This window comes from Schistocerca cancellata, chromosome 2, assembly GCF_023864275.1.
Source record: "Schistocerca cancellata isolate TAMUIC-IGC-003103 chromosome 2, iqSchCanc2.1, whole genome shotgun sequence".
NCBI classification, from domain to species: domain Eukaryota; kingdom Metazoa; phylum Arthropoda; class Insecta; order Orthoptera; family Acrididae; genus Schistocerca; species Schistocerca cancellata.
The window spans coordinates 1,090,114,594-1,090,258,772 of NC_064627.1; the positions used below are offsets into that span (position 1 = coordinate 1,090,114,594).

Genomic DNA, 144,179 nt, shown 5'->3' on the forward strand with positions numbered 1-144,179 from the left:
GCCATTCCGCCAGACACGTTGTCAAAGGTTTCGGGTAATTTCATTCAGAGACTACGCCATATTATTGCTACGCATGGTGGATATGTGGAAAATATCGTACTATAGAGTTTCCCAGACCGCAGCGCCATCTGTTGTTGAAAATTGTAACTACTGTAATTTCGAAAGTTTGTCTGCCTGAAAATGTACTGTTGTCCCAAGCATATTGCAACAAACGGTGTATTTCTAATTTCTATCGCTGCTCGTTTAGTTTTTATTGCCGTTTCAAATATACCGGTCATTTTTGAAACACCCTATATATATATATATATATATATATATATATATATATATATATATATATATATAGTAACATTTCGACAGCATCAGCAATAACAATGTGCTAAGGATGTAAGTAATTCAAAATTGTAATGTAATTTGTAAAACACGAAAATGTATTAAAACGTTTGTTTCGAGATTGAATTTTTTGCAGATAGCTTGAAAATGACTGTGGGGTTCGAAATGAAATCATGGCAATCAGAACAGCTCAATAAAAACCTTATAGCAGCGTAATTGGTTTTTCAATATATAATGTCCTTATAAGACGTATACAACGCTGCAGATCCATGAGGAATTAAAAAAAAGAACCTCAACAACCTCACCAACCTCACTTATGCAGAACTACGAGAGGCATCCAATAAGATTTCCCATTTCATAAAAAGAAATATTATACATAATTTATCATGTTAAAATAATTTTATTGACTTTGTAAGACGCTTCCGTTACCTTTCAACATAGCAGCCATGCTTTTCCAAGCATTTCTGGTAACGTCACACAAGTTTTTCCAAAGCAATGTTGTAACAGGTAGGTTCCTATGCTCGTCTTGATGAATCTCCGAGCTGCCATCAAAAGAAAGCGTCCTCGACTTTTGTTTTGCCAAATCCTCTTCCTTCATGACAATGCTCGGTCTCATAGAGCTCGTATCATCTAGGTGGAGTTCGCAAGATTCACCTGGGAAGTGTTTCCGCATCCTCAATATTCATCTGATCGTGACCCAAGTGATCCCTCAACTCAAAGGCCATCTTGGAGATAAGCAATTCAAGGCTGATGATGAAGTCACATCGACAGTGAACAGCTGGTTACGAGCACAGGACCAAACCTGGACAACACTGCTTTGGTAAACCTTGCGTGACGTTACCAGAAATGCTTGGGAAAACATAGCTACTATGTAGAAAAGTAACAGAAGTATTGTACAATGTCAAACGCTTTTTTATAAAATAGGAAAACTTGCGTACTGGACGACTCTCGTATTTTCTGTTAACTGAAGTCGACTTCCAAAGTACAATAAGAAACGCTTAATGCGGAACGACATGAACACATTTTAAAGCATTGTTCACTGCTTACACTGAGACCGCAGTTCGGAGACGATAGTTGTATCAGCATGAAAATACACCCTGTCATAAAGCAGCATCTTTGAGGCAATGGTTTGTGGACAATGACCAGTAACGGACGGAGCAAGGAGGACATGAAAAACCGACTAGCACTGGCTAAAAGGGCATTCCAGGGCAAGAGAAGTCTACTAGTATCAAACAAGAGGAAGAAATTTCTGAGAATGTACGTCTGGAGCACAGCATTGTATGGTATGACACATGGACTGTGGGAAAACCGGATCAGAAGAGAATCGAAGCATTTGAGATGCGATGCTATGTTGAAAATTAGTTGTACTGATAAGGTAGAAAGGACAGGATGATTGGACATCTGTTAAGACATCAGGGAATGGCATCCATGGTACTAGAGGGAGCTGTAGAGGACAAAAACTGTAAAGCATCCAACACGGAATTGAGGATGCAGGTTGCAAGAGCTACTCTGAGATGAAGAGGCTGGCACATGAGAGGGATTCGTGGCGGGTCGCATCAAACCTGAAATCAACTGGCCTGCCCAGCGTCTCGATTTGAACCCAATGGAACACCCTTGGAATGTCTTAGAAAGTCGTCTTCGATCCAGGCGTTCAGACACCTCACTGAAAGTGTCCCCAGCAGGATGTAAGTCTTCATAAAGGCGAAGAGTGGACATACTCCGTATCAATGTCTACTAATGCGAGTACGGATACTCTTCATGAGATACTGTATATAATACCCAGTATGAATCTATCGAAGCTTTCATCAGACATAAAAAATAATGATACAAATATATAATTTTTTTATTCTTCGCAATAAGTCGTATACCACCTGAGTCCCCAACGTTTTGAGCGCTATGGAAGGAAAACGGTGGATGATGAGTAAAGGTCTCCCTCATGACCTAGCGGAGAATAAACTAGCTGGAAGTCGCTGAACAGAATCCGTTCTGGTGTCTCAAGAAGCAACACTATCCTCCAGAGACACGGTTCCCTGCGTAATCTGTTTAGTGAGTGTTGGGACTAAAGAAGACTTCTTCCAGTTCTTACAGAGTCGTTTATGTCCAGTTTCGTGCCCCATGGAGGACAAAGCCAAAACAATCATTATGGCACTTGAGATTACCAAGTTCTGGTCTGGATGTTTTGTTATTTACGGATTGAGAATTTCTTGCTGGGAGGACGTAGCATCTTATCTTGGATGGATAATGATCGAGAGATGTAGAATAACTTCGGGTATGCTGCAGGGAAACATGTTGGGATCCTTGCTGTTTCTGTTATATATTAATGATGTGGCGGACAACAGTAACTTCAGACTTTTCGCACAGATGATGTAGTTATCTGTAATGAAGTACCATCCGAATAATAACTGCACAAACATTCAGTTAGATTTTGATAAGATTTGAAAATTGTGCAAAAATTGGAACGTAGTTTTAAATGTTCAGAAACGTAAAATTATGCACTTCACGAAACGAGAAAATGTAGTATGCTATGATTCTATGATTGCCGAATATGAATCTGGCGCAGCTTTCGTCAGACATAAAAAATTTTGAGAGCTATAGAGTCAGTGAGTCACATTTGGAATCAGTCAGGTCGTGCAAATAGTTGGGTGTAACGATTTGCAGGGACATATAATGGGGAGTATCAAATAAGCTCAGTCGTAAGCGAAGGTGGTGGAATACTCGATTTCACTGGTAGCATAGTGGGAACATGTCTGCAATTGAAGATTGCTAACAAAAGGCTTGTGCAACTCATCGTTGAATTTTGCTCAGCTGTGTGGGACCCGTACAAAACAAGACTAACAGGGTATATTGAATGTATACGGAGAAGCACAGCACGAGTGGCCACAGGTATGCCTGACCCGCGCAGAAGTGTCACAGAGATGCTGAAGAAGACGCAAATTATCCCGTCAAGTCCTACACACAAACTTTCAAGATCAAGCTTTAAATGCTTAGTCTAGGCGTATACTACGTATACTACGTATAACTCCCTTAGGGACCACACAGACGATATTCGACTAATTATAGCGCGCACAGAGGCACACTCCCGTGGTACACGCGTTAATGGAACGGGAACGAGCCCTAAGAACTGGTACAATGGGAAGTGCCTTCTGCACACTTCACAGAGGTTTGAAGAGTATCGATGCAGAAGATTGATACAGTCTCCTTAGTTAAGTATACGTATGTGCTTTTCGTTGTATGTTAGGAGTTCAAATGGTTCAAATGGCTCTGAGCGCTATGGGACTTAACTTCTGAGGTCATCAGTCCCCTAGAACTTAGAACTACTTAAACCTAACTAACCTAAGGACATCACACACATCCATGCGCGAGGCAGGATTCGAACCTGCGACCGTAGCGGTCGCGCGGTTTCAGACTGTAGCGCCTACAACCGCTCGATCACTCCGGCCGTGTATGTCCGGAGTCCCCCAAGGAAATACGATAGGAACGCTCTTATTCTCTTTATGTTAGTTGGTGCACGAGTTCGTAGAGTTTTTGTCTTGTATGTTGGTATTTTGGTTGGTAAGGGTTTATTTACCGATTGTCATTTTTTATCTGTAGTTCACTGCTGGTATTTGAGTTTACATACTGCTATTTTATTATTTGTAGATGGTGAATGAAGCTGCGGACGCTAAAAGGGGACAGCCAAGTGGAGAAATCGAAACATTTCCGAGATACTCTTGTGACTGAGGTGTAACAGCAGCATAGACAGTCAGAAACATTCGCGACGTGTACGGGGATAGTGCCACTGGACAAAGCATGGCAAGGAAATGGTTCTCTCGTTTTAAGGAGGATCGTTTTGACGTTAGTGACCCGCCACGTCCAGGAAAACCTTCGGTGTTTGGTGAAAGCATTAGTCCGCGTCACGGTACTCAGGAACTGCAAATGTGATGAACTGTGATCATTCCACCATCGTGTGACATTTGCATGCAGTGCGAAAGATTCAAAAAATCGGATGTATGGGTACCGCATGCTCTAAGCCAAAACCACAAGAATCAGTGGGTGGCCGTATGTGCGTCTCTGCTTGCTCGTCGTCAATTGGCTCATGAGCAACACCGACCATTCCCATCCTGCATCGTTACTGGTGACGAGAAATGGGGTCTCTATGCTGACATAGGGAAAAAAATGGTTGAGCCCAAACAAAACAGCAACTCCCCGTACCAAGACCTATGCGCATCCACAACGTATGCATGTGGTGGAACAATGACGGTGTGGTGTGCTACGAATTGCTTCCCCGAGGTGTAAACATCACTGCCGACATTTATTGTCAACAACTGAAACGTCTTGCCGACGCAATGCAAGAACAACCAGGAAGACTGCGTGAAGTGACGCTACTCCACGATAACAACCGTCTGTTTTCTGCTCGACTGGCAAAAAACACACTACACAGGAGTTGGGTGTGAAGTCATTTCGCAGCCCTCCATCATGATCCTCAGATTTTCATCTTTTGCGCTCTCTATAGAAAAAAGGATTTGTCCACCTGGAAAAAGCGTTCGACAATGTAAAATGGTGCAAGGTGTTCGAAATTCTGAGAAAAATAGGGGAAAGCTTAGGGAGCAAGTATACAATATTTACAAGAGTCAAGAGGGAGTCGAAAAACCAAGAACGAGTTTCTCGGATTAGATTAGAAAGGGTATAAGACACGGATGTAGTCTTTCGCCCCTAGTGTTCAATCTGTACATCGAAGAAGCAATGACTGAAATAAAAGAAAGGTTCAGGAGTGGAATTACAATTGAAGGTTAAAGGATATCAATGATACGATTCGCTGATGACACTGCTGCCCTGAGTGAAGTGAAGAAGAATTACACGATCTGCTAAATGGAATGAACAGCCTATTGAGTACAGAATATGGATTGAGAGTTAAACGAAGAAAGATGAAAGTAATGAGAAGTAGCGGAAATGAGAACAGCAAGAAATATAATCTCAGGATTGATGGTCACGAAGTAGATAAAGTTAAGGAATTCTACTACCAAGGCAACAGAATAACCAATCACGAACGGAGCGAGGAGGATATCAAAAGCAGACTAGCACTAGCAAAAATGGCATTCCTGGCAAAGAGAAGTCTACTAGCATCAAATATAGGACTTAATTTGAGGAAGAAATTTCTGAGAATGTACGTCTGGAGCACAGCATATATGATAGTCAAACATGGACTGTGGGAAAACCGGAACAGAAGAGAATTGAAGCATTTGAGATGTGGTGGTACAGACGAACGTTGAAAATTAGGTGGACTGATAAGGTAAGGAATGACGAATGAGGACATCCTGTGCAGAATCGGAGAGAAAAGGAATATTTGGAAAATAATGACAAGGAGAAGGGACAGGATGATAGGACATCTGTTAAGATATCGGGGAGTGACTAAATGGTACCAGAGGGAGCTGTAGAGCGTAAAAACTGTAGAGGAATACAGAGGTTGGAACACATCCAGCAAATTATTGAGGACGCAGGTTGCAAGTGCTACTCGGAGGTGAAGAGATTGGCAATGGAGAAGAATTCGTGGTGGGCCGCAGTCAGAAGACTGATGACCAAGGCGGTCGGTGTGACCGAGCGGTTCTAGGCGCTTGAATCTGGAACCGTGCGACCGCTACGGTCGCAGGTTCGAATCCTGCCTCGGGTATGGATGTGTGTGATGTCCTTAGCTAAGTTAGGTTTAAGTAGTTCTAAGTTCTAGGGGACTGATGACCTCAGATGTTAAGTCCCATAGTGCTCAGAGCCATTTGAACCATTTTTTTACAAAAAAGTCGTGTCTATTTAATATCTAGGTGTAACTTTGCAAAGCGATATGAAATGGAAAGGGCACATAAGGTTGGTTGCACAGAAGGCGAATCGTCGACCTGTTTGTTGGGAGAGTTTTAGGTAAGTGGGGTTCATCTGTAGAGGAGACCGTGTATAGAACGCTAATGCGACCCGTTTTGGTATGCTGCTAGAATGTTTGGTATCCCAACGAGGTCGCGTTAAAGGAAGAAATCGAAGCAATTCAAGGGTGTGCTGCTAGACTGGTTAACGCTAGGATCGATCAATACGTATTACCGAAATGCTCCCTGAACTCAAATGGGGATCCCTGGAGGGAAGAACACGTTCTTTTCGTGAAATATTGTTGAAAAAGTTTAGAGAACCGGAATTTACAAGGAACTTCAGTACAATGGTACTTCAATCCACGTATATCTCGTCTGAGGACCGTAAAGGCGAGATAACGGAAATCTGGGCTTGTACGGATGCATATAGACTATCGTTTTTCCCTCGCTTCATTTGCGGGTGGAGAGGAAAGGGAATGACTAACAGTGGTATAAGGAAACATCCGCCATGAATCACACGGTCGCTTGCGGACTATGTTAGTAGATATAGATAAGTAAATCGGAAGTTTAGCCCGTCCAAACTTCGTTTGGGAGAAGTGAATTGGTGGCAGAATGTTAGAAGAAACTCTGCAACCTGGTACTTGGCGTGGGCTGCAGCAATCGCAGCAAACAGAATGCAGCAGGAGCGGAGCCGACGAGTACTAACCAGAGTCGTGGACGGACTAATGGAAGCAGGCGTTTATGGGCCGTAAACCAGTTTGTCGCCCTGTCTCTCTCTCTCTGTCTGTCCGCAATACCTGCAGGGCTCGCGGCTTTCGCAGGCTCTAGCAGACACCAATTACTCTAGTAAACATTTACACGGTCTTCTCACTAGTCCGCGCGAGTACTCGGAAAACCCAGCCGTCTCCATTTTTGCTACACAATTGCAGTCATCAAGTCTAAAGCCCATTTTACTGGAGTGATTTTCTTCTCTAAATCGGCTACCGCTGGCAAACGCCTTACCTTCGAGAAAAATTTAACAAAATAAGAAAATGCGTATAATATTAAATGCTCTACAGTTCGTTACAAACTCAACAATCCACAATGACTTGAAAATTGAAACTGTTTCAGAAGAGTATCTATCCATACCTAAAAGCTTTTAGAGCAAACATCCTTATTCAGCCAACACACTAGTTTGTCAATTATTCCGCGTCTGACATCCAGGATCAGCACAAATATAAACGCTCGTAGTTCCACGTCAGAAACATGTAATGAGACTGACTTACAACACCATAAACATTGGTGTCATATAGTCATGTGAGTTAGAGGTCAAACATCATCGTAAATAATATTTTCTTCTTTCTTACAATAATGATGAACGTTGACCAGTGGTTAGTGTAAGAATCTTTGTAAACCTATCACTGTTTAAAACGTAATTATGAGGTGGTCATTGTAATACAAACATTTGAATCTATGTTTATCCACTGTAAGAAGCAGCACCAAGGGATTATGCGAATGGAATGAAAACCAGTAGATGTGACGTACAGCAAATATGATTACAATTTCAGAAATACTGGATTATTTATTCAAGAAAAAATTCAAATGGAGCAAGTCAATAACGCATTGGTTCACTTCTGCCCCTTGTGTTAGCAGTTATTCGACTTGCCATTGATTGATACAATTCTTTGATGTCATCCTGAGTGATATCGTCCCAAATTCTGTCCAAATGGCACGTGAAATCGTCAACATCCCGATCTGGATTGTAGGGCACTGCCCACAATGCAACAAACGTTCTCGATTGGGACGTGGTCTGGTGACCTTGCTGGCTGAGGTGAGATCTGGTAAGCACGAAGACAAGCGATGGAAACTCTCGTCGTGTACAGGAGGGAATTCTCTCTCTCCGAGCATTAATCCCGACTAGTCGGGTCTGCTGTTACGGTTAACCGGATTTGGCGTGTTAATTTTAAGTAGTGGCCGGATGCCCTTTCTGTCACCACTTCGTACTCCCTCCCCCCCCCCCCCCCCTCCAGGACGGGATGTGTGTACCCAACTATCTGCATGTAGTGTAATCCACGGAATATTGCGAACGTGTTTCAAATGTCTGCAAGTCGTGTAACTGAGGCGGAACGTGGGGACCAGCCCAGCATTCGCCTAGTAAGATGTGGAAAACCGCCCAAAAACTACATCCATGCTGGCTGGCACACCGGCCCTCGTCTTTAGTCCAACAGGCGGATTCGATCCAGGGCCAGCGCGCCTACCCGAGTCCAAGAAGCAGCGCGTTAGCGTTCTCGGCTACCCTGGCGGGTGTGTGCAGGAGGGCGTTATCTCTTTGAACTGTAAGCCCGGCATGGCTTGCCATGAAGGGCAACAAAACGGGGCGTACAATATCGTCGACGTACCGCTGTGCTGTAAGGGTGCCACGGATAACAACTAAAGGGGTGCTGCTATGAAAAGAAGTGTCACACGTGACAATCACTTCTGGTTGTCGAGCCGTATGGCTCAACTGTACTTGCTCAATTTGTAAAGCTCTTTCTCATTAATAAATCACCTAGTTTTTCTGAAACAGTAATCATTTGTTTTCCCGTACATGTACATCACACCTTCCGATTTCCGTCTTACTTGGATAATTCGCCGTGGTGCGTCGGTTTTTTTTTCCCTTAGACTGGTTATTCATCTGCACCTTGTCATGCTTTGGGTTTGGTATTACCTCCATGGTAGATATTTTGCCCCACTATTGCGATGTTATGTTAGTTACACAAAATGTCAATATAATTGGAGGTAAGGACTCTTCAATCGAAACCTTGCAAAATAAAATGAAGTCAAGTAAAAGAATCATCGTGAATGGTGCGCGTCAGGTGCCTCAGTGTAAATCAGCCGCCAAACACGTCGCGACCTATTGGTAACGTCAGTGCTCAACAGGTCATGCCGACCGTAAGAGCTGTAACACCCCAAGTATGCTGAAAACTGCGAAAGCGCAGAACCAGCACACTGCTGGAATCGGAGAGACGGTAGCGCCGTCTGCAAATATCGCAAATTAGCCACTTCTCGTCGCATTTATTTCTATGACATGGATTTTTTTTGCATCTTCTTAGTCTTATTTATACTGAAGTGCTAAACAAACTGGTACAGGCAAGCGTTTCAAATTTAGAGATATGTAAACAGGAAGAAAACGACGTTGCAGGCGGAAACGCCTATATAAGAAAACAAGTGTCTGGCGCAGTTGTTAGATCGGTGACTGCAGGTTATCAACATTTGAGTTTGAACGTGGTGTTACAGTCGCCGAACGTGCGATGGGACACATCATCTCCGACGTAGCTGTAAAGTGGGGATTTTCCCGTATGACCATTTCACGAATGTATACCGTGGATATCAGGAATCCCGTAAAATATCAAATCTCCAACACTGCAGCGGCCGGAAAAAGATCCTGCAAGAACGGGACCAACGACGACTGAAGAGATTCATCCAGCGTGACAGAAGCGCAACCCTTCCTGAGACTGCTGCAGATTTCAGTGCTGAGTCATCAGCAAGTGTCAGCGTGCCAACCATTCAACGAAACATCATCGATATGGGCTTTCGGAGCCGAAGGCCCACTCGCGAAACCCTGATGACTGCACGACACAAAGCTTTACGCCTAGCCTGGGCCCATCATCAGCGACACTGGACTATTGCTGACTGGAAACATGTTGCCTGGTCGGACGAGTCTCGTTTCAAATTGTATCTAGCTGGTGGGTGTGTACAGGTGTGGAGACAGCCTCACGAATCAATGGACCCTGCTTGTCAGCAGGGGACTGGTCAAGCTGGTGGATGCACTGTAAAGGTGTGAGGCGTATGCAGTTGGAGTGATACGGGACCCCTGATACGTGTAGATACGACTCTGACGTGTGACACATACGTAAGCATCCTGTCTGATCACCTGCATCCATTATGTCCATTGTGCATTCCGACGGACTTGGGCAATTACAGCAGGACAACGCGATACCCCACACGTCCAGAATTGCTACGAAGTGGCTCCAGGAATACTCTTCTGAGTTTAAACACTTTCGCTGGCCACCAAACTCCCCGGACGTGAAAATTATTGAGCATACCTGCGATGCCTTGCGACGTGCTGTTCACAAGAGATCTCCACACCCTCGTACTCTTACGGATTTACGGACAGCCCTGCAAGACTCATGGTGTCAGTTCCGTCCAGCACTACTCCAGACATTAGTCGAGTCCATGCCACGTCGTGTTGCGGCACTTCTGCGTGCTCACGGGGCTCTACGCGATATTAGGCAGGTGTGCTAGTTTCTTTGCTCTTTAGCGTACATTGTTTGATTGTTTTCGTGGCAGACGGCGAAGATTGCACAAGGACTGGATATTTTCCCTTGTGTAACAGTTACCAGTTACCTGAAAGCAAAATACGATTTAGGTTTTATAGTAAATGTTAAAAGAAAAAGTCAACACTGCGCATAAATAACAAAGTAAATAGATAAAAGATTCTATCGAAGGAGTAAAATACAATACTTAAAAAGAAACAATAAAGTGAAATGGCGCTAATTACTGGTTTGTAAGCATTGATTATGTAACGGTTTGATGAGGTGATTCCATACAGCAGTATTTGAAGAATTGCGTATTTGGCATCAGATGTACAAATGTATTCTTTGTTTTCTACCGTTTTCGGTCGTGGTGGTAGAAAGAACAAAAGCTGTATTTTAGATGGATATCTATCGATAGGAGAGGTCTTTCCTCGTACTACCTTAATGATCGCTCCGATTAATGATAATGCAGTCAATTTTGGGCTGGAGTAAAAGTCATGGCCTATTATATGTCGTTCTGTAAACAAGTTATGATTCTGACAGTTTTCACCTTATCCCATGGAAAGTCGAATTCTACCCGTGGAAATGGTGGCTACGACCGAAATTGTAGAAAGTAAAATTCTAGAGCTGATGGAAAACATGCATTTCTTCAAACTGTTTGATGTGTTCGTGTGTACTGTCTTGTAGTAGACTACAAGCTCTTTTGGTCTGCCCAATGAAGAGGCTGCTCCAGTCGTTATTTCTCTCGTTACTCAGTCTCGTTAGTTTGCAACAAGTAAGAGGTAGCTCATGCTTACCTCTTCGTTGCGTCGAACGACTGATGTGGCTACTTTACAGGAACGTAGCACTTAAGTGCTATCAGCAGTGGAATATTTTTCAGTCGTGTATAGTGGTCTTGGTTGTAATAAACCTAATGGTGCATACTGTCGAAAGAATAATGAGCAATTCTCGAGAAGCTATACTATTTAGTTCGCACCGAGCGAGATGGCGCAGTGGTTAGCACTCGGAAAGACGACGGTTCAAACTCGCCTCCGGACATCCCGAGTTAGATTTTCCGTGAGTTCCCTAAATCGCTTCAGACAAAAGCCGGGATTGTTTCTTTGAAAGGGCACGGCCGACTTCCTTCCCCGGCCTTCCCTAATCAGATGGGACCGATGACATCGCTGTTTAGTCCTCTCCCCCAAAATCAACCAACCAATCTGAGTGTAGCGATAGCAAAGACATCACTTGTAGAGAAGATGGCGCAAACAGCAATCGCATTGCTCTTCGGATAAGGGTAAAGTTTCGAAACCCAGTGAATGGACACGAAATGCAAGCGAATGACGAATGACTTACCAAACCGAAAGTTGAAAACGTAACTCACGACGAGTTACTGGCCGCGATTGTATGTGAATGTACCAATGTGTCGGCAAAGTTACTGATCGCGAAAAAGTCTCTCTTTTAATAAACTGTGACAAAACCAAGTACAGTATGTTTGGTTACGAGACCTCATTAGTGTTATTCGAAGTCAATGCAGAAGAAAAAAGAACGGGTAAGGTCAGCCCATGGTTTACTCAACCGTATATTTCTCCACGTGCGTGATGAGTGAGTTTGTAAAGAGGCACTTGTGTCACATGAAGTATGAAGGCATTAAGTGTTATGATACTAACTGGTATTTTTTTACCTAAATCTGTTTTGTAAAAGTAGACAGAACATCAAGTTGAGACAAGAAAGAGGTAATTTCAACAATGGGAAACGTGCCACAAGTTCTGGAATATATATTTTGAGAGAAAACGTTGGCATTTTATGTAAAAATCATTGAGGAACTTCATCCGGCAGAAAATTTTAACACAATTTTCAATAACGATTTTTACAAAGATTCCTTTCTGTTTACTGAGGCCAGCCGGAGTGGCCGAGCGGTTCTAGGCGCTACAGTCTGGAACAGCGTGACCGCTACGGTCGCAGGTTCGAATCCTGCCTCGGGCATGGATGTGTGTGATGTCCTTACGTTAGTTAGGTTTAAATAGTTTTAAGTTCTAGGGGACTGATGACCTCAGAAGTAAGTCCCATAGTGCTCAGACCCATTTTTTGTTTACTGAGAAATTAGAAAACTGCAATTGTCCGTTTACCAGCAAAACCTTCTATTTCGACCGGCCATGAAGGGAGCAGCACTTTGGATTTTGGGTAGTCGACGAATAAGCCATTACCGACTACCTTTTTTTGTAATTTTCCACGAAGACACGGTGAGCAGTATGCCATGCGATCGTTTCTTAGTAGTCACCAGCTACCTACGAATCGCCTTCTCGTTCACGTCTTGTGTGAGCGCCACTCTTTAGTGCTTCCTTGTCGCTACGATGAGCTCCTCTGGATGGCAGAGGCTACAATAAGAGGAGAGCGCGACGCAAACAAGATCTTGCGCGGAGCGGGGCGTCCAGCAGAGCTTTTCAATTGTCCAGTTGACCCGCGGCCGGGCGTTGCGTCAGCGCATCTAGAGGGCGCGGTGGCACATGTCGCGTCCATCCGTCACAACTACACCACTTGCTCTCCACTTTACAGCAGCGACATGGGCGGAGCGCAGACACAAATAGACCTATTGCCGAGATTCATCAAGCGACTTCTGACAACGGACCCGCCGCGTCATTGCGGCAATAGGTTTTAAAGTAGCAGCGGAGTATGTACAGGGTGACAATTATTGAACTAGTTAAATTAGTTAGAAACTACGTAAACGTCCCTACAGGTATTCGGATTTAGGATATGACATCATAGGCGATGATGTGGCGCAGACGAATAGCTTAATTCTGTATGACCCATTGAAGTGTCGGAACATCGATGCTGTCGATAACCTCCTGAATGGCTGGTTTCAGCTCAGCAATGGTTTTTGGGGTAATTGCTGTACACCTTGTCTGTAATATGGCCCACGAAAAGGAGTCGCATGCGTTCAGAACCGGAGAATATGGCGGCCAATGGAAGCCCATGCCAGCGGCCTCTATTTTTTTTACTTTTTTAAATCACATTTTTGTTCGTTTTCGTTCGTTGCGTCTGCTCGGGGCGGACGTCGCAAGACACCCGTTTCAGTTCGTTGTTGCTCCATTAATTCAGTTTTTTTTATTACAGAAGGCAGCTAACCCTCTTACCGAACACACTGAGCTACCGTGCCGGCTCCTCTGGGTATCCCAGAGCCAGAATGCGGTCCCCGAAGTGCTCCTTCAGGACACCAAACAGTAGTAGTAGTAGTAGAAGGGTTGTGTGGGCGCACGACAGCAAGGTCTTCAGCGCCCGTTCAGTATCATAGTGAGACGGGTGTCAAGAAAAAAACTCAGAACATTTACATATAACGGAACAGAAAACACGGGGAACAATCATTGAAAAATATGTGCTCACCCACACCGAAGCGTGGGATGAAGCAGGGCGTCAGCAGTAAAACATGGACAACACAGGAAGAAAAAGGTAGAGGGTGCTAAAACAATGTAGCAGATGGAAGTGCCTGGCTGACCGCAAGGAAAAAAAGGGAGGAGTCAGCCACTCTGCAGTACACTAACACCTCCAGCCTAAAAGTTTAGGCCAGAGTCCAGACACATCACAAAACTTAAAAACCCTAGACACACACGTCTCATCGTTAGCTAAAATATAGGGCAGATCCCCATCAACTTGTGCTTCTGCCCTTGCATCACGGTATAAAATGCAGTCTGTTAAAATGTGCCGGACAGAGATGTGCACACCACAAGCATCACAAAACGGAGGATCCTCCCGCCGTAATAAATAGCTGTGTGTCAGAGGACAGTGCTCCGTCTTGTGTGAGCCACATCTTGTCGAAATGAGGGTCACTTTGGATAATGGGAATGAAATCATCCTCCAAAACCTTCACGTAGCGTTCGGTAGCACCGCGCCATCAAGGAATATCGCAGCGATTATTCCGTGACTGGACACTGCACACCACACAGTCACCCGTTGAGGGTGTAAGAGATTCCTCGATCGCGAAATGCGACTTCTCAGCCCCCAAATGCGCCAATTTTGCTTATTGACGAACCCATCCAAATGAAAGTGGGCTTCGTCGTTAAACCAAAACATATTCACATCAAAAGTCCTTTTAGTCAGTTCTGTGGACAACAGCATGGCGAAACAGAACCGCTGTTCCATAGCCATGGGGCTTAATGGCTGATGAGATTGAATTCTGTATGAGAAGAGATGCAGATCTTCAACAACAATTTGTTGCAGTGTCTCCCACAGTTGATTCCCACCCGTTGTGCAGCTCGTCTGATCGATTTTCTGAGGCTGATTTGAAACACAAAGCGTGCCTTCTCTATGTTTTCAGGCGCTTTCGCCATTTTTGGACGACCGACATTACAAACACTGTCATCACGAAGACTACCCGTTCTCTCAAACTTGCGAATTAAATTCTTGATTGATTGTTAGCAAGACAAGGGGTAAGACAAGGCTGCAACCTGTCTCCACTGTTGTTCATATTATTTATGGATCATATGTTGAAAACAATAGACTGGCTGGGTGAGATTAAGATATGTGAATACAAAATAAGCAGTCTTGCATATGCGGATGACTTAGTTGTGATGGCAGATTCGATTGAAAGTTTGCAAAGTAATATTTCAGAGCTAGATCAGAAATGTAAGGACTATGGTATGAAGATTAGCATCTCCAAAACGCAAGTAATGTCAGTGGGAAAGAAATATAAACGGATTGAGTGCCAAATAGGAGGAACAAAGTTAGAACAGGTGGACGGTTTCAAGTACTTAGGATGCATATTCTCACAGGATGGCAACGTAGTGAAAGAACTGGAAGCGAGGTGTAGCAAAGCTAATGCAGTGAGCGCTCAGCTACGATCTACTCTCTTCTGCAAGAAGGAAGTCAGTACCAAGACTAAGTTATCTGTGCACCGTTCAATCTTTCGACCAACTTTGTTGTATGGGAGCGAAAGCTGGGTGGATTCAGGTTACCTTATCAACAAGGTTGAGGTTACGGATATGATAGTAGCTAGGATGATTGCAGGTACTAGTAGATGGGAACAATGGCAGGAGGGTGTCCACAATGAGGAAATCAAAGAAAAACTGGGAATGAACTCTATAGATGTAGCAGTCAGGGCGAACAGGCTTAGATGGTAGGGTCATGTTACACGCATGGGAGAAGAAAGGTTACCCAAGAGACTCATGGATTCAGCAGTAGAGGGTAGGAGGAGTCGGGGCAGACGGAGGAGAAGGTACCTGGATTCGGTTAAGAATGATTTTGAAGTAATGGGTTTAACATCAGAAGAGGCACCAATGTTAGCACTGAACAGGGGATCATGGAGGAACTGTATAAGGGGGGCTATGCTCCAGACTGAACGCTGAAAGGCATAGTCTTTCTTAAATGATGATGATGATGATGATGATGATGATTGTTAGCACACTTGGACCGGCTGTTTCCAGCTTGAAGTCGGTCGCAAACTTCTTTCAGCCGCAACTGGGCTGTTATTGTTCGCATAGTAGGCCTTCACAAGCACTATACGCTCAGGCACGCTGTACTGTGATATTTTCAAATGCAAATGGCCCACAACAAGAACAAGCGTGCGCATACGCATACTAATTCCCCTCATGCTCCGCGCTAACCATGCAGTTTGAACGACCTAACGCAAACCGTTCAGAAGTTATGACGATTTTATTTCATATTGTTCAATAATCGACACCCTAAGAGATGAGTTTGAAGTAATGAACGTGCTTTTTGGAGAGGATTGCATTTAAAGTACCCTCTTCCCTTGGCCAGGTTCTCATCAAAATGAACCCGGGTACGAAAGCTTGCTGTCATGAGCAAGGTGATTTTACGCTCAGTCTTTTATCTTAGTCGTAATGATGAGCGAAAACATTACGAATGCCGTTCACCGCGGCGAAGAATGCCGCGTGGTGGCTCGCGGACACGTGACGCAGTCGGAAAAGTACATAAGCCGAGGAGAGACGAATGGGCAATTGTTGTAGCGACATTACGGATAGCACGTGGGGGAACTCAATGACAAAGCGTAGACTGTTATGGCCCAGCGCCTGGGAACGAGCAACTCGCAAACGGCGAACCTGCCGTCTGTCCGCGTGCTAGTGTCATGATTGAATATGCAAAGTGCTTGAAGGGCTGTGAACCCACGACCAGTCTCCAAGGTGTTGAACGTTCACGCCTCATCAGACAGCGCGGCGTCTTTGGCAGATCTGACGACAGAGTATGACACCGGTGCAGAGTCAACTGTTTGTAACGCCGGAAATGCATATCCTCCTATTTCCATCTATTGTAGTATAATTTTTTTCCTTGTTTTGTTACCTCAAGATATGACATTTCTGTCTCTTTATATATTGTAATTGCTTTACTATTTGTATATATATATTTATGTCGATGTATAACTGGTTTGTTTCGTAAATATTATTTGTATTTTTGCGCTGGGTCTTGCCTAGGGAAGACTGCTATCGAACGATTACATCGATAGGTCGTGTGAAGAATCAAAGTGTGTAGGATCTTTGGGAGTGTTAACTCTGCCGCGTGGAGCGCGGGCTGAGCAGAGGGGGAGTCTGGCTGGAGTAGCGAGTGGAGCAGGTGTTGTGTAAAGCTCCCGCGAGTTGCCAAGCTTTCGGGGTTTGGCAGCATGTAATTGCGCTCGACTTGCGATGATAGTTTCTGACATGGTGTCGCGGACGGGAAGCATTAGCTGGCGCACATCAAGAGCCCGTTTCGCCTGGTGACCGTGTCGAGAAGAAGGCGCGCCAACATCCAGCTTCAGCGACGGCCGACAATGAGTGACTGTCGCCACCTCCTCGATCGACGGCTTCAAACCTTCAATCAACCGACAAGGAAGACTGGAAGCACGTCAAGTTTTAGAACCGTATGGCAGACCTCAGCTTTTCAAACTTTTAAAATTGTTGCCTCGCAAAATTACAGCAACTTACATGAACCTTGAACCTTTGTTGCTCATTGTCCCAGTTGCATTACCAAGCAGGGTCCCCTCCTTTTCCGGAACGAACCCGAGTGTCGTTGAAATTCAAACGCCAGCATCATTTTATTTCACTGCTTTAATTTCAAAGTTCAGTTAAGGTATTCATAGCTGGCTACAATATTCAGATTACACAAGCACAAATTAAGAGTGCGAGTTCTGTTACCGTATTTTAGCTTACCTGTGACTGCAGCTCAGCTTGGTAAGTACTAAATTTTACTATTGTTAATTGTTCAGAATCATTTAATTCAAGTTCAAAGTTAAATCTCTTATTTCTAAATTGCGTAGATTCAAGTAGCTTTTGAAATGATTGTTGAGGTAGTCCAAGACTAACCGTATTTTACTGAATTTCGATGTGCTTCAGAAAGAAAGCTCACTATTAACTTCAGTCACTAAATTAACTTTCGATTTTCCGGTTTTATTAATTCTTTTGCTAAATTAAGTCAGAGTGTAGCGAAATTTATTACTTCTGACAAACTTTAAGTTTTCACACTGCACGTGTCAACCTTCAGTTGCCACGCTTCTAGTGCTAATGATATGTGTAATAACCTTTTTTTTCAGTCACTATAGTAATTGTCCTTAGGACTGGCGACCGTAATTTCCCCCAAATCTCAAATATCTAATTACCGCTAGTTGATTGTTAACGTAATGGCCGCACATTTACTTTCTTTATTAACTTTACCCCTTTTCCAAAATTAATTTCCACAAGTTTCATTTGCATTTTTCCTTTCGTTTAGATGTAACCCTTTCCTCCCTCTTTACCGACAGGTTAACTTCGGTGACGATTGCTTTTCCCAAATTTCCATTAGGTACACGCGGTTTAATTTTTCACTGTCATTAAGGTCGATAAGTGAGGGGGAGGTTACATGTTTTCCGGTGCACGCCGTTCGGCGCACATTGTTGACCAGGACTCCTCTGCAGTCGACCGCTACGAGTTCCAGTGTTGACCCAACGACGTCGACAATTACTATTGCAGTGTGCACGAGATCGTCGAGATTGGACCTTGGATCAGAGGTAGTATTTCGATTGGTCAGATCAATTACGTTTCTAGTAACACCAGGTCGATGGTCGTAGCCAGCTCTAAACAAGCACCGCGCCACGGACGTTTGGGTCAGTGTCACATCACAGATGACACTGATCTGGCCATCCATGGGCCATGTGGTAGTAACTGAAAGCAACATCGAAGCTGTGGACAACGTGAAAATTACTGCGGACCGCGTGCAGCTCTTCGTCAATGGTGATGGCATCTTCCAGCCGGAATCGTGCCACGGTGGTTTGAGCATCGTGATACTGAACTCACATTGATGTTTCATTTTGAAAAGATAAGATCGCTTATGTTGTAAGTGCTTTATTTGTAGGCGGAATACGTTTTTCAGCCTTTTATCTGCGTCATCAGGGAAATAAAATCGTCATCTTCTAGAATGAGATTTTCACTCTGCAGCGAAGTGTGCGCCGATATGAAACCTCCCGACAGATTAAAACTGTGCGCCGGACCGAGACTCGAATTTGGGACCTTTGCCTTTCGCGGACAAGTGCTCTACCATCTGAGCTACCCAAGCACGACTCAAGACCCGTCCTCACAGCTTCAATTCTGCCAGTACCTCGTCTTCTATCTTCCAAACCTCACAGCAGCTCTTCTGCGAACCTTGCAGATCTAGCACTCCTGGAAGAAAGGATATTGCGGAGACATGGCTTAGCCACAGCCTGGGCGATGTTTCCAGAATGAGAAAGGCAAAAGTCCCGAGTTCGAGTCTCGAACCGGCACACAGTTTTAATCTGTCAGGAGGTTTCGTCACATTCGGATCGAGAAAAAATAATAGGATGACCGAGCGTTCACAGTCGACAATTTTCGCAAGTAGCGCACGTCAGACATAAAATGACGTAGAACGCTCCTGTGATACTATGAGTAACAGTGTCTGTTGAGGTAATTGGGTCCCCACATACCGAAATAGTGATCAAAGCACAGACTGTATGTATCTACCGAATAATGTGAAATCTGAAGAGCTAATGGTCCCTCATTTGCACTGGATTGTGTACTAACAGGAAGCGTGTCAAGACAACTCACGTTGATGTCTTGGCCACCAAATTCGCCTCATCGGAGCCAGATGAAAAAGTCTGAGGCGCTATACGGCGCCAGTTTCGTATCTAATAACTATCGACCAGCGAGTAGACATCTGGTGTCAGGTACCTCCGGAAATCTACCCAAGTACTTGCCGAATCCGTGTCACTCAGAAATGCTACTGTATTGCGTTCCAAAGCAAGCAAGTGGTCATAACGTCTTGGCTCCTCAGTAATACACATACTAGCTGTTTCATGAGAGTGGCCAACCGCATTTTCTCTGGGATTTCGGCAGATACCTGCAATTTCGTCTTAAGGACATCACATCCATGCCCGAGGCAGGATTCGAACCTGCGACCGTAGCGGTCACGCGGTTCCAGACTGAAGCGCCTAGAGCCGCTCGGCCACATCGGACGGCCCGGTACAAACAAAAATGACTTTTAAAGCAGAACTTTAAGTGCCGACTCGACGGAGCGTCCCCAAATTTGTCTAGTATGAAATTTCTTTAATCGATACCGTATGTATTAGCAGAAAGAGTATAACTTGGAGAGTAACCGGTACTCCAGCACTGCCCTGGCCCTCGCTGACTGTTTCTGCTAAGCATGCGGCGCTACTCACTCGCTGTTGGTTTCCTGTTCAGTGTCCGTGCGAAAAACTTTCAGAGGTTGTTTAGGGATACCTTCTGAGTATTTTGCTATTAGGGACTCACGGTCTCCGGCGACTCGTTACAGAATTATTGCCTCTCGTTTGGTTTCTTGTCCGCACAGGATAGGTAGGGAAGGGATTATGAAAGACCTGATTTGTAGGCCAATCTATGACTTTAGAATAATCCAATACATATACCCTTACCACCCCCCAAAACTTCATCGCCCACTCAGTTCAAAGGACGTTTCCCAATAGTAACTGAAAAAGTTAGAAAGAGGAGAATTCAGTGAGGTGAAGCGCTAGACACAACTCTCTCCCATGCCAACAAATGAGGGAAGTGAAGTGCAACGACCTGTAATAGCTACCCTCACCAATCTCACCCTATACTAGAGGTTAGGAATAGAGGTACTAAGAAGCTAAATTGTAAACTAAAATCATACTCAGGCAGTACAGCAAAACCCAGTTGTAGGGACAATCTAGAACTCAGAATCAAATAGAATAAGCAACAGAATAAAATCCAGATATTATTAGAACAACCAACATAATAGTACTCCAATATTAGAAATATGCATGACTATCTAGCTGAAACAGTCACAAATACGAGATAAAAAGAGAAATTGGTCACGAATAGAAAATGCAGCGCCATCCCGACCGGGGTTTTGGTGGTTTCCCGTAGCTGTAGGTGAATCCCGGGTAAAGGAATTCCACCACAACGAATAAGGCAAAGACAGATAACAAAATGACTTGCGTGAGGATAACACAACCATCCCAAGTAGGCAGGACTCTCCCATGGAATAAATAAATGGTGCTGCAACAGCATTAATTTACCCCAGGCTGATAAGATTTGAGTACTCAATATCCGACACGATCCGCGAGGGTGTAGCAGCCTTAAAAAAAAAAAAAAAAAGCACTGAAAACACTGGAGAATAATGCAGATGTCGGTGGTTATGTGTTCCCTGTCTTGCTTGGGAACAAGCTACGCCTTCAAGCTTGCATTCAGCAGTGCTCTGTTTTGCCTCGGGTTTGTTTCTCCGGCAGTATTAGTTGTGCGTTAACAGTGATACACAGTAGCGTGGATGGATTTAGCGGGAAGAGTAGGCCTCGTGTGTAGGTTCACTGAGTGCAGTGCAACAACAGCACAACGAATCTATACTGAGGTGTTCCTGCAGGGACGGCAACCCCACCATAGTACTTTTGCTTCTGCACACAGGTACCTACGAGAAACCGGATCCTTCCACGTTAGAATGACTGCACGTGACAGTCATTTTCATTGATGCGAACATATTTTCACAGAAACATGGGTGACTGGGGTAACAAACCGAATAAATCATTATTACATTACTAATCTTAAACGAGCGGACCGACACCTTGGGTCCCTTATACGAAAATACTGAGAAGGTATTCCTGAAGAACCTCTAAAAGTTCGTCGACGGAGTTCCGTTTCACCCTACATGTTACAGCACACCGACGGCAAACAGTGCATAAATAATCCCAAATAAACACTAAATTCAGTGGTAACGAGGAAGATTACATAATAAGGCGCGCCGAAGAGTGAGATACAGACGAGCGGTAGTTCAGCGGGAGCACGACATTCGCGCGGTTACCAAAGCGCCGCAGTGGCTCAGCCCAGGCTCGGCGATGCTTGTCCATTCGTGCCACCGTAGTTAAATTAGCAGCTGTAGCATCTTCACTCGCGAGAAATGAAATAAAATTAGTTGCTTGCTCAGTTCTGAACCCTCAGCACTCAGACAGAAAATAGTTAAACCAAGATGGCCCTTAGACTGTAATCTTGTCTGGAACCGTAAGGTCTGGATCTCCAGACTTTACCGATCCTGGAAGAACGTGTTTGTCTCGCCCAAGTCAAGCTAAAAGTAGGGATAGCTGCCTTCTCTCGATTGTTTCTAAAGGCTCTTGTCTGAAGAGAAACAGTCGAATAACGAAAGTGGATCCATTCCTTCTGATCCACCCTACTGGGTCTTTTTGCAGTAGGTTCTGCCGCCAACCGGTTTCAACCCGGCAAAATAAATAATGCGATTGTGACTGTCATTTTGAATAATTGATTATAAGTAAATTAATCGCTGTTTATCTCCATACAACTATGTTGTCTAAAAATTTACGAGATCCTTGTGGTAGTTCGTGTCAAATCGCGAGGGAATCTGTCAAGAGCCGGAGTAGTGTTGTTCGTGTTCTGCATCGCCATAAATATCATCCTTACCATATCAGTCTCCACCAAGAATTAACTGGTACGAATTGTATGCGTCGCATTGACTTCTGCCGATGGACTCCAGATTCAGAGGGATGACACATTTATTAATTTGATTTTATTTACTGACTAGGCTACACTCACGAACCATGGAAATGTTAATTTTCATAACATGCATTACTGGGCAACTGAAAATCCATGTTGGCCATGGCAATTTGTACACCAAAAACCGTGGTCGGTGAATGTATGGTGTGGGATACTGGAGGACAGAATTATAGGCTCCTATATCATCGGAGGGAATCTTAATGGTAGGAAGTACACCACATTCCTGCAAGAAACATTAGGTTTGTTAATGGAAGAAATACCTTTAGGAACAAGGAAAAGAATGTGGTACCAACACGACGGGTGCCTGGAACATTTTCCGCTGATGGCTAGAAATGAGTTGCAGAGAAAATTCCCAAATCGTTAGATTGGACGCGGAGCAGATGTGTCGTGGCCGGCTCGTTCGCCAGACTTGAAGCCTCAGGATTTTTTCTTGTAGGGATTCGGAAAAGACGTTGTTTATAAAGACGTTCCAGCTACACCTGAAGATATGCGAGAGAGAATTGTCAGAGCATGTGCTTCGCGATGTGATAAGGATTACCACTCAATCCATGATAAGAAGATTGCAGCACTGCATTGATCACTTCGAACACCTTCTATAAATGGACGTTCATGCCACCTTTATGACCTTCGTTGACCTTCAAAGACCTTACTGTTACAAATTATTGGATTCATCTCGATAGCCGCTATCAGAAATAAGTACCAAAATATAGCATCCCATTAAAAAAAAAACAAACAAACAAAGTCACATTATGGCCCCCGTTGTCCCATGCAACTTTTCTCCCACAAACTTTTCAGCTACTGTCATATTTCCGGAGTTACTCTTGGTGACAATAGTTAGTGACTCACCCCGTACATACAGACTGTTCCATCTAACTTTTCCATCACATATATTTCCGAAATAAAGGGAAACGTAGAAAATACAATTGGCCAGGGATGCACCTCTGTCAGGGAATCACACAATGGGAAAGAATGCGTAATCCCTCCAAGGAAACAAACATCACTTTCGACACAAATATTACGTTTTTTAAATGGTACACACACTTTTTTTTCTACCGAAACAAAAACTGGAGGTACATTTAGTGGTGGCAGATTTGGTTCGACCGCTTTAAACCATATAGCTTTTGGAATGCTTAGCCTCTAAATAACGGAAACGGAGCCACAGTTTCTGCCGCAATGCGGGTTGCCTGCACTCCCTGGTGCTTGCTGTAGGTAATCCTAGCTCTGCGCATTACTGTGGCTCCGTTGGCATCCTTTAAAGTCAACATATTTAAGGAAGGTTGAGGTTCAGAACAGTAAAAACAAGTCTGCCGTCACTATTAGTACCTCTAGTTTTCATTTCCGTAGGAAAAACATACCGAGCGATTTCAAAAACGTAACATTGTGTTCGAAGTGATGTTAGTTTACACTTATGGATTGTCCATTGCTGCCCATTGTGTGAGCCGCTGACATAGGTGCTTTCCTGGCCAAGTACGTTTTTGACATTTTCTTTCGTTTCGGAAATATATGAGGTAGCAGAGTTAGTTTCGATACCCTCTGTATATAACATGCTCATCTATTCCTGTGACGCTCAGTGTTGAATAAAACACAACTATTGTCCATATTTTTATACTTCGAGAGACGCTGTATGTTGGACATAATTTATCGGCAATATTAGCACCGGTACTCCGTTTTGTTTTATTGTAGAATGTGACGAAATGATTGGTGCTGCCTCGTCCATAAACCCATCAAGATGTGAGCTGGAAATGAAGAGGCCATTCTTCGTCGATTTCGACACGTGGAACACTACGGTTCCACTTTTCTAGTGTGCCGAAACATTTGAATGTAACGCATTTTTTTATATTATTTAGATTGCCTGAAAGTATTTGCTACCTATTTTTGACAAGTGTCCCAACGTACGATAACCAAGTATTAGTCAGAGTGTCTAGAAGACAGACGACGCTAAACAAGCTATAGCTGTAAGATAACATCCGGTTTCTTTAATTGGTAAAAACCATTTTTCAACAACAACAGTACTTTTATTCCTTACTTGGTAAGGCCTTTCACACTGTTTACTATCAATTTCTAAATCATTGGTATAAAACATTTTGCAATCAGCGAAAAACATCCTTTAGCCCATGTTTCGCAGATTCTGAAAGACTGTGTGTTGTATACAGTTCCACTCACTACAGAATACTACAATTTTCTCGTCGTTATCAACATTTTCACCATTTGAGTGGTATGTTTCACAAAAGGTTACTAAACAAGCCAGTAAGTTTCTGATTGCTTTTTCTTTTCACCTGGGCCTTGTTTCTCTGTCATTAAATCTTAAACATTTCAGAAGAAATCTAAATCGTCCTACGCCCATCGTCACTTAGAATATTTCAACTTAGAAGCCAGTCGAAGCTCACATTACATCCAGATTCATTCGCCCTGATTTTTTCTTTTATCGAGCCAAATACTGTAAATCGATAAAAGTTTTCATCTCTGTTAAATCAGTAGTCCTTTTATCAGTTGCCCCTACAGTGACAATATATTGACTTATGTTAGACCCTATCATTTCCAACATTTTCCATGTACCAAGCAACGCAAATATCAGAACTTATGATAAAATAGGAATTATTACATTCTTCTTGAAGTCTGAGGGTATGTCGTCCGTCTCATGCTTCTTGCACTCCAGGTGAAAGGGTTTTGTCATGGCTGGCTCTCCCAAGGCTATCAGTAGTTCTGACAGAATGTCGTCTACTCCAGGGGCCTTATACTTCGTACAAATCATGTGAATATTCATTTATCGATATTAAACCGGAGGTATATTGATACATTTTCACCATATTTCGGTCATTCAAAATTTTATTTTCGGTCATTCACAATTTTATTTTCTATTTATATATTCTTTTACTGGTCACTGGATGTAAATAGTGAACTGTTTTTCACACACATTGTCAAATAAACTCGACAAAGATGAGTTAAACATGTCTAATATCACATGATAGACGACACCTCTATTCATCGATATGGTAAATATATATTTTTTATTTTTAATGAATTCATTGCACTTCTTGATAGTATAGAGATATCACACATATTCTCGACTGTCAGTCTTTAACCGTTGAACAACTTTATAAATGAGAGAAATGGGCGTCCTGCGGAAACAAAGATTTATTTATGTACCTCTTCAAATTTTTGAACGTGAGCGTGTTGTTGACCAGACGTTTTTTCTTTTTGGTATTTAAGTCGACACAACTTTTAAGCAAACACTGAACTAAAATACAAAGTAGAACTTTTAAAAAATGTCAAAGCTACTAATTTACAGATTCTGTTTTTATTTCTTCAAACGCTACGACAAAAATTCAGTCTTTTTCCAAAACTTGAGAAAATTTGTTGGTAACGCTAGAGTGTAAATAGGCGGTGCCTAAGCTGTCATACAAAAAATGTAAATAAGAGTTCCGTGTTTTAAGTTTGACGATTTTTTCCATGTAAAAAATATTCTTGATGTATCAAAAATTCCGATTAATCGAAAATGGCGACATTTTACTGCCGGCTTTTTGGCAGCATCCATATCACTCTGAGAATTTATCGAAAATTACCTATATCTATACTTCCGAAAATATTGCCTTCGCCAGATTGGTGACAGGTCCTAAGACTTTTGACTCGCGTGGATGTGCGTGTGGGATGTTGTGAGTAAAGTAAAAATATTCGAAAACGACGAATATTAGTGCGAAATCCAAAGTAATCTGGGCTGCTAAGGTATTTGGGAGTTGATTCACGGAGAAGGCGTGAAAGTGGGTAACTTGTAAAGCATAACTAACGAATGCGTGGAGCAATTTCAACAAAATTCTATGCAAATATCACTTCCCAGCTTGAAAACATACATACAGCGGAGTAACATACCTAGCAATCGTAGACTTGCAGTTGCGAGTGGGTAGGCGTTGACATGGAAAATAACAGAACATGAGTAATGCTAGTGTCAGATAGATAGCTTTCCGCGCCATTGCCTCACTGTTGTGTTATGTTGAGACTGCATTCGCCGAGGACGGGGGAGGGAGTGATATGTAAATATAACCCACATTGCCTGAATACAAGATTGGGAAAATACGTGCGCAAGCTATGCTGAGCTATCAGCTAGTTTAGGAATAGAGTACATGAGAAACAGCGCGGACGGCTATCTTAACAGCCTTCAGTTACGTTAATGCATTTTTCCCAACTTATCGGAAGCGCCGTAACGTCATGAGTATTAAAATTTTCACGAGCGTGTACACAATGCATGGAACACAAGATTCTCCATGTCTTTGCCGTTTCAAAATTTATTACTGGATCATTGTAAATGGTAGTAATAAAACGTTCATTTTTTGTAGTCGAATTTGCTTAGCCTAAACAGAGACGATGGGTGCACTTGTAAGGGAACAGTCTGAGGTACATTCGAGTACGGATTCTTTTGAATCGAGGATATACGTCTTACTCGCCACGTTAGTGCCAAGTAGCGTTCATCTCCCAAATACTTTGCAATCCACCTGCGGATTTCGTAGCCATATTGTAGCTCCCTATTCTTCCTGCGCGTATAAGCGCCTGCTTATTCAGTTGTCGGCTAGCAAAAAGAGCGCGTGATGCCATCTAAGTCGAAACCCGAGCAAATCGAGATTTACGTGAGCAGCATAGTGGGGTCGGAAGACACAGCATCCGGATCATTGTAACGAAAATAAACGACATTGCGCAGAGATGAAACTAACAGCTGAGTCACTGAAAGAGAACACCCTGCATATCTAATTGTACACCCCACGGCGTGTAGCGTGTTCCATGTCCGACGGGAGGGACGAGTTTTCAAATTTTTCTGATTTAGGCATTACGGTTGTAACCTCCCCCTCACTTACCGACCTTAATGACAGTGAAAAATGAAACCGCGTGTACCTAATGGGAGTTTTGGAAAAGCAATCGTCACCGAAGTTAACCTGTCGGTAAAGAGGGAGGAAAGGGTTACATCTAAATGAAAGGAAATGTGCTAATGAAACTGGTGGAAATTAATTTTGAAAAAGGGGAAAAGTTAATAAAGAAAGTAAATGTGCAGCCATTAGGTTAACAATTAACTAGCGGTAATTAGGTATTTGAGATTTGGGGGAAATCACGGTCGCCAGTCCTAAGGACAATTACTATAGTAACTGAAAAAGAAAGGTTATTACACATATAATTAGCACTAGAAGCATGGCAACTGAAGGTTCACACGTGTAGTGTGAAAACTGAAAGTTTGTCAGAAGTAATAAATTTCGCTACACCCTGACTTAATTTAGCAAAAGAATTAATAAAACCGGAAAATCGAAAGTTAATTTAGTGACTGAAGTTAATAGTGAGCTTTCTTTCTGAAGCACATCGAAATTCAGTAAAATACGGTTAGTCTTGGACTACCTCAACAATCATTTCAAAAGCTACTTGAATCTACGCAATTTAGAAATAAGAGATTTAACTTTGAACTTGAATTAAATGATTCTGAACAATTAACAATAGTAAAACGTAGTACGTACCAAGCTGAGCTGCAGTCACAGGTAAGCCAAAATATGGTAACAAAACTCGCACTCTTAATTTGTGCTTGTGTAATCTGAATATTGTAGCCAGCTATTAATGCCATAATTGAACTTTGAAATTAAAGCAGTGAAAACGAGTTAGCTATATTACTTTAATGCTGGTGTTTGAATTTCAACGACACTCGGGTTCATTCTGGAAAAGGAAGGGACCCTGCTTGGTAATGCATTTGGGACAATGAGCAACAAATGTTCATGCTAAGTTGCTGTAATTATAGTTACGAAAATGGTACAGTTTGAAAAGCTGAGGTCTGCCATACAGTTCTAAAACTTTACGTGCTCCAGTCTTCCTCGTCGGTTGATTGAAGGTTTGAAGCCGTCGGTCGAGGAGGTGGCGACAGTCACTCATTGTCGGCCGTCGCTGTTGCAGAAGCTGGATGTTGGCGCGCCTTCTTCTCGACAGGGTCACCAGACGAAACGGGCTCTTGATGTGCGCTAGTTAATGTTTCCCGTCCGCGACACCATGTCAGAAACTATCATCGCAAGTCGATCGCAATTACATGCTGCCAAACCCCGAAAGCGCGGCAACTCGCGGGAGCGTCACACAACACACCTGCTCCACTCGCTACTCCAGCCAGACTCTCTCTGCCCGCGCTCCACGCGACAGAGTTAACACTCCCAAAGATCCTACATACTTTGATTCTTCACACGACCTATCGACGTAATCGTTCGATAGCAGTCTTCCCTAGGCAAGACCCAGCGTAAAAAAACAAATAATATTTACGAAACAAACCAATTATACATCGACATAAATGTATAAATATATATATACAAACAGTAAAACAATTACAATATACAAAGAGACAGAAATGTCATATCTTGAGGTAACAAAGCAAGGAAAGAAAATAATAGCACAATAGATGGAAATAGGAGGATATGCATTTCCGGCGTTACACGGTCACTTCGCGAGATATGCACTAAAGGAAATGATACCGGACGTCGCCTAACTCTATTTAGAAAGTAGTCTCACACAATTTTAACAGAAAACTAGTCGTAACGCTTAACCGCTGTCTTAAGGTTCTGCCTCTCCCACTTGCTAAATGTTTGACAGAAATCGAGCAGATCGTTGTTAGTTTCGGTGGAGGGGCAGCTTGGAAAATGTCATGTTACGGGTCTGAACTCAAAGGAAGCAAACAAGCGCTGCAACATTGTATACTTCGTAATTACGTGCGGATAGCAGTGGTCACCTTCAAACGAGGACTAGTCTTTGTCCAGACTGTGTGACGGTGCGCTTAAACGGGCCATATTTTACGGCGATGTGTCGCCGCTACAGTGTTGCCGACAGCATGCTGCATTGCAGCAGCGGTATTGCAGTATTGCTCGGCAACGTTTCTGGTCGAGCGAGCTGCTGCATGTGCGAGGGTAATGCCAAAAGTAAGGTCTGCTATTTTTTTTATAAGTACATAGACCTGTTTACTTCTACAATGATTTACATCAGTTTACAGCTTGAACATTTAGCTATTTTTCGACATAACCACAATTTCTGTCGATGCATTTTTGTAGACGCTGTGGCAGTTTTTGTATGCCCATGTCATACCATCTCGCCGCCATGCTGTTCAGAAAGTTATGAACCTCTTCTTTCACCTCGCCGTCGGAGTTGAATCGCTGGGACCACAATTAACGCTGATAGGTACTGTGAGACTCTGAAAAAACTCAAACGGGGAATTCAGAACCGGAGAAGAGGAATGTTGAGCAAGGGCGTACACGTTCTCCACGACAACGCTCGCCCACACATCGCTCGGCAAACCGTTGCTCTCCTGCAACAGTTTCAGTGGAACATAATCACCCACCCACCCTATAGTCCAGACTTGGTGCCCATGACTATTACGTGTGCCCTAGGTTAAAGGAACATTTGGCCGGAAAGCGTTTCAGCTCCGACGACAAGGTGAAAGAAGAGGTTCATAACTTTCTGAACAGCATGGTGGCGAGATGGTATGACATGGGCATACAAAAACTGCCACAGCGTTTACAAAAATGGATCGACAGAAATGGTGATTATGTCGAAAAATAGCTAAATGTTCAAGCTGTAAACTGATGTAAACCATTGTAGAAATAAACAGGTCTATGTACTTATAAAAAAATAGCAGCCCTTACTTTTCGGATTACCCTCGTAGTTGCCGAGATATGGTCGTACTGTTGTCCAGCAGGGGTTGGATGATATTCCATATGGCCAGGCTGTATGTATCTCTGTCCTTGTCTTGAAATGCTTCCCCGCCACTCTCAGCTTTACCTCTTCCTCACGCCGACACCGCCGCAATGCCACGTCACATAATCTGGGCGGTGAAGCAGAATTACAGAGGGTGGACAATAATATGGAAACACGAAAAACGCAGAACATTGCAATGCCTAGTACGTTGTAGGAAAATCGACCGAATTCAAAACAGCTTTCAGTTGTCTCGGAATGGATAAAGTACAGATCCTGTATGGTTTTCAAGGAAAACTTACACCATTCTTCCTGCAAAATAGGGAAATGTTCAGGAAAGGATAACGGAGGTGAATAGCGATCACGCACCTTTTTCTCCCAAGCAGACCACAAATGCGGAATAATATTGAGATCTGGTGACTGGTGGCCAGGTGAGATGCGACAATTCATCCTGGTGTTCACAACACAGAGTCCTGGACGGTGAACCGTGCGAGGTGGCGCAGTGGTTAGCACACTGGACTCTCATTCGGGAGGACGACGGTTCAATCCCGCGGTTTAGGTTTTCTGTGATTTCCCTAAATCGCTCCAGGCAAATGCCGGGATGGTTCCTTTGAAAGGGCACGGCCGAATTCCTTCCCCGTCCTTCCCAAATCCGATGAGACCGATGACCTAGTAGTCTGGTCTCTTCCCCAAAACAAGCAACCAATCTGGACGGTGCGAGCTGTGTGAACTGCCTTGTCGACTTGGAATACTGAGTCACCGTTGGGGAACAAACACTGTACCACGGAGTGGACCTGATCAACCAAAATAGTCACATAACCCTGGGCAATAATGCGACTTTTCAAAGTGGCCATGTGCCTGTGGAGTACCATGACATGGCTGCACAAATCATCAGCCAACTACCCATCATGTTACACTCTTTCGGATGTAGACGATGCTAGAAATTAGAACCAATGTGCAAGACGAACTCGTCCGACCAAATGACACTATTCCACTTATCCCCCAAGTCCACTTCTTATGGCTCGGGCTCCATGTTTTCCTGTTAGGCGCATTTGCACCACTGCTGAGTGGTCTCACCCTGCAGTTTGCAGCTTACGCAGCACCCTTCGCGTTCTCTTGTTGGTGACAGGGTTCGCGAGTGCTACATTCCGTTGTGCAGTGACTTCTGCAGCTGTCTCCTGTTAATTTTCGGCACAATCGTCTTGCATAACCTAAGCCACGATCACTCAACACGCAGTTCGTCCGCGGTAACTTAGCAGATGATATTTTTCCGGTTTCCCTGTACGTGGTATAAATCTTCGACGTGGTGCCTCTTGAAACAGCAAACATTTCTGCTATCTTCTTTACGGAAGCACCCAAACGGAAGCACCCCACCATAGGAGCATCAACAGTTTGCGCACGTTGGAATCCACTCAGCTCCGACACAATGCGCTCACAACAACACAGAACACTGTTTTGAGCACGACTGACACTTATTTCGTGTTGAGGGCGTTGCACAAGTGCCGTTCGTGGTCAAACAAAACAGTGCTACCTGCAGGCTAACGCATTTATGATCAAGCACGCATTTCTCCATTTTTTGTCCAAGCATTTTATGTACGCCAGTTTCATATATTTTACTGTAGTGCTATTTCATATAGTCACATTAGTAGCACAGTTTCTCCCACCATTTCGGACTGAGCGAATTTACAACTTGCTCCATTAAAAGTTTTCTATTAAGTTGAAAACAAATTGTGAGTAATATGTTTCTTCTTCGGACAGAATTTTGATCGTCATCCAGTCATTCGTTACCATATCTGGACCTCTGCGAGGCTCGTGATATGTTTTGTAATTCACAATTATGCTTTTTGTGTGTGTGGTTTAATGACGTAGGACACGTCAAAAATGGTTCACATGGCTCTGAGCACTATGGGACTAAACTGCTGAGGTCATCAGTCCCCTAGAACTTAGAACTATTTAAACCTAACTAACCTAAAGACATCACACACATCCATGCCCGAGGCAGGATTCGAACCTGCGACCGTAGCGGTCGCGCGGTTCCAGACTGTAGCGCCTAGAACCGCTCGGCCACTCCGGCCGGCGTAGGACACGTCATGCTTAATACTTTCAATATGAGCTACAGAGGTTTGTTTACTAAACTTCAGTGGTCACGGTAAGAGCAAAGTCGTTTCTGTCCACTTAGGGACTGAGATATGAAGCCACCACTCAACTCCCGTCCTCACAGCTTCAACGTTGCCCGTACCTGGCCGTGAAAGCAAAGATTTCCGGCCCGAGAACGAGTTCGGTACACGGTTTTAATCTGTCAGGCAGTAACGTCGCTGAGTAAGAAATTTTCGTTCCGAAATTTACTCTCAATTTATTTATTGTGGAAGAAAAAAAAACCAAAAAAGAAAAGAAAAAACTCAGTGCCCCAGCGTAGCGCGCTGGGGTAAACCATAAACATATCTGGTGCCCTTAACGTTTACCTAACAAAAAACATTACATGGGCGTTCTGAGTCATTACTTAAAATACCGCATAGAAAATAAGTGGTACTTACGTAATACTTTGCGCTGTGTAGGTTGTAGCTGTCTAATGGCAGGGCTACGGAAGTAGATTGAAGCGTTCGCTATGTAATCATCGCTATGTAGGCATATACACATTTCTGAAGGTAACTACGAAAAAATGAATGGACCTTTGGCTATTCGGGGTGCAAGTATAGAACTAGTAGGTGGTTCTCAGTGTGGAATTGCTTCATTATTTCTTGAATGTATTTAACGCGTCTGTTGGAGGCAGTCGTTAGCTTCTGGTTGTTTCTGTACCAATTTGACTAGGCGATGATGTACGAGACGAAATCATTAACAGAAAGTACAATCCTGGCATGGAAAAGCCAGAAACGTCATTTATCTGTAAGGAATAATAATAGTAATAATAATCTTTTGACGTTATTTGGAACTTAGATAAAGTACATGAGCATGAAAAGGATTAAAAGTGACTTAAATTTCTCTAAACATACAGAAACAAATATTTTATACGAATTTTCCTGCGCACAGATTTGATGAAACTACAAATTCTCCATTTATTTTATCAACTAACTTTTCTAATATCATTTAAAATCTGTTCAAATACAGTCAACTTTTTTTCTTTACCGAATGCAAGCGATTTCTGGAATTTAGCCGCGCGCAACCTATATGACGGTCGGTGGATTTGCTCCTGACAAAACAGCTTGTCCCCATCATTGCTCACGAGATCGCTGCCACGCGTCCAGCACGTGCTGAAACATATACCCCAGCACAGCCCGACTGCTGTGGGTAGAGTGCCCCATTTGACTACCCCTTGTTGGCAACGAGAACACTTGCCTAATCGAAAGTTTCCCGAAGGATAACAGTCTGCCGCACTGGTTCGCGTTTATTGGTATTAAGATATCCTTATTCTCTTGGATAGTATGCTTGTATGTATCTTACACACTTAAAAATCGCTAAAGAGCCGTAACTGTGCAGAATAGGAAAAGTCAAATCAAAAAGACGACTGTCCAGCAGACTGTTGTCAATCAGAATATTTGTTTTGGCTTTTAGGTCTCATTACAAATAAAATATAATAAATTTAGATGGCAAAGGTCATGGGGATAGCGATGTGCACATATACAGATGACGATAGCGTCACGTACACAAGGTACAGTGCAGTGGTGCCGCTGTCAGATTCATACGAAAAGGTATCCGTCGTGATTGTGGCAGCACGACGAGAATCAACAGACTTTGAACGCAGAATGGTAGTTGAAGCTCGATGCAAGGGACATTCGATTTTGGAAACTGTTAGAGAATTCGATATTCCGAGATCCACAGTGTCAAGGGTGTGCCGAGAATACCAAATTTCAGGCATTACCTCTCACCACGGACAACGCAGTGGCCGACGGCCTTCACTTAACGACCGAGAGCAGCGGCATTTGCGTAGAGTTGTCAGTGATAACAGACAAGACGCACAGTGTGAAATAACCGCAGAAACCAATCTGGGACGTACGACGAACGTATCTATTAGGACAGTGCCGCGAAATTTGGTGTTGATGGGCAATGTTTTGGCAGCAGACGACCGACGCGAGTGCCTATGCTAACAGCACGACATCCCCTGCAGCGCTTCTGCTGGGCGGCTCGTGACCACATCTGTTGGACCCTAGACGACTGGGAAAGTTTTTATAGCATTGAAGAATATCTGAATATGGAAAAGTAATATTATTTATATATACTGATATAAAATATCTGTATTTATTATCCAAGTTTTTGAAACAAATTAAAGATAAGAAACTATATTGCAGTTGACTACATCCATACAATGTACAGGGTGATTCAAAAAGAATACGACAACTTTAGGAATTTAAAACTCTGCAACGGCAAAAGGCAGAGCTAAGCACTATCTGTCGGCGAATTAAGGGAGCTATAAAGTTTCATTTAGTTGTACGTTTGTTCGCTTGAGGAGCTGTTGACTAGGCGTCAGCGTCAGTTGATGCTAAGATGGCGACCGCTCAACAGAAAGCTTTTTGTGTTATTGAGTACGGCAGAAGTGAATCGACGACAGTTGTTCAGCGTGCATTTCGAACAAAGTATGGTGTTAAACCTCCTGATAGGTGGTGTATTAAACGTTGGTATAAACAGTTTACAGAGAATGGGTGTTTGTGCAAAGGGAAAAGTTCTGGACGGCCGAGAACGAATGATGTTAGAAAATTGGCTGTTCCCTCAGCTCGAACAAGAAGCACAACAATTCATATTTCAGCAGGATGGAGCGCCACCACATTGGCACTTATCTGTCCGTAACTACCTGAACGTCAACTACCGAGGCGATGGATCGGCCGCCAGGCAGCCCGTGACAGAGCACTTCATCACTGGCCTCCAAGAAGCCCTGATCTTACCCCCTGCGATTTTTTCTTATGGGGGTATGTTAAGGATATGGTGTTTCGGCCACCTCTCCCAGCCATCATTGATGATTTGAAACGAGAAATAACAGCAGCTATCCAAACTGTTACGCCTGATATGCTACAGAGAGTGTGAAACGAGTTGGAGTATCGGGTTGATATTGCTCGAGTGTCTGGAGGGGGCCATATTGAACATCTCTGAACTTGTTTTTGAGTGAAAAAAAACCTCTTTAAATACTCTTTGTAATGATGTATAACAGAAGGTTATATTATGTTTCTTTCATTAAATACACATTTTTAAAGTTGTGGTATTCTTTTTGAATCACCCTGTATATTGTTAACGGATGAATTAAGAGATTGATTGATTGATTGTCAGACAGCCGTATTTCCACGGATTCATTAATAATAGAACTCCAAAAGTTAGAAGTACGGGCCACAATTTTTGTCTCATTGTAATTCATGGCGTGACCAGTGGAAATACAGTGTTCGGCGATGGCAGACTTACAAGGCTGAAGTAGGCGAGTATGCCGCTGATGTTCTACAATGCGATCCTGCTAAGTACGTGTCGTTTGCCCTATATAAAATTTGCCGCATTCACACGGAATCCTGTAAACATATACCGGGCAAATGACGCGTACTATGCAGGATCGCATTGTAGAACATCAGCGGCATACTCGCCTACTTCAGCCTTGAAAGTCTGCCATCGCCGAACACTGTATTTCCACTGGTCATGCCATGAATTACAATGAGACAAAAATTGTGGCCTATACGTCTAAGTTTTGGAGTTCTATTATTAATGAATCCTTGGAAATACGGCTGTCTGACAATGAGTCTCTTATTAATCGTGACGGCGGTTACCAATTGAATTCGGCATGGAATCCAATTGCCGAAAAACTTCGTGTCCTCCGTAGCCGGCATAGGTCTGTGATGGAACCGCAGGAAGACAATCGAACTGATATCGATGCGGCGAGTTTTCACCACGGAGGGCGCGCGGCACAGCAGAATCGAACGCGCTCAAGTAGCGCACGCGCAACGCTAAGTGAATCAATCAGGCTTGTGCCGATGGGGCCTTGAATACTAGAGCTCAGTGAGTTTTCGCCAGTATCACCTGAAGATGGCCAGAAGACTCTGCGGATGTTGCAGACATCAGGCAGTTCGCCCGAAATTTTGTGGAACAAAGGAATAGTCTTTACTTACGAGTTTTTTGTACGAAGCTGTTGTCGTGGCTTTCTGGAAGTTGATAAACACTGCATGAACCTGACTTGTCATAAACGAATCTAGTACGCCATTTGTCTCACGATCGGTGCTTGTTGAAACCACGTTGATTCGCAGAGAGAAGTTGTTGGCCTCTACAAAAGTGATTACACGCGAGCGCAAAATATATTCCATAATTCGAAAGCATGCAGACATTATTGAGGGCTGTAAATAGTTATACTCATCTGAAAGAAGCGAAGGAGGGAAGATTAACGTGTAGTCGAAGAAGAGGTCATTGGGTTCGGAGCAGAAATTCGAATTGGGGAATGTAGTCGGCCGCGACCCTTAAAAGGAATCATTCCGGGATTTCCCTTAAGCGATTTAGGGAAGGGAGATTTGAACCTTCGTCCCTCAATGCAAGTCTATTTCTTGTCCTACGGAATCTATCGAATCGCCGCATTTGTGAGGAAAATGACGACAGTAGTTCAAATCTCCCATCAAGGCACTCAGAAATAGGTTTTCCGTTGTTTCCTCAAATCGCTTATTGCAAATGCCGGGACGATAACTGTGGAAAGGTCACGGCCCTTTTCATTCCCCAGTTCATGGTTGTGATCCGTGCATAATGACGTCGACGGGTGGGAAATTAAACTGTAACCTTTTCCTGTTCTCCCGACTTTATCCATACAGAGTGTGTAGAGATGAAGACGGTTGCACAGAGTAGTGTGGCATGGAGAGCTGTATCATATGAGTCTTCCCGCGCGACCGCTACGGTCGCAGGTTCGAATCCTGCCTCGGGCATGGATGTGTGTGATGTCCTTAGGTTAGTTTGGTTTAAGTAGTTCTAAGTTCTAGGGGACTGATGACCTCAGGAGTTAAGTCCCATAGTGCTCAGAGCCATTTGAACCATATTGAGTGTTCGGACTGAAAATCACAACAATTGCAGCAATTGACGTAGCCGACCACGATATTATTGTGCTTAGTCTCCCGTGGCTGTTACGGGAAATACGCGTTGATGTTACAGTAAACTAGTACGGCGGTGACTAGGAAAAGCCTCGCGCTGTGTTTGCTTTCAGGACAGTTGTGCATTTACGGTCAAGTGGTTGACCGTGTCCTCGTGAAACATCTCGATAAAGACTCACGATAATCCGAGCGAAGCGCACTCAGTCCCAAGTGCAATATCTACATCTAAGTCTACATAGATACTCCGCAATCGACTGCACAGTGCGTGGTGGATGGTACCCTGTTTGCTTTCCTGTTCCACTCGCCAACAGAGCGAGGAGAAAATGACTATCTATATGCAGGGTGTTTCAGAAATGACCGGTATATTTGAAACGGCAATAAAAACTAAACGAGCAGCGATAGAAATACACCGTTTGTTGCAATATGCTTGGGGCAACAGTACATTTTCAGGCGGACAAACTTTCGAAATTACAGTAGTTACAATTTGCAACAACAGATGGCGCTGCAAGTGATGTGAAAGATATAGAAGACAACGCAGTCTGTGGGTGCGTCATTCTGTACGTCGTCTTTCTGCTGTGAGCGTGTGCTGTTCACAACGTGCAAGTGTGCTGTAGACAACATGGTTTATTCCTTAGAACAGAGGATTTTTCTGGTGTTGGAATTCCACCGCCTGGAACACAGTGTTGTTGCAACAAGACGAAGTTTTCAACGGAGGTTTAATGTAACCAAAGGACCGAAAAGCGATACAATAAAGGATCTGTTTGAAAAATTTCAACGGACTGGGAACGTGACGGATGAACGTGCTGGAAAGGTAGGGCGACCGCGTACGGCAACCACAGAGGGCAACACGCAGCTAGTGCAGCATGTGATCCGACAGCGGCCTCGGGTTTCCGTTCGCCGTGTTGCAGCTGCGGTCCAAATGACGCCAACGTCCACGTATCGTCTCATGCGCCAGAGTTTACACCTCTATCCATACAAAATTCAAGCGCGGCAACCCCTCAGCGCCGCTACCATTGCTGCACGAGAGACATTCGCTAACGATATAGTGCACAGGATTGATGACGGTGATATGCATGTGGGCAGCATTTGGTTTACTGACGAAGCTTATTTTTACCTGGACGGCTTCGTCAATAAACAGAACTGGCGCATATGGGGAACCGAAAAGCCCCATGTTGCAGTCCCATCGTCCCTGCATCCTCAGAAAGTACTGGTCTGGGCCGCCATTTCTTCCAAAGGAATCATTGGCCCATTTTTCAGATCCGAAACGATTACTGCATCACGCTATCTGGACATTCTTCGTGAATTTGTGGCGGTACAAACTGCCTTAGACGACACTGCGAACACCTCGTGGTTTATGCAAGATGGTGCCCGGCCACATCGCACGGCCGACGTCTTTAATTTCCTGAATGAATATTTCGATGATCGTGTGATTGCTTTGGGCTATCCGAAACATACAGGAGGCGGCGTGGATTGGCCTCCCTATTCGCCAGACATGAACCCCTGTGACTTCTTTCTGTGGGGACACTTGAAAGACCAGGTGTACCGCCAGAATCCAGAAACAATTGAACAGCTGAAGCAGTACATCTCATCTGCATGTGAAGCCATTCCGCCAGACACGTTGTCAAAGGTTTCGGGTAATTTCATTCAGAGACTACACCATATTATTGCTACGCATGGTGGATATGTGGAAAATATGTACTATAGAGTTTCCCAGACCGCAGCGCCATCTGTTGTTGAAAATTGTAACTACTGTAATTTCGAAAGTCTGTCTGCCTGAAAATGTACTGTTGTCCCAAGCATATTGCAACAAACGGTGTATTTCTATCGCTGCTCGTTTAGTTTTTATTGCCGTTTCAAATATACCGGTCATTTTTTAAACACCCTGTATCTCCATATGAAACAGAATCGTTCTGCAGTCAGTTTCAGATGCCGGTTCTCTAAATTTTCTCAGTGGTGTTCCTGGAAAAGAAGGCCGCCTTCCGTCCGGCGATTCCCGTTCAGTGCCCGAAGCATGTCCGTAAAACTTGCGTATTGCTCCAACTTACCAGTAACAAATCTAGCAGCCCGCCTCTGAATTACTTCGATGTCTTCCTTTAATCCGACCTGGTACGGAATAGGTCGCACTAGTGTCCTATATGCGGTCTCCTTTACAGACGAACCACACATTCGTAGAATCCTCCCAATAAACCGAAGTCGACAATTCGCCTTCCCTACCACAATCCTCACACGCTCGTTCCAATCCATATCACTGTGCAGCGTTATGCCCAGATATTTAGAAGGTGTGACACTGTAAAGTAGGACACTACTAATACCGTATCCGAACATTACAGGTTTCCTCGGGTCTAGTGCAGCAGGGGATACAACCCGTCGGCTTTGAACAATGACGTCACAAGTCGCCAGAGACCATGTATTACAAAGATGAAAGAGCTGAGGAGAATGTTGAGAAACAAAGGAATGCGAGAGAGATAAACATTGATCTTGTCAAAAGCCGAGAAGCGATTCTTCTTAGTGTTGTAGCTCCCTTCAGTAGCTAATAAGTTTTTTTGGCTTTTTTTAAAAAAATCTCACGAGATAGAATAAACTGATCCTACTTTATTAAGCAATAGTGTTTTTTGGCTTTTTAAAAAAAATCTCACGAGATAGAATAAACTGATCCTACTTTATTAAGCAATATCTTGTCAAAAGCCGAGAAGCGATTCTTCGTGTGTTGTAGCTGCCTTCAGTAGCTGATAAGTGTTTTTTGGCTTAAAAAAAAAATCTCACGAGATAGAATAAACTGATCCTACTTTATTAAGCAATCAGTAAAAAAACGAAATTGAAACATAACAGCAAAAGCTGTTATGTTTTAGTTTAGTTTTTTTATTGATTGCTTAATAAAGTAGGATCAGTTTATTCTATCTCGTGAGAATTTTTTTTTAAAAAGCCAAAAAACACAATCCACATTACCTCAATATCATTACGAAAAATATAAAGTACCGGCCGAATAAAAAACAAACAAATAAGTTAATTAAATCACACGTTAAATGATGTACCGAATATCAAGCGATCGCTTTTAGATTAACATTCAATTATTTTAATGATAGTGCTTATTAGAACACAGAACTGCGCCTCGAAGTGAAGACATTACGATCTATGACTAAGGAATGACGTCATTGTTCAAAGCCGACGGGTTGTATCCCCTGCTGCACTAGACCCGGTTTCCTCTTCCTACTCTACATCAATGACTTACATTTCTCTGCATTTGGCGCTAGATATTGTAGTCGAATAATAACTTGCGAGAAAGGGAAGTGTCTCGTGCCGAGATCTAATCCACGAGGTGCAGATGTGGTTTAACAGAGGTTTTTCAGGCTCGTTCAGACAGAATGCTATGGTCGTCGCCAGTCTCCTCAGAAAATCGACAACACAGAGCCAGAAAATGGTAAGAGCTAGAAAACGATAACAGAGTACGACAAACCACACGGCCGCGTCCACTGTACGTGTTTCCATATACATTGGAGAAGCGACACTATGATAGTCCGCAGCTCGTGGTCGTGCGGTAGCGTTCTCGCTTCCCGCGCCCGAGTTCGATTCCCGGCGGGGTCAGGGATTTTCTCTGCCTCGTGATGACTGGGTGTTGTGTGCTGTCCTTAGGTCAGTTAGGTTTAAGTAGTTCTAAGTTCTATGGGACTGATGACCATAGATGTTAAGTCCCATAGTGCTCAGAGCCATTTGACACTATGATACTTTGGACCTATCCACTACACTGAAATTTGGCAGTTTTTAATCGCTGTCATGCCGTCTTTTAGCGGTGTTCTGTATTTGTCGGATAACGAATATTGGGAAAAATGATTCCGAGCTTTTCCAATCTAATGTTTTATCATGTGTCACCTGAAGATGTGGCTTTAAAGCCACGAAACCGGTAGTGGTACAGTGATAAAGGACCAAAATACAGCTGAAGCGGTTGTTAATATCCAAGTTGAAACAGAACAAACTTTATGCGATGCGTAACCAGGTGGCGCAAACAGCGTGCCTTTCATTTGGTCAACTGACGGCTTGGTGATAAAGGACCAAATATGGCCATATTTGTTTACAAATGTGGCAGTATACATGTGATGTGTTACGACAGCAAAAGGAACCTGTGATCACTGAAGGCAGTGCCACACGTTCCTCCAAAAATCGTAACACAACACACACACAAATGTAATACTTACTAATGTAAATCCACCCGATGATGGAGGTTTAAACCTTCGAAACGCGTCGTGGAAATAAATAAAACGGTGACTGGTAACAGTGAACTTGTTGTTTCATTTAATTAACATATACGGATGATTTCGTTTCAGACACCTTTTTGCCGGCTGTAATGACAACATCGGGCGGGACGTTAAAACCTTGTTGTCGGTCGGAGCAGAAACGAGGGACTAGGCGGGACGCGGTAGCGCCATACCTGCGGACAGGCGTCGCGCGGTGGCAGCGGCGGCGTCGGGGGCGGCGCGGGGGCGTCGGCGGCGGGCGGCGGCGGCTCGTCCTCGCCGGGGCCCTCCATGCACATGGTCTCGTGGTTGTTGTCGGCCGGGAAGAGCGAGCAGTTGAGCGACGCGGGCCAGGGGAAGCCGAAGCCCTGCAGCACGGGCAGGCAGCGGCGGCGCACCGCGTGGCAGAGGCCGCGGCACGGCCCGATGGGCGCCGCCACCTTGTCGGTGCACATGGGCGCGAACACGGCGCACAGCAGCAGCTGCAGCTGCGCCGAGCAGCCGTACTGCACCAGCGGGTTGAACGACTGCAGCATGAACTCGGCCTCCTTCTGCGCGAGCGCCGACAGCCCCGTGTGGTTGTAGCCGATGCCGCGGCACATGTCGATGGCCAGCGGCTCGCAGCCGCGCGCGCGACCCGCCGCGGCCGCCACGCCCACCGCCAGCGCCAGCAGCCGCACTCGCGCCATCGCGGCCCGCGACTCACTGAGGGCGCCGGCGGCGGCGGCCGAGGCGGCGCTGGAGCGCGGCGGCGGCATGGAGAGGGGGAAGGGGAGGGGGGGGGGGACCCGGCTGCCTACCCCCACCACGCGCCGGCCGGCCACGGCGACACAACAAACCGGAGGGCCTCGTTAACCGCTCCGCAGCTGATCCCGAGCGCCTCCCGACAGAATCTCGCCCGCACTCCCAGCGACGCTGGCACGTGCGACTCTGAAAGGCCGGTATCCCACACTATCGTGCACCGAAGAGCCAAAGAAACTGGTACACCCGCCCAAAATCGTGTGTAGGGCCCACGCCAGCACGCAGAAGTGCCGCAACGCGACGTGGAATGCGCTACTTGACTAATGTCTGAAGTAGTGCTGGAGGGATTTGATACCATTAATCCTGCACGGCTGGCCATAAATCCGTAAGAGTATAGTCTGTCTGTAAACTCAAGAGCGAGCAGCGCTTTTGGTGGGGGAAGTGGCCTTTCCCGGAAGAACGCTGCCACCGGCCTACAGGGGCACCCAAAATCTGTTGCCCGTTACCTGTTTGGAGGTGTAGATCGGCGTGCAGTGATATACGTCGTTTCTGTTCGTATGATCTTAGTTGCCAGTGTCAGTCAGTTAACTTTGTATACTTACTGATATACTTCGATTTCCGGAAGTGATGGATAATCGTCTTGGATTGCAAGAAAATGTGCAGAATACGAAGAAGAGGAGGTACTTGCTGAGTAACGAGCGTTCGATCGTCTCTAATGTTATTATATCGTGTATTAAAGAGGCGAACTGTTGGCTAATATTACCAGTCCCAATCAAAGGGCTGCAATTTATGCAAACGTCAGCCGCGTCCAATAGGACGCATAAGGAAGGAACGCGAAAATGAGCTGCATGGTTTAGTGGAATTGCCACGAAGGAATACTAATCATCTTGGGAGGAAACCGATCGTTATAGACAGTTTCTAAATCACGTAAAACCTCTGATGCTTATGGAACACTAAATCTCTATCTCGGTCATTCTTCACCTGATTCTGAGACATATTGCTTGAAATTTATGCGCAATACCTATTCTAAACACTGCTGAAATTTTCATCGAAACATGTACGTGGATTCTGGGATTCAAAAAGCTTGACATACGAGATGCGTTCGCGTATTAATTTTTATGTTTTGGTAAGAACTTTATTTGTTAATCTACAGCAATGTTATCTTCTTCAAAATATTTCCCATTACATACTATACACTTGTGCTAGTGCTTTTTCCAATTTCCGTAATTCTTTAGGGACTGTTTCTTCGGGGTAGTTCATAGGTCTCTTAACTGTGCATTTTTAATCTCATCCATGCTTGTAAAACCGCTGTCCTTTAAGGCCTGCTTTGAAATGTTTATACCACTTGTATGCCGTTGGTTCACTTATAACAGGCTCACCAAAAGCAATATTTAACATTTCTAAAAATTTCATACACTTCATTCCATTCCTATAACAAAATTTAGTACAGATTCTCTAATCTATTTTTATACAAAACAAATAATCGTTGATGCTACCAAAACACATACAACCTCTTTGACAGCTGACAACAGAGTAAATACCCAATATGCATAACATTGTACACATACTTTTGAGACATGTTTACGAAGATAGTGCCAAAAAGTAGTGAAAATCGGACCAATACAACACGCAAAATTATAAATTTCTGCTTACTTTTTAAACACTCTTCGTGTAGCAAAAATTGTTAAGTTTCAATGGAGTCCTTCAAAGAAAATATCTACCTTTTAGTAGAAACACAAAGTAAGAACAAGCCTCAAATGCTACAGATTGATTGCATTATATGGGGTTCGTTTTACGAATAGCAATAGAGGAACATATAATACATTCACATGAACAGGCATTCAGTTCTATGTTTGTGGTATAATCCTGACTTCCATTCTTATCTTAATATTATTTACTCTATAATATTGTGTTTCGGAATAAGGTACCGTTTTTTGTATTCCTTATGGTCTTAATACATTTGTCTAAAAATGAACGCAGCAGAGACGTATCTGTACACGGCGTCGCCACAAATTTAAATCGCGCGCCGCGGCAGGGCCGGTACTGCGTTCTGAAACGGCCTGTAGAAGCGCCTTGTGACGTAGCTGAGTTGGCAGAGTGGGGACTCGCTAGCTCGCTCTTCAGTTTACCGACAGACTATACGAAGGAGTGGAGATCTCTTCTCAACAACACATTGCAAGGCATCCCAGATTTGCTCAACAATGTTCATGTCTGGGGAGTTTGGTGGCCAGCGGAAGTGTTTAAACTCATAACAGTGTTGGTAGGACACATTCTGAGGCATCAAGGGATCACCAGTTTAGTATTGGAGGGCAGCTTGGAGGGTAAAAATCGTAGAGGGAGACCAAGAGATGAATACACTAAGCAGATTCAGAAGGATGTATGTTGCAGTAGCTACTGGGAGATGAAGAAACTTGCAAAGGATAGAGTTGCATGGAGAGCTGCTTCAAACCAGTCTCAGGACTGAAGACCACAACAACAACAAGAGTGTTCATGGCGCCACTCTCTAGCAATTCGGGACGTATGGGGTGTCGCGTTGTCCTGCTGGATTTGCCCAAGTCCGTCGGAATGCACAATGGACATGAATGGATGCAGGTGCTCAGACAGAAAGCTTACGTACGTGTCACTTGTCAGATTTGTTTCTAGACGTATCAGGGGTCCCATATCACTCCAACTGCGCACGCTCCACACCATTACAGCGCCTCCATCAACTTGAACAGTCCCCTACTGACATGCAGGTTCCATGGATTCATGAGTTTGTCTACATATCCGTACACGTCCATCCTCTCGTTACAATTTGAAACGAGACTCGTCCAACCTGGCGACATGTCTCCTGTCATCAACAGTTCAATGTCGGTGTTGAGGGGCCCAGCAGAGGCGTAAAGCTTTGCGCCTTGCAGTCACCAAGTGTATAAGAATGGGCCTCTGGCTCCGAAAGCCCATATCAATGATGTTTCGTTGAATCGTTCGCACAATGACACTTGTTGATGGCCCAGCACTGAAATCTGCAGCAATCAGCGAAGGGTTGCGGTATCGTCACGTTGAACGATTCTGTTCAGTCGTCGTTGGTCCCGTTCTTGCAGGATCTTTTTCCGGCAGCAGCGATGTCGGAGATCTGTTGTTTTACCGGATTCCTGATATTCACCGCACACTCGTGAAATGATCGTACGGGGAAATCCCCACTTCATCCCTACCTCGGAGATACTGTATCTCAACGCTCGTACGCCGACTGTAACACCGCGTTCAAACTCACTTAAATCTTCATAACCTGCCGCTGTAGCATCAGTAAACGATGTAACAATTGCGGCAGACACCTATTGTCATATATAGGCGTTGCCAATAGCAGCTCCGATTTCTGCCTGTTTACATACCTCCGTATTTGAATACGCTTGGATATACCAGTTTCTTTGGCGGTTCAGTGTATTTCTTTGCCACAACTGATACGTCAAATATTTACGGCAATGAAATTTGACAGTGAAATAGCTTGATGTCCAATATGTCAATGACATAAACCCAATCACCTGAAAATAGCATAAAATCCCGAAACGTCGGTCGTAAATAAATAAACAATACACTCAAATGCCGGTGTGTTCATTTAAAAGTGTAATAGGGAACTTTGTTATATCTCGCCTTTTGTCTAAGAAATATGACCAAATCTTGAGCCTGACTGTAGATTTGATGATAAAAGTTGACCATCTTCTGTTCACTGCGATGTGAAATGTAACCGTTGGAACGCTGGCATCGGACCCCTATTTGACATCTCTGTAGTGTGTTTGTAAATACGGCTTCGAAGTTCCGACCATTGATGTTTGGTGAGACTCTTTTTACAACCTTCATTCGACGGGTAGGGTGGGGGGGGGGGGAGGAGGATGAACAAGGGGCACAATGGATGCTATTACTCCTGTGCTGATGGGCAGGTGGAATATGATGCTGCAGACGACTTCACATCCACAACCCCACAACCATAGCTACGGTCGTCCTCCTTTACATCTGGAAACATCTGAACAGCTTTTCAGCAAGCCGGAGTAGAGGAGGTGGTCACACTCTAAAATAAATAAAAAAAAATTCTTAGCTCTACATTTTACTTTCTCTTTTTTGAACTCCGGATACCACAAGTTAAAAGCTCTTCATCTATTTCGTAATTTTTATTAATTTTGCAGTTGTTGCAACATTAATTCTATTAACTAAATTATTCAAAAATAAAAATAGTTCTTATTGCCCAAATAATGTACTAAACATTTATTTACCTCCAGATATTTCCCTTTCAGTGCTTTATAAATCGCGTCACAAGTTTCAGGGATTATTCTGGTAAATGTACAGTGTGGTACTCGAGTCCTACTAGAGTAGCTCCCTCCTGCATCAAGAAATCGTAGTGCCACGGTGAGCCTGCCTTCTGCACATATAGCATTTCTCAGGTGTGTATTCTGTCTTGTAATGTGAGAAGCCACTTTACTGAGCAAATACTGGAACGCAGTCTCATCCATTCGTAAGCAATTTGTGTAAGACTTGACGTCCACCACTTGCAGCTCACGTAACAAACTTTGCTGAATGCTTTTACTATCTCGACGTAATACCCACGGCTTCACCCAAGGATGTTCACTTTTTCCGCCATTTTTCTTCCAAGTGCACACACAATGCAATTGTGGTACAAGCAACTGCAGCGCAAAGTAACAAGAAGTTCCCCGCCATCTTGAAATTTGATGCACCGCCACGTCAAAGATCCTTGTCAAAGAAATTTGACGAATATAATCATATTTCTTTGTCAAATACCTTTGACTTAACGCTAGAAAGTGGTATTACACTGTCACCACTTGTTTCGTCAAAGTTCAACTTGTTACTATGCGCTGCAGTTGCTTGTACTACAATTGCACAATGTGAGCATTTGGAAGCGAAGCGGAAAAAAAGGAAACATTCTTGGGTGAAACCGTGGTTTTTACCCCGAGATGATAAAAACATTCAACAAAATTTGTTAAGTGAGCTACGAGTGGAGGACATCAAGTCGTACATAAGTTACTTAAGACTGGACGAGAATACATTTCAGTATTTGCTGAGTGAAGTGGCTCCTCGTATTACAAAGTAGAATACTCACTTAAGAACTGCCATATCTGCAGAAGACAGGCTCTCTGTAACACTCCGATTTCCTGCTACGAAAGAGTGTTACTCTAGCTCACAATGCACCTGTCGAACACTGCAGAGCACATTAGCCAAAATAATCCCTGAAATGTGTGAAGAAATTTACAAAGCACTAAAGAATGAATATCAGCAGCTAAATAAATTTTTAGTACACTTTATGTGCAGTAAGATCTATTTTTATTTGCAGGCCAAAGCAATAATTACATGTTGTGTCCCAACAACTACAAAATTAATAGAAATGTACGAAATACATGAAGAATTTTTTTTTAAATTGAGGCATCCGGAATTCAAAAATAGACATAGTAGAATGGAGAGCTAAGAAAAAATTTGTTTATATTAAAGTGTATCTTCTTCCTCTATTCCGTTGTAACTAACCTGTTTCTACGGGTTATTACGTTATTATTGGGAATGTAAATACTTATTGCTTGGGAAGTTAACGTGAGAAGATTAGGGTCGCCACCGACTCTAACCATACAACTAATCGAAGGATTGGTCGAGTCGGAAATAAATTAATTTGATCACAGACCAAAAACACACAAACATGCATACGTTGTGATGTCGCTCATAGCGGATACAATGTAATTAATAGTATTGCCCGTGCACTGTTCACGACAATCAAACATTTAAAATAAAATAGAACATGCATGAACACTGCATAAGATCAGCTCCCAGCAACACACCTGAAAATAAGACTTAATCTAAAACACTTGTTTTAAAATAAAAGAGGAAACTAATCACTGGACCTGTGCGTAAGGAAACGCGTTGGATTTGCTAACGGGAAAGCTATGAGGTGAGTGGCTTAGGTGCAAAAACGTAACCTCGGAACACAAGAGAAAATTGTGGATAAAATCATTTATTCCTAAGACATTAAAGAAAAGCATTGATACATTCACCGTTATAATCTATACCTAAAATCATTGGTGTGAATCATTCATACCACTGCTGTTGCCTGATCGCAATAACTGGTAAAGCGGTACACGTTGCGCAGTACACCCGCGTGCCCACGTGGTTTGTGGAGACGCACTTCGTAGGTATCGTGTCCAAGTTGCAACAATATCACATCACACAATCATGAGCGGTTAAAGTTCTTTAAAACAACCTGAAACGTCCCCTTTCAACAATTATACACGACTGTGCTTAAACTGACACACAATATTTTTAGCGCAACGCAATCTGACTTTCAAAAATCCCTACAAAAGAATGGCCCTGACTAACATTAAACTATACCTTTCAGAAATCACTTACCTCACAAAAATCTTCATTACTCGAACTACTGCAATATAGCGAGCGCCACTACTGCCAGCTAAATAAAAGATTCAAACTACGGAAGGTACTAACTACTGATAGGGATAGTTAGCAAATGAAAGATATTAATAGAGAACAAACAATGTATTTACCTTAATAGTCATAATATATATAGCAGTTCATGACAAATTACAAAACTCCGCCATCTCTCTCCCCACATCCACCACTGCTGGTGGCTCACCTCCAACTGCGCAACGCTACGCGCTGTTCACATCCAGCTGCCGCTGCCCAACACTACAATGGCAGACAACAATGCAAACTAGCCACAGACTGCACACAGCACAGCCAGTGATTTTCATATAGAGCGCTACGTAACGTTGCCAATAAGAAAACATAAACAGCCTACTTACAAAGCATGAGACCGGACAGTTAGTGATGACGGTAGCCCAACAAAACTTTAATGTTCAACCGCGTGGTCGGCTCCCCACGGACGAAAGATACATTAAGCAAGGAAAATTTACGAGAAGGCAAAGCTATTAATATTTAGAAAAATGAAAGCTTATACAAGCACAGCTGAAGACAAACAGACATTCATACAGAAGCGAGTGCTCACTTCTTATCGACACCTTTGTGGCCGGCCGCGGTGGCCGTGCGGTTCTGGCGCTGCAGTCCGGAACCGCGGGACTGCTACGGTCGCAGGTTCGAATCCTGCCTCGGGCATGGGTGTGTGTGATGTCCTTAGGTTAGTTAGGTTTTTAGTAGTTCTAAGTTCTAGGGGACTTATGACCTAAGATGTTGAGTCCCATAGTGCTCAGAGCCATTTGAACCATTTTTTTTGACACCTTTGTGTGGCGCTCTTCAGGTGGATCCAAGTCTGCTATAGAAATTTACTAAGTGAAACATCTGCCAAAGTTTTGCTTTCCTAGCTGCGACAAGGCAAAGCAATCTTTCAGAGTTGAAAAGCGAGACCAAAAGCTAACAGCTCTCCCCTCGCCAAGTAACAACGCGCCACGCGGTCAGTCTAACTCACCCTTCTTCGACTGGAGCACAGCTGTGGACGCTTCCCGTACCGGCGGCCGACTGCCTCCTGCTTCTCCAGCGTCTTCCACGCTCCGCGTGGCCCGGAAAACCCAAAGATGCCATTTCCGCCACCAACCTAACGCAGGTGGATTTCTCACAAGTAGCGAAAACCTCTTTGCCTACTTGACCACTACGCGAGTTGGCTATTCTGTACAACTGCTGCTGAATCTGTACGATTACCGCAGACTTTCTGCAGCAGACTACGCCACCGTCTAGCAACGTGACACACTGCAACGTTGTTGCTTTATTTTGCTATGAAAGCGGTGCTGCTATTCAAGTTAATAAAAGCGGGTTAAAAGCTGTGAGCTGTCTGGGGAAGTTAATCTTGCATTACTGAGCAACTGTTTCACCAGGTATCCAGTCTAGCTTACCAAATTCCCAACCAGACTAACATTAATTATAATCTTTTAATAGTCATACGACAACCGGTGATATATATATATAAAAAAGTGAATTTAAATAAAAAGAAATAAATCAGTTTATATTTGGAAATTTATTTTAACATTGATCATTAAAATTTCAGCATATTAAACGTGAGTCATAACTAAGCTGGTGCCTTATTTAGGACTGTGAAAATGTGAGTTTGTAATCTTATGGAACATATCAAATATGGAGCCAAGATTGGGAGACTGCATACAACACTGCATTCATAAAATAACACACGAAGAACATTGAAACATATGCGAGAGGAAATTAAACACAACCAACCGATTCAATTTTCACCCAAAGAAGTTACGTTCGTAGCGCAATCCTGTCCGTCATGAAATTACCACACACTGGTATACCAAATTCATACTAACTCTCAGTGAAATCTTCCCGAAAAGAATAGCTGAGGGCTATTTGATGCTTACACCACATGCTTCACGTGGTCAACTTGGTTTACACAAAGAGTGTAACTCCACAATAATTTTGATAATTAAAATAAATTACATCGAAACGCAATTTACTAAAGAAAAACCTCGAACTGGTTACTATCGTCTTACTATTAACCTGATGGGTCAAACAATTGTATAAGCACGTGGTGCTGATCTCACAAAGTACAACCCACGTGAGTTGAACATAAAGAAAAGTTGCTATACTGAAAAATATTGTCAAGACGAGACTTTATAATCTCACGCACATTCGCATTGAAGATTGATGATGCTAGTTAGAGTTACTGATGAACACGTGGTTCCACTTTACTCATAAAGTAGTGACAAAGCAACTACCGGAATATATTCTGAACTTCACACGCGAATTACACTGCGTTGCAATTTAAGATAACATTAGATATTTTAGAGCTAAACCTGAAATAAAGGTGATTAAATTTTCAGTTAGGCTGAACTTAAGAAATCCATTGTCCTACGGACTTAGCAGACACGCGCTTAGCCGGAGATCTTACCACTTCAGACGCTCGCCACGGACAGACTGACCTGGTCCCTTCCTGAGGGTGGCTCCCCACTACAAACGGTAGTGGCCAGAGGGGCAGCTTCCTATACCAACATGACAAGGGACAGACAGGACCATACTAAGGATAGAAACCTCTTTGCTTTTAGAAAGCGTAACTACCTGTTGCGACGTTGGTCCTACTGTTCTCTAGCAGACAGGCTTGTCTGCTACCCTGAGGCATGCAACTAGAAATACATTTGCTCATTCATCCTCTCACACAGAAGGGAAGGGGGTTGACAGTATCTTATCATATACAGTATATAAAAGAAAGCGGATGTAGGTTCCGTATGAGACTGTGTGACATGAATTACATATAAACTGTGTTTTAAAGTGTAGTAGTGTGACAGATCGTTCTTGTTTATGTGTAAAAGTAACACGTTCCACTACTCAGTCTCCTCCCAGATAGTCAGAAACGCAACAGTAAATTTAGACGAGGAATTTATGACGTAAATGACAACAGATTTAAGAAATTAACATGAAAGGAATCCAGCAGAGACCTTTCAACACAACCACATTCATTCAATCACACCACTATGATAATTATGGGAAAAGAGAAACAAGGAACGAAAGAGAAATACTAGTGAAAATGGGATACGGGACTAATGAAAGGTGGCTACAGGACCCTTTCACCGTCTTGCTGAAAAGCTGCCGGGATGTATCCAGGTGTACAGGTAGAGGTGGTTGGCTGTGGCTGTGATTGTGGAATTGTCACCTGCAGCATGTCCCACCTGGCCATGAGCAAACGATTTATCGCGTGCATAGTGCCCTTGCAGAAACCTCAGCCCCCTCACATTACCCATCCCCAGCAGTTCAGCTGCGTTGTTGGTGCCTTCCCGGGCAGTTGATGGAACACACCAACTAAAACTTTGCAGCCATGTTTACGAACATATTCCAGGCGTCACATAGCTGCAGCGATGCTAGCGCTCCAAGTGGTTACATTTCACATTGCAGTGAACAAAAGACTAACGACTTTTATGATCAAATCTACGGCGAGGCCCCAGATTTGATCTTATTTTTCCTTGACGAAAGGCGCGATGTGACAAAGTTCCTTATTACAGTATCAAATTGCTTTGACATTAATTTTTGACCTATCAACTTTGACAGACAAAGAAGTATGAAAGTGTAACACCGGCCTAACCTCCAATGGTAACATCGGTGATGCGTCCACCCCAGCGATAGTTTCTTCTGTAAAGCCGCCTACAATGGTTTTTACTTTTCTTTCATGCCTATCTACTCCGTTGTCACTGTTACAGATTTCTGACATACTTAAGCCGTCCTCACACGAGACGCAAAGGATAACGTTGAATCGGACGCGGACGGGCATCCCACCTGACGGGAGACAGCGCAGTCCACACGCGGGACGAGCTGGTTAAAGTGATTTGAGGTCTCAGCGCTCTTCAGTGGCCGTTGTCGTCTTTATTTGGCTCGCAGACACATGGTTTCTTTAAGGGGATCCGGAAAGGCTCAAAATCATGAAAAGTTCAATTTTTACTTTTTTGCGTTTTAATAGATATATAATTTATTCCATTCCGAAGACTACAACTATTTTTAAATTTTTTTTGAAATGTGTTCTACATGGGCGTGACCCACTGTGGCGCTGTTAAACTGATGTCAAATGGTGTTATTATTAACGTCCGTGTTCATCAGGAACATTTTAGTGATGTGAGATAAAGTATGTGTTGCGGCTAACCTATTTTCAGAGACTTAGCAGCACCTGAACTGTTGAAAAAGTGTATTCACGGAAAAACTCAAAACCCCAATGAAAGTGTAAATAGTGTTATATGGTCGAGAATCCCCAAGACTGTATTTGTTGGAATAGAAACACTTCACTTTGGTGTGTATGATGCTGTTGCGACTTTCAATGATGGCAACATTGTAAGGTGCAAGGTATTTCGAAATATGGGAATGAAGATAGGTTCTAACATGGAGCGATGCTTGCTTTAGACAGGGAACGCCTTCGGGTTGCAGACAGGGCTGTAAAGAGTCTAGAAATACAAGCAAGGGTAAACAGTAGGAGGAACAAGAGGAAGCTGGAGGAGGAGTTTGCAGAGGATGAAGATAATCCATCCTATGGACCTGGAATGCACTAAAAAGTTAATCCAATCTTTGTCGCTCGATTCCCAAAACTTTTATTTTCTCATACTAATTACATGTTTTCTAAGGATCTTCCAAACATATTTGTTTCAAACTTTCAGTAAATGTTACACAGTACCTTCTGCATAATTTAACACAGCCTTTTTTCCAAAAAACAGTATATTTTTGAATATATAAATAAAAAATTGCAAAAAAATGTTGTGAATTTTCATTACAATTGAAAAAAATCATCTTTAATAACTGAACTAAAATTTTGTAAAATCCCTGTGTTAAGTTGTAGCCCATATTCCAATAAATAATCTGTAAAAAGTTCAACTTCCTACCTCAAATACTTTGTGAGGAAAGATGTAATTTATAGGCGTTATTTTAACATTGCAAGTATAGGGCGTTCCGGAGCCCCTTAACAGAATGGACGCGCCTAAAAGAGCTGCGTTAACACTGTTAGCGATTGTCGGAGAACAGTGGAGAAAACCGCAAAAAAAAATTCTGGACTTGTCGATGGCTTGAACAGCGAACTGCTGGTAGAGGAACACTGTGCAATACTGCATAACGATCTGACATACACCATGGGAGAAATTATTCATTAACTCATTTGAATTTTCATCCCATTTTCGATTTAGTTAAGATATGGTGTCTCATGTAAGTTTGCGGATGCATAAAATCCACATTCTTCATGTCGTAGTGACATCCAACACCCTGAAATAACGTACTTCATCACACAGATTTCAAGATCGAGATTCGTTTCCTAATTTCATTCGAATGGAAGAGGAGACTTCTACGAAGCTGCTCAGCATCTTTGAAAAAGATATTTACTAGCAAGATACAAACATGAGCCAATCCATAAACTGAGAGACATTTATATAAACAAATAAAAAGTTTCAGAATAACAAAATGTTGCGGTATGTAACTTCTGTTTACTTTCAGCCACAGACTGGAAGGAGCGGTAGGAATGGGAAAAACCGACCGGTTAAAACCGATACCGGTATTTTACATCTCAATAACCGATATTTTTCGGTATTTCTTTGGTCTCGGTTATAACATGTTTTTTTTAATTTTTTTACTAATAACACTAGTCAACAGCCATTTTGCATCTGGGATGTGATACATCAACTAGTGTGTATTTTGGTGCGTAGAAACCGAAACTACCTTTGAAAAAGTTCTAGCACGCACAATTTTTGAGTTTTTAAAGGTTTTTTATTTTGCGTATTCAGTATTTCTCTTTTTGCTGTTCTTCTGTTTTGATGTTTAATTATTTGTTTTTGATTTGTAGAGGAGAGCTAGAAGAGCTACAAATCGTCATAAATGGTTGATATGATAATCCAGTGGTCTGAAAGAGATTCTCAGTGAGTGTTGCCTGTGAAAGATGGTGCAAACTTCTTGTGTTTGAAACTTATACTAAGAAAAATGGCAACTAGTAAATCTCGTTGCTGTCCAAACCACTCCAACAACTTTTGTTATGTGCGTGGGAAATTCGCTCCAAAAGCCCAAAGAAAACCAATCACTGATTTCGTTAAGACGGCATATAAATTGTATTTTGATTGTCCTGATGGTGATCAAGATATAAATTTTTGACCTCATGTTGCCTGCATAACCTGTAATACAACCTCAACCAAGTGGTTCAAAGAAAAACGCCGAGCCATCCCATTCGCTCTTCCGATGGAGTGGTGTGAGCCTAATGACCATTATTCAGACTGTTACTTCTGTCTTACAAATATTTCGGGAGATTTAAGCAAAACTAGACATAACATAAAGTATCAACATGTATCTTCATTGCATTTAACTGTGCCCTATGATGAGGGGTTGCCTGTTCCTGTCTGTAACTTGAAAGCCACGGAACCAGACACCATGTCAAGTGAATCAGAAAGTATTGAACATATAGAAGAGTACTGCCCTCAATATCATGACTCTTCGCCTCAGCTCTTTAATAAAAAAGAATCGAACGATTTGGTTCGCGATCTAAAACTTTCGAAACAGCAAGTTGAACTCTTAGGGTCGAGACTGCAACGACGGAACCTTCTAGCTCCAGGGACAAAAAACTCCTGTTTCAGATCAAGAGGTGCTTCCTCCGCTCAATATTTCGATTTGCAGAATTCAGTGTGTTTATGTAGAGATGTCAATGATCTGATGATGCAGTTATATGTAGAACATAATCCACAGGAGTGGCGACTATTTATTGACTCCAGTAAAACCAGCATGAAAGCAGTACTGCTGCATAACGGCAATGCATTTCTATTGGTACCTTTGGCTTACACAGTAGACATGGAAGAGACTTATGAAACCACGGCTTTGCTGCGAAAGGCAATCAAATGTAAGGATCATGGATGGCAGCTTTGCTGTGATTTAAAAGTTGTTGCACTCCTTACGGGTTTGCAGGCTGGATTCACGAAATACTGTTGCTTTTTGTGCCTTTGGGACAGCCGTGACACCAAGAACCACTATACAGTCAAGGAATGACCTATAAAGAAGTCATATGTTCCTGGAAACGTAAATGTGAACAATACCCCATTGGTTGAGCCGGACAAAATCATTTTGCCTCCCCGTCGTATCAAGTTGGGCCTTATCAAGAACTTTGTAAAAGCTCTGGATAAAGAAGGTGAGGCCTTCAATCGATTAAAAGAAAAGTTTCCCAAATTAAGAGAGGCAAAACTGAAAGAGGGTATATTTGTTGGACCACAAATAAGAAAATTGCTGTAAGATCCAAGTTTTGATTCCTAACTCACAAATATCCAATTATCTGCTTGGTCTTTTTTTAACGCTATTACGAAGGGCTTTTTGGGTAACAGAAAAGACAAAAACAATGTTACCATTGGGAATGATCTGTTGGACACCTATAAGAGCATGGGATGTAGAATGTCGCATAAAATTCACTTTTTACATTCTCACCTTGATTTCTTCCCGGAAAGTTTCGGAGCCGTAAGCGACGAGCATGGTGAGCGCTTTCACCAAGACATTCTTACCATGTAACACCGTTATCAAGGCAATTGGAACCCTTTGATGATGGGTGGCTACTGCTGGGGTCTTATTAGAGAGAGAGTGATGAAACGGCAAACAAAAGAAGAGCTCCGTCGTCGCATTTTTCAAAAACAAAAGACGATTAAAGATGAAAATATCTTCTGAACTAATTTGGACCTTTTATTGGCATCATGCCCATACATACATACAAAATAGTATTTATTTCAAACGTTCTGATTGTGTATTTTTGTTTGACTTAATTGTGTCAATTTTCGTTATTACCATTTTTTATTTTGCTGTGTATCAAGGAAATGTGACGTCATAGAGAAAATAGAGAAAAACAGATTTTCCCAGTGTATTCAGCACCACAAAATTAGGTAAATCCACCCAATTACGAACCAGATGCAGAAAAAAGGTTTAAATTTGTTAACTAGTGTAACTGGTTAAGAACCGGCATATCATGTTGCCATAGGACTAGTGCTAAAATTCTTGGTTTTTTACTGAAACTTCTTTTAAAAACAATAAATGTTTATCTGTAAAATTTCCATTGCTTTGAAATATTGGATTATTATAGAAACTGGGAAAAGCGATGAGCACTATTTTCGTAACAACGCCTTCAGTCAGAAACTAGTAAGAAACACATGATATAAGAATCGGTACAGCATTTTAAAGACGATAATGTACCTATTGCCAAGTGGCGTGGCGTATTACACGGCATGTGTGTACGTGCAGTGAGCAGGACTTACCCCCGCCTCCTCTATAGGATACTTTCTCAGCGTCGTCCTTGGACTTCAGTTGTGTTGCACAATGGTACCATCCCTAGTTTACAAGTAGTTTACGAAGTGTTGGAGCAATGAAGCCTAACGCTTAATTTGCTTTAAAAGATTAGAAACGGGAGGACGCACACAAACTTTCGATACCAGATAAGAAGAAAACATCGACATCGTCTTTGGAAGAGAAGGTAAAGTTCATTAGTATAGCTATAATTTTATTGACGTGCTTACAACGTGGGATAATAACTGATCTCTTAATTTTGTGATTGCTTAAAGGTGAAAAATTGACACCATCCGAAAGTGACGATGCAGGGAAGACATTCACTGTCGCTGCGCCCGTCTCCTTCAACTTCACAATCTTTGCTGGGGGCAACGAGACCGATTTCCGCCACAGACTCAACCCCATATCGATACGATCTCGTTCACCTCCATCAGAATATTTCAGTAATTGTTCGAAGTCTACTTTTATTACTGGAAGTAACGGCAATAAAAAATCGAAAACCGGTTGTTTTAGGAATCGGTTATATCTCAGCGGTTTTAAAGCTCAGATTAAGATCAAGACGAAAAGAACTAGTGTAACCTAAAACCAGTTGTTTCAGCGATAACCGCCATGTCTAAGTCACGGGAAGATTACTGCCCACTGGAGAAACATTCCATGCTAGCCGTTGGTCTTTGCAACAAGAATTGCAGCAAATACATAAATTATAATAAAAACATAGACTTTTAAGTTAATACCCCATTAAATGAATAAGGAAGACTTAGCATCTTTTAGGAAACAAATAGTCGAAAGAAAAGGTGTGAAATGAGATTGACGCACACCCGCTATTTTTCTCAATCCAATTCAAGAACTATGTTTTTTTTTGGGGGGGGGGGGGGAGGGGGGGCGGGCGTCAGTCTTTTGACTGGTTTGATGCAGCCCACCACGAATTCCTCTCCTGTGCCAACCCATTCATCTCAGAGTAGCCCCTGCAACCTACGTCCTCCAGTACTTGCTGGATGTATTCCAATCTCTGTCTCTCTCTACAGGATTTGCCCTCTACAGCTTCCTCTAGTACCGTGGAAGTCAGTCCCTGATGTCTTAACAGGTGTCCTATCATCCTGCCTCTTTTCTTTGTAGCGTTTTCCACATATTCCTCTTCTCTCCGATTCTGCGTAGAACCTCCTCGTTCCTTACCTTACCGTAATTTTCAACATTCGTCTGTAGCACCAAATCTCAAATACTTCGATTCTCTTTTGTTCCGGGTTTCCCACAGTTCATGTTTCATTAAATTCTCAGAAATTTCTTCCTCAAATTAAGGCCTATCTTTTATAGTAATATACTTATATAGGCCAGGAATGCTCTTTTTGCCAGTGCTAGTGTGCTTTTTACCTCCTTCTTGCTCCGTCCGTCATTGGTTATTTTGCTATCTAGGTAGTACGAGGTGCATTCAAGTTCTAAGGCCTCCGATTTTTTTTCTCCGGACTGGAAAGAGATAGAAACATGCGCATTGTTTTAAAATGAGGCCGCGTTCATTGTCAATACGTCCCAGAGATGGCAGCACCGTACGGCAGATGGAATTTTACCGCCAGTGGCGAGAATGAGAACTGTTTTAAATACTTAAAATTGCGACGTTTTCCTTACTTGAACAGCGTGCAATCATTCGTTTTCTGAATTTGCGTGGAGTGAAACCAATTGAAATTCATCGACAGTTGAAGGAGACATGTGGTGATGGAGTTATGGATGTGTCGAAAGTGCGTTCGTGGATGCGACAGTTTAATGAAGGCAGAACATAGTGTGACAACAAACCGAAACAACCTCGGGCTCGCACAAGCCGGTCTGACGACATGATCGAGAAAGTGGAGAGAATTGTTTTGGCGGATCGCCGAATGACTGTTGAACAGATCGCCTCCAGAGTTGGCATTTCTGTGGGTTCTGGGCACACAATCCTGCATGACGACCTAAAAATGCGAAAAGTGTCATCCAGGTGGGTGCCACGAATGCAGACGGACGACCACATGGCTGCCCGTGTGGCATGTTGCCAAGCAATGTTGACGCGCAACGACAGCATGAATGGGACTTTCTTTTCGTCGACTGTGACAATGGATGAGACGTGGATGCCATTTTTCAATCCAGAAACAAAGCGCCAGTCAGCTCAATGGAAGAACACAGATTCACTGCCACCAAAAAAATTTCGGGTAACAGCCAGTGCTGAAAAAATGATGGTGTCCATGTTCTGGGACAGCGAGGGCGTAATCCTTACCCATTGCGTTCCAAAGGGCACTACGGTAACAGGTGCATCCTACGAAAATGTTTTCAAGACCAAATTCCTTCGAGCACTGCAACAAAAACTTCCGGGAAGGGCTGCGCGTGTGCTGTTTCACCAAGACAATGCACCTGCACATCGAGCTAACGTTACGCAACAGTTTCTTCGTGATAACTTTGAAGTGATTCCTCATGCTCCCTACTCACCTGACCTGGCTCCTAGTGACTTTTGGCTTTTTCCAACAATGAAAGACACTCTTCGTGGCCGCACATTCACCAGCCGTGCTGCTATTGCCTCAGCGATTTTCCAGTGGTCAAAACAGACTCCTAAAGAAGCCTTCGCCGCTGCCATGGAATCATGGCGTCAGCGTTGTGAAAAATGTGTACGTCTGCAGGGCGATTACGTCGAGAAGTAACGCCAGTTTCATCGATTTCGGGTGAGTAGTTAATTAGAAAAAAAATCGGAGGGCTTAGAACTTGAATACACCTCGTAGAGTGCCTTAACTTCATCTACTTCATGACCATCAATCTTGATGTTAAGTTTCTCGCTGCCAAATCACTGGCTCGAATTGTCCGGAATATACTTCTAACCAATTGCGAATAATTGCCACCCAGTGATATGATGCGTAGTGATCTATAAAAATACCATCGTTGTTTGGGAACATGAAGTAAATGAATGGCTGCAAATGGTCTCCAAGTAGCCGAACATAACCATTTTCAGTCAATGATCGGTTCAGTTTGAGCAGAGGACCCAGTCCATTCCGTCCGTATAAACACAGCCCACACCGTCATGGGGACTTCACCAGCTTGCACAGTGCCTTGCTGACAACTTGGGTCCATGGCTTCTTGAGGTCTGCACCACACTCGAAATTGGGACTCATCTGACCATGTCACGGTTCTCCAGTCGTCTATGGTCCAACCGATACGGTCACCGGCGCAGGAGAGGGGCTGGAGGCGATGTCGTGCTGTTAGCAAAGGCACTCGCGTCTGTCGTCTGCTGCCACAGACCATTAACGCCACATTTCGCCGCACTATCCTAACGGATACGTTCGCCGTACGTGCCACATTGACTTATTTCACTGCAATGTTACTTGTCTCTCAGCACTGACAACTCTTTGCAGTCACCGCTACTTTCGGTCGCTAAGTGAAAGCCGCCGGCCACTGCTTTGTCCGTGGTGAGAGATAATGCCCCGTATTTGGTCTCCTCGGCACACTCTCGGCTGTGGATCTCGGAGGAATATTGAATTCCCTAACGATTTCCGAAATGTAATGTCCCATGCGTCTAGCTCTTAAGAGGTTTACTATCTTTGGTCCGAAAAAAGCCTGTTCTTTGATAATTTTTCCCTCGGAATGTGTTATAGATATCAATGTCAAATTTGGTCCAAATGTGTATTGATATTTCCTCTAGAAACTGGAATTTGGTCGACCGGAAATGTCGAAGAGCAAAGGCGGCAGTGCCGTCGGAACGAAACAAAATTTCGATGTAGACCTCCCCGCGCGGTGCGTCACTGGTCAGCCGGCTCGTCTGAAATCAAAATTGAGTTGACATTAGCGAAGTATATAAGATTCTTTAGGAATTGTACCCCGCTTGAGTTATTTGGACCATAGGAATCAAATTGGGGGCCATTTGAAAAACTAGGGTTTCTTCCATCGATTTTTCGACTTCGTCGGCCAAGTAATAATATTTATAGTTGATGGATCGGAATAAAAGTGGTACAACTCCTAGACAATTTAGTTAGCTTCGTCGGAAACAAAGAATCATGCCAATCGGTTCTGTAGATTTGAGGTTACACACAAAAAAAACGTCATTTAGAGAAAAACGCTTTTGTAGTTTTGACTACATATAAATGCAATATTATGCAACGTATGCTCAATCTCCTATTCCGGGTCCATAACTAGTCCTTCCTGTTCCTCATAGAGGGCGTTCTGCTCGATCTGGGCCATCCTGCGCTGCTCCAGAGCTGCTCGTACGGCCCGAGACAAGCGGTTTTCGGCCGCTTGAATCCGGTGGTCGTCCGAATGCTTGGTGAACTGCGTCGAATAGAGTCCCAGGGTGACGTCCATCGTTGTCATGGTCTTCAGAATTGCTGAATGCCCTTCGTTGAAGCTGCTCATTGCCACGAAAGTCGCAATCTCCACAGTCTTCGCACCAGAATGGAAGTGCTCGTAGACTAACTTCAAAACACACGCGTTCAAATTTTCATTTGAATTTTGTGTGTTTCCTCCCAAGCACCGGTAAAATACTGGTGCGTGAAAAAGGCCGATTTCAGGCAGGTGTTCAACCGCGAATAACAAACATTTCCGTTCCGTATTCGGAAAAACCGTTTCAGCGGTGGATTCTAAACACTCTTAGGGATTCAAAAATGAAGTTTTAAAAAAATCGATTTTTTGAACCAAAAGACAGTAAACCTCCCCTTAACAACCATTCCGTGTTCAAAGTCTGTTAATTCCCGTCTTGCGGCCATACTCTCGTCGGAAACCTTTTCACATGAATCACCTGAGTACAATCGACAGCTCTGCCAATGCACTGCCCTTTTACACCTTGTGTACGCTATACTGCCGCCATCTGCGTATGTACATATGTCTATCTCATGACTTTTGTCACCTCAGTGTAACTGTACACTTTGCTGTACTGATATTAATTGAATAGCGTTTCACTTTTGAGAATAATTTGATACAGTGTCCACTACGATTGTTGACGACTTGGTTCAGCTACGTTTGTCTTCCCATGGTACTTTGCAAGGAAAGTTTATTAAGGTATCAGCGTAAACTTTTCTTCTATTGTTAAGTGAGCTTGCTCCTTGGGCTGAAGGTATTTCATTCTGCAGATCACATGACATGCTTTTCAAATCTCCTGACATTCTTCAGGCACTTTTGTTTTGTTAATTTACGTATGTACTCTTTGTGCAAGACTTCCGACACTGCTTTACAAATTTTCCTTACTATTTTGCAAAGAGTTGTGTGCCATACTCTGTACTGATAATGCAGGTCTATTAAAGTGCAGCTACTATCCAGATACACGGAAAAGATGAACAGCGGATCTTACGGTTGTAATTTTACCGCTAATTCATTTAAAGACTGCACACTCACTGGAAAATAAAGACTTTACTTTCACGTTTAGTTAAATCTACACTCCTGGAAATTGAAATAAGAACACCGTGAATTCATTGTCCCAGGAAGGGGAAACTTTATTGACACATTCCTGGGGTCAGATACATCACATGATCACACTGACAGAACCACAGGCACATAGACACAGGCAACAGAGCATGCACAATGTCGGCACTAGTACAGTGTATATCCACCTTTCGCAGCAATGCAGGCTGCTATTCTCCCATGGAGACGATCGTAGAGATGCTGGATGTAGTCCTGTGGAACGGCTTGCCATGCCATTTCCACCTGGCGCCTCAGTTGGACCAGCGTTCATGCTGGACGTGCAGACCGCGTGAAACGACGCTTCATCCAGTCCCAAACATGCTCAATGGAGGACAGATCCGGAGATCTTGCTGGCCAGGGTAGTTGACTTACACCTTCTAGAGCACGTTGGGTGGCACGGGATACATGCGGCCGTGCATTGTCCTGTTGGAACAGCAAGTTCCCTTGCCGGTCTAGGAATGGTAGAACGATGGGTTCGATGACGGTTTGGATGTACCGTGCACTATTCAGTGTCCCCTCGACGATCACCAGTGGTGTACGGCCAGTGTAGGAGATCGCTCCCCACACCATGATGCCGGGTGTTGGCCCTGTGTGCCTCGGTCGTATACAGTCCTGATTGTGGCGCTCACCTGCACGGCGCCAAACACGCATACGACCATCATTGGCACCAAGGCAGAAGCGACTCTCATCGCTGAAGACGACACGTCTCCATTCGTCCATCCATTCACACATGCACGATGTTGGGGCGTGAGCGGAAGACGGCCTAACGGTGTGCGGGACCGTAGCCCAGCTTCATGGAGACGGTTGCGAATTGTCCTCGCCGATACCCCAGGAGCAACAGTGTCCCTAATTTGCTGGGAAGTGGCGGTGCGGTCCCCTACGGCACTGCGTAGGATCCTACGGTCTTGGCGTGCATCCGTGCGTCGCTGCGGTCCGGTCCCAGGTCGACGGGCACGTGCACCTTCCGCCGACCACTGGCGACAACATCGATGTACTGTGGAGACCTCACGCCCCACGTGTTGAGCAATTCGGCGGTACGTCCACCCGGCCTCCCGCATGCCCACTATACGCCCTCGCTCAAAGTCCGTCAACTGCACATACGGTTCACGTCCACGCTGTCGCGGCATGCTACCAGTGTTAAAGACTGCGATGGAGCTCCGTATGCCACGGCAAACTGGCTGACACTGACGGCGGCGGTGCACAAATGCTGCGCAGCTAGCGCCATTCGACGGCCAACACCGCGGTTCCTGGTGTGTCCGCTGTGCCGTGCGTGTGATCATTGCTTGTACAGCCCTCTCGCAGTGTCCGGAGCAAGTATGGTGGGTCTGACACACCGGTGTCAATGTGTTCTTTTTTCCATTTCCAGGAGTGTATAAACAATGTCACTAACGCTCCTTCTTCAGCCATGTACTGGGTGAGCCCGAAACCTCCTGCTGCGTTTCTAAAGGTATTCATAAACGAAACACCCACACGCTGCCTCCTACCTTCTGCCTACCCTCTTACTGGTTCGCTTCCGGTCCAGTCTTGCTGCGCGATTATCGCTGCGCTGCCACCGTGTGTGCTCTAAAACGATTTCCGACGCAATCAGTCGCGCGGGATAGCTGCGCCGTCTTGGACGCCTTGCCACGGTTCACGCGGCTGCCCCCGGCACAGGTTCCAGTCCCCCCTCGGGCATGGGTGTGTGTGTTGTCCTTAGCGTAAGTTAGTTTAAGTTAGGTTAAGTAGTGCGTAAGCCTAGGGACCGATGACCTCAGCAGTTTGGTCCCATAGGAACTTACCACAAATTAAAAAAAAAAATCTGATGCAAGCGCAGAGGGCAGGCAACATTTCCCGACAATGTTGTCGCGCAATGTTGCTTCTTCTTCTTCTTTCTTGGCTCTACAGCTCATGATGAGCCTTGGCCTCTTGTACAATTTTCTTCCATTCCTCTCGGTCCTTTGCCAATACTCTCCAGTTTCTATAGCCCATCTTCCTAAGATCTTCGATTACTCCATGTTCCTATCTGGCTCTTGGTCGACCACGTCCTCTCTGCCCTCCTGGGTTTCCTTGTAATATTCTTTTTGGTACTTCTGTATCATTCATGCGAGCCTCATGTCCCGCCCACCTCAGTCTGGATGATTTCTCTATCCTTCTGATGGGTTGGTCTTTAAATATGATATACAACTCATGGTTGTATATCCTCCTCCATCTTCCTCTTTCACAGATTGGGCCGATAATTCGTCTAAGTACCTTACTTTCAAATACATCCAGTGTTTCAATATCTTTAGTTGTTAATGTCCAGTCTTCAGAGGCAAATGTAAGCACTGGTCGTATAAGTGATTTATACATAGTTAATTTCGTGGTACGAGTCAGGAGCCCTGAGGATAGAAGTCTTGTTAGGGCAAAATAGGCTCTATTCGCGTATTAATCTCTGCTTAATTTCATAGGAGGTATCATTTAGATGCGTAACTGTCGAGCCCAGGTACTTGAAATGTTCAACTCTTGCCCATTGTTATTGCATTTGGCGTATTTTCCCTATGTGCTTTTCCAGCTGCCATGTATTTTGTTTTTTGTTCATTAATAATTAACCCCATGTTCCTACTAGCCTGTTCGAGAGCTGTAATTGTCTCTTCCATTGCTTTTTGGGTTCTTGCTATTATATCTATGTCATCTGCGTAGGCCAGTATCTGCACTGATTCATAGAAGATCGTTCCCCTATTCAGAAGGTTTGCGTTTCTCATCACTTTCTCCAGGGTGGTATTAAAGAGAAGACATGCCAATGCATCCCCTTGCTGCACTCCTTGCTTTTAATACTCAATGTATTGGACATCATTCCTCCTATTATTGTGTTTCGCTTCCTCGAGATTCCCAGTTCATCTAGAGCTTGATATAGCGGCTCTCTGTTTATGCTATCATAAGCCGCTTTGAAATCTATAGGGAGGTGATGCGTGCCAACCGCATATTCATTTGTTTTTTCCAGGATTTGTCTTAAGGTGAATATTTGATCTATAGTTGACTTCCCGGAAAGAAATCCGCATTGGTGCGGCCCCGTCTCCCTCTGTATGATCGGGAGTACTCTGTCGAATAGTATATTAGAGAATATTTTATATCCCAAATTAAGTTCATATTGTAATTACAGTAATTGCAGCCACATGTACAACATGTTTCATTTTTTAATCCTCCGCAGCGCTCCATATTGTCGCATCGGATTAGTACGCGCCTGCAGATAGGCAGCCCACTGAACAGACTTGCAAAGTGGGCGTCTGTCGAACCTGTAATGGCCACTGTTGTACGGCAATGTTTCCGGCAATACATTTCCGTGCCGGAACTATTTACACGGCGCCATACTATTGAACCAAAATGGTCGAAAACTTATCAGTTCAAGTGAACGCAGTTCTGATACTTTTACATCACGCAAAGAATAAAATTAGAATGAATAAGAAAAATCGGGCTTTGTCTTTGTGTTCTTTCTGAAGTAAGTGGAGTGGTTCAGAAAATTTAGTTCGTGAACTGATGTTGGGTACATATTTTGTTCCAGAATTTTACAAGGATGTCGAAACACGATTTGGAGCATCCCGCGCAAATAACCGCTCCGAGAATTGCTAAAACAGATACAAATATGCGGTAGTGTACACCAATTACAACCCGACTGGTGGTAAACCCTCGGGTTTTAGGAAGAAAGGAAGATTAGGATTTAATGTCCCGTCGACATCGTGGTCATTAGAGACAGAACACGCGCTCGTAATGTTTGAAAGACGAGGAACGATATCGGCCGTGCCCTTTCGAAGGAGCCATCCCGGCATTTGCCTGGAGAGATTTAGGGAAATCACAGAAAACCTAAATCAAGATGGCCAGGTGCTGATTTCAACTGCCGCCCTCCCGAATGCGAGTCCCGTGCGCTGACCATTGGGCCACTCCGCTTGGTTTCGGTTTTTAGGTGCTCGTAATTCCTAGAGAAACTTAACGTGCCTCTATAATGTGCAGATTCATCAACTAACCTCTTAGTATCAGAAGTATAAATTAGTTTGGTAGAAGGACTGAAGGATTTCATTAAGGTAATTTTGAAATAAGAATACAGTTTCTATTTATGTTTTATTTTTGTCCAGCAGCACTCGGAAACACACGGCCTCAAAGTGAAGAGTGGCCAACTATCACTTTTAAGACTTCGATCTTTGTACACGCTACATTCGACGTCCAATAGCTCTGGTACATGAATAGCATTTGCGAAATTAATAATTTTCTCGTTTGAGAGGAAAGAATTTGCCCACGGGGATAGAGATAAATGTTTCCTTCAGATACGAAATATTCTTCTCCCTTGGTGGACAACACCGGCAGCATCTCAGCAATACGTCGACAACAGCATGCAGTATCAATTATACTGCCCGTCCATCTACAAAATTGCTATGTATTGTAGCCACATTGCTGCAGTATTGACGTCAGCGCTTTTGCGCCACACATTCTCGTAAAATATGGCCCGTGTGAAAGCACCTTTGTTGCGGCCACCGACGTTAACTGCAAAGTTGTCACGCATAACTAACCATATTTTATATAAGTCCTTGACCATCTGCAGCGGACGTCCTGGACCATCTGTGGAGTAATTATCTGCATGCATGAAGACTGTTTAATGTACTGGAGGTTTGATCTACACTACTGGCCATTAAAATTTCTACACCACGAAGATGACGTGCTACAGACGCGAAATTTAACCGACAGGAAGAAGATGCTGTGATATGCAAATGATTAGCTTTCCAGAGCATTCACACAAGGTTGGCGCCGGTGGCGACACCTACAACGTGCTGACATGAGGAAAGTTTCCTACCGATTTCTCATACACAAACAGCAGTTGACCAGCGTTGCCAGGTGAAACGTTGTTGTGATGCCTCGTGTAAGGAGGAGAAATGCGTACAATCACGTTTCCGACTTTGATAAAGTCCGGATTGTAGCTTATCGTGTTGCGGTTTATCGTATCGCGACGTTGGTTGATATCGGTGGGTTCAGAAGGGTGATACGGAACGCCGTGCTGGATCCCAACACTAGCAGTCGAGATGACAGGCATCTTATCCGCATGGTTCTAACGGATCGTGCAGCCACGTCTCGATCCCTGAGTCAACAGATGGGGACGTTTGCAAGACAACAACCATCTGCACGGACAGTTCGACGACGTTTTTGCAGCAGCATGGACTATCAGCTCTGAGACCATGGCTGCGGTTACCCTTGACGGTGCATCACAGACAGGAGCGCTTGCGACGGTGTACTCAACGACGAACCTGGGTGCACGAATGGCAAAACGCCATTTTTTCAGATGAATCCAGGTTCTGTTTAGAGCATCATGATGGTCGCATCCGTGTTTGGCGACATCGCGGTGAACGCACATTGGAAGCGTGTATTCGTCATCGCCATACTGGCGTATCACCCGGCGTGATGGTATGAGGTGCCTTTGGTTACACGTCTCGGTCACCTCTTGTTCGTATTGACGGCAGTTTGAACAGTGGACGTTACATTTCAGATGTGTTACGACCCGTGGCTCTACACTTCATTCGATCCCTGCGAAACCTGTACACGCCATCCAAGCTCTGTTTGACTCAATGGCCAGGCGTATCAAGGCCGATATTAGGGCCAGAGGTGGTTGTTCTGGGTACTGATTTCTCATGTTCTATACACCCAAATTGCGTGAAAATGTAATCACATGTCAGTTCTAGTATAATATATGTGTCCAATGAATACCCGTTTATCATCTGCATTTCTTCTTGGTGTAGCAATTTTAATGGCCAGTAGTGTATTTTCAACGTTGCAGTCTTGTGCAAGAACACCGACGTTTTCATTCTTGAACCTGTGTGCGTACAATGTGGAAGCTTGTACTGTACAATGTTTCTTCGGAAGTAATCTTCGCAGCGGCGCTATGTGGAGTCATATGAAGCAAATAACTGCCGCCCGTGGTACCCGCGCGGTCTGGGACGCCTCGTCACGGTCCGCGTGGCTCCCCCCTGTCGGACGTTCGAGTCTTTTCGCGGGCGGGTATGTGTGTTGTACTTAGAGTAAGTTAGTTTACGTTAGATTAAGTAGTGCGTAAGCTTAGGGACCGATGACCTCAGGAGTTTGGTCCCTTAAGACCTTACCACAAATTTCCATTTCCAAGCAAATAAATCGCAAATTGCTCGAGAAATTGTTTGTAACGTACAGTTTCGTGCCTGCGCCTGTGTGCTCGTCCTGTCCACTTTAGTGGATGACGGTGCCAACTCCGCTGTCTGGGGGACGGTTGCTTTTGTTTGTCAAGGAAGAAATGAGTCGGTCCCTCCATGATCGTAAGTGTGCTTTGCACGGTTAACCCTTTCAGTAGCATTAGGAGGCATGTTTCCTAGGACAGTTTATCAGAGAACTAATGGCAGTTTGCTCGATGTTATTGCTATGTATCAGTGTCCCACTGGTAAAGTGAAGTCAGTGTGTTGTCCTCGACGGCGAGCGTTCATCAGATACGAGAGTGTAGTCAGGAGTGCCCCAGGGAAGTGGGATAGCGCCGTGTTGCCCATATACATAAATGATTTGGGTGAAAGGGTGGGCAGCAATCTGCAGTCGTTTGGTAATGATGTCGTGGTGTACGGTAAGGTGGCGAAGTCGAGTGACTGCAGGAAGAGACAAGACGACTTAGACAAAATCTCCAGTTGGTGTGATGAAAGACAGTTAGCCCTAAATGTGGAAAAATATAGGTTAATACGGATGAGTAGGAAGACCAAATCTTTAATGTTGGGATACAGTATTACTAGTGTCCTGCTTGACACAGTCAAGTCTTTTAAATATCTGAAATAAGTGACATTTCAACACGAAAAGTAGTCTACTTCGCATATTTTCATACGCTTATGTCATATGGTATTATTTTTTGGGGTAATTCTTCTGATTCAAAAAGGGTATTTTTGGCTCAAAAACGGGCTGTTCGAGCTATGTGTGGTGTAAGTTCTAGAACCTCTTGTCGACCCCTATTCAATAGTCTGGGAATTCTGACATTGTCATCACAGTATATATTTTCTTTAATGTCGTTTGCTGTTAGCAATATTAGCTTATTCCCAAGAGTTAGCAGCTTTCACTCAGTTAATACTAGGCAGAAATCAAATCCGCATGTGGAATGCACTTCCTTGACTCTTGTGCAGAAAGGAGTGCAGTATTCTGCTGCATCCATTTTCAATAAGCTACCACAAGAACTCAAAAATCTTAGCAGTAGCCCAAACGCTTTTAAGTCTAAACTGAAGAGTTTCCTCATGGCTCACTCCTTCTATTCTGTCAAGGAGCTCCTGGAAGAACTAAAAAATTGAGCAAATTCCAGTGTTACATTCTTGATTTTCTTTATTTAAACTAATGACGTGTCGCCTGAATATGTTTCTTATATTTCATTTTATCTGTTTCTACAATCGTGTTATAATTTCATGTATTGACTCGTTCCATGACCATGGAGACTTCTCCTTAATGTGGTCCCACGGAACAATAAATAAATAAATAAACGTTGCAAAGCGATATGAGGCGGAACGAGCATGTGAGAACTGTGGTAGGGAAGGCGAATGGTCGACATCGGTTTATTGAGAGGGTATTGGGAAAGAATGGTTCACCTATAAAGGAAACCTCATATAGGACGCTGGTGGGACCTATTCTTGAGTACTACTCCAGTGTTTGGGATTTGAACCTGGCCGAACTGAAGGAAGAGCTGTAAAATCACGAATGAGGTGTGCGCCCATGTTGGTACTAGATGGAAATGAGCGTTTGGCGTCATTGGCCGGGAGGTCCCTTGCGGGGCAGGTCCGGCCTCCTTGGTGCAGGTGTTATTACATTCGACTCGACATTGGGCGACCTGCGCGCCGGATGAGGATGAAAAGATGATGAAGACAACACAACACCCAGTCCCTGAGCGGAGGAAATCTCCGACCCAGCCGGGAATCGAACCCGAGCCCAGAGGACGGCAGTCCGTCACGTTGATCACTCTGCTACCGGGGCGGACTTGGTGGTAGAGGCAAGTATGGGAATAGCTATTATGGATGCTATGGAATATTAAAATAGCCACAGGTATTTTTGTGACCACAATAGCTATTCCCATATCCCTGTCTGTTACTGTTGGTTCGAACACGTAAGTGTTATGCTTCGGGAACTCAAATGGGGATCCCTGGAGGTAAGGCGACGTTCTTTTCGAGAAACACTATTGAGAAAGTTTAGAGAACCGACATTTGAAGCTGACTGCCAAACGAGTCTACTGACGCCAACATACACTGCGGTTCTAGGCGCTTCAGTCTGGAACCGTGCTGCTGCTACGGTCGCAGGTTCGAATCCTGCCTCGGGCATGGATGTGTGTGCTTAGGTTAGTTAGGTATAAGTAGTTCTAAGTCTAGGGGACTGATGACCTCAGATGTTACGTCCCATAGTGCTTAGAGCCATCTGAACCATTTGAACCATACACATCGCGTAAGGATCACGAAGATAAGATACGAGAAATTAGGGCTCATACAGAGTCATATAGACAGTTGTTTTTCCCTCGTTCTACTTGCGAGTGGAACAGGAAAGGAAATGATAAGTACTAGTCCAGGATACCCACCACCACATTCGATGGCTTGCGGAGTATCTTTGTACATGTAGACGTAGAACTAGAAGCCTGCTATCGGCTTGCACAATTCTTATAAATGTAGCTCGCGCATGTGGACTGTGCTATCTTCAAGTCAGTGCTGATCACCTGCTCCGTTACACTCCGTATTGTCGCTTCTAATTACTTGCTGCCTGCAGGTAGGCAACCCAGTGAACAGGGTTTCAAAGCGGTCCGCTGTTCCCGCTCCCGGACAGTTCGTGCCAGTAAACTCTACGCACGTATTGACGTTTCCCTCGTCACAAATACTCACCACTATGAGTTAAATACTTGTAAGGATGCTCTATTGCTTGAGACGCTGATGTGCATCTATATATCTTGTCTTTTTATGCAGTCTTTTCACACTCGAGAGGTACTTACGAATGAAACTTTTGTGCGTCACCCCTTTTCGTGTCAGAAAACAAAACGGCTGGATATAGCTGTTTCATACCGCTACTTTTGACTAAGATATTAATTAAAATAGGCATACATTAATGTCTTTCACTCTTAAAAAAAGAATAACCTGGTTTTGGATGGTAAGGGGGCCTGCCGGCAAGGAAATGTGTATTGCTTGATTGGGCCAGACCTAGAGTTTCAGAAAATCGGCGTTAGACATCAGCCAGTCCGTCTTATCAGTTTGCAGTCAGCCAGAAGTAAGATGGCATTCACTCAACAGAAAGCATTTCGTCTGCTGCAGTTCCAGAGAGTAAGTCAGTGATTTCGTTCCAGCGTGCCTTTCGTCGGCGTTTTGGCATTGACCTGCCTGCACCCAAAAACATTCGTCGTTGGTAACGCCAATTTGAAGAGACAGGATGCTTGTGCAAAGGTAAGAGTCCAGGTCGACCTCATACTTCTGATGACTTCATAGAAAGAATTTGGCAGACGTCTGAGCGGAGTCCACGAATGTCTATTCGCCGCGCAAGCAGAGAACTGGCAATGTCTCACACGATTATCTGCCGAGTGTAATGGTGTCGTTTCGTCTATAAACCATACAGACTACAATTAGTACAAGATGTTCGGGTTGGCGATAAAAGCAAACGGGTTGACGTCAGCAATGCTCTGCTAGGGAACGTAGAAGACGATACATTTTTACCACAGGTAACTTTCAGTGATGGAACAGCATTTCATGTTAACTGTAAAGTAAACCGACTAATGGGCGCATATGGGGACTCCAGAACCGTTATGACATAATTGATCATGAAAGAGACCCACCTAAAGTGAACGTTTTTTGTACCATTGTAACCTCCTCCTCACTTATCGACCTTAATGACAGTGAAAAATTAAACCGCGTGTACCTAATGGAAATTTGGGAAAAGCAATCGTCACCGAAGTTAATCTGTCGGTAAAGAGGGAGGAAAGGGTTACATCTAAATGAAAGGAAAAATGCAAATGAAACTGGTGGAAATTAATTTTGAAAGGGTGTAAAGTTAATAAAGAAAGTAAATGTGCGGCCGTTACGTTAACAATTAACTAGCGGTAATTAGATATTTGAGATTTGGGGGAAATTACTGTCGCCAGGCCTATGGACAATTACTATAGTAACTGAAAAAGAAAGGTTATTACACATATAATTAGCACTAGAAGCGTGGCAACTGAAGGTTGACACGTGTAGTGTGAAAACTGAAAGTTTGTCAGAAGTAATAAATTTCGCTACACTCTGACTTAATTTAGCAAAAGAATTAATAAAACCGGAAAATTGAAAGTTAATTTAGTGACTGAAATTAATAGTGAGCTTTCTTTCTGAAGCACATCGAAATTCAGTAAAATACGGTTAGTCCTGGGCTACCTCAACAATCATTTCTAAAGCTACTTGAATCTACGCAATTTAGAAATAAGAGATTTAACTTTGAACTTGAATTAAATGATTCTGAACAATTAACAATAGTAAAATTTAGTACGTACCAAGCTGAGCTGCAGTCACAGCTAAGCTAAAATACGGTAACAAAACTCGCACTCTTAATTTGTGCTTGTGTAATCTAAATATTGTAGCTAGCTATGAATACCTTAACTGAACTTTGAAATTAAAGCAGTGAAATGGAATGATATTACTTTAATGCTGGCGTCTGAATTTCAACGACACTCGGGTTCATTCCGGAAAAGGAAGAGACCCTGCTTGGTAATGCAATTGGGACAATGAGCAACAATGGAAACAATGGTTCATGCTACGTTGCTGTAATTTAGTGAGAAAAATTTAACAGTTTGAAAAGCTGAGGTCTGCCATGCAGTTCTAAAACTTTACGTGCTACCAGTCTTCCTTGTTGGTTGATTGAAGGTTTGAAGTCGTCGATCGAGGAGGTGGCGACAGTCACTCATTGTCGGCCGTCGCTGTTGCAGAAGCTGGATGTCGGCGCGCCTTCTTCTCGGCACGGTCACTAGGCGAAACGGGCTCTTGATGTGCGCCAGCTAATGCTTCCCGTCCGCGACACCGTGTCAGAAACTATCATCGCAAGTCGAGCGCAATTACATTCTGCCAAACCCCGAAAGTGCGGCAACTCGCGGGAGCGTCACACAACACACCTGCTCAACAGCACTCCTCCATCCATACTCTCTCTGCCCGCGCTCCACGCGGCCGAGTTCACACTACCGAAGATCCTAAACACTTTGGTTCTCCACACGACCTATCGATGTATTCGTTCGATAGCATAGTTTTCCCTAGGCAAGACCCAGCGTAAAAATACAAATAGTATTTACAAAACAAACCAATTATACATCGACATAAATGCATGTATATACAAATAGTAAAACAATTACAATATACAAAGACACAGAAACGTCATATCTTCAGGTAACAAAATAAGGAAAAAAATTTATAGTACAATAGATGGAAATAGGAGGATATGCATTTCCGGCATTACACCATTCCTCATAAAAAGTGTACGGTGCCTTCTTTTTTGAGAGAAACACAGTGACTAGAATGAGCTATCTTCATTTTCTGCGGACTTGGCTGTTTCCACAGCTTCAGAAGGATTCCGATGACTTCATTTTCCAACAGGATGGAGCTTTACCACACTGACACAACAGCGTGCGTCAGTTTCTCAATGACACTCTGCTTCGACCTCGGATAGGGTGCATGGGAGCCCGAGACACTGGTTTGCATTATTGGCCTCCAAGATCGCCAGACATGCTCCCGCGCGATTTTTTCTTGTGGTGATATGTGGAGGAAAGTGTATGCATGTCACCCCTGCCTCATGACATAGAAGAAATTAAAGCAGGATAATAGCCGCCATATGTTCTGTAAAAGCAGATGCAGTATGTAACGTTTATGACGAATTTAGCTGTTGTCTAGATGCTGCTCGTGCTGGTGCTTGTGCTGGTGGACACATAGGGGGTTTGTAATAGCGTAACTTTACGATTTTGTGAATGTTTTGCAATTTTATTCCGGTATGTTTTTATCAATAAATATGGAGTTTTGAAATCAGATCATTCTTTTTGAAACATCCTGTACTGAAAGGGTTAAGGGCTTGTGACTTCCTAAAGACGCTCGGCGTTTTCCAAAACCAATGGGATTGAAAATTCTGGAAGTCCTGGCGCGAAGCAGCACTTTATAGAAAAAAGTCTATTAGCGGGAGTAGGAAATGCCAACGGAAATGCCTGAATTCTGGCCTCGAGAGACAGCGCGTATAGAATAATAGTTCTTTTACTGGGTCATGGAACTAGACGGTACATTCTTTACGGGATGCTGTATAGAAAATCGATAAACACGTGGAACAATATAATATATCCATGTCCAGAAAGAACGCTAGAGTAATGGACTTTTGGCAAAAGAACATATGGAGTAATACCATATATTCAACTGTTTGTGCTGTGATATGTCTTATGCTTCTGATAGTGATCCTGAAAAGAAACTACAAGGGTGTCTTACACGTGTTACGTACCATTAAGATAAGGCTCCTGCAAAAAACCAGGGAAGAGACAGTACTTAAATTCTATAGAACTGTGACTGTACCTTCACTGCTCTAAGGATTCGAACGACCAAACAATTACAGGGAGCGAAGCAGCGGAAATGAGACTTCTAAGGCCTCTGGCAGGATGAAGATTAGATCATAAGGTGAACAATCAGATACGAGAGGAGCTCAGTGTTCTAGGAATAGCAGGAAAGATTCAACAGTGTAGAAAGGAATGCCTTGACAATCTATAACGTATGGATCAAAGCCGGATACAAAGAAAATCTTTGACACGGGTTCAAGGGTAGAAGGAAGATAGGTCGACCACGAAAAAGATGGTGCGATCAGCTCTGAACAGCTTGGTTTCCCGAATACGATTTTCACTCTACAGAGGAGTGTGCGCTGATATGAAACTTCCCGGCCGATTAAAACTGTGTGCCGAACGGAGACTCGAACTCGGGACCTTTGCCTTTCGCGGGTAAGTGGTCTACTATCTTTCTTTTTTAAATTTTTTTTCCGACCCAGCCGGGAATCGAACCCGGGACCTTAGGATTGACATTCCGTCACGCTGACCACTTTTTTTCTTTTTTTTCATCTTTTTTTCCCATTATATCAATTGCAATACAAATAGTAAAGAAAATGAGTGTGTTGAAAATAAAAAAAAAAACACAGACGAATGGAACTCGATCCAGCGATTACGGGGCTTGGACGCTAACAACTTTTTTTATTTTTTTAATTTTTTTATTATTTTTATTATTTTTTTCTCTGCCTACCTTTTTTTAAATACAGATGGAAAAAGGCGTCTTTCAGTTACGACAAACAAAATTAGAATGTACATCCGTACCAACAACAGAACAAGAGTTCCTTCTAAACTATGAAATATAATTTGAAACCAATAGTGTGATGATAGATAATATAGAAAGAAAAATGTAACCAAATCCCGCAGGCCATTCCATGTGCATGGTTCATCTGCGTACAGATTCCATGTTCCAAGTAGATAAAACACTTGGCAGCGTGTGGTGCTCGATGGAGGCAGTCATCCTCTGCCCGGTACTCCCCAACTGTGAGGGGGGTTATCGCAGACACTGCGCAAATAGTTCGCAAATAGGTGTCGGTATCGGGGTGTACACTCAAGTGTGCTATGACTGTCCTGGAGAAATTGCCAGTAATCAAGCACCATCTTCTCATCATCTCGAAAGAGGTAGTATATAGACATGCCTTTGAACCATATGAGAGCGTGAGTCTTCGCAGGTGGGAAATAAGTATCCTCTGGACAAAGGAGGAGCCGTGGCTCAATTGTGCGAGGCGCGATACGTAGGTAGCAGGCGAGGATCTTCTGCACTAGCAGCCATACCTCTGACGCCGATCCACATGTTAAGCGGTGTTCGTCAGTATCCACGAGGTGGCAACGTGGGCAAAGGGGGGAATCCGTCATCCCAATAGCGTGCAGCCTTTGTCGTGTTACAACCTTCCCGTTCACCACCTGGTACCACGCGGCTCGTACCCGCGTGGGGAGGAACGGCTTCTGGACCGCTCTCCACACTGCATGCCATAGGGTCGTAGGGCTCTTCCTCTCAATCACATTGCGAGGGATGGACCTTAGCAGCAGTCTGTAAAAGTCTCTCGCCTTGGGAGTGCGAGTGTTGGGAAGGTGTGGGTGCACGTAACTATACTCAAGAATAAATGCCGAGAGGTGCGAGAGTGAGGGTGTAATGTGCGCAACCGTGACAGGTGGCAGAAAAGACGCCGGCAGCAATTCCTCTAACAGACGACCCGTAAGGGAAGCATCTTTGTGGGTCTACAATTTCATCATTGTGCACAAGTATAATGCTGTAGCCCTCGCTCGTACATTTATAAGTCCCAGTCCGCCATCAAGCGGAGGGAGGGTGAGTGTTTCGTAGCGGACTTTGAATAGGTGTCCGGCGGTAAGGTAATATCCAAACGCTGCTTGCAGTCTGTGTGCCATCGCTGTCGATATCGGTAGGACCTGGGCCATGTGGATCATCTTAGTTGCCACGTGAAGGCTGAGGTATTCCACACGCTGTAGGAGGTCCATCCGTCGAAGTAAGTTCCGGCGAACTTCTGTGCGTATTGCCTGTAGTAATCGTGCATAGTTCATGGCAGCCGTGCGGCGCAAATCCTGTGTAAATGTTACGCCCAAGAACCGGATCTTGTTAACTAGTGGGAGTGTGGCTAAAGCGTCCTCCTGTAGACCTCTCCCAATGGGCATCGCTGCCGACTTGGCCGCATTCATGAGGCTGCCCGCTGCCAAACCATAGCGATTGATCCATTGTATCACCGAGCGTACCTCGTCACCAGATCGGACAAGTAATAGAAGGTCATCAGCATATATCCTGCAGTGAAATGTGTGATCCCTCTGACAAGCCCGAGAGCCGGTTTTTCAACCCTCCGACAAGTGGCTCGAGTGCGATCGCGTACAGGATCATGGAGAGTGGGCATCCTTGGCGAACTGACCGTCGGATCGGAAAGGGACCCGCAATCCGTCCATTCACCAGTACACGGGATGCAGCTCCACGGAAAAGGCGCTGAAAGATGTCGAGAAAGTCAAGCGGGAAGCCCATGCGGGCCATAACGGACAGAAGGAATTTGTGGTGAACTCTGTCGAAGGCGTGGTCGAAATCAATGGAGATCAGAGCAGCTCGAAGGCGACAGGATGTGGCGATGGCTATTAAATCCCTCCATTCACTGGTTGCCGTTTGCATGTTGATCACTCCGCCCTGTGTCGTTTGCTCCATTGAGAGGAGTGGGGGAAGAACCTTCTTTATGCGGCTGGCGAGTAGTCGAGCATTGTAATTGGCCTGTAGTCCTCGACCGTCCGACCTCTGGAAGGCTTGTGTATCGGTATAAGGAGATCTTCCACGAATGCAGGTGGCACGTGGGAACCAGGGGTCATCAGTTCATGGTACATGATGATCCATCGGGGCATCATTAGATCGCGGAAAGTACGATAAAACTCGAGCGGCAGTCCGTCTGGCCCGGGAGATTTGTTGAGTGCTCCCTTGTTAAGCGTGTCCTCGATGTCGTCTCGTGTAATCCCACCCAACAGCGTCGCCGCTGCTGCATTGTCGAGGGTGTGCGACACGTGCTGCAGTATGTCGTGATCGTCCACTTCCTCGTCCTCTGTATTCACCTCGTCGTAAAACCGGCGATAGTGATCTGCGAAGGCTTCTGTAACCGCCGCTTGAGTCATTACGACCCTACCACTTGGCAATACGAGGTCCGTGATTAGCCGCTGTCGGCGTCGGCGGCTGTCGAGCACGATGTGATGCATACACGGGTTTTCTCCTTCCACTCGGTCTTGACGTCGCGATCGCACTACGACCCCCTCCAAACGTTTGCTCGTAAGAGACAATATTTTACCTTTAATTTGGCGGCTTTCCATTTGTCGGTTTGGAGATGGTGGTCGGCTGTCGAGTTCGCGAAGCATCGTGTAATAAAAGTCCAATGTGTGACGATGCCAAGCTGCGATATCTTTTCCGAATTGTGTTAGCACACGCCGAAAAGCTGGTTTTGCATAGTCCACCCACCATGCTAGAGTCGATGGGTATCGGGGAAGACGACGTTCGCAATCCAGCCATGTGTTGGCGATAATCTGACGGCATTCCGGGGCTTGAAGATGTGCCACATTCAGCTTCCAGGGTCCTCGGCTGCGCCATATCCGCTGCTGTTGTAGAGTGAGTGTGCATATGAAAGCGCTATGATCGGAGAAGGCAAGCGGCCAACGTTCGGCGTCCAATACTCCCGGTGCTAGAGCTCGTGAGACATAAATGCGGTCTAGGCGACTGGCGGAGTGACTAGTAAGGTATGTCGGCCCGGGACGGTCACCGTGCACTGTCTCCCACGTGTCGGTGAGAAGCAGATCTCGAACCAGGAGCCGAAGTTCTTGACAAGTCGAGAAATGTGGGACTTGGTCTTTGGGGTGGAGCACACAGTTAAATTCTCCGCCGAAGATATATTGCTCGAAGCGGCTGATAAAGAGGGGGGCGATATCCTCCGAGTAGAACAGCGATCGTTCGCGGCGTTGGTCAGTTCCTGATGGAGCGTAAATGTTAATGATGCGCGTGCCCAGTGCCGTGTTCGCCAGCCCCCTTCCTGACGGAAGGTAAGTCACTTCTTCGATGGCAATTCCGTCGCGCGCTAGTATTGCCGTACCGCTGCCATTCCGGTCCGTCGGTGACACATATGTCACATAACCGTAGAAAACGGGGAGGGCCGCTATATATACTTCTTGCAACAGGACAATGTCAACATCCGAAGAACGAAGCATCTCACGCAAGCAACTGGATCTTCACTGCCGTTCGTATCGTGTTGAGGTTAAGCGTGGCGATACGATAAGCTTGTTGCCGAACCGCAGGTGTTAAGTTATCCATTAAGACTGGAATTACCTATGACGCTTTTGACTGTATTGACACCTCCGCATCCCCCCAAACCTCACCTGCAGTCCTTTCTAGAGAGCCGGCGCCAATGCCGTGGGCCCTGTTGGCGTAACTTGCATGGTTCCGTTGTCGACGTGGTCATCCGCCCACGTCGCTATCTGAGCTCCGCAAGCACGACTTCCTGGCTAAGCCATGTCTGCGCAATATCCTTTCTTGCAGGAGTGCTAGTTCTGCAAGGTTCACAGGAGAGCTTCTGTAAAGTTTGGAAGGTAGGAGACGAGGTACTGGCAGAAGTAAAGCTGTGAGGACGTGGCGTGAGTCGTGCTTGGGCAACTCAGATGGTAGAGCACTTGCCCGCGAAAGGCAAAGGTCCCGAGTTCCAGTCTCGGTCCGGCACACAGTTTTAATGTGCCAAGAAGTTTCTTTACTTAGTTTCCAATCAGACAAAAATGTTTATCCTGGAAATGCACCCGATGGTGTAACTAAAGAATTAAGAGAGCACTGAAAATATTTCAGGGAGTGTACAAATAAATAAAATGTTGCTGCGAAAAGTTCTGAAGTATCGTGAGGTACTTCTGTACAGAGCAGGAGTGTGCCACAAGGAAATCTTTCAACTTCCATTGGAAGACTTGTGGCTTATCACTGAATTATTTTCAGTTCTGCTGGAAGCCCAATGAAAATGCAATCTGTTGAACAGTGCACATCTTCGTGTACAGTGGTTAAAGAAGCCCTTGTGCAAGCTGTTTTTACGCGTAGTGTTCATTGAATGGATGTTACACATTCTATGCTGTTAAGTGACTCTATTTACGTAACTGAAGTATGTTAAAGTTGCGATCTAGATGGAAATTGGAACGAAGAGCCCCTTTGTCATGAAAACATCATCATTACTATCGTCAGACATTTGACACGAACAACTGAACGGTCGTCATTTCGGTCTTTCTAGGGTTCTGTACGTCAATCGCCAAAAACGGAATCCTTATTAATAACTGTGTTGTTCGTCTGCCTGTCTGTCCAATTGTTCAAAACTCTTTTGCTCAAGAAGGGATACACGTATTAAGTTTAAATTCATGTCTATGGTCCTTTGCTTTGGCAGTGTACAAAAATGAAGCTTCTAAGTCAATGCAATCAAAAGATACTGCCATTTATGTCACATATTTTGATACTCACTACCTCACTCACTAAAACCTATAGCGTATTTCGCTTTGGCGTAGAATCATGAAATTTGGCAAGACGGAAGCTTTGATAATACGCGTAAAGGAAAAAACTAGAAAATAGTTCATTTGTAATTATATTGCACGAGAAAATATTTCTTTGTTCATTTGTTATCTGACTTCAAACTAGAAGTTAAATCATTCTGGAAGACTTGGTATCCCTGGGACCGATATCTTGCCAGTATCAATGTCGATAATCGCCGAGATCCTCGATTCCCAGAATGGATGAACTGTCCCCATATATACACATAATTAAGTTCCCACGGAACCTTCAGGATGTGAATCCTACTCGCATGTGGTCAATTTCTTTTTATTTCGCGAATCTCTGAAAGGAGCTTTTTTGGACCATGTATCATCCATTCGTAAGAAGTATGACTATTCCGAATGTGGAAACTGGAAGTACCCCTAAAACGGCTTAATTATGAATAACGTAAGCCTAAGTTGCCGACAAAGACAATCCCACCAAAACAGCATACCACAACAGACCACGCAAACAGGAGACACACACCTCAAAGTTCTGAATAAGCAACTCTCACATACACACCATTTGTAAATAACAATAGTAGTTGTACTATGTAATCACATATCCATATACACAGAAGCGCCAAAAAACTGGTATCGGCATGCGTATTTAAATACAGAGATATGTAAACAGGCAGCATACGACGCTGCGGTCGGCAAGACTGTATAAGACTACAAATGTCTGGCGCAGTTGTTAGATCGGTTACTGCTGCCACAATGGCCGGTTATCAAGATTTAAGCGAGTTGAACGTGGTGTTATAGTCAGCGCACGAGCGAAGGGACACAGCATCTCCGAGGTAGCGGTGAAGTGGGGATTTTCCCGTACGACCATTTCACGAGCGTACCATGAATATCAGGAATCCGGTAAAACATCAAACCTCCGACATCGCTGCGGCCGGAAAAAGATCCTGCAAGGGCAGCATCAACGACGACTGAAGAGGATCGTCGATGTGACAGAAGTGCAACCCTTCCCCAAACTGCTGCAGATTTAAATGCTGGGGCACCAACAAGTGTCAGCGTGTGAATCATATTTCGAAATTTCATCGATACGGGCTTTCAGAGGCGAAAGCCCACTCATGTGCCCTTGATGACTGCACGGCACAAAGGTTTACGCCTCGCCTCGGACCGTCAACACCGACATTGGACTGTTGATGATGGAAACATGTTGCCTGGTCGGACGAGTTCCGTTTCAAATTGCATAGAGCGGATGGACGTGTGCGGGTTTGGCGGCAACCTTATGAATCCATGGACGCTGCATGTCAGCAGGGGACTGTCAAAGCTGGTGGAGGCTCTGCAGTGGTGTGGGGCGTGTGCAGTTGGAGTGACACGGGACCCCTCATAAGTATAGATACGACTCTGACAGGTGACACGTACGTAAGCATCATGTCTGATCACCTGCATCCATTTATGTTCATTGTGAATTCTCATGGACTTGGGTAATTCCAGCAGGACAATGCGATACCCCACACGTACAGAATTGCTACAGAGTGGCTCCAGGAACACTCTTCTGAGTTTAAAACTATCGCTGGCCACCGAACTCCCCAGACGTGAACACTGTTGAGCATATCCGAGATGCCTTGCAACGTGCTGTTCGGAAGATATCACCAACCCCTCATACTCTTACGAATTGATGGACAGCCCTGCAGGATTCATGGTGTCAGTTCCCTGCAGCACTATTTCAGACATTGGTTGAGTCCACTCCACGTCGTGTTGCGGCACTTCTTCTTGCTTGCGGGGACCCTACACGATATTAGGCAGGTGTACTGGTTCCTTGGCTCTTCAGTGTGTACGATTCTCACATAATGACTGACCAAACGTTATTATGTACATAGCTCGGAGGATGGCATTCACTGTCTCTTCTTCTAGTCAGATTGTACCACAAATTTCTCTTCTCCCCAGTTCTATTCAGTACCTCCTCACTAGTTAAGTGATCTACCCATTTAATCTTCAGCATTCTTCTGTAGCACCACAATTGAAAAGCTTCTATTCTCTTCTCGTCTAAACTGTTTATCGTCCATGTTTCACTTCCCTACATAACTATACTCGACGCAAATACTTTCAGAAAGGACTTACTGACACTTAAATCTATACTCGATGCTAACACATTTCTCTTCTTCAGAAACGCTTTCCTTGCCATAGCCAGTCTACATTTTATATCCCCCATATTCAGCCATCAAAAGTTATTTTGCTGCCCAAGTAGCAAAACTCATCTACTACTTTAAGTGCCTCATTTCCTAAGCTAATTCCCTCAGCATCAACTGATTTAATTCGGCTACATTCCGTTATCTCGTTATGCTTTTCTTCATGTTCATGTTATACTCTCATTTCAAGACATTTGCTGTCTCTGACAGAATTTTAGAGTCATCGGCAAACTTCAAAGTTTTTATTGCTTCTCCCTGGACTTTAATTCCTACCCCAAATTTTTCTTTTGTTTGTTTTACTGCTTGCTCAATATACAGACTGAATAACGTCGGGGATAGGCTACAACCCTGTCTCACTCCATATTTCAACCATTGCTTTCCTTTCGTGCCCCTCGACTATAAGTGCCAGCTGGTTTCTGTACAAATTGTAAATAGCCTTTCGCTCCCTTTATTTTACCTCAGCCAACTTTAGAATTCGAGAGATTTCCAGTCAACATTGTCAAAAGCTTTCTCTAAGTCTACAAAAGCTATAAACGTGGGTTTGCCTTTTCGTAACATATATTCTATGAGAAGTCGTTGGGTCACTATTGCATCGCGTATTCCTACATTTTTCCGGAATCCAAACCGATCTTCCCCGGGGTCTTCTTCTACCAGTTTTTCCATTCGTTTGTAAACGATTCGTGTTAGTATTTTGGAACCGTGACTTATTGAACTGATAGTTCGGTAATTTTCACACCTGTCAGCACATGCTTTCTTTGGAATTGGCGTACACACGTCAAAAAGAGTTTTGCATCACCTCGGTTCCGAGAGATCCGGAACCTGTACAGAAAATTGGAATAGAGAGCAACATAAACATAATTTCCGCCCTTCTTATTGCTCATGAAAACCACAAAATGCATTTTGTACCACTATACAGCGAGACCTTTAGAGGTGGTGGTCCAGTTTACTGTACACATCGGTACCTCTAACACCCGGTAGCACGTCGTTTTGCATTGATGCATGCCTGTTTTCGTCGTGGCATACTATCCACAAGTTCATCAAGGCACTGATGGTCCAGATTCTCCCACTCCTCAACGGCGATTCGGCGTAGATCCTTCAGAGTTGTTAGTGAGTCACGTCGTCCATAAACATCCCTTTTCGATATATTCCAGGCATGTTTGATGGTGTTCATGTCTGGAGAACATTCTGGCCAGTCTAGTCGAGCGATGTCGTTATCCTGAAGGAAGTCCTTCACAAGATGTGCACGATGGAGGTTCGAATTGTCGTCCATGAAGGCGAATGCCTCCCCATTATGCTGCCGATATGGTTGCACTATCGGTCGGAGGATGACATAAACGTATCGTACAGCCGTTACGGCGTACGTCGGTCCCACATAATGCCACCACAAAACAGCAAGTAATCTCCATCTTGCTGCAATCGCTGGACAGTGTGTCTAAGGCGTTCAGCCTGACCGGGTTGCCTCCAAACACCTCCCTGAAAATTGTCTGGTTGAAGGCATATGCGACACTCATCGGTGAAGAGAAAGTGATGCCAATCCTGAGCAGTCCATTCGGCACATTGTTGGGTCCATCTGTGCCGCGCTGCATGGTGTCGTGGTTGCAAAGACGGACCTATGCACCTCGCCATGTACGACGGGAGTGAAGCTGTGCATCATGCAGCCTATTGCGCACAGTTTGAGTCGTAACACGACGTCCTGTGGCTGCACGAAAAGCATTATTCGACATAGTGGCGTTGCTGTCAGGCTTCCACCAAGCCATAATTCGTAGGTAGCGCTCCTCCACTGCAGTAATAGCCCTTGGGCGGCCTGAGCGAGGCATGTCATTGACAGTTCCTGTCTCTCTGTGTCTCCTCCATGTCCGAACAACATCGCCTTGGTTCACTCCGAGACGCCTGGCACTTCCCTTGTTGAGAGCCCTTCCTGGCAGAAAGTAACAATGCGGACGCGATCGAACCGCGGTATTGACCGTCTAGGCATGGTTGAAGTACGACAACACGGGCCGTGTACCTCCTTCCTGGTGGAATGACTGGAACCGATCGGCTGTCGGACCCTCTCCATGCTCATGCATGGTTGTTGACATCTTTGGGCGAGTTTAGTGATATCTCTGAACAGTCAAAGGGACTGTGTCTGTGATACAATATCCACAGTCAACGTCCATCTTTAGGAGTTCTGGGAACCGGGGTGATGCAAAACTTTTTTTGATGTGTGTATTTCATCTGTCTCATACATCTTGCTCACCATATGGAAAAGTTTTGTCATGGCTGGCTCTCCGAAGGCTTTCAGTAGTTCTGACAGAACGTTGTCTACTCCCGGGGCCTTGTTTTGATTTAAGTCTTTCAGTGCTTTGTCCAATTCTTCCCGTAGTACCATTTCACCCTCCTCTTCTTCATCTATTGTCGATACGGATATTATTATTATTATTATTGTTATTATTAGGTACATTATCATATTTTGTGCTTGTGAACTTTTAAAGAAAATATCAATGAGTTACAAATGAGTACTTTTATTGAAATTTACAGTTGCTGATCCCTCTGAGTAAGAAGCAAGTAGTAAGATTTATTTTTAGTGAGTACAAATAGTGATGTGCACTTGTAGTCTGTAAATTATGGTTAGTGTGTTCTCCATTGCTTTCTGGCTGACCACAAAAATAGTTTGCAAGCTCTTGTAAACGGCGAAGGTAGGTGAAAAGCACGCACAGACAATCTGAGTGCCTTTGTATAACAACATCATAAAAGTCGCGACAGTTTGATTACGCTACTGGCCATTAAAATTGCTACACCACGAAGATGACGTGCTACAGACGCGACATTTAACCGACAGGAAGTAGATGCTGTAATATGCAAATGATTAGCTTTTCAGAGCATTCACACAAGATTGGCGCCGGTGGCGACACCTACAACGTGCTGACATGAGGAAAGTTTCCAACCGATTTCTCATACACAAACAGCAGTTGACCAGCGTTGCCTGGTGAAGCGTTGTTATGATGCCCCGTGTAAGGAGGAGAAATGCGTACCATCACGTTTCCGACTTTGATAAAGTTCGGATTGTAGCCTATCACGATTGCGGTTTATCGTATCGCGACATTGCTGCCCGCATTGGTCGATATCCAATGACTGTTAGCAGAATATGGAATCGGTGGGTTCAGGAGGGTAATACGGAACGCCGTGCTGGATCCCAACGGCCTCGTATCACTAGCAGTCGAGATGACAGGCATCTTATCCGCATGGCTGTAACGGATCGTGCAGCCACGTCTCGATCCCTGAGTCAACGGATGGGGACGTTTGCAAGACAACAACCATCTGCACGAACAGTTCGACGACATTTGCAGCAGCATGGACTATCAGCTCTGAGACTATGGCTGCGGTTACCCTTGATGCTGCATCACAGGCAGGAGCGCCTGCGGTGGCGTACTCAGCGACGAACCTAGGTGCACGAATGGCAAAACGTCATTTTTTTCGGATGAATCCAGGTTATGTTTACAGCATCATGATGGTCGCATCCGTGTTTGGTGACATCGCGGTGAACGCACATTGGAAGCGTGAATTCGTCATCGCCATACTGGCTTATCACCCGGTGTGGTGGTATGGGGTGCCATTGGTTACACGTCTCGGTCACCTCTTGTTCGCATTGACGGCACTTTGAACAGTGAACGTTACATTTCAGATGTGTTAGGACCTGTAGCTGTACACTTCATTCTATCCCTGCGAAACCGTAGATTTCAGTAGGATAATGCACGACAGCATGTTGCAGGTCCTCTACGGGCCTTTCTGGATTCAGAAAATGTTCGACTGCTGCCCTGGCCAGCACTTTCTCCAGATCTCTCTCTAATTGAAAACGTCTGGTCAATGGTGGCCGAGCAACAGGCTTGTCACAATACGCTCGTCACTACTCTTGATGAACTTTGGTATCGTGTTGAAGCTGCATGGGCAGCTGTACCTGTACACGCCATCCAAGCTCTGTTTGACTCATTGTCCAGGTGTATCAAGGCCGTTATTACGGCCAGAGGTGGTTGTTCTGGGTACTGATTTCTCATGAGCTATGCACCCAAATTACGTGAAAATGTACTCACATGTCAGTTCTAGTATTATATTTGTCCAATGAATACCCGTTTATCATCTGCATATCTTCTTGGTGTAGCAATTTTAATGGCCAGTAGTGTATTTACCCGCCGCCCCATACCAGGTTTCATCGCATAAGGCAAAATGTTACAGCAAGGTATAAATTAAAGCGTACATGTACTTCCATTATATTTTGTACTCGTTAATTAAATAAGTAATTTAGGGTCAAAGCAGTTATTTGATACGAATAAATTGACAATTTCACACATTCTGCTGTTTTTAAAAATAATGTTACGTACTTCTCACCTTCGCTTTCGACTCAAGCAAAAAGAATCCGAGTAATGTTACTATTAAACCTCCTTCGTTGCATCTCTAGTTCAGGTATTCTCCAGTGACACGAATTCCGCGTTCGTATTCCAAGATTTTTGACCTGAAAATACCTGTACCGCTGCAGAGGTCATTGCCGGACTCCTCATTCAGTTTTGAATTTGTCGCTGCCCTGATGAAGTTTAATGTAACCTGTAATGTCGACATCTGAATGCGATAATGCGTAAATAAGTGCTTTTCAGTGTGATAGTAGCGTGGAAGTACTGCATACGTGAAAAGAGCGGGTAGGTGGAAATTACTTTAACAGCTTAATTTGCTGCCCCTGAAGAGTTCGCACTCACAGCCCCTCGGTCTCCTGTTCCTCGAAGTGCTGCAGAGCCGCCAAGGAGGCTGTAGACCCGGCAGCCGGGAGGTGCGCCGCGTGGGTCCGGGTCCGTCCGGCAGGCGGCTCTGGCGGCGGCCGGCCCGTGACGCGGCATCTGAAAACAGCTGCCTCACCGTGACTCCTCTTTGTTCGGTAATTTCATATCACAGCGTGTTTGTTGATTGCACTCTTCTCGTCTTCCTGACAACGTCTCTCCCCGCCAAATGCCGCCACAGGGCCATAATTTGAGCGAATTATCTAGTTTACACTTCAACAGCGTGACTGTCACTTTCTTCGTCAGCAGCGCCTGCATTTCTGAGCGCTGTTACCGAGGTGACACTCCGCTGCGCGTTGCAGAGCGATCGCCGCAACAGTCTGTGGAACCAGCAGTCGTCCACTGAGGCGAAGGCAAAAACAGAAACAGCGATCAGCGATGTCTGTTGGGGCCCTTTCTCTTTATATTGTATATTAATGACCTGGCAACATCACACTTTCTGCTGATGATACTGTTTCCTGTAATGACCCACTATCCGAAAAAACGCTACACAGGTATCTATATATTATTACACGGGAGACATGGTAACTAAGAGTACAGGATGGAAACTTGATAAACAACAAGCCGGAAGTCGAAAACATTTTGAATAATCATTTTTTAAATGTTGTAGAGAAAATAGGATCTAAATGTTCATTAGAAGAAGCAAGGCAGTTAATGGAAGAGGCCTTACCCACACCATTTGATACAATTGAAATTCCACCCACCTCTCCTTCTGAAATTAGGAAGATAATAAACTCTCTCAAGAATAAAAGCTCACATGGAATTGATGGCATTTCCAGCAGGATAATAAAAGCTTGTTCCCAAGAAATAAGTGGGATTCTTAGCCACATATGTAATAGGTCTCTGAAGCAGGGTATTTTCCCAGATAGACTGAAGTATGCCATAAAAATGGGGATACGTCTGATGCCAACAACTATCGCCCAATCTCTCTTCTGACTGCCTTATCCAAAATTCTTGAAAAAGTGATGTATTGTAGAGTAGCTTGACACCCTCGTAAAAATAAAGTTTTAACAAAATGTCAGTTTGGTTTCCAGAAGGGTTTTTCAACGGAAAATGCTATATATACTTTTACTAACGAAATATTAAATGCTCTGAGTAACCGGAAGTCAACCGTTGGGATTTTTTGTGATCTATCGAAGGCTTTTGAGTGTGTAAATCATGGAATACTTCTAGATAAGCTCAAGTACTGTGGTATGAATGGGACAGTGTCCAAATGGTTTAAATCTCACCTAACTGGAAGAGTGCAGAAAGTTGAAATAAGCAGTTCGCATAATATGCAGAAAACTGGTGATTTCTCAAACTGGGGAACAATCAAGAATGGGGTGCCGCAAGGTCTGGCCTTGGGTCTTCTGCTGTTCTTAATATATATTAATGACTTGCCATTCTATATTCACGAAGATGCAAAGCTGGTACTTTTTGCCGGTTATACAAGTATAGCTATCACATCCGACAGACAAGAATTAACTGGTGAAATTGTAAACGATGTTTTTCAGAAAATCATTAAGTGGTTCTCTGCAAATGCGCTCTCATTAAACTTTGACAAAACACAGTATATACAGTTACACACAGTAAATGGAATGACACCATTAATAAATATAGACTACGATGAGAAATCGGTAGCTAAGGTAGAATATTCAAAATTTCTGGGTATATGCATTGATGAGGGGTTGAACTGGAAAAAACACACTGAGCATCTGCTGAAACGTTTGAGTTCAGCTATTAGGTTCATTGCAAATTTTGGCGATATACATCTGAGTAAATTAGCTTAGCAGGCCTATTTTCATTCTCTGCTTTCGTATGGCATCATATTCTGGGGTAACTCATCATTGAGTAAAAGAGTGTTCATTGCACAAAAGCGTGTAATCTAATTGCTGGAGCTCATCCAAGATCATCCTGCAGACACTTATTTAAAGAGCTAGAGATCTTCACTGTAGCCTTACAATAAATATTTTCACTTATGAAATTTGTTATTAACAATCCGAACGATTTCAAAAGTAATGGTAGTGTACATGGCTACAACACTAGGAGAAAGGATGATATTCACTACTCAAGGTTAAATCTAACTTTGGCTTAGAAGGGGGTAAATTATGCTGCCAAAAAAGTCTTTGGTCACTTACCTAATAGCATCAAAAGTCTGACAGATAGCCATATAGCATTTAAAAGAAAAATTAAAAGAATTTCTTAATGGCAACTCCTACTCATTAGATGAATTTTTGGATATAGTAAGTGGGTAATTTCCACAACCCCCACAAAAAAATTAATAATATTGAGTGTCATGTAATATTTGTGTAATGTAATATCTTGTATGGACACCTTTTATTAACCTGACATGCTCCACATCATTACGAAGTGTCGTATTCATGATCTATGGAAGAAGTACTAATCTAATCTAATCTAATCTATACACTGCAGCACCAATGAGTCTGGTATAGGCATGAGTATTCAACTACCGGTATATGAAAACTGGCGAATACAGCGCTGCCGTCGGCAACGCCTATATAAGACAACAAGTGTCTGGCGCATTTGTTAGATCGGTTATTGCTGCTACAATGGCAGCTTATCAAGATTTAAGGGTGTTTGGACGTAGAGATATAGTCGGGGCACGAGCGATGGGACACAGCATCTCCGAGGTAGCGATGAAGTGGGCATTTTCCCGTACGACCATTTCACGAATGCTCCATGAACATCAGGAATCCGGTAAAACATCAAATCTCCGTCATCGCTGGGGTCGGAAAAAGATCCTGCAAGAACGGGACCAACGATGACTGAAGAGAATCTTTCAACGTGACAGAAGTGCAAGCCTTCCGCAAACTGCTGCAGATTTCAATGCTGGGCCATGGGCCATCAAGACGTGTCATCGTGAGAACCCTTCAGCGAAACATAATCGATATCGGCTTTCGGAGCCGAAGATCCACTCATGTACCCCTGATACCATCAACATCGACACTGGACTGTTTGTAACGCCGGAAATGCATATCCTCCTATTTCCATCTATTGTGCTATTATTTTCTTTCCTTGCTTTGTTACCTCAAGATATGACATTTCTGTCTCTTTGTATATTGTAATTGTTTTACTATTTGTATATTTATGCATTTATGTCGATGTATAATTGGTTTGTTTCGTAAATATTATTTGTATTTTTACGCTGGGTCTTGCCTAGGGAAAACTGCTATCGAACGATTACGTCGATAGGTCGTGTGAAGAATCAAAGTGTGTAGGATCTTTGGTAGGGTTAACTCTGCCGCGTGGAGCGCGGGCTGAGCAGGGGGAGTGTGGCGGGAGTAGCGAGTGGAGCAGGTGTGTTGTGTGACGCTCCCGCGAGTTGCCGCGCTTTCGGGGTTTGGCAGCATGTAATTGCGCTCGACTTGCGATGATAGTTTCTGACATGGTGTCGCGGACGGGAAACATTAACTAGCGCACATCAAGAGCCCGTTTCGTCTGGTGACCGTGTCGAGAAGAAGGCGCGCCGACATCCAGCTTCTGCAACAGCGACGGCCGACAATGAGTGACTGTCGCCACCTCCTCGACCGACGGCTTCAAACCTTCAATCAACCGACAAGGAAGACTGGACGCACGTAAAGTTTTAGAACTGTATGGCAGACCTCAGCTTTTCAAACTGTTCCATTTTCGTCACTATAATTACAGCAACTTAGCATGAACTTTTGTTGCTCATTGTCCCAATTGCATTACCAAGCAGAGTCCCTTCCTTTTCCGAAATGAACCCGAGTGTCGTTGAAATTCAAACGCCAGCATTAAAGTAATATAGCTAACTCGTTTTCACTGCTTTAATTTCAAAGTTCAATTATGGCATTAATAGCTGGCTACAATATTCAGATTACACAAGCACGAATTAAGAGTGCGAGTTTGTTACCGTATTTTAGCTTACCTGTGACTGCAGCTCAGCTTGGTAAGTACTAAATTTTACTGTTGTTAATTGTTCAGAATCATTTAATTCAAGTTCAAAGTTAAATCTCTTCTTTCTAAATTGCGTAGATTCAAGTAGCTTTTGAGTTGATTGTTGAGGCAGTCCAAGACTAACCGTATTTTACTGAATTTCGATGTGCTTCAGAAAGAAAGCTCACTATTAACTTCAGTCACTAAATTAACTTTCGATTTTCCGGTTTTATTAATTCTTTTGCTAAATTAAGTCAGGGTGTAGCGAAATTTATTACTTCTGACAAACTTTCAGTTTTCACACTACGCGTGTCAACCTTCAGTTGCCACGCTTCTAGTGGTAATTATATGTGTAATAACCTTTCTTTTTCAGTTACTATAGTAAGTGTCCTTAGGACTGGCGACCGTGATTTCCCCCAAATCTCAAATACCTAATTACCGCTAGTTAATTGTTAACGTAACGGCTGCACATTTACTTTCTTTATTAACTTTACCCCTTTTCAAAATTAATTTCCACCAGTTTCATTAGCACATTTCCTTTCATTTAGATGTAACCCTTTCCTCCCTCTTTACCGACAGGTTAACTTCGGTGACGATTGCTTTTCCAAAACTCCCATTAGGTACACGCGGTTTCATTTTTCACTGTCATTAAGGTCGGTAAGTGAGGGGGAGGTTACATGTTGATGACTGAAAACATATACCAGGCAATTGGACGTGTACGGGTGTGGAAACAACCTCATGAGTGCATGGATCCTGCATGTCAGCAGGGGACTGTTTAAGCTGTAAAGGTGTAGGGCGTGTGCAGTTGGAGTGATATGGGACCAAGCCGGCCGCGGTGGTCTAGCGGTTCTGGCGCTGCAGTCCGGAACCGCGGGACTGCTACGGTCGCAGGTTCGAATCCTGCCTCGGGCATGGGTGTGTGTGGTGTCCTTAGGTTAGTTAGGTTTAAGTAGTTCTAAGTTCTAGGGGACTTATGACCTGAGATGTTGAGTCCCATAGTGCTCAGAGCCATTTGAACCATTTTGATATGGGACCCCTAATACGTCCACATACGACTCTGATAGGTGACACGTACGAAAGCATCCTGTCTGATCTTCTGCATCCATTCATGTCCATAGTGCATTCCGACAGCCTTGGGCAATTCAACCAGGACAATGCGACACCCCAAATGTCCAGAATTGCTACAGATATCTCCAGAAACAGTTTTCTGAGTTTGAACACTTCCTCTGGCCACAAACTCCCCATGCATGAACATTATTGAGCATATCTGGGATACCTTGCAACATGCTGTTCAGAAGAGATCTCCACCCCCTCGTGTTCTTATGGATTTATGGACAGCCCTGCAGGATTCATGGTGTCAGTTCTCTCCAGCACTACTTAAGAAATTGGTCGAGTCCATGCCACCTCGCTTTGCTGCACTGCTGCGTACTTGCGGGGGCCCCACACGATATCAGGCAAGTATACCAGTTTCTTTGGCTCTTCAGTGTAAGATCCTGGTGCGATTACGAAATGTCAAAAACATTGGCAGTTAAATTTTGAGAAATGTACAGTTCTGACGCTCCCGAACGAAGAAAATTTAATATCCTGCGATTTCAATATTAGGGAGTCACAGTTACAGTCAATCATCTCATAAAAGTACCTGGGTGAATAGTTTGAAGGGGTGTGAATTGCACTGATATAATAGGCTCAGTCGTGCGTAAAGCAGGTGGCAGACATCAATTGGTTGGTGGGTGAGTAAGAAAATGGATTCAGTCCATCAAGGAGATTGCTTTCAAAAGACTCCCGCTACCCATCCTGGAATTTGCAGAAGTGTATGGGACCCATATCAAATAGGACTTATAGAGGATGCTAAATGTGTTAAAGAAAAAAAAAAGAAGGCAACACGATAGGTCGCAGTTCTTTTTACCCATACGAGAGCCTCACGAAGATTATAATAAACAAATATTTCTCCTCTTTATTTCAAATCTTAAATCTCCATTTTTTTTAATTGACAACCTACTCTCCGCTTTTCGTTTCTGCTTTCTAGATGCTGATAATTCTCTTTAACATAAAATAGCATCAAGTGCTAGGTCACATTTGAAATAATGCTGGCAGCACCTCGTCTTCAACTCGCAGCTATACTGAGAATATATTGACAGCTGCCAACGGTGACAAATTAAAATGAGTTGGCAGCAGGGATACATCCACTCCTGTGAGAGCCTAATGAGTATCAAAGGAAGCATCAACGAAAAAATAATAAAGCAAATGCTACATTGAAATGAAATGATCGTATGGCATTTTGGCCGCGAGGCCCCTTTCTGGGAAGTTCGGCCGCCGTATTGCAAGTCCTTTTTAGGTGACGCCACATCGGCGACTTGCGAGTCAACCGTGATTAAAATGAAGAAGGACACACAACACCCACGTCCCTCCTGTGAATCGAACCTGGGCCCCCTGCATGGTAAGCGGTAACGCTACCGCTACGCTACAGAGGCAGAAAACGCTGAAAGGGTCCTGTAGCCACCTTTCATTAGTCCGGTAGCCCAATTTCACAAGTATTTCTCTTTCTTTTCCTTGTTCCTCTTTTCTCTTTACTCTCATAGTGGCGTGATTGAATGAATGTGGTTGTGTGTCACGTTGCTAGACGGTGGCGTAGTCTGCTGCAGAAAGTCTGCGATAGTCGTACAGATTCAGCAGCACTGGTACAGAATAGCCAACTCTCGTAGTGGTCAAGTAGGCAAAGAGGTTTGCGCTACTTGTGAGAAATCCACCTGCGTTAGGATGGTGGCGGAAATGGCATCTTTGGGCTTTCCGGTCCACGTGGAGCGTGGAGGAGGCTGGAGAGGAAAAAGGGGGCAGTCTGCCGCCGGTACGGGAAGCGTCCACAGCTGTGCTCCAGTCGAAGAAGGCTGAGTTAGACTGACCGCGTGGCGCGTTGTTACTTGGCGAGGGGAGAGCTGTTAACTTTTGGTCTCGCTTTTCAAATCTGGAAGATTGCTTTGCCTTGTCGCAGCAAGGAATGCTAAACTTTGGCAGATTTTTCTTTTAGCAAATTTCTGTAGCAGACTTGGATCCGCCGGAAGGGCGCCACACAAAGGTGTCGATAAGAAGTGAGCACTCGCTTCTGTATGAATGTCTGTTTGCCTTCAGCTGTGCCTGCATAAGCTTTCTCCTTTCTAAATATTTAGAGCTTTGCCTTCTGGTAAATTTTCCTTGCTTTATGTGTCTTTCGTCCGTGGGGAGCCAACCACGTGGTAGAACATTATAGTTGTTGGGCTACCGGCATCACTAACAGTCCGATCGCATGTTTGTTTTAGATAATGTTAACATGATTGTGTGATGTGATAGTGTTGGAATTTGGCACTATACCTAGAAATTGTGTCTCCACAAACCATGTGTTATCAGGAATCGTGTACATGCCTCACATCCTTATCTTAGGAATAAATGATTTTATCTACAATTTTCTCTTGTGTTCCGAGGTTACGTTTTTGCACCTAAGCCACTCACCTCGTAGCTTTCCCGTTAGCACATCCAATGCGTTTCCTTACGCACAGGTCCAGTGATTAGTCTCCCCTTGTATTTCATAACAAATTCTTTAGGTTAAGTCTTATTTTCAGGTGTGTTGCTGGGAGCTGATCTTATGCAGTGTTCATGCATTTTCTATTTTATTTTAAATGTTTGATTGTCGTGAACAGTGCACGGGCAATACTATTAATTACATCGTTTCCGCTATGAGCGACCTCACAACGTATGCATTTTTGTGAGTTTTTGGTCTGTGATCAAATTTATTTATTTTCCGACTCGACCAAACCTTCGATTAGTTGTATGGTTTGAGTCGGTGGCGACCCTAATCTTCTCAAGTTAACTTCACAAGCAATAAGCATTTACATTCCCAATAATAACGTAATAACCTGTAGTAACCGGTTAGTTACAACGTTGCATTACTAGCACGAAACTAAAGGGACGACGTTAACTGAGTGTATGTAAGTTGGCTTCCTCCACAGCCATCTCAAATATTTTAGTTACCAGACTGGAGACTTTGGTCCCAAATTGGTATGGTGGAGGGGGGGGGGGGGGCGGCGCAACAGAGCATGTGTCCGATTGGATTTTAGGAAATGTAATTTGCGTATCGCGATTTGGTTGTCGCTCTATGCAGTATGATTGATGTGGGGAAAAGAAACTCGGACTTCATTCCTGAATGATTGCAGGTTCCGCACATGCAGTGAATAAGAATGGATATTGTAAATTAATAATAAAATTGCGCCAGCGACGGATCGGCACCACATCGATGTGTTGCGTCTTTCCTGCTAGAAATGATGAAAAATAAAACTGAGAATACAACAGATAATGAAATTAAACACGCGAAAAGGTTAGTTGATAATAGAGCAACCCTTAAGTAACCGAAAATAAGTAAATACATTATGAAATCACTACAACTATAGCCCACGATGCTTACATGTCAAAAGCTGAAGGCAGAAAGGCCAGTGCGAACGGCCAGGTTTCTCCTAGCTGCCCTTAAAAAAGATTTGAAAGCTGCGCCTTCTTTATTACACAGATAATACAAGTATAAACATCGACTCTGTGGCCGCAATCTTTATACAAATGTTTTAAACGAAATATAGTTTTTAGAAAAGAGGTGATACATGTACCACTGGTTTCTGGTACAGTGTTTTACACATTACGAATAAATAAAAGCACACGACACTGGTGTAATATTTGCAAATCGGTTTTCGACTGTCACGCCATCGATGGTCGGAAACCAGTTTGTAAAATAATAAGTATTGTAGAATATTACACCAGTGTCTCGCTTCTTTTTTCTTTTTTTAAAATTTAGTGGACAATGTGTTAAGTCGCAGTTTCGGCAGGTGTGAGATATTACAAGATGCTGAAAAAACTGAACTGACCGACGTTTTAAGATAGACGCAAACTTACCTATGGAACTTTGTTGACAGAGTCTGATGAGCCAGTGTGAGGTACTTAGAAATACACTACAAGCCCCCATGTTTCTCTTCTGTGGGGATTACGAAGATAAGATTAGATTAATTACAGCACTCACAGAGCCGTTGAAATAGTCATTCTTCACGCGGTCCATATGTCTCTGAAACGGTAAGAAGTCGAATAACTGGTACAGTGGGAAGCACCCTCTGCCAGGCACATCACAGAGGTTTACTGAGTGTGGATACAGGTGTATCATAATCCATAACAGTGGAAACTCCCTCGTAAAACAAAATCAGGTGGATAAACAGAAATTTAAAGTAGAATGAGATGGGAGAGGGGGAAAACCTGTGTGGCTATGTTACCAACGTGGCGGCCATTTTCCAAGCCACCATCTTGGATGCAAACCGTTATTTTCAAATGGAAAGGAGATCATGCGATAAATCAAACAGAAATAGAAGCACGAGAAAAACAGTGATGCTTTTCATTTGAGCACAACTTTATTCATTCTGAAGTCACGCCGCGTTTTCTAAAGAACAAAGCGGACGTTGATCGTAACAGATAAAGACTACACCATATGCTTGACATGTTGTCCAGCACGTTGTAAAGTTGTCGTTACCCAGTTCACTCGTTCCTCAAGGACGTTAACCAAGACGTGGACCTAACAGAAAGTTGTTGATGTTTTCGTAGCCACTTGCGGACGTATCGGCTGTTGGTTTCCGTTTAGGCATCTCCGTCCGATGTTTAACAGTTTCTCTGACGTGTTTCCAGCACGTGTGGCTGTCATTGTCAAAGTTTTATTCTCCAAAAGCAGTTTAAGGCGAATCTTCGACACTGCTAGCCACTCGTTCTGGCAACAAGTCAGAAAAATCAAACGTTGGCCGGAAATTCCAATATGGAAGCGAAGAGCCAATACGTCGACCAGTACCTTAATTCCCATTCTTGATGTATGGCTCACCCCCGTTCTGCTGCGAGACACAGCGAGTACGACGCTGTTCTCTCTTGTTGAATAGATGCCAGAACAGCGGCTGATGTTCCTTCATTCGTAGCCGTTTCGTCCAGCTTTCGGTTCGTCTGTGACACAGCCAGTTACACGGAATTTCGCGAGAAAAATTTCTCCTTCACAGTGTGAGTAACGAGTGGCCTCTCTGGTCTGATTGGTTGAAATCCTCTACGATAACGTAAGTGCTCCATCTAATGATACCAGGACGAGCTCAATGCATTTGGCATCTGTTAACGCCTCCGGCGTTCACTTCACTTGTAAGGAAGGAACATCGGTCATAATTCTAGAATGGATACACGAGACTGTGACAGATGTCACCACTTCCGGCTTTTGGAACAGCGTTTACTGAGAGGGAATTGAAGTGAGGTTGGCACACAATTTGGCTAATAGAGGCAGCGATTTTTCGCTTAGTAGGACGTGGAATCCTGTCTATCCCACATCAAAACAGAATGTTCTTTGGTGCGACCACCCCAAGTGTTTGATGATAGTCTTTGAGTGCGACATGTTGCCGACGGTGTTCTTCCACAGTCTAATAAACACAGTCACGGCACTCTATTTTATGATTAAGTAAGGAAATAATTATATTTTTGCGTTGCGTATATTACTAAATGACAAAGGGACATGAATTATCGTGAAATAAATCTAAAAGCAGCCAAATCACGCTGATTCAGTAACATAAGCTTCTACTTGTTCATAAAGAAATACTTCTGAATTTGTGAATAAACGCAGCTTACTTTGCTGACAACAACAGACAACGAGGGTTGAATGAAAAGTAATGCCTCCACCTTCGTTAATTGAATTTGGATAGGAATATTTTAATAAATCAAACACAGAAATAATAATTATAATGTGATTTATAATTTTGCAAAAACAGACATAATGTCTTATGGGATAACAGCAATCAGTGATTTTATAATGTTACTTAAAATCCGTCTTGATTGCAATTTTTTTTTTTTATTATTCATGTAACCGGTTTCCGTTCATTCAGAACCATCTTCAGATCTGATATTTCAGTTACAGGAGTAACCCGTCCAAATCCAGCAACTTTCACATGCTACGTCACATTCTACACACTAATAATCGCTACTGATTTGCCCATTCATTTTATGCGACTTCTATTTCCAATCGAGGTTTCACTTGCGATAAACGTCAACATGTCTCAAGGTTGGTTGGTTGGTTTGTTGGGAGTTGAAGGGACCAGACGTCACATGTGACGTAGCATGTGAAAGTTGCTGGATTTGGACGGGTTACTCCTGTAACTGAAATATCAGATCTGAAGATGGTTCTGAATGAACCGAAACCGGTCATATGAATAATAAAAAAAAATTTGCAATCAAGACGGATTTTAAGTAACATGATTTACAATTACCAATATTCACTTTTTCACATAATCACCAGCCAATTCGATACATTTCTGCCAACGATGGAAAAGTTTTATGAAGTCGTCACGGAAGAAGTCGACACTCTCTGCAGTCGTAATGGTGTACCAAAGTTTCGTCTCCTGTCATAATTGAATAGAGAAAGGCGTCACTTCATTCTCGTAAAGCGAGAGGAGTTCCTGGCATATTTCAAGTCTGTGCGCTTTCGTTCAGGAGTCAGCATCCAGGGTATCCATCGTGCACGCATCTTCCAATTGCCAAGCAAAGCAATAATGTGACCCACATGTTCTTGTGAAATGCCGATTGTGCTTCCAGTTTCTCTCTGAGTGATACGACGATCGTCCTGAATCAATCTGTCTATATTTTGCTTGTGAAACTCCGTGGTTGCTGTCACAGGACATCAAATTGTTCGTCACGCAGGTCAGATGTTCCCGCCTCAACATCTTTAAACTTACTCTCCCAACGACGCACAGTATTCACATCAACATAATCACTATTAACTGCTTTCATCCTCTGATGAATCTCCTTTGGGATGACACCTTCTGCTGTCAAGGAGTGCACGTTGCTTAAATCGCATTGGCCGACCGTCTGCGCAGGGTTCCATACTTTACACTGTAACAACACAACCGTTCAATGCTAAGAATTCCCGCCAACTGCAGCTGTAGAGAAGAGGCTAACCGAAAAAGCCAGTACCTATCGCATTCCAAAGCTGCCAACTGTTGAAGAGTTACGAAGGTGGTGGCACTACATTTCAGTTAACCCTCGTACATACACTCCTGGAAATGGAAAAAAGAACACATTGACACCGGTGTGTCAGACCCACCATACTTGCTCCGGACACTGCGAGAGGGCTGTACAAGCAATGATCACACGCACGGCACAGCGGACACACCAGAAACCGCGGTTTTGGCCGTCGAATAGCGCTAGCTGCGCAGCATTTGTGCACCGCCGCCGTCAGTGTCAGCCAGTTTGCCGTGGCATACGGAGCTCCATCGCAGTCTTTAACACTGGTAGCATGCCGCGACAGCGTGGACGTGAACCGTATGTGCCGTTGACGGACTTTGAGCGAGGGCGTATAGTGGGCATGCGGGAGGCCGGGTGGACGTACCGCCGAATTGCTCAACACGTGGGGCGTGAGGTCTCCACAGTACATCGATGTTGTCGCCAGTGGTCGGCGGAAGGTGCACGTGCCCGTCGACCTGGGACCGGACCGCAGCGACGCACGGATGCACGCCAAGACCGTAGGATCCTACGCAGTGCCGTAGGGGACCGCACCGCCACTTCCCAGCAAATTAGGGACACTGTTGCTCCTGGGGTATCGGCGAGGACCATTCGCAACCGTCTCCATGAAGCTGGGCTACGGTCCCGCACACCGTTAGGCCGTCTTCCGCTCACGCCCCAACATCGTGCAGCCCGCCTCCAGTGGTGTCGCGACAGGCGTGAATGGAGGGACGAATGGAGACGTGTCGTCTTCAGCGATGAGAGTCGCTTCTGCCTTGGTGCCAATGATGGTCGTATGCGTGTTTGGCGCCGTGCAGGTGAGCGCCACAATCAGGACTGCATACGACCGAGGCACACAGGGCCAACACCCGGCATCATGGTGTGGGGAGCGATCTCCTACACTGGCCGTACACCACTGGTGATCGTCGAGGGGACACTGAATAGTGCACGGTACATCCAAACCGTCATCGAACCCATCGTTCTACCATTCCTAGACCGGCAAGGGAACTTGCTGTTCCAACAGGACAATGCACGTCCGCATGTATCCCGTGCCACCCAACGTGCTCTAGAAGGTGTAAGTCAACTACCCTGGCCAGCAAGATCTCCGGATCTGTCCCCCATTGAGCATGTTTGGGACTGGATGAAGCGTCGTCTCACGCGGTCTGCACGTCCAGCACGAACGCTGGTCCAACTGAGGCGCCAGGTGGAAATGGCATGGCAAGCCGTTCCACAGGACTACATCCAGCATCTCTACGATCGTCTCCATGGGAGAATAGCAGCCTGCATTGCTGCGAAAGGTGGATATACACTGTACTAGTGCCGACATTGTGCATGCTCTGTTGCCTGTGTCTATGTGCCTGTGGTTCTGTCAGTGTGATCATGTGATGTATCTGACCCCAGGAATGTGTCAATAAAGTTTCCCCTTCCTGGGACAATGAATTCACGGTGTTCTTATTTCAATTTCCAGGAGTGTATTTCAAGCACAAGCAGCATATTTTTCTGTTACTGTCTGTTCTCATTGTGATAGGTACTTCCCTTGACACATAAAATTTTTTATGGAGTCTAATGTTTCGCCCATTCTTAGACTTCATTCCACTTTCTGATATACGGATATTTTTGTAAACGTAGTTACTCTTTCTTCAAACGCGAATATGCTGGAGATTCTTGATGTTTGTGGCTCAGCTGTACATTCAGTTGTGGATTTGGTTTCTTCCTGCTGCGAGAGTTTTATTGCTACTTGACGTTTTATTATGGCGTCTGTGCGGTTTACCCTTCAGCTGTATGTGTTGGTAAGTTAAGTAATGTAGGTACTACTTTCCATACCAGTTTACTACGTTCCACATCCACAGATTTAGCTGCAAGTGTAGCGCACAAAACTAGCGTTTCTGGGTAGATATATGACGTATTTCTGTAAAAGGTCAGTTGGTCGATGTTTACTGTCAATTTTTTGTTGTTGTAGGTGAACGACATTCTTCAATAAGGTCCGCAGGTTACAAGAGAACCGTTTAGAAACAATGATGTACTGTACAGTTTCATACCTTCCAGGGTCCTTAGGAATCTAAAGAATGGCAAAGGTAGTGTTATTTTTTAATTATTGTCGATATGGCACTACATACGCTCTCTATTGTAAAAACTATTTTACAAATCAGTATAAACGATAGCATTCACACTCGTTCGATATCGTACTCAGACGTGTCACTTGCTGGTCGCTTGGCGCTCTGCTACCGCAATGGGTAACAAAAACCAGAGTGTCGGAACTGTTATGTTAGACCGTGGTTCTATCAAGGGCGGCGCCACCAGTGCTGTCTTGGAGGCAGCAACTGTGATGGGCGCAGCATGCACCATATACGGTACGGAGGTGTACATAGGACGACGATTTGCAGCCTTCGCATCATTTTGCGGCTAGAGTCAGCAGCAACAGCAGCAGCGATCACCTGAAGACGGCGGGCAGATGTTTCGCCGAAATACTCAATCACGTTGATTTTAGGATCCGGCAGCAAACTCGAGGAGACCTTAAAGATTTATTATGGCGGAAAGCCTACAGTCTCACACTGATTCTCTATCTGTTTGATGTGCCACATGATCCACTTTCTAAATGGAAGTTACATCTACATCCATACTCCGCAAGCCACCTGACGGTGTGCCGCGGAGAGTACTTTGAGTACCTCTATCGGTTCTCCCTTCTATTCCAGTCTCGTATTGTTCGTGGAAAGAAAGATTGTCGGTATGCCTCTGTGTGGGCTCTAATCTCTCTGATTTTATCCTCATGGTCTCTTCGCGAGATATACGTAGGAGGGAGCAATATACTGCTTGACACCCCGCTGAAGGTATGTTCTCAACAAAAGCCGGACCGAGCTACTGAGCGTCTCTCTTGGAGAGTCTTCCACTGAAGTTTATCTATCATCTCCGTAACGCTTTCGCGATTACTAAATGATCCTGTAACGAAGTGCGCTGCTCTCCGTTGGATCTTCTCTATCTCTTCTATCAACCCTATCTGGTACGGATCACACACCGGTGAGCAGTATTCAAGCAGTGGGCGAACAAGTGTACTGTAACCTACTTCCTTTGTTTTCGGATTGCATTTCCTTACGATTCTTCCAAAGAATCTCAATCTCGTATCTGCTTTACCGACGATTGATTTTATATGGTCATTCCATTTTAAATCACTCCTAATACATACTCCCAGATAATTTATGGAATTAACTGCTTCAAGTGAAACATGGACGATAAATAGTTTGGACAAGAAGAGAATAGAAGCTTTCGAAATGTGGTGCTACAGAAGAATGCTGAAAATTAGATGGGTAGATCACATTGATTAGGATTGCGGAGAAGAGAAAGTTGTGGCACTACTTGACTAGAAGAAGGGATCGGTTGGTGGGACATGTTCTGAGGCATCAAAGGATCACCAATTTAGTATTGGAGGGCAGCGTGGAGGGTAAAAATCGTAGAGGGAGACCAAGAGATGAATACACTAAGCAGATTCAAAAGGATATATGTTGCAGTAGGTACTGGGAGATGAAGAAGCTTGCACATGATAGAGCAGCATGGAGAGCTGCATCAAACCAGTCTCAGGACTGAAGACCACAACAACTACAACAACAACTGCTTCCAGTTGCTGACCTGCTATATTGTAGCTAAATGATAAAGGATCTTTCTTTCTATGTAATCGCAGCACATTACACTTGTCTACATTGAGTTTCAATTGCCATTCCCTGCACCATGCGTCAATTCGTTGCAGATCCTCCTGCATTTCAGTACAATGTTCCATTGTTACAACCTCTCGATATACTACAGCATCATCCCCAAAAAGCTTCAGTGAACTTCCGATGTTATCCATAAGGTCATTTGTATATATTGTGAATCGCAACGGTCCTACGTCACTCCCTGCGGCACACCTGAAATCACTCTTACTTCGGAAGACTTCTCTCCACTGAGAATGACATGCTGCGTTCTGTTATCTAGGAACTCTTCAATCCAATCACACAATTGGTCTGATAGTCTATATGCTCTTACTATGTTCATCGAACGACTGTGGGGAGCTGTATCCAACGCCTTGCGGAAGTCAAGAAACACAGCATCTACCTGGGAACCCGTGTCTATGGCCTTCTGAGTCTCGTGGACGAATAGCGCGAGCTGTGTTTCACACGATCGTCTTTTTCGAAACCCATGCTGATTCCTACATAGTAGATTTCTAGTCTCCAGAAAAGTTGTTATACTCGAACATAATACGTGTTCCAAAATTCTACGACTGATCGAAGTTAGAAATATAGGTCTCTAGTTCTGCACATCTGTTCGACGTCCCTTCTCGAAAGCGGGGATGACCTGTGCCCTTTTCCAATCCTTTGGAACGCTACGCTCTTCTAGAGACCTACGGTACACCGCAGAAAGAAGGGGGGCAAGTTCCTTGGCGTACTCTGTGTAAAATCGAACTGGTATCCGATCAGGTCCAGCGGCTTTTCCTCTTCTGGGCGATTTTAATTGTTTTTCTATCCTTTTGTCATCTATTTCGATATCTACCATTTTGTCATCTGTGCGACAATCTAGAGAAGGAACTACAGTGCAGTCTTCGTCTGTGAAACAGAGTTACATCCAAGATAGTGGCTTACAAAATGGCCGCCATGTTGGTAACTCAGCCTCACGGGCTTTCCGCCTCGCCTGTATCGTGCTACTCGGATTTAAATTTCCGTCTATCAACCTGCTTTTGTTTTATCAGGTGGTTTTTCACCTATGAACCAACCTGTAGATGTAGACAAGAAGTGCTGCATTAGTTGAAACGCGCCCAACTACATAACATAAAACGGTGGTAATAGCTGGTTTTCAGCGTGCAGCACAGAAATTCGTATCTGAAAGCTGTGACGTGGGATGTGAGCCGGCGACTTCTCGCTGCACGTACGCGGCGTGCGCGGCAGGTGTGGCTCGGTGGAAGTGTTCCACAGGGCGCCACCCGCAGCCCTGCGATACCTGCCGGCCGCTAATCCCGGAAATTGGGAACGCCGCGCTCTGTCAGAAGAGAGATTTACGCCGCGCCCTTATTTCCTGGGGCTGTTTGTTTTCCCCCAGCTGGTAGGCGGAGATACGGCATAACTCAGCGGGAAGCCATTAAGGCTTCCATATTAGATGTCAGGAGTCCGTCAGTTAATCAGAAGCACTAATAGCCTTTCTCTTCCTCTTTGTGCCGAAACTCTAAATGCTTTGAAAACGAGGTAGAAATTAGACGTTATATGCCTCTACTGTTGGTCCACTGCAAGCAGGCATAGTCAGTAACACAAGCAAACCATACCTAAGTACAGTATCAGAAAACAATTCTAATTTTTTTAAAGATACTTTTATGAAAACATCCATCTCTACAAACAGCAGTCTTGGTCATCATTTGCTTCCTACAGTTAATATACGAGAGTTGACTGAAAAGTAATGCCTCCACCTTCGTAACTCTTCAACAGTTGGCAACATTGGTATGCGGCAGGTACTGGCTTGTTCCGTAGCCTCTTCTCTGCAGTTCCAGTTGGCGGGAAGCCTTAGCATTGAACGGTTGTGTTGTTACAGTGTAAAGTATGGAACCCTGCGCAGACAGTCAGTCAATGCGATTTAAGCAACGTGTAGTCATTGAATTCTTGACAGTAGGTGTCATCCCAAAGGAGATCCATCACAGAATGAAAGCAGTTTATGGTGATTGTGTTGATGTGAGAATTGTGTGCTTCCGGTGTGGCTGAGCGGTTCTAGGCGCTTCAGTCTGGAACCACGCGACCGCTACGGTCACAGGTTCGAATCCTGCCTCGTACATGGATGTGTGTGATGTCCTTAGGTTAGTTAGGTTTAATTAGTTCTAAGTTCTAGGGGACTGATGACCTCAGATGTTAAGTCCCATAGTGCTCAGAGCCATTTGAACCATTTGAGAATTGTGTGTCGTTGGGCGAGTAAGTTTAAAGATGTTGAGGTGGGAACATCTGACCTGCGTGACAAAGAGTTGGACGTCCTGTGACAGCAACCACCAAGTTTCGCAAGCAAAATGTTGACTGATTGATTCAGGACGATCGTCGTATCACTCAGAGAGAAACTGCAAGCACAATCCGCTTTTCACAAGAACGTGTGGCTCACATTATCGCTTTGCTTGGCTGTAGGAAGATCTGTGCACGATGGGTAGGGAGTGCTGCAACGCTCAATGTTTGACCAGTCACGGCTCGCCTGTTGACGGGGGGACCGAGCCGCTCGTGTCAGGCCCCATACGACGCGGCTCGGTCACGTACTCGCCCCACGTCTGTTGTCCGGATTCCGGACACGCGGATAACCGAGCATGACCGGTCACCGATGACGTCTCACCTCGCCTCGCCACGGCTCGCTGCTCTCTACTGTACAACTCCAATGCCTCTCTCTCTCTCTCTCTCTCTCTCTCTCTCTCTCTCTTTCTCTTTATCTCTCTCTGTCACACACACAGTGTATTTATCTCTCTCTCTCTCTTTTAATGCAAAAGTAACATTTCCAAGAACGGGTACGTGACACAGCTAAATTCATAAAGCACCTGGAAAGTAAAATGATATTTCAATACAATCGCGGATAGAAGACGAGTCTCATTTACAAACAGAAGATATATTTTTCCTTTCATTTATAGGAAACATTAAATAAGTGCTTTTCCTGTAATCTAGAAGACAACCGTCTTCATAAAGAAAGCACACAAAGAACATTAAACATTTACAGACGTAACTTATCACACTTTTCAATTGTTTATAACATCAACAAAATTATAGTTATTGTTGATCAGCAGTAAATCACTAACGCGTTCCGGATTTAATTGGCTGCGGCAATTTGTTAGTAACATGTCGGCTTTACTAAAGCACCTTTCACTAGGTGCGCTTATTGCTGGGATACATAAAATACGTCTTGCAACTGCAGCCAAATCTGGCAGATCTGTTTCATGTCTGCTCCACCACTTTAAGATGTCATCATCATCTCCGGGGGGCATTAAAATGTACAGATCTATTTCATCTGCTGCGGATGATCTGTTGTTCCTCCATTCCTTGAAACGATCTCTCTTTCTGGGTGGTGATGACACAGTACTTGAAGGATCTATGATAATAAACAAAAGAGACAACTAATACAGAACTGATATCGAAATCATCGAAACGTTCCCATAAGAGACCGATGACCTCTCTGTTTGGTCTCTACCCCAAAAAACCCGACGCCCGTTCCCATAAAAACGAGATCTTTTACGTTAATGAAATATTATACGACTCACAACATTCCCCTTTCTCTATAATACACTTCTCACTAACTATGCAAAAACGATTATGTTAATGATTGCATTTTGAACCTGCGTACGTAGCACACATTTGTCGCACATTGCTAAGAATTTCCTGCTTTTCACTTATTTCAAGCGTATTAAGATAACGGAAGGACGGCCAAAGAAACGATCTTTGTGATGTTTCTTGCAACTGTGTTTCTTTAAATGAGTAGTTCCCGACTGGAAAAATAATAAAGTGGAGCTTTTTATGCACGATACGTACCCAGTAGACGCACTGTTTCCATCTACAACCAACAGAAATGTACTCCATACTTGGCTTTTTAGACCTTCCCGTTTCTTCAATGTGTAAACATTGATTTCAATCTTACGTCTTACTACACTGGCTTCCTCGCGCTGCATGATTACAGAGAGAGACACACCACAAATGAGAAGCCCGTACTCGCTGCAGTCTCACGCGGATAATGACACATGTAATGTGTTGGAAGTTGCGTGCTACGTATTCGGTCACGGCTTGTATGCTCGGTCACAAGAACTAGTGCGGGTAGCCTATCCAGTTAGGGTGTGCTCGCTCCACCTCGTATTTTGTGCTCGCTTACTCGGTCATGCAGGACTCTAATGGGTACCCCAGGTGCTGACTCCTGAAATGAAAGCGCACAGACCTGAAATATGCCAGGAACTCGTCCCGTGTTACGAGAATGAAGGTGACGCCATTCTCCATTCAATTGTGACAAGAGACGAAACGTAGGTACACCATTACGACATGGAGACGAATCGTTGGTCTATGGTACATCGACACAAAGACTCGCCCCAGAAAAAGAAATTCAAGACGCAACCCTCAGCTGGAAAAATCCTAGCCTCATTGTTCTGAAACGCAGATGGTGTTATCCATGTTGATTTCCTTGATCGTGGAACAGCAATAAATTCAGAGCGTTACATCACAACGCTGCAAACTTTGAAACGACGGCTAACAAGGTTCCGAAAGGAAAATGTTTCCCTGCAGCATGACAATGCCAAACCACACACTATACAGGGTTATTACAAATGATTGAAGCGATTTCACAGCTCTACAATAACTTTATTATTTGAGATATTTTCAAAATGCTTTGCACACACATACAAAAACTCAAAAAGTTTTTTTAGGCATTCACAAATGTTCGATATGTGCCCCTTTAGTGATTCGGCAGACATCAAGCCGATAATCAAGTTCCTCCCACACTCGGCGCAGCATATCCCTATCGTTGATGCGAGCTCGCAGTTCTGGCACGTTTCTTGGTAGAGGAGGTTTAAACACTGAATCTTTCACATAACCCCACAGAAAGAAATCGCATGGGGTTAAGTCGGGAGAGCATGGAGGCCATGACATGAATTGCTGATCGTGATCTCCACCACGACCGATCCATCGGTTTTCCAATCTCCTGTTTAAGAAATGCCGAACATCATGATGGAAGTGCGGTGGAGCACCGTCCTGTTGAAAGATGAAGTCGGCGCTGTCGGTCTCCAATTTTCTGCGGGCTACGCGTGAAACTTGCCCGCACGCGTTCAACCGTTTCTTCGCTCACTGCAGGCCGACCCGTTGATTTCCCCTTACAGAGGCATCCAGAAGCTTTAAACTGCGCATACCATCGCCGAATGGAGTTAGCAGTTGGTGGATCTTTGTTGAACTTCGTCCTGAAGTGTCGTTGCACTGTTATGACTTGACTGATGTGAGTGCAATCCAAGCACGACATACGCTTTCTCGGCTCCTGTCGCCATTTTGTCTCACTGCGCTCTCGAGCGCTCTGACGGCAGAAACCTGAAGTGCGGCTTCAGCCGAACAAAACTGTATGAGTTTTTCTACGTATCTGTAGTGTGTCGTGACCATATGTCAATGAATGGAGCTACAGTGAATTTATGAAATCGCTTCAATCATTTGTAATAGCCCTGTATGTGCCACCACAGCAGAACTTCACAGACTGAATCTCACCACTGTACGGCATCCTCCATACAGTCCAGGTTTAGCAGCGCCTGCCTTCCATCTGTTCCAGATAGTGGGAGGAGGAGATTAGTGTTTAACGTCCCGTCGACAACGAGGTCATTAGAGACGGAGCGCAAGCTCGGGTGAGGGAAGGATGGGGAAGGAAATCGGCCGTGCCCTTTCAAAGGAACCATCCCGGCATTTGCCTGAAGCGATTTAGGGAAATCACGGAAAACCTAAATCAGGATGGCCGGAGACGGGATTGAACCGTCGTCCTCCCGAATGCGAGTCCAGTGTGCTAACCACTGCGCCACCTCGCTCGGTGTTCCAGATAATGAAAGACGATTTTCGGGGACATCATTATGCTTCTGATGAAGACGTTGAGAGAACTGTGAGAGTGTGGTTGCGGAAACAGAATGTCGAATTCTTCCGTGACGGCTTCAGAAAACTTGTACATCGTTGGCAGAAATGTATCTGACTGGCTGGTGACTACGTAGAAAAGTGGTAATTAAAGATCACATTCTAAGGATTATTTCTGCGTTTGATTTATTAAATTATTCCCATCCAAACCCAATTAACGAAGGTGGAGGCATTACTTTTCATTCAGCCCTCGTATTTACGCCTCTGCGCCTCTAACACAACCCAGTAGAGAATAGAAATTACAATGCAACAGTTAGCCTGCCTTCTACGAAGGAAAAACACATGTGATAGAAACACTGCACTGATGTTTCATCCACCATGAAAAAGTAACGTCAGCAAACCACAGGCACAAGTACAGCCATCCAGGGCATCTCTTCACACATAACAGAAGGACAGATACTAGACCTGTTAGACAAACGTGAAACACTTTAGGACGAAGGAAAGTCTTCTGAGACCATTACAAATGAGCAAACAGATGTCAACAGCCATAGCTTTTTCAGTAATTTTGCAGACTTATCTTTTAAAAAATTACATAAATCTAACAATTATAACCATTAACTTACCTCTGATGTCAAAAGGAAGCTATTAACTCAACAATGAATAGAAAATGTGTAATATCTTTGAATATACCTTTTCTTAGACATGTTTATACACTCCTGGAAATTGAAATAAGAACACCGTGAATTCATTGTCCCAGGAAGGGGAAACTTTATTGACACATTCCTGGGGTCAGATACATCACATGATCACACTGACAGAACCACAGGCACATAGACACAGGCAACAGAGCATGCACAATGTCGGCACTAGTACAGTGTATATCCACCTTTCGCAGCAATGCAGGCTGCTATTCTCCCATGGAGACGATCGTAGAGATGCTGGATGTAGTCCTGTGGAACGGCTTGCCATGCCATTTCCACCTGGCGCCTCAGTTGGACCAGCGTTCAGCACGTGCAGACCGCGTGAGACGACGCTTCATCCAGTCCCAAACATGCTCAATGGGGGACAGATCCGGAGATCTTGCTGGCCAGGGGAGTTGACTTACACCTTCTAGAGCACGTTGGGTGGCACGGGATACATGCGGACGTGCATTGTCCTGTTGGAACAACAAGTTCCCTTGCCGGTCTAGGAATGGTAGAACGATGGGTTCGATGACGGTTTGGATGTACCGTGCACTATTCAGTGTCCCCTCGACGATCACCAATGGTGTACGGCCAGTGTAGGAGATCGCTCCCCACACCATGATGCCGGGTGTTGGCCCTGTGTGCCTCGGTCGTATGCAGTCCTGATTGTGGCGCTCACCTGCACGGCGCCAAACACGCATACGACCATCATTGGCACCAAGGCAGAAGCGACTCTCATCGCTGAAGACGACACGTCTCCATTCGTCCCTCCATTCACGCCTGTCGCGACACCACTGGAGGCGGGCTGCACGATGTTGGGGCGTGAGCGGAAGACGGCTTAACGGTGTGCGGGACCGTAGCCCAGCTTCATGGAGACGGTTGCGAATGGTCCTCGCCGATACCCCAGGAGCAACAGTGTCCCTAATTTGCTGGGAAGTGGCGGTGCGGTCCCCTACGGCACTGCGTAGGATCCTACGGTCTTGGCGTGCATCCGTGCGTCGCTGCGGTCCGGTCCCAGGTCGACGGGCACGTGCACCTTCCGCCGACCACTGGCGACAACATCGATGTACTGTGGAGACCTCACGCCCCACGTGTTGAGCAATTCGGCGGTACGTCCACCCGGCCTCCCGCATGCCCACTATACGCCCTCGCTCAAAGTCCGTCAACTGCACATACGGTTCACGTCCACGCTGTCGCGGCATGCTACCAGTGTTAAAGACTGCGATGGAGCTCCGTATGCCACGGCAAACTGGCTGACACTGACGGCGGCGGTGCACAAATGCTGCGCAGCTAGCGCCATTCGACGGCCAACACCGCGGTTCCTGGTGTGTCCGCTGTGCCGTGCGTGTGATCATTGCTTGTACAGCCCTCTCGCAGTGTCCGGAGCAAGTATGGTGGGTCTGACACACCGGTGTCAATGTGTCCTTTTTTCCATTTCCAGGAGTGTAGTTTTGTAACGTGCACAGGTAAAGAAAAAGTCGAATTCTAAAGAAGAATCCGATGTAATCTGTAAATCCGCTGCTAACAAAAGGTCTGAGTGGTTTTTGACATTATTTTATTTTAGACACATTTGTTTGGTATACAATAAATCGCACAAATCTAAGGGCTGTCAATTCTACTAAATACCTAGGAATTACAATTACAAGTAACTTAAATTGGAAAGACCACATAGATAATATTGTGGGGAATGCGAAACAAAGACTGCGCTTTGTTGGCAGAACACTTAGAAGATGCGACAAACGCATTAAAGAGACAGCCTACATAACACTTGTCCGTCCTGTGCTGGAATATTGCTGCGCGGTTTGGGATCCTCACCAGGTAGGACTGACGGAGGACATCGAAAAAGTGCGAAGAAGGGCAGCTCGTTTCGTGTTATCGCGCAATAGGGGTGAGAGTGTCACTGATATGATACACATGTTGGGGTGGCAGTCACTGAAACAAAGGCGTTTTCTTTGCGGCGAGATCTATTTACGAAATTTCAATCACCAACTCTCTCTTCCGAATGCGAAAATATTTTGTTGACACCCTCCTACGTAGGGAGAAATGATCATCAAAATAAAATAAGAGAAATCGGAGCTCGAACGGAAAGATTTAGGTGTTCCTTTTTCCCACGCGGCATTCGAGAGTGGGACGGTAGAGAAGTAGTATGAAAATTTTTCGATGAACCCTCTGCCAGGCACTTAAGTGTGAAGTGAGAAGTAACGATGTAGATGTAGATGTAGATGCCTCGTAAGCAAATGGCCAAAAAATAGCAGAAATCAGTTCTACAGTACAAGACTTTAAAATACCGTGTCTCGATGTTTTTCCGACATGTAAAATGCCTCGTGTCAGTGTGACATTTACAATTATACGTTGTTGTACATACCTTTGAAAACTAACCAGTCGACCTTGCAGATACTTCTCTTTACGTCCGTAGCAACAAGACTACTGCACCACAGCTGTTACTAATACTCAGACGTGCAGAAACGTGCGTAAAACAAGGGAATACGTGTTGTAATGAAGTAACGTAGTTCCAAAATGATGTGACTAGCCGAGTTTGATGTAGAGAACACCCGCAGCACGCTATGCTCACTCCATATATATACAGGTTGGCTCAAATAAAACTGGGTCGGACGAGTAGATACGATTGGACGTGAATGTGTACATATAACCACTCCCGGTGACCTACAGCTGCTTCCAACAGGAATGGAGCAACTGCCCATGCAGCCGGCCAAATGTGGGGGCACATTTACACAGTCTTCACTCCTGACAGAGTGCCGGCCGGAGTGGCCGAGCGGTTCTTGGCGCTACAGTCTGGGACCGCGCGACCGCTACGGTCGCAGGTTCGAATCCTGCCTCGAGCATGGATGTGTGTGATGTCCCTAGGTTAATTAGGTTTAAGTAGTCCTAAGTTGTAGGGGACTGATGACCACAGCAGTTAAGTCCCATAGTGCTCAGAGCCATTTGAACCATCTGAACCTGACAGAGTTGCTAGCAGAGGTCAGTCTGGTCGCGGCCCTAGCTGTTCACGCAGGTCACCTGACCTGTCAGTGTGCGGTTACTTTGTGTGCGGAGCCCATACGTCTGAGGTGTATAGCAACAATCTTTGTAGTCTTCAAGAATTACAACATAACATTTCGTATGAGACTGCAGCAATTCCAGCAGTCCAGCTTCGATCCGCCTTTAACAACTTGCTGGCCAGGGTCCGAAAATGCCAAGAGATGAATGGTGGACACTGTCAACATCTACTGTAGTCAGGTCAGTACAGTATTTCCTTTCCTCTCTTCTGTTTCTTTGTACCCTGGAACTTTGTTCTCTGGGAGACTTTTATTTGCCCCACCCCGTATACTCTTCATGGGGAGCGGCAGAGGCGCCCAGCGCGTGTTGACTCGGCACAGTTTACGCACCGGCACGCGCCCACCCGCAGCCGTCCCCTTGCACAAGGAGCGCGCTGTGCTGCGCCCTGGGCCGTGTTGACGCGGGCTTCCGGGGCTGGCAGCGGCCCCACAGCCCCACTGTGCGAGCAGTTGCGCAGTTGGCTGGCGAGCGGGAGGGGTGGCGTACTAACGTCGCTATAGGAACGTGTATGGAATCGTTTGTTGTTGTTGTTGTGGTCTTCAGTCCTGAGACTGGTTTGATGCAGCTCTCCATGCTACTCTATCCTGTGCAAGCTTCTTCATCTCCCAGTACCTACTGCAACCTACATCCTTCTGAATCTCCTTAGTGTATTCATCTCTTGGTCTCCCTCTACGATTTTTACCCTCCACGCTGCCCTCCAATGCTAAATTTGTGATCCCTTGATGCCTCAAAACATTTCCTACCAACCGATCCCTTCTTCTAGTCAAGTTGTGGCACAAACTTCTCTTCTCCCCAATCCTATTCAATACCTCCTCATTAGTTACGTGATCTACCCACCTTATCTTCAGCATTCTTCTGTAGCACCACATTTCGAAAGCTTCTATTCTCTTCTTGTCCATACTAGTTATCGTCCATGTTTCACTTCCATACATGGCTACACTCCATACAAATACATTCAGAAACGACTTCCTGACACTTAAATCTATACTCGATGTTAACAAATTTCTCTTCTTCAGAAACGATTTCCTTGCCATTGCCAGTCTACATTTTATATCCTCTCTACTTCGACCATCATCAGTTATTTTACTCCCTAAATAGCAAAACTCCTTTACTACTTTAAGTGTCTCATTTCCTAATCTAATTCCCTCAGCATCACCCGACTTAATTCGACTACATTCCATTATCCTTGTTTTACTTTTGTTGATGTTCATCTTATATCCTCCTTTCAAGACACTGTCCATTCCATTCAATTGTTCTTCCAAGTCCTTTGCTGTCTCTGACAGAATTACAATGTCATCGGCGAACCTCAAAGTTTTTACTTCTTCTCCATGAATTTTAATACCTACTCCGAATTTTTCTTTTGGTTCCTTTACTGCTTGCTCAATATACAGATTGAATAACATCGGGGATAGGCTACAACCCTGTCTCACTCCTTTCCCAACCACTGCTTCCCTTTCATGCCCCTCGACTCTTATAACTGCCATCTGGTTTCTGTACAAATTGTAAATAGCCTTTCGCTCCCTGTATTTTACCCTTGCCACCTTTAGAATGTGGAAGAGAGTATTCCAGTCAACATTGTCAAAAGCTTTCTCTAAGTCTACAAATGCTAGAAACGTAGGTTTGCCTTTTCTTAATCTTTCTTCTAAGATAAGTCGTAAGGTTAGTATTGCCTCACGTGTTCCAACATTTCTACAGAATCCAAACAGATCTTCCCCGAGGTCCGCTTCTACCAGTTTTTCCATCGTTAGCGCTAGCATTTCACCCGGAACAAGTCCCGCCCACTCACCCCCGGTTTCTGTTCTGCGCCTGGGCATCGTTTCAGTTGACCCACGTGGTTTACCGCGTTCGGCTGCACTTGGAGTGAATGTTAAATTAATATCTTGCTAGGTCTTAAATTTTGCCAGATAGTTAAAAGACACGTTACAAAAAACGTGCACAATCGGCCTCAGCTATGCCAGGTACTTCCACAGCAAACACAAGAGAAAACAATTTAGCTCTGAATTCTTTAAATACGAGAACTCAGTATTCAGATGAATAGCCTATGAAGAAACATACTTCTATGTGAGAAAAAGCACCCAAAGCTCCAACAGCAAAAACAGTAGAGTAAATATCTCTGGAGTGAGCATTGCGTTCTGCGCATGTTGTCAACATTAAACCAGGATTGTCACGTGTTTTCGGAACTTCGCTGTGCGTGTGTGCTTTCCGCAGCGTTTGAGGTTTATAATATCAAGAGTTTTTGTTGTGTTTCACCGTTTGTTGATAGTGTAGTAGCGATGGTGAATTACTGTTGTTGCTACGGATGCAAAGAAAATTATGTGACAGGAGGGATAGTAACTTTTCATGGGTACATACCATGTAGCTCTAATTATAGTTATCATATTAGTAAGAGACACTGTATATGTTTAAAAATTTCGAGACGCATTATAATTAAGGATTAATTCTGTAGACCTATTTTTCTGCGATTTTATGACTATATATTAGATATTACGGTTCATACAAAAGCTAACAAACAATCGCTTCCTCTCGTAAATTTGCTAGTGGAAAGGGAATGGTTAGTTGTTTCAAAAAATACTATCCACCTATCAGTGACTTGTAGATTATGTATATAGATTACTCAGTCTACTATTTATTTAATAAACTGGGAGCAAGTACGTAAAATGCGTTAAATAAATACTTCAAAGTGTCACCAGTAAGAAAAATTGTGTTTTAGGTCGCAAAAACCCGAGAAAATAAATACGCAGAAATAGCAGGAAAAAGGACGAATTAGCAGGGATATAATCGCTAATGTGTGGCAAATTCGGTGTTTTCCGGACACTTGCAAAAGTACTAGCGTACTGTGAAGTCGTTTTGCAAGATTATCACTGCAAAAATGTACGTCACGCTCTGTAATACTATAAAGTGCCGTATCATACCGAAAACTACCAAAAATCAAGTGCATCTGAACTGTGACACCTATCGCAAAGAAGCAGGGTTTAATATCACTTGCCCTTAAAAGTTACGTAGCTGGTTTATTCCCGGTATCAAATGAATACTGTTAAAATGTCTCCGCAACATATATAAATAATCCACGACACGTACGACAAGAATCCGTCTATACTGGGGATGAAGTGACATTTTAAATATACAGGGCGCTATACGGACAAACACACGACGTCCCGAGATCACGTGACCAGGCCGGCAATGTATGTTGACAACACAAAATCTGTTCTGCGCATGTGAATGCTCACTCCAGAGATATTTACTCTATGGGAAAAACCAAAGACGGAAAAACCTACCCTCAAAGAATAATTTGCTTGGAGAAAGAGGAACCACAGTATACTTGACACTTAAGTTTCAGAACTCAGTATATGTGAAACAAGCATCAACGTTCACTATACTTCCAGATGGCATCAAAATTACTTTGTTCTTGCTAGATCGATCCAAGCTGTTTTTGCGTGTTATTCACTGAACAGTTTTGCTGAAAAGTTTTAGGGGTGGAAGAAAAGCTAGCACAGCATGAAGGACGTTTTACAACCGTAAACATTGCAGTACTTATTTCCTCCATACCTGCTCTGTGACAAACATACACATCATCATTATTATTTTTAAAACATGGTTTGAATGACATTTACGAAATTAATAAATCTTTTGGTTAAAACAGACAGGACAAAGAATAACGACAGATAATTTTCCTGAGACGTTTGCAACAGCATATAGGACACTAATCACACAGAAACAGCCACAATTCTTTATAACCTCGTTCATAATGCGCAGGCATGGCATTGGAAGAATTTACAAGTTAAAATTCACCCATTACCCATGCAAATACTAACGAAATATGGCATATAAGCAAATACCTTACTACTTTCATTAGGCATTTCTACTTTATGGCATTCTTATGTTCTTTAATTTTCGTGAGCTACTATGCGGAGCCTACATAAACAAAACAACTTTCACTTATTTCTACATAACGTTGATTTTAGATAACAGAGTTAGTCGACTGCATCCGTGGCTTTACTGCCGACATAACAGATTCAAGACCATTGTTTTCGCACTGTATGTTTGCTCTGCTGTTTCCCTCAAATAAACGTATTATAATAAGTGAATTACTTAATGAAAATTTGTCCTTATTGCCCTTAAATAACATCACGTTATTTATTGTTTTCTATTGCTGGCGATGCTTTCAATTCTCTATAAATACTTTTATTTCTTTAATAATTCACATTCATATTATATTACTGTCCAGAAAAACTTAAATTTCTCATCATTACTGAATCTCATCACAGTGTAATGTGTGTTGGACTGTGACGATAACGACTTTGATGTAGCTTCTAGTTCGTGGAACTGGCGGCTGTCTAGGGGAGGGCCTTACACTACGGATAGGCGTGGAGGGGGGTGAATGGGCGGGACTTGTTCCGGTGCTCACGGCCACAGGACGACTCAACCCTTGTCCTATACCAAAAATTTAAGGCGATTAGAACTGTCGGAATATACAGCCATTTTCACAAGAAAGTGTACGCCATCTCGTTAAGTGTAACGTCCGCATCGACATATCTGGTAGTGGTTGCGAATCTGTACTCAAAGTGCCTTTGCGCAGTGTCTAGATACAGAGCGTCAGAGTTGAATGTTTTATTTTGTCGATTGCAATTTTGGCTGTTTGCGCCTATTAACAGCCAATTTAAACACTGAAAAAATGTGTAATATTTATCAACAATGCCTTCTGAGGTCCGTGAAGGAGTTATTTGGTTCGAACGAGGCATACTGGGTGCTTCAAGAGGATAATGATCCGAAACATCGCAGCCGTCTCTGTACAGTTTGAAACAAGACAGTAGGGTGTCCACGATGGATTGGCCTGCAATGTCTGCAGATGCAAATCCCATCGGAAATATTTGTTCGTATATTAAGATGAAGTTTAAAGGAAAGTCAATATATACCTTGAAGCAGGTGTCATATAAAATCAGGACGACACGGAGATCGTTACCAAGAGAAAATGCAGAAAATCTCGTGAAAAGCATGTCAAGAAGGTGCTGAACTATAATCGATAATGGCGGTGATTTGATTAACTATTACGAAATTGTGCAATTAGTAATAAACTCTTTTTGCTTGGTGTCTAGTAGCGTCGGCATTCTGCCTTACCTTCCCAGCCGTGGGAATTATTGTGTATAACGGTTTAAGACTATGTGTTTAGTTTGTTCCAGACAATCTGGTGGATCTTGAACTGTATGATATACCAAGGTGGTGGGTCTGGGCTACACCTTAGGGTTCTCGCTTGTTCTTGAATCTGACGGAATTGAACGTTCCGTTACAACCCAAGTATACCCATTAACAGGCCTCTGAATTAACCGTTTGAGGGGGAGGAGCAGCCGGGAAGTGAAGTCGGACGCACCTACTGTACTCCGCGCCCTTGGTCGGGCCGATAAGTCGGGTCCGATCGGCACAACCAGGTGTTGGCCGCTCCGCAGGACGTTCATGTCGGCGCTTGGCAGATGCCGTGAGCTGGGAACTACACTCCTGGAAATTGAAATAAGAACACCGTGAATTCATTGTCCCAGGAAGGGGAAACTTTATTGACACATTCCTGGGGTCAGATACATCACATGATCACACTGACAGAACCACACGCACATAGACACAGGCAACAGAGCATGCACAATGTCGGCACTAGTACAGTGTATATCCACCTTTCGCAGCAATGCAGGCTGCTATTCTCCCATGGAGACGATCGTAGAGATGCTGGATGTAGTCCTGTGGAACGGCTTGCCATGCCATTTCCACCTGGCGCCTCAGTTGGACCAGCGTTCGTGCTGGACGTGCAGACCGCGTGAGACGACGCTTCATCCAGTCCCAAACATGCTCAATGGGGGACAGATCCGGAGATCTTGCTGGCCAGGGTAGTTGACTTACACCTTCTAGAGCACGTTGGGTGGCACGGGATACATGCGGACGTGCATTGTCCTGTTGGAACAGCAAGTTCCCTTGCCGGTCTAGGAATGGTAGAACGATGGGTTCGATGACGGTTTGGATGTACCGTGCACTATTCAGTGTCCCCTCGACGATCACCAGTGGTGTACGGCCAGTGTAGGAGATCGCTCCCCACACCATGATGCCGGGTGTTGGCCCTGTGTGCCTCGGTCGTATGCAGTCCTGATTGTGGCGCTCACCTGCACGGCGCCAAACACGCATACGACCATCATTGGCACCGAGGCAGAAGCGACTCTCATCGCTGAAGACGACACGTCTCCATTCGTCCCTCCATTCACGCCTGTCGCGACACCACTGGAGGCGGGCTGCACGATGTTGGGGCGTGAGCGGAAGACGGCCTAACGGTGTGCGGGACCGTAGCCCAGCTTCATGGAAACGGTTGCGAATGGTCCTCGCCGATACCCCAGGAGCAACAGTGTCCCTAATTTGCTGGGAAGTGGCGGTGCGGTCCCCTACGGCACTGCGTAGGATCCTACGGTCTTGGCGTGCATCCGTGCGTCGCTGCGGTTCGGTCCCAGGTCGACGGGCACGTGCACCTTCCGCCGACCACTGGCGACAACATCGATGTACTGTGGAGACCTCACGCCCCACGTGTTGAGCAATTCGGCGGTACGTCCACCCGGCCTCCCGCATGCCCACTATACGCCCTCGCTCAAAGTCCGTCAACTGCACATACGGTTCACGTCCACGCTGTCACGGCATGCTACCAGTGTTAAAGACTGCGATGGAGCTCCGTATGCCACGGCAAACTGGCTGACACTGACGGCGGCGGTGCACAAATGCTGCGCAGCTAGCGCCATTCGACGGCCAACACCGCGGTTCCTGGTGTGTCCGCTGTGCCGTGCGTGTGATCATTGCTTGTACAGCCCTCTCGCAGTGTCCGGAGCAAGTATGGTGGGTCTGACACACCGGTGTCAATGTGTTATTTTTTCCATTTCCAGGAGTGTATTTGTAAGAGAAGTGTCTGATACAGATTATTGCCTGTCTAATTGAGAGTCCGTGTGTAAAGTTACCCTTTACTTTTAAAACGAATATATTTGGGGAAGGTTTTAAAACTCTCTGTAAGTGTACTTACGACAGCCCTTTGGGCGTGCAGTGTTTTCTATTATCTATAAAAAGGTATTACCTTTCTTATTTGACGAGTTGTTATACATTTGTTGGTAACTAAAGCGAACTGATGGGCTTTACGTATGAATGTCCTGTGACTGGGAGTTTATTATTATAAATGTTCTTTCTTCACTATCTGTCAATACAAAATGCAGTTATTCACAGTTCGTGTGTAAAATTACCGTTTTTAAGGTATTGTCTTTCTCATTTGAAGGGTTGTTACATTTGCTTGGTTATTGGAAGCCAACTGATGGGCTTCATGTACATATGATCTCACTTGAAGTCTGACAATTGTTATTTCTGTTCATTGACGTTAATAAATATTGTGAACAATAAAAGGTGAATGCTCCCCTGCCCTAAGGTCCAGTCCTTCCGCTTAGTCCTTTGGGCGTCTTATGATACGCCGAGGTAATACCGGTTTCAGTTTCAACTCGAGACAACTTGCATAGTATAATTTGATAAGGTGGAGACACTCCAGTTACCCGCACTTCGCGACCCTTCTTTATCTTGACTACCAATGAGTAATGAACGCGAGCTGATGTATCAGTTGACTGGTCCCGTACAGGAAAGGCGGAATTGACAATGGACTGACGAACCTCTCGACTTAACCGTGCTGTATGATGTTAGTAGTACTAATTTGGATCTCTTCTTCCAAAATGCTTTATTTGTCTACAAGGAACCTCAGTCTGGGCACGATTTACTGACAGTACTGCTTTCAACAACTTAACTGCCAGTTCCGTGTACTTGGTGGGAATCGGCCAGTCTTAGCCGGCCCAAGAGAAGTGCGTGTTTGGTGTTGTGGACAGCACTAAGGCTTGTGTTTCCAAGCTGTTCATATATTTGGGGCAAATTAAAACAATAATACTAAATGCAGTGCCGACAAAATAAAACAGTAAGCTACAGTGACGGCTGCTAAACGCTGGTGTGGTTTCGGTCATCGACCGGAATAACGTTTGGATGCGCCTCTCCATTCCTGCCCCTACCCTGCACAAATGGTGCGTCCCACTTCGTACACAATCCGAATTACACACACTCACACTTAAGCCTGCTCCTCAACTCCTATCCTTGCTCCACCCGTTCAACTATAGTTTCCAGTTCATCATATTCCATATTATGCAAATTTTGCTCGTTGCGCAGCACGTCTTCATTCCTTACTCGACGGCTTCCAACCGATTCGTTTTTGCCTTCCCCGGTTATCATGAGCGCTGTGCTCCGAACATAGCTGTCCGCGAATCTCTCTTCCGTTTAAAGATTTATATTTTTGATGCAGGTACTTAAACTTCCTGGTAGATTAAAACTGTATGCCGGACAGAGACTCGAACTCGGAACCTTTACCTTTCGCGGGCAAGTGCTCTACCATCTGAGCTACCCAAGGATGACTGACGACCCGTTCTCACAGCTTCAATTGTGCCAGTACCTCGTCTCCTACCTTGCAAACTTCACAGAAGTTCACCAGTGAACCTTGCTGAACTAGCACTCCTGGAGGAAAGGCTATTGCGAAGATAAGGCTTAGCCACAGCCTGGGGGATGTTTCCAGAATGAATTTTTCACTCTTCGGAGGAGTGCGCGCTGATATGAAACTTCCTGGCAGATTAAAACTGTGTGCCGGTCCGAGACTCGAACTCGGGACCTTTGCCTTTCGTGGGAAAGTGCTCTACCGACTGAACTACCCAAGCACGACTCGAAAGGCAAACGTCCCGAGTTCGAATCTCTGTCCAGCACACAGTTTCAGTCCGCCAGGAAGTTTCGCATCACCGCGCACTCCGCTGAGTAATTTCATTCTATGTAAGCTACTGTTTCTTTTTCGTAGCCCATTTGGCTTTTTGCGACGTCCTTCTTGTGTAGTCTGTATCTATCTTACTTGTGAGTTAGTGAAATTCATCTGTTCTTCAAGGGTCTCTTATTTATATTTAGGCACTCAGAATCTGTACATGTGCATTCTTTAGCCATCGGCCTGTGACACTACAACGCAGTATATCACGATATGATTCAGCATTAGTTTCGAATTATTAAACTCTACTCCTTTTACGAATGTGAATTTTATTGGTTTCTTCCTTGTATTTGATCAGTTTCAATAGAGCGCAAATTTGGTTAAGGTAGGCATCGGAAATGAATTTGTTACAAACGATTAAAAATAAGTCTCCTATGTTTTGTGTAAAACACACACTGGCAATGTCAGGGGTGTAGTTTTGAATAGACTGAATAATAATGGTTGTGAGGGTAAAAGAAACTCTCTGGCGCACACTTGGAGAGTAACGACATAGGTAGCGAGCAGATGAAGACCTCTGTATCTTCGAGGGTGACAGGAAGCAAGACTGTGAAAGTTGTTTGTTGTGTTTGGATATTTGTCAACTTCCATACGTTCGGTTTGTTCCGTGTCGATTATCCACGAGTGACTTCTTCTCTTATCCGTGAACCCACTGATTGACTTTAGTTCTGGCGTCTGCTACTGTAATATATATGCTGAGGTTCGTTCTTTGGCTCAGGGGTGGCCTAGCCAACAAGGTGCTTAGGCGCGCAGTCGCTGGCCGTACTTTCGTGAATTTCGATGGAGAAAGGGAGCCATTCCTCTCAATGCCGCCTACAGCCAGCAGGTGAAAATCGCGTCTATTTTTGGGTATACAGTTAGACATATACATGTCTATGTAAATAAGAGACAAGTCACCCTCTGGACGCGCACCTAACCACCATGGCTGAGGCGTACTTGCCAGTCCCATGCCGAGAGATATGTTTGCATAGCGGCTCACCCTTGCAGATGCAGCTAAAAGGTTTTCAATGCTATACTGACGTCACATGTCTATGTAAATAAGAGCCAAGTCTATCTCTCAGAAACAGTAAAGTGCTGCAGAAATAGTTAACAGTCATTTTTGTAAGAGCTTTCGTGACGTCTCAGCTTGTCTGCATGGAAATTCTGGTCCTAACAGAACCTGTTCACGAAAATAGCCCAGAATAACACCGATTGTATTCTTTCTTATTGTCCTAACGGGGCGTCATGAGTTACCCGTGCCAGAAATCGTAATGTCCTGCTTTGAACATACGTCTCGGAAACGGTAAACTTCTCACCACTGAAAGCCTTCATCATGTATGTGCACACTTGCGAAAACACCGTTAATCATAAAAGCATTCTTGTTATTTGGAGAGAGAGAGAGACGATAGTCACATCAAGCCCTTCCAGAAATAGTGACGTTCCAAAAAATGCTTGTCATTGGCCGTACATTCAAATGAAGTTCTCTCATTGGCCGCCTCGGTCTATATATGAACCCACAACCAACCTCCATTATCCTCAGACCACTGCTGTCCGCCTTGTTGTGCGTTCCGTCATCTCTGTGTGTACTTGTTGTTTTCTCTCCCCAAGGTGAAGAGAGGCAGCTGCAGCAACGCTTGAGATTGTAGCGGCAAGAGGAGTAGAGTTCTGGAGACAGGATTACCAAGTGAGTAAATAATTTGTATTTTGAATGTAAATTTTCGTATGTATGTTAAATTCACCTTATTAATTCCATCTCCTTGTTATAGTACAACTTGAGGATTTTATCTTAGAGTGTGAGGAGAGACGGGAGGGAGGTGGACCGTGGTAGACTCTCGAAGTCCAGCCTCCTGTGTTGGGTTCACAGCCAGGATTGCTATGTGAGTATACTTTTCATTGTAATTTGTTCTTGTATAAGAGCGATTCAAAATTTTCTTATTGCATACTTGTTTTTTGGTTTGTATATCTTGTTTGCTGTTGTTGTTGTAGGCGAAACAGACCAACCGCTGGATGTCGATTCTGACGAGGACGATGACATGCCTGAATGGGTCAGACAAAGGGCCACTGAACTAGAGGAGGAAAGGCGCTCTGATCTGGCCCTATCAGATGATCTTGACGCTGACTTCTTCGAGGGTATGGTGGAGTCGCCTAATGAAGTGTTAATGCTTTGGAGCCAGAGTGAAAAAGGTAATTACTGACTCTACTTACCTTGTGATCGTCAGAATTCTTTCTTTCATTGCGCCAGCAGCGGTAAGCAATGTACGAGGGCAGTTCAATAAGTAATGCAACACATTTTTTTCTCGGCCAATTTTGGTTGAAAAAACCGGAAATTTCTTGTGGAATATTTTCAAACATTCCCGCTTCGTATCGTATAGTTTCATTGACTTCCGACAGGTGGCAGCGCTGTACGGAGCTGTTAAAATGGCGTCTGTAACGGATGTGCGTTGCAAACAACGGGCAGTGATCGAGTTTCTTTTGGCGGAAAACCAGGGCATCTCAGATAATCATAGGCGCTTGCAGAATGTCTACGGTGATCTGGCAATGGGCAAAAGCACGGTGAGTCGTTGGGCAAAGCGTGTGTCATCATCGCCGCATGGTCAAGCAAGACTGTCTGATCTCCCGCGTGCGGGCCGGCCGTGCACAGCTGTGACTCCTGCAATGGCGGAGCGTGCGAACACACTCGTTCGAGATGATCGACGGATCACCATCAAACAACTCAGTGCTCAACTTGACATCTCTGTTGGTAGTGCTGTCACAATTGTTCACCAGTTGGGATATTCAAAGGTTTGTTCCCGCTGGGTCCCTCGTTGTCTAACCGAACACCATAAAGAGCAAAGGAGAACCATCTGTGCGGAATTGCTTGCTCGTCATGTGGCTGAGGGTGACAATTTCTTGTCAAAGATTGTTACAGACGATGAAACATGGGTTCATCACTTCGAACCTGAAACAAAACGGCAATCAATGGAGTGGCGCCACCCCCACTCCCCTACCAAGAAAAAGTTTAAAGCCATACCCTCAGCCGGTAAAGTCACGGTTACAGTCTTCTGGGACGCTGAAGGGGTTATTCTGTCCGATGTCCTTCCCCATGGTCAAACGATCAACTCTGAAGTGTATTGTGCTACTCTTCAGAAATTGAAGAAACGACTTCAACGTGTTCGTAGGCACAAAAATCTGAACGAACTTCTCCTTCTTCATGACAACGCAAGACCTCACACAAGTCTTCGCACCCGAGAGGAGCTCACAAAACTTCAGTGGACTGTTCTTCCTCATGCACCCTACAGCCCCGATCTCGCACCGTCGGATTTCCATATGTTTGGCCCAATGAAGGACGCAATCCGTGGGAGGCACTACGCGGATGATGAAGAAGTTATTGATGCAGTACGACGTTGGCTCCGACATCGACCAGTGGAATGGTACCGTGCAGGCATACAGGCCCTCATTTCAAGTTGGCGTAAGGCCGTAGCATTGAATGGAGATTACGTTGAAAAATAGTGTTGTGTAGCTAAAAGATTGGGGAATAACCTGGTGCATTTGAATGCTGAATAAAACAACCCCTGTTTCAGAAAAAAATGTGTTGCATTACTTATTGAACTGCCCTCGTACTTAACTATTATTTATTTTATCTCTTCTTCTACAGCGGTCGCGTCTCCGCAGCAGCAACACAGTGTGGCGCGCATTCCGGTGGTAGCTAAACCTTATTCCTCCCCAGAGCAGGTCCCAGTAAGACGCCCTAGTCGCTCCGCGGGAATCCGCCACCGCCGCCTCCGCTCTGGCGACCGTGGGCTGAGCAACGAACCACCACCCCTCAAGTTACCGGGTTGGGTCTGCAGCAGCAGCAACAACAGCACCGGGAACCATCACCGCAGACTGGCTGTTCCCATCGGTCTGACCCGGTAGCATCGCTGTATCCTCCTCGGTCATCATCATCATCATCGTATCAGCTTCGTCAGAATCGGCGAATGTGTGGCACGGCGCATACTCATTTGCCCCTCTCCAACACCTTCATCAACGGGGTGGACTCAGAACAGCATTAATAGTAATAGAGAAGATCCTGTGGCTAGTGGCAGTTCTCTCTCCCATCCTTTTAGTGAAGGACAGCAGGTCAGTGATACCATACCGCAGTTAGAATACTCGGTGATTGCAGACGCCTTTGAGGAGCGAATCTCGTTCACAGGAATCGAGAACCCGGCAGGAGGGTACCACGACCATCTTGTTTTTCTAAGGGCGTGCTTTCCAGTCGTGGAAATGGATCTTCTCAAAGTAGTCAATGATCCGTGGTACCCCGCCGTTAAATGCAGTTCGGTGCTCTGCACTGAATTATCGCAGTCCCCAAAAGTTGATTCTGGTGTTGAAGAGACAACGCTTCATTATCTTTGGGGAGAAAATGGCGTGATAACAAGGAGCATGTCAATCGCCGAGTGGTTTCGTAAATCCACCTTGACTGTTATACTGGCCCGGTTTTCCGAGATGGAAGTCAGAGGATCAGCTAAAGCACTCAGCCGAATACTACACCTGACGTCCATATACATGTCTATGATTCGGTAAATGGAGGGTCTAGCTACATCAAGCTCCCTAAAGGTATAGCTAACAAGAGGGCATGCATTAATGTCGAAAATAAAATCGATCAGCCTTGTTTTGCATGGTCAATCATGGCTTGCGAGACGAACTACGATCGTATGGATCATCCTGAACGTTCCAGTAAATACCATGTAGGTGATAATATTCGTGGGTATTATAACTTTGATGGTATCAATTTCCCCGTCAAGATCCAGGACATACCTAAATTTGAGGCGCAGAATACTGGAATATTGGTTAATGTTTACAGCCTGGAGAAGAAAAGAAAGTCAGATGAGCAAGACAAGCATACTGTCGTTGGCCACTCTATTTCTCAGAACTTGTGAGCTGCATGTAAACATGTTGCTCTTCTCTGAAGTTGATAATTATCACTATGCTTGGATCAAAGACATGTCCCGACTCCTTTCCTCCCAACTATCAACAGACTGTCATGTAAAGCATATTTGCTTTAGGTGCCTGAATTATTTCTCCTCAGACAAGTTATTAGCGGCGCATCTAGTAGACTTTGCTTCCAAGGCCCGGTATGTGCTATTATGCTTACTGGGGAAAACAAATTCATAAAGTTTAAGAATGCTCATCACCAGAAGCGATGCCAATTTGTAGTGTACGCCGACTTTCAATGTCTCCTCGCTCCTTTGACCCGCTGTGAAGGTAACCCTTCAGCATCACATTTACAGAAAAACACGTACCATATGCGGCAGCGCACCAAATTGTATCGTCATATGATTCCGGTCTTAACCGGTACAAATCTTATGTCAGGGATAATCCAGTGGTTTGGCAGCTCACTGAGCTGGAGAAACATTCATGGGAGGTTGATAAGCTTTACAGCGACAACGTTCCCATGACCAAATCGAAGGAAAATAAAGATTTGTGCATTAACGCAGTTCATTGTCATATCTGTGGTCTGCCGTTAGACAGAAAAGCGGAAACTCCTCGTAGGGACCACTATCATCTTATGTTCCGTGGTGCAGCTCACAATGCGTGCAATTTGAAGTACCATCTACCAAGACACATATCCGGTTTCTTCCACAATTTAAGTGGGTATGACGCTCACATTCTAGTCGGTTTGGAGAAAGATCAGGCCAAGGTTTCAACTTGTGACTAGGAAGGGGTTTTCCCATATAAATACGTGGATAGTATGGCGAAACTCAACGAAACCAGGCAACCCAACATAAATGCATTCTCCAGCAATCTTACAGGCGATGCCATAATGGATGCAGAGTATGAGCATGGCATGAATGTCTGGCGGGAATTAAACATCTCTACATTAGGGGAGTATGCATGGCTTTACATGGACACAGTCATGCACTTGCTTGTGGACGTTTTCGAGAAGTCTATGCATGGCTACATATTCTCTGGATCCCGCCTTTCATTACATGGCACCTGGGTTGTCTTGGGACACAATGCTCAAGAAAACGAAGTGCAGCATTGAATTATTGACCGAAGCTGACATGCTTCTTTTCTTTGAGTGAGGGATCCATGGAGGACTTTGCCAACGTGTCCATAGGTATGCGAAGGCAAATATCCCACAGATGGGTGGAAGGTTCAATGCATCCTTTGATTTGAGTTACATAATGTACCTGGACGTAGCAGCTCGTGGTCGTGCGGTAGCGTTCTCGCTTCCCACGCCCGGGTTCGATTCCCGGCGGGGTCAGGGATTTTCTCTACCTCGTGATGAGTGGGTGTTTTGTGATGTCCTTAGGTTAGTTAGCTTTAAGTAGTTCTAAGTTCTAGGGGACTGATGACCATAGATGTTAAGTCCCATAGTGCTCAGAGCCATTTGAACCATTTGAACCTGGACGTAAATAACTTATACGGACATGCTATGCAGCAATCGGTATGCGAAGGCAAATAACCCACAGATGGGTGGAAGGTTCAATGCATCCTTTGATTTGAGTTAAATAATGTACCTGGACGTAGCAGCTCGTGGTCGTGCGGTAGCGTTCTCGCTCCCCACGCCCGGGTTCGATTCCCGGCGGGGTCAGGGATTTTCTCTACCTCGTGATGAGTGGGTGTTTTGTGATGTCCTTAGGTTAGTTAGCTTTAAGTAGTTCTAAGTTCTAGGGGACTGATGACCATAGATGTTAAGTCCCATAGTGCTCAGAGCCATTTGAACCATTTGAACCTGGACGTAAATAACTTATACGGACATGCTATGCAGCAATCGCTGCCAATTGGTGAGTTTTGATGGATACCCGAAGACAAATGCAAGGGAGGTGGAAAAATCATTGGGGGGGGGGGGGCGTATGACAGCTGATTCTGATGTAGGATATGTGGTGGAGGCATAACTCACATACTCTATTAGTTTGAATGATGTGCTCGCCGATTTGCCACTGTGCCCAGAGCAACTAGTTCTGTGAGGAGGCTCCATGCCAAAACTGATGAGAACGCTGGGGAATAATTGGAGATTAATTATCTATTATCATAATCTCCAGCACTGTCTCAGCTTGGCTATGGAGCTGGTTAGAATCACCCGAGCTATCTCCTTCAAGCAGTCCCCCTAATTGAAGGAGTATATTGATTTGAATACGAGACAGAGAGCTTCTGCAACGAATGACTTTTACAAATTAATGAATAATTCAATTTTAGGTAAAACAATGGAGAATTTGAGAGAACGACGTGAAATTTTGATGAGAACCGAATGGGATAGCCTTTATGGCGTGAGAAAGTGCATTGTCAGACCGAATTTTAAGTGGGTCACCACATTAAGTAAGATCTGTGGAGATGGCGAAGACTGCAGTAGTTTATGAAACCTATTTATGCGGGGATGTGCTTACTAGACCTTTCCAAACTCCACATTTGCCGCTTTCATTATGAAACTGCAAAAACTCATTTCGTAGATCCTAACTTACTTTATATGGACAGGTAGCTTCCTCTATTGGGTGAAGAACTGCGATTCGTATGAAGTAGTGAGGTACCACGGTAATGAATTCGACATGTCTTCATACACGGCCGATAATCCTTACGGTATCTTTCCACAGAACAACAAGGTTATCTGTCCTGTGAAGGACGAGGCGAATGAATTGCCGATTGTGGAAAAAAATGGCTCTGAGCTCTATGGGACTTAACTTCTGTGGTCATCAGTCCCCTAGAACTTAGAACTACTTAAACCTAACTAACCTAAGGACATCACACACATCCATGCCCGAGGCAGGATTCGAACCTGCGACCGTAGCGGTCGCACGGTTCCAGACTGCAGTGCCTAGAACCGCTCGGCCACTCCGGCCGGCGCCGATTGTGGAGTTTGTAGGTCTATGTTCAAGAATGTATGCGTATTGCACATTAGATGGTGCCACCCAGAAGCGGGTTAAGGGTGCGCGTCGTATGGCATCGAGAGCCCTCTCTCTATTGAAGACCATTTGCGGTGCCTGTGCAGTGGTGTTCGCAGTGCTGCACGGCAACCGCTGCATATGGTATGGCAGACCAGATCGGGCTGTCGCCTCATGACGATAAAAGGGTCATTTGTGATGATGGGTGAACCGTGATTTATTTTCAAAGAATATTCTTAAGAATTTTTTTATTTACTAGCGTTTCATCAAGAACATTTGAAACGTCCCCTTAGAACAATTATACACGACTGTGCTGATAAACCTCTTACACTATTTGCTTTTCAAACAGCTGAGCAAAACTGAACATACTCAAACATTCACTAAAGTGACACACAATATTTTTTAGCGCAACGCAATCTGACTTTCAAAAATCCCTACAAAAGAATGGCCCTGACTAACATTAACCTATACCTTTCACAAATCACTTACCTCACAAAAATCTTCGTTACTGGAACTACTGCAATACAGCGAGCGCCACTACTGCCAGCTAAATAAAAGATTCAAACTACTGAAGGCACTAACTACTGATAGGGATAGTTAGCAAATGAAAGATTTTAATAGAGAACAAACACTGTATTTGCCTTAATATCATCAAAAGTCATAATATATGTAATTTCAAAACTCCGCCATTTCCTTCCACACATCCACCACTGCTGGCGGCTCACCTCTAACTGCGCAACGCTACGCGCTGTTCACATCCAGCTGCCGCTGCCCAATACTACAATGGCAGACAACAATGCAAACTAGCCACAGACTGCACACAGCACAGCCAGTGATTTTCATATAGAGTGCTACGTAACGTTGCCAATAAGAAAACATAAACAGCCTACTTACATAGCCCCCATGCTCCCCACAAAAAAATTTTACAAATTTTTTTGGCCAGTGGCCAATAATGATTTGATAAAATTTTTCATAATTACACTAATAAAGATATCCAATTCATTGATACAATGTTGGTCAAAAGCTAAAATTTCCTCACAGTCCATAAAGACAGTCCTGATCATTGGCTTTACAAAAGAATCGAAATAGACATATACATCAGTGTTACAGGAATTATGACATAAGTAAATACATAAAAGATCAGAATAATTATTGAAACATCAACTTCACACATGAGCATTAAAACAAAACAGAATAAATAATGTCTAAGCATCTTTACAAAGAAAATAACATATTATTAATGCCAATTATATTTGAGGAGAACAGTATTCCTCATCATAGTGAATGTAGCTTAATATTAGAAAAAAAATTCTATGAAACTACACAGAGACAGGAAGAAAACAAATACACAAGGGTACACAAACACATAGTGGGATAACACAAAAGGAAAGGACAGGGTTCGTTTTCAGTGTAACATTTGGTACTGCAGTCCAACCCAAAACTTCATTCCATAGATCGTTCGTCTTATTTCAACCTTTGCTTCCACCAAAAAAATCCTATCCAAGCATGCTTTCTGTATTTTTCTCGTATAACCTCTCAGTGCATTTCTTGAAATTCATCGCAACTCATTCTCTTATAGGCTACCCCCTCTTAAGCTAACTTAAATCTACTGAGCTCAGATGCTAATCTAAGGGATGAGGCAATGCAGCAGCATAAAACAATGAACACAAACATCAATGACAAAAATTTTAAATAGGCAAAGCAATTGCAGTACTACAACTAATATAAGGCACTGTGCAGGAAGCAAGAAAAATAAATTAGTAGTAAAACTGGCTTAACAGCGTAATACAACGTCAAATTCAGTAACACTATGCCTGGCAAACAGCAGCAGCAACTTATATCTAAACATGACATAGCTCAAGCAAAAAAAACATTACACTAAAGACAACAATGCAGACAAGGGAAATGCATATTCACATCTTAATGTCTATGTAATTAAAGTGGTGTACCACAACAACTTATTGTAAAAAAAAATATTACCATGTACTTGAAAAGAAAATTATGTGTCCAGTTACTGTTACTAGTCCCTTCTTATTGTTCTTTCCTTTCCAAGTGCTCCTTTTTTAAAGAATGTGGATTTCAAAATTATTATTTAATGGATCTGATGACAGAAAGTGTTCACATTAGCAAATGCATTTTATTTTATGAAAGCAATGCTGCAACACAGCTGGAAACCAGATATCAAATGAAATAAGCAACTATGTACAAAGTAAAGCATAAGAACATCATTCAGTAGTCATGAGGCATTTCATAAGTTAGTAGAAAAATCTCTCAACTAGAGAGACAGTAGTCATAATCAGGTCTATAGACATAAAAATATTTCTCGTCATTTCCTTAGGCATGTCAATAAATATCATAAATTAAGAGCTCCACAGTGTAATCATATGTTTTCAAGTTCGACCATGTCGTTTTTGCGATGCTTTCTACAAAGGAATGTCATTAGCGGGAGTGTTGGCCTCTTTTTTTCTCCACCTAATGGCTTTCTTTTGTCAGACGACTACCTCTCAGCTGGGCGCCAAAAACGCATTACGTCAAGATCACTTACCTTTCTTAACGAAATATTTACGACAGCAGTTTCCGCTACAGTGGCAGTCTCATATAAAAAATTTCACAGGTCAAGAATTAGCGTTACAAATGTGTAGAAACAAAATCCTGTAAATATAACAGTGTCCAAAAAATTTTCGCCGGCATTGTAATACAATAATACACATCGTCGTCGTAAAAATAACATCATAACACCTCAGCCAAATCTCAAAAACGTCGTAGCTTCCTGCAATAATTTCAAAACCTAAAAAAATTCTCTGCTCATTTAAATAGCGTCATCTACCTCAAACGTACTTTAAAATCATTCTCCCTTACCAAATACATCATTCAAAGCTCTCATAGTATCACAATGGTACCAAAAAAATATGAACAGTTCACAAACTACAGACAAAATACAATTTCGTAAGTGTGAAGTTATCCAACGGTGTAATTACGTAAACATCTGTCACTGCTGTAGTAAAAAAAGTTTGTCTCAGTTAAACGATCAGATAGCTATGTAATTTATGTGTTAGAGGAATATGGTACCGATGTGTAAAATTGTATAAGCAAATACCATATTAGCTAGGGCTCCTTGTGCTTGCCAAACACATGGTACACAAAGTAGGTGTGTACCCCCCCTGCATTAGTAGCGTCGTGATAAAATCGTGTAGCTGTCACATTAACTAACCACTGTGCCATTTGGTATCTCCCAGAAAGTACTTTAATTCAGAATGTATTTTCAAGTAAACCAAAATGTTGCATTAAAATCTCATTAGCAGTACTGGTAAATATTGTAAGTATGTGAGCCTTATAGTCGTTACGTAATCGTGCAACTAACAAGCAAGAATGTACACACACAATAACACTGTGTCGTCTGTTCGCAATAACAATGCATTCGTAATTTCTGTTTGAATAAGTTCTCTTGGTTCTTGACTGGATATTTAACTTTAAACATTGTTGCATGGTAACAGTTTCTAAAGCATACTAGTAACGTGAAGTGAAACGTTTTATGGCAAAGCCAAAGTTAAAAAGCAGATTATTTTACAATAAACGGTTTTACATGTGAAATGTGGTGTAAACCTTTACTCTTCCTAGTACGCAGAGTTTCAACTTCAACGCAATTATCATGTGGTATACGTCGGATTCTGTAAGGTCCATTGTAAACTAGAAAGAATTTGTGACTCAAGTGTTTCTTCTTATGTGACAATGAATGAGCTTAAATGAGAACTTTCTGACCAATATATAATTTCTTTGCATTTGCTTTACCGTGTAGTTCAAAAAATGGTTCAAATGGCTCTGAGCACTATGGGACTTAACTTCTGTGGTCATCAGTCCCCTAGAACTTAGAACTACTTAAACCTAACTAACCTAAGGACATCACACACATCCATGCCCGAGGCAGGATTCGAACCTGCGACCGTAGCAGTCCCGCTACCGTGTAGTTTTCTCCTTTTGTTTGCTGCAGATTTTATATTTTTAAGAGCCAAATCAATTATATCTTTGTGTCGAAGTTTACGTGTATTCGGGAAAGGTACAAGCTCTCTGATTCTGTTCGGTGGTTCTTCATTCTTCAGTACAAGAGTAGGAGGTAAAGCAGTGGAGTCATGAGGCATTTCATTCAGCACGTTTTGAAATAAGTGTAAATATCTGTCCCAATGCTGATGCTTTCTGTGACAATAAAGTCTGCAAAGCTTATTGATTTCTTTCATAATCCGTTCAGAGGGGTTACAATGTGGTGAATACAATGAAATAAAAACAGGTTTGATTTTATGATTCCGAAGCATGCGTGACCAAACAGCAGATCTGAATTGCGGTCCGTTATCTGAAATGACTTTAGCAACGTGGCCAACTTCACGTAAGAAATTTTTAACAAAGGCGTTGGATACAGACCGTCTAGTGGCTTTACGTATCGGAGTGAAAGAAACAAATTTTGAAGTAAGTTCAACAGCGACTAGAACGTACGAAAATCCATTCGATGTTCTGACAAGGGGTCCCAAGAGATCAACAGCAGCAAATTCTTTTAATTTAGAAGGAATAATAGGAAACAACGGAGCACGATGTGAGATAGTAGATGGTTTCGACTTTTGACAAAGTTTACAAATAGACAAGACTCTTCGAATTCGCTTTTCCATATTGTTAAAATAACAAGTCGTTCGAAGAATATGATAACATTTTCGTGGACCAAAATGTGCGTAGCTGAGATGAATGTACCAAATGAGCTTATTAACAAAATCGTCTGGAATGCAAAGTACCCATAGCTTGTCATCAACAGTGCAGCGTTTGAAGAGTATGTTGTTTCTAACCAGGTAATAATGCCGAATCTGAGTGTGTGTCTTTTCATCCCATTTACTTTTGATGTCTTTCCAAATCGGATCTTTATCTTGTTCATGAGCAATGTCCTTTAAAGATGTGGTGATGAAGTTTTCAAAGGCGACTTTCTGAATGTAAAGAATACTGAAATTTTTCTCGAGGTTGCCTTCTGTGTTACTTTTCTCAAGCCCAGCCGGTGCGCGTGACAGTGCGTCCGCAACAATGTTCTCCTTGCCGGGAATGTAGACTATTGGGACGCGGAATTCTTGCAGAAACAATGTCCAATGTTTTAACCTGTCATGATTTAATTTTGAAGACATAAGAAATAGTAATGCACGATGATCACTGTATACTTTTACGTGCTTACCAGAAAGAAAGAAACGGAATTTGTTAAATGCCCAAACGATAGCTAAAGCTTCGAATTCAGTAACGGAATAATTTTTTTCAGATTTTGTTAGCACTCGGCTAGCAAAAGCAATAGTTTTCTGAACAGTAGTGTCATTTTCTATGGCTTCTTGAAATAAGTGGGCACCAAGACCGACTTTAGAAGAATCCGTGCTAAGGCAGAAATCTTGTGACAGATCTGGATGAGCTAGTATTGGCGCGTGAAGTAACGCTTCTTTCAAAGAATTGAATTCCAACTATGCTTGTTCGTCCCAGTTCCAAATAGTATTTTTTCCAGTGAGAGAACAAAGTTTTGGTGTAACTAGAATTTGCATATTCAGAAAACGACGGTAAAAATTTACGAGGCCTAGAAAACTGCGGACTTGTCTTTTTGTGGATGGAACTGGAATGGCTCTGATTGCTTCTGACTTTTCAGGATCCGGCTGAATGCCTTCAGAAGAAATAATATGTCCCAAAAACTTCACCCTTGACCTACCGAATTCAGACTTTACCAAGTTAACTGTAATTCCAGATTCTGCAAAAATACGTAACAAACTGTTGAGGATGCGGTTATGTTGTTCCCATGAAGCTTCTGCTATTAGAATATCGTCCACATATAAGGTGATGTGACGTTTTAAGAACTCAGGTAATATGGAATTTAACCCGCGAATGAATGCTGCCGAAGAAATGTTCAAACCAAAAGGAAGTTTCCGAAACTGATAACAAACGCCGAAACAAAGGAAAGCTGTGTATTTTCTGCATTCTGGATGAAGTTCGATCTGATAAAAGCTGGATCTGAGATCAATGGCAGACAACACTTTTACACCATTAAAATTTTGAAGAAGTTCTTCCATCGTCTGCGGCCTGTCTGTTTCAGGAATAATGATAGTATTGATTTGTCTCGAATCTAAGACAAGCCTGATCGATCCATTTTTCTTCTCAACAACATGTAACGGATTGTTGTATGAGCTTACTGCAGGCTCAATAATGCCCTCGTCAAGCATAGATTATATTTCTGTTCTAACACGGTCCCTATAATGTGCTGGAATTATGTATGGTCTAACACAAAATTTAGTATGCTCACGAACACGAAATTGGTATTGAAATCCCTTGATTGTTCCTGTTTTGTGAGTAAAAACTGTGGAATGTGCTTGTAAAATCTCAAAAAGGTCCTGCCTATCAGTGTCATTACAATTCTCAATTGTTTGAATTTTATTCTGAATTAACTCATTAGTTTCAAATATGCCGTCGATACCATCCCTGTCAGTACTTGCAGAGTGATTGTTAGTGTCTAGTTCCGTAGAAAATTCCGAACTGTTGTCTAACAGAACGTAAAGCCGATTAATTTCCTCATCATGGTTTGAGAGCCAGTCTTCAAATTTCAAAGCTATTGACTTACCTTCTTTCTCTAAACTTATTTCAGCATCGTGAAAGCTTAAAATTGCTTTGTATTCATTCAAAAAGTCTACTCCCAGTATAATTTCCGTCGACAATAATGGAACAATAAGAAAGTTCATAGAAAAGCTGTGGCTTTGGCAAAAGAATTCTAAATTGGTTTGTTGGCGTACATCTACACTTTTTCCAAAGATTGCACCTTGTAATTTAATCTTACGTAACGGAAGTGTGGGACAATCGTTCGATTTGTTGCATTTGCTAAAAGCTGTTTCACTAATTACTGAAATGGGACTGCCAGAGTCAAGTACTGCCGTAAATTTTATGTCATTTACTGTAATGTGAATCACAGGATGTGCAATGTTGTTAAGTTTTACGTCGTGTTCCTGGAGTAAGATACCCTAATGTCTTCCATTTTTACGTAATTACTAGCTACGGCAGCTGTGTCGTCAGTTTCATAAGTACGTCTTGTGGCTGCCAGCGGTGTGAGTCATTGCCTATTGTCTCTTTGTTGGCGCGTGTCGTTATTGGGATTTGGAGACCTAACTTCTACAAATTCACCGTGACGAGAATCCCGCCAGTTCTGATGGCAGTTCAGGTCTGTCGTTACGATCATATCGTCTGTCGTCATGACGGTAGATTCCATAGTTTCTTTCTTGTCGGTCACGTGGTGGAGAATTTCTCCCTGAGTCGTAACTGCGCGCTGGACCGTTGCGTCTAAAGTTATTCTGTCTCCCTTGATAATAATTGTTTTGGTTCCCATATTGTCTGTTTCTCTGATTGTCTCTGTGATAGTCATTACTGCGGAGAGGTGATCTTTCCCTGTAATTATTACTACTCTGCCAACGGTTGTCATACGGGTGGTGTCTGTTTTGGTCACGATTTGTGTGGTGAGAATAGCCTTGTCGTGTCCAGTTATTATTTCTGTCATCGCGGAATTGTGACAGATGTGACCTGTAATTGTTGTGTTCCTGTTTTCGCGTTACGCTATTGTCAGTGTCAATTTCTAGTTCTTGTAACAGTCCCTGAAAAGCTTCAATGTCGTCTTTGCAATGTCCTACTAAAATAATATGTCGTAAATGTTCAGGCAGTTTGATTAAGCAAATGCGGATGAGTTCTGAGGGGCTGTATGGGTTTGACAGGTACTGATTCTTGTGCAACATGTCTTCAAAATATTTCACAAGACTGGAAAATTCAGATTGTTCAAAGTGTTTCATCATCATGATGCTATGTTTTACTCGGTCTTGTGTAGCTTGTGACCAATATGCTGAGAGGAATGCATGGTAAAATTCTCCTTCACTGTGACAATCGTGAATGACCGATCGCATTCTTACAGCTGGTTCATTCTCCAAGTAGCCACACATAAATTCTAACCTGTGCTCCAATGACCAGTTGGGAGGAAAACAATGAGAGAATTGATGGAGCCACGCTTGTGGATGAATGTCGTTGGCAGAATTCTTAAACGTTTTGAATTTACGTGTAGTAATGAACAGCTTATAGTCAAAATCATCGTGTCGGCGAGTAGCATATCGGTCATTGTTACGTCGTGTCGGCGGTTCCATCTCAAAATTCGGTGTACCTTGCCAATTCCTTTCATAATTACCGAAATGCCCTGTGTTATTATTTTGTGGCTGTTCCATATTTCTATGTCCCTCTTCCCGTATTGGGGCGCGAGTGTCCTCTGAAATACGTAATTCTTGTATTACCTGTGTCAACTGATCTTGTACTTCCCGGATTTCTCTTTTGTACTGTGTATTGATTTGATTTTGATTTTGTTTGAATTTTCTTATTTGTTCATACTCTTCTGTGTCAGTGAAGGCTACGGGTCTTTTGTCATTCAGATCATCATCTACCTTTGTAGATAAGTTAGTGACCTGATCCGAGAGTTCGCCTACTTTCTCTGATAGTGTACTTATTTCCTCCATGTGTCTTTCTGAGCCAATTTTCAGGGTATCTACTGTGTCCTTTAAATTTTCCTGAGTTTTTGCAAGTTGCGTAACCGAATCGGTAGATGCAACTGAGTCAATTTTAGCTTGCAAGCTCTCAAGATTTTCATGAACAATAGTTTGCAGTTCTTTTATGGCTGCTTCGTGATTCTGTAATGCATTTGCATGCCGTGAAGAAATAGGTTGGAAATGCTCACAAATTTGTGTTTTTACGTCATTACAGATTTTTTGACATTTCGATTCGATGTTATGTAGCTCAGTAGTTAAATCTTCACGTGTTTGTTCAAGTGTGGTGTCTAACTTTTGAAGATTTTGTTCCATTGGGTCTAACTTTTTAAGATTGTGTTCCACTGTGTCTAACTGTTGCTGTGTTTGTCTCTGGTATTGTTCCATTGTGTCTAACTTTTGAAGATTTTGTCCCATTTGTTGCATTAATTGTAATAACAATGCATTAGTGTCTGGAATCTGTTCCTCTACGCTTTTCGGCAGTGCATTTGCACCAGCAACATTCACATTTTGACAAGCAGAAAATGTGTCTTGACTCATTTGAGAAAACGGTGAGGACCCAAAACCTAAGTCTACAGTATTTGCAATATTGTGTTCTGTCATTTCGGATTCCTGAGGGGAGCTGTTGCCGACCGATCGATCGATAATGCTTCCCTGTTGACTAATTGTTTCACTGTCTACACCATTGTTTGCAGCCCGCTCCGTTTCCCTATGTACAATTACCAAATTACTACTTTCAACATTAGTTAATTCATTACTCGGTGGCGCTAACACACTGCTTTCGTCTTCAATGTCAGTTCTCAGTTTACTTTGGAGCCTAGTATTACGTTTTTCACACGCCATTATTGTCACAATATTTCACACGACAACACAAAAAAAACACAATTTGAAGAGCAAAAATAAGAGAACACATTAACATAGAACTGAAAATAATATCTAGTTAATTGCAAGTGCAGCTGCGAAATACTTGGTGCAAATCTACATGCATGCCACAACTGTTTTACTGTGCAACAATGAAAAACCACAACTACCAAGGAAATTCTCTCTATAATTACGTGCTAGCAATAAACAAAAGCTACACTAAATACACAAACTACAAGAAAAAATCAGAAGATTCCAGGTTCGAATCCTAGCAGGGTCGCCATATGAAACATCCCCTTAGAACAATTATACACGACTGTGCTGATAAACCTCTTACACTATTTGCTTTTCAAACAGCTGAGCAAAACTGAACATACTCAAACATTCACTAAAGTGACACACAATATTTTTTAGCGCAACGCAATCTGACTTTCAAAAATCCCTACAAAAGAATGGCCCTGACTAACATTAACCTATACCTTTCACAAATCACTTACCTCACAAAAATCTTCGTTACTGGAACTACTGCAATACAGCGAGCACCACTACTGCCAGCTAAATAAATAAAAGATTCAAACTACTGAAGGCACTAACTGCTGATAGGGATAGTTAGCAAATGAAAGATTTTAATAGAGAACAAACACTGTATTTACCTTAATATCATCAAAAGTCATAATATATGTAATTTCAAAACTCTGCCATTTCCTTCCACACATCCACCACTGCTGGCGGCTCACCTCTAACTGCGCAACGCTACGCGCTGTTCACATCCAGCTGCCGCTGGCCAACACTACAATGGCAGACAACAATGCAAACTAGCCACAGACTGCACACAGCACAGCCAGTGATTTTCATATAGAGCGCTACGTAACGTTGCCAATAAGATAACATAAACAGCCTACTTACACATTAACACATTTAATCACACTATGTAAGCGTGGAAGTAGCTGCCAGGGAGTATCTGATGAAATCATAACCAAATTCATTTTAACAAATGGTAATTTTATTCACTTTAATAGTGCCTAAAGCATTTTTTAGAAGAAACAGATTTAAAATTATAATCAGACAGCACTCTCTAATTATCAAGTTACAATTTATTCAGAGGCAGAAAGAAACAAGTTTTGAATGTATGAGCTTTCGGGCAGAGAACCTTGCCGCCCCCTTTTGACACGGCTGTAGTTACTACACTGGTGCAAATATGCAACACACCAGATTACTTTAAACTAAAAGTTTTACCAATTTACACAAGCACACAAACTACGCAGCCCGTAGGAGGGATGGAAATGGTACAAAACACTAACAATTAAAATATTAATTATGCAACCGAATGTGCAACTTGATTTTAACTTCTAAGAAAAGTCTTACGGTGAAAGGGTGGCAGCTTTATATACTAAAACGATCATTTAAATAAAGCCCATAAAATGCAATCGTATATAAAATTCTACAAGGTTGGCCAAACAAGTTAAGATGCCCTACAGTACACAGATACCGCCTTCAAGATGATAGGCAAGATCAAAACATATTTCAGGAATTAGGCCGTTACACTCCAAGCAATAAATTCGTTGACACACCAAATCCGACAAACATGACAGAGGCAGCTGAGAAAGACAGATAGACACTAACTACCTAACAAATGCGGACGAGAGACAGATGAGCAAGCTGGGGCGAGAGACTGACCAAGAAAACAAGTATAATTTAACAAGAGTAAATCACACAAATTATCACCAATCACTTACCTTCTAAGAAACTACGATTTCTCTAGAAGACCTGGCGCAGCACCCCCAAATCGCTCTCCCGAACCGTCCACTGCCAGCCGCTTCAATGGACGCAGGAATGCGCGCCGATCTCCCGTCTCATGGCGTCGCAGCTCGCACCGGCCAGACCGATGTCGTGGGTTGGGTCGTGTCGACCGCGAAGCCACTGCTCGTCGCTATACGGCGTGGCCCACTGGACTCACGGGGCGACCTCACTTGCGCCGACGCTCAAGACGGACAAGTCATCTCGTGTCTCAGTGCGCGACTGACCAACCGATCGATCCAACTGCCAATGAGCATTGCCTGAGCAAACTCGAGCAGACTGGCGGCCTAACGCGCAGACTCAGATGCAGGAACTAAGCCCCGACCGATTTCGCCGGCTTTAAAGGTTGATTCGAACGACAGACATACTAGCACTCCGGACAACAGACAGACACTAACTGCCTAACAAATGCGGACAAGAGACAGACTAGCAAACTGGGGACGAGAGACTGACCCAGACTGACCCCTGGCGAGCTCATGTACGTGAACAGGCAACCTTTCCCCTTTCCCACCAGAGGGAGACACCAAAGCTGCGATTGCAACAGCGGCGCCACCGCCAGAAACGAAGGGCGAATGCTTCACACTACACGCTGCGGCGCGCTCTTCAAAAACAGCAATTTTTACCACGGCTCAACAGGATTGAAACTCTCCCACACTCACACTACTCTCCTGTAGTGAGAGAAGGGGTTGGGGGACTCTGCTTGAGTGAGAGTGACAGAATGAGAGAGTGGGGGGGGGGGGGGGGGGGTTGGGGAGTGTCAGCAGAGTAGTTCAAATGGTTCAAATGGCTCTGAGCACTATAGGACTTAACATCTGACGTCATCAGTCCCCTAGAACGTAGAACTACTTAAACCTAACTAACCTAAGGACATCACACACATCCATGCCCGAGGCAGGATTCGAACCTGCGACCGTAGCAGTCGCGCGGTTCTGGACTGAAGCGCCTAGAACCGCTCGGCCACTGCGGCCGGCTGCAGAGCTGTAGTATGACCCTTTTATCATAGTGTAAGTAATTTTGTGTGTGTGTGTGTGTGTGTGTGTGTGTGTGTCTGTGTCTTGTAAATATTTTTGTGTAGTATGCACACGTGTATATACACAAACAGAGAGCATATGTGGAAAAAAAGGATGAAGCAAAAAAGAAAAAAAATGTATATATATGCACACCTGTGAAATACAGAAAAAATTAAAAAAGAATAAAAATATTAAAAAGCATAAACAGAAAAAAATATTTATATTTTCATTTATTGATACTCAACGTCTGTGTAGCCTGTATACACGCATCATGTGCGTCTTGTAAATAGAATAGTGTGCGCACACTATCAGAATTACTGTTAAGGTTATGCTACTGGGGCTTAAGAATTTAGTTGTAGCCGTCCAGTGTTACTGTTGTAGCGTGTAAATTAAAAGTATTTCTGCATTGGAATAGCAAAGTCAATCTGCACCTCAAGAATACTATGTTGTACATCCAAAATTACATTGTACCTCAAGAATTATATTGTGCCTCAAGAACTATATTGTATTTGTGTGATCTGAATAAACGAAGAAAAAATTCGTCACCATACGTCTTTGTTGTTGTTATTTTAAAAAAAACCTATCCAGTGTTGCATTATGTATGTATATGTCTATGAAGGCTGTGCAGATCACAAATGACATTAGTTTTGCTGAAGATGAGTGCTAATAATGAGGTGAAGTTTAAGGTGGAAGATAACAAAATATATAGAATGGTTGCATGGAATTATGCCTATCTAGCAGCACGAATTGGGTTATGGGAGCAGGAGGCACGTGACCGTGTCCGCTTCTAAAGATATATAGCAGACATGTCTAAAATTATATCTCCTGTGCTTGAAGAAAACCACAAACATAGTATGTGGTTAAAACTGTACACTGTGAAAGTGGGAACATGGTTGAAAAAAACAACACGGGGGTTGTGAGGTAAAAATTCATTTATTTCTCATCCAACTCATCCAAGTAATTTTACATTTTCATAAGCAGACACAGCAACACTATTTTCACACATCTTCTTCTTCTTGAGTCGATGGAGGGAAGAACACCCTTAGAATTCTGGGTCTTGAATAGCAGCAAACTTAAAGATTCAACGCATTCATGAGATCTTCTCCTTCCCCTTCACGTAGATGATGGTGTCCGTGTGGTCGAATAATTGAAGCGACATCACCGTATCTTTTTAGGGTATGCCAGGATCATCCCAGTGAATCCCATGGTAGAAATGTGTTAACCACTTTGCACTCTTCCATGTTTTAGCACACTTCACATACTTGAAAGACCTTAGTGATGCAATGCTTGCTGAGAATGTCTCTATTATTCCTGCATCTTGTGTTTAAACTACAAATGCAACATCTTTAAATATCAACTGTCTATGCTCCCCATCATGGAAACCCTGAGCGTCTGGAATGATGTTCACGTCTTGAGATGCCATTGTGGAATGCTCTAGGTATGGTGCAGCACCTGTTCATTTATACAACTCATTGCTCAACACCGGTGAGTGGGCAGTAGTTGATCACATGGTCATGTAGAAGTAGAGCATACACGGTGTCTGTTCTGGGAAATTTTTCAAAGATTCAACTTCAATTCGCACATCTATAGGTCCAGATTTAATTATCTCGTTCTGTTTCGAGCAGTCTATTACGTTGGTTGGTGATAGCTCCTTGAACTTTCATGAACTCAGTAGACACCCTCCTCCTTTTTCTTCAGCACTTTCATAGTAAGAAGCACGAAACCTTGCATACGTGTCATAGGACAGACTGTATACATTTCCATTCCACTGCAGGTGCAGAATGAGATCCTGTTTAAGCATTCATAATAATTTGCCTTGTGTCCTCAAAGTAGCCTTTAAGCATTTTTAGAGGTATTCATGCAGAAAATCGCTTGTACTCTGCAACTGTTCTATACTCCGAATCGTCTATGAACAATCCCACATTTTCTAAACTACGCAGATCTGCGGATGATGCAGAGGCGTATGTTTTAAGGTTGATGTTACACCGACATTTTGTGTATGGTCGATCTCAGACGAACTGAGTTCATAGCGTATCCCTTGGAACAGGAATGCTACAGCGTTACGTGTAAGCTTGGGTCCCACTGTACCGCTGCCGTCAGTTTTCTGGAATGTCTCCTCTACATATATGAAACTCTTGCATGGAAGCATCAGTGCGTCTTGGAGCTGGATGACAATCCCAATTTCATCGTTCTTGTTAAATGTGGTTGAAGCGTATGGCTTGTGCGAGAAGTATTCCTCATGTATAATTCTCTCATCATTCTCTACTGGACGGATTATACTGAGTGATGACGTCATTGCGAGGTTTCAAGCCAACTGATTTAAGAAACTCATAGTTCGCATGTGTTATTGGTGGTGGTTCGGTAGCAAAGTGACGTGCTGTGGGTTGCGTACATTGGTTTTATACCGTATGCCCATCCTGCCTTAGATGTAATCTACACTGATTTCCTCACCACGAATGTCAACAAGTTGATTATTCTGGTTGACGATACGCAGCTCCAAATAGCACAATGTCTGAGCTGTCATTGCAAGGTATATTGCATTGGCAGGAGTCTTGACAATCTTATACCCTGTTGCAACTGAGGGGAAGAATCCGTAAATAGTATGAATCAGACTGTTGTTGTGATAGGAGTTCGTTGCAATGTTGCTCTCGATTCCACTTCGTTTAAATCGTTGATATCATATGCACCCGGTTCAGTTTCCACAATGTCTTTTTTAGCATTAATATCCAGATGCGGTTTGTTTGTTTGTTTTTTGTTTGCTGTACATCTCCAGTCCAATCAATACAATACTCCATTCACCAATGCTCAGAACAAATGGCGGGAAGTAATTTGCATGCAATACAGATGATCACTCTTTTAACATCTAAGTGTATGACATTGCGTCTGAACCTGAACTGATGA

The 144,179-nt window shown here is 43.9% G+C and overlaps 1 protein-coding gene across 1 annotated transcript; it reads right to left on the minus strand.

The window, feature by feature from the left end:
- Positions 1–20,893: 20,893 nt before the first annotated feature.
- LOC126161234 (frizzled-4-like) lies at positions 20,894–41,928 on the minus strand. The gene is made up of 2 exons (XM_049916976.1): positions 41,575–41,928; positions 20,894–20,956 (listed from the first exon to the last, which is right to left on the minus strand). The coding sequence occupies exons 1-2, from the start codon at positions 41,926–41,928 to the stop codon at positions 20,894–20,896; spliced, it is 417 nt and encodes a 138-aa protein (XP_049772933.1).
- Positions 41,929–144,179: the final 102,251 nt, after the last annotated feature.

Excerpts from the sequence above, each read along its gene's own strand:
- LOC126161234 (XM_049916976.1), bottom strand. The coding sequence starts at position 41,928 with ATGTGCCGCGGCATCGGCTACAACCACACGGGGCTGTCGGCGCTCGCG. Across the intron at positions 20,957-41,574 it reads CGCCGCCGCCCGCCGCCGAC|GCTGCTACACCCTCGCGGAT; the intron begins GCCCCCGCGCCG and ends TTTTTTTTTAAG.